Genomic DNA, 136,603 nt, shown 5'->3' with positions numbered 1-136,603 from the left:
CAAGACACAGAAGACAGCAAGAAAGCTCATCTTTTGAATGATTTGGGGATTCCTTGCATAGACCATCCACCCTACTCACCAGATCTTGCTCCATCAGACTATTCACTCTTTCCATAGGTGGGCTATACTAAGTCAGTACTAAATCTGCCTAGTAATCAGATCAACTACCATAGGTAAAGTCTTTGACATCATATTGAACCCTTTCGTGAGCATCATGCCTAGTTAGTATCAATGAGGCTGGCACTCACTTTGGATCTCCATGGTTGATAAGAGGGTCCATAGACATATGTTGGTACTTTGCGAGTTGGGTCAAGCTTTGTTATTACTCAGTCTGACTAGCAGCTGGAAAACCCACCATAGGTATCCACCAAGAATCTAGAGGAATCTAGTAAAGTGGCCTTTGGGAGACAAAATATCTGATGTCTCTTTGGTCATAATAGATTTTCATCTAACTTTTAACCTTAATTAGTTTTCACTTGGGATGGTAGCCCTGAGGCGACACCATTTTATGTTGACTGTTTTTCGCTGAAGGGGCCTCTCTGAAGTGTAGCATAATGTTTGGTGGTAAGAATCCCTGTTTATCTGGCACTAATTGCCAAATTGCTCTGGTTTTATTCACAGGTGATAGCAGCAAAAAAACATCTGAATTCTTTTTGGAAGGGTTAAAGAGGCATCAGAAACGATGTAACGAGTGTGTTGCACTTCAGAGGAAATATGTTGAATATTAATAAAGTGTCAAGCCCTTAGTACATCTCCTTATTGGTAGGGCTGAGAACTTTTCAGCCCCCTCTTCATAAATATATAACTAAACTAAGTTTTTATCCTGGTAACAATTGGTCATTGGGGGGAAGGGGGGTGGGGGTCGGAGGGGCATCCAGGAGCTGGTTCCTCAGCGATTAGCTGGTCATTAGGGTTACTATCTTTTTGTGAAGGGTTCTCTTCATGGCTCAAATTGATTATTGGCCCTAGTGCTTTAGCTACATAAGGTATTGTAGGAGGTTGGTTCAGTTGTTTTCACCAGCCAAGCTCTTTACCCCTTCTTCAGCATTATAGAGGAGTTATGGAAATATGTAGAAGCACTTTCAGATATAGTCCCAATATCATTCTTTCTTACATAACCATTTCTCTGGAACCATTGAACCACTCAGTAGAGATGAACAATGTGATATGAACTTCCCAGATGAAAGGGGCAGTGTCTTCCACATGTGCAAATATCACTCAAGCCAACCACTTCCTGTGTTTTTAAGATAGCCTTCATTCTTCATTCCAGCAGAATGTGTTTACCCGGCTATTACTCAGTATGTACTTAAAGTTAAGTAGAAAGGAAACTCAAGTGTGATTCCAGTTAATTGATAAGGAAAAATGCTGAACCAGAATAAGTCCAAACGCTCCTTGTTAAGTCCTTGTATTTAAGGCCTCATGTTCACGGGCCCGCACAGTTTGCCCATGCAGAATCCCGCAATGGATTCCACCCGGCCCGCAGACATGAGGCCAAAAAATACAGTATACTCACCTGTCCGGACGCTGCGGGGCTCTCCTCTGTGGACTTTCTTCCTTCTGCCTGGCGTATGCGCCGTGCCGTCTTTTTTTTTTTTTTCAACTCCTGCTTTCCCGTGGTCTCGTGGCATAGATGCAGTGTCAGCTGCGACTGTATTGCGGGGCGGATGGCTTTCATTGACTTCAATAGAAGCTGTAGAAGCCATCCGTGCGGGAAAACCGCAGAAAATGGAGCATGCTGCGGGTGTTTTCCTGCGTGTGCGATCCGCGAGGATCACGCATACGGGTGACCCGCGCAGTTTTTAAAATTCTATTTTCCCCGTGGACATTGGGCCTAAGACTGCTCTCACTCTTCCAGTAGCCACCGGGAGCTGTAAGCACACGACAGTCTCCAGCCTTAATCATACAGGAAATATCGACTTCTTTTAAAATGGTGTTCATTGGAGGATTCAGCTCACCATCTAAGTATAAATCAGAGTTTTTAGTTTTGTGTGTTACATAGGAAGTCGGGCGGTTCGAAGAATAAAGAGTGGCTGGAGAACGTCAGATGACGGGTTTCAGGAAAATTTAGAAGGTCTCATAGCGAAGTGAAGATCGGTCCCCTTTCTTGATGACAATGAAATGAACTATATACAGGTGGACACATGCTGCCATGTATGGCTAAGATGCGCTCCTCCCTGGGATAAACTAACTTAAAAGTTTCTTCACCCACCATACTTGCCTACATTTGCATTGCTTACAGTTTGCATATTGTATCTTCTTTTTTGCAGTTTTGGAATACTAGGAAAATGCCAATAAAAATAAAACCAAACACAACAGGAGTCCGAAGTGGTAAGTACAGTAAGTATTAGGATTTCCTAGGTAGAAAATGAAAGCTTAACTTTTTAACTACCAGTTGCTATAAAATGTAAAATCTTGTGTATATTTTACATTTTTTTCTGCTTTCCACAATCCTGAAATGTTAGATGGCTTCCTTGAAAATGAGAGGATTACAAAGTAGCTCCTTTCTGAGATCTGCACTGATCAGTGGGGAAACCTGGCTGCATATGCTCAATTTCTCTGCAGCGCCTCTACAGGGGAACTTGAACATTACACAGATTCCCCTGAATTACCATTTTTTTAATACAAAAAGGAGTTTTCTAAAGAAGATAACTGATCTAACGCGATTGTCTATTAGGAGAGCAAAGATAAAAATTAAAAATGTTTGCCTTCAGACCTGTAATATGTTTTGCCTCATTGTTGAAATTTCGATGAGCACAACAATGGCAATATTTGGGAGATACTTGGGCATCGTGTATTAAAACTAGAGCACTTCATGTAATAGGAGATTCTGTTTGGTTGTTGAGCATTTTTTGAGCGTGTCACTCTTTATAGTTGAGGCTTAGCATCTCTAATTATATCTATATATGCCAAAATACTGTATACATATTATTGACCAAGCTCTAAACATAAAACTACGATTAACAAAAATTGAATAATTTGAAATTTTTACTGTGACTTGATTTTTTTTAGATTTTTACACTGCCTATTCTGGAGATAGATTGTATTTTTAATTTTAAAAAAACACATATAAAACTAAGATTAATATTTTATTTCTCCATTGTCATCTTTCAAACCATAAAACACAATGGGGCACATTTATAAAACCTTCAGAAACCTTCAGAAACCGCCTGGATGCGAGGCGTTTTCACAAGGAAACCGCCTCGCATTGCTGTGGGGGTTCCCTTCCTCGGTGACAGCCGTGGCAGGAGATTGTGTGTTCTCCCATTGCTTTCAATGGGGCAGCAGCAGCCCTGGCCCCATTGAAAGCAATGGAAGAAGATAGCGATCCTCTGCTGCAGCTGTGACAGCTCACCATCATGTATCCGGTTGGGAGTTATAATACCGCCGCTACGTCATCCTAATCTCCCACTTTGGGACATCACACAAGGAGGTAGGGGGAGATGTAAGGGGCTAAGTGTGTTCTTCATTTATCATTGGGCTCAACATATGGCTTTATTTCTCTATACATACAAGTAGCTGGATGTCCCCGCCTGGTCAGAAATTATTACTGGTCGGTCCAACCTGCGCACGGGGCGGCCTGTATGAGGTAGAGATGTCAGTAGGGAATATTGATGTTTTGCTAGCATGATGTACAGAATATATTGGCGCTATATAAAGATTATTATCATATACAATGTGGAATCTAGAGACATCTAGTGTTCATAGCCGGTAAAATTGTGTGAATTAGTTGTCTTTACTTTCTTTGTGCTATAACAGTATGATATAAAATGTACTTTTTCAAGGATTTACCAATGATCTAAATTGTGAAGCCAGGGCACACTGAGAGTCGTAGTTTTTTAAATTACTAGGGAGCCAGAGGTTGGACATCAGTGAAATAAGAGGCTTACAAATCAAACATGGAGAGCATACACTCATTGTCAAAAAGGACAAGCAGCTAGAAGTTCTCTCTTTGCTGAAAAACCCGGCATGCAGTTCCATCTCAGGCAGATCTACAAATGATGAGAGTTGTGGTGATTAGATGAATGGTCTTGTCACCGGAGGCCCTAAAAGTGGTTCCCCTCTTGGCCTATAAGAGGCTCTCGGAGGCCCCTTGTGTGTAGTGACCTCTTCTTCCGCTTCTGTAGAGCTTGTTGACCACTAGACGCCTCTACGATGCAGAGAAGAGATTTCACTCGTTACCAGAGTCTTAGGGCTCATGTCCACGGGCAAAATAAGAATTAAAATCCGCAGCGGATTTTAACTCTTCTCCCGCGCGCGGATCCGCACCCCATAGGGATGCATTGACCACCCGCGGGTAGATAAATACCCGCGGATCGTCAATAAAAGTGATTTTTAAAAAAATGGAGCATGAAAAAATCTGGACCATGCTCCATTTTCATGCGGGTCTCCCGCGGGGACGGCTCCCGCGGGCTTCTATTGAAGCCTATGGAAGCCGTCCGGATCCGCGGGAGACCTAAAATAGGAATTTAAAAGCATTTACTCACCCGCAGCGGGCCGGGAAGGTCTTCTCTTCCTCACGGCCGCATCTCCCTTGCTTCGGCTCGGTGGATGTGCCCGGCGCATGCGCGCGGCACGTCGACGACGTGCCGGCGACGTGCCGCCGGCGTGACGAATTCATCCGCCGGCCGAAGAAAGAAGATCCGGCCGCGACGCAGAGAAGAAACGGAGCGGATGGGAGGTGAGTTTATTCTCATTTATTCTTATTTTCAGCGCTCATGTCCGCGGGGCAGGAGGGACCCGCTGCAGATTCTACATGGAGAATCCGTAGCGGGCCCGATTTTCCCCATGGACATGAGGCCTTAGAGGGGCGCATTATTGGGATGTGAGAAGCTGGGTGGTCGTATCAACGAATTGTCACTACTTGGGCCGCTCTAACCAGACTGTTAGGAGGGGTTGGGACTCGTTGATGTGTGAGGGTATACAAGGGGACCGGGCTCAGGACACCCTTGACACACCACCAGTAGAGAGGATCGTGTGATCATCCGACAAGCACGAGCAGCTCCAAATGTTTTGTTGTCTGCCATCCAGAGACAGTTAGCGCCATTGTTACAACCCTGTGTCTGAAACATTTCCAGGCACTTCACTAAAGTACATTTTGTCTTATGGTGCCCATTATGTGTACTGCCTTTGACACCCAGAATTGCCTCCATTTGCAGTGGGGTCATAAGCAATGAAACTAGATTGAACATTTTCTATTCTCCATTTTGTCTTGTAACCTGCTCTTCCTCTCCATTTCTCTTTCTTTAGCACAAATTCAGATATTTTGTACGGACAACTATCATAGGAATGCAAGGTTGTTTTCCAAGGCCATTTAATGAGGTCTCATGAGAAACTGCTTCAATCGGCCTGAGAGAAGTCCTGCCTACAAAGAGGCATCACTGCCCTTGCTGAGTTTTTAATAATCAATGATAATAAATGAACTATATAAATTATACATATTTACAAGACAGGCATCTTCTAGCCTCATTTCCAATGTCTTTGTATAAATACTTCTGCTGATTAACTAATAAATTAGACTACTTCCTATCATATTCAGAATTATAAGTAATTTGTAAGCTTCATCAAGTTCAAGCATTAACTCTTTGATTTTCATGGCAGGGCTTCTAAGATGCATTTTCCAGTAGGATTATGCTCGGCTGCACACACGAGGAATGCCTCCACAACTTTGACACACTTGTGGGCTGCCCGGTCACCAGAAAAATCACCAATAGAACATGTGTGGTATTATCTGGGACACAAAAATCAATGGCCTACTAAGTTGGACAATCTAGAGGCTTAGTTACAGCAAATGTGGAACGATGTGCTGCAGGATGGCATACGGAATCGGTAAGCCTCCATGCTGTTCTGTATCACCTCTTATATCCAAACTAGAGGCAGCCCAACAGGGTACTAGAGCCTCCATGTCCGTATGAATCATATCTTATATCCAAGCTTGAGGCGGTACAACAGGGTACTAGAGCCTCCATGCCTGCCCGTATTACATCTTGTATCCAAGATAGAGGCCGCACAACAGGGTACTAGAACCTCCATGTCCTCCTGTATCACATTTTGTATCCATGCTAGAGGCACCTCAACAGGGTACTAGAGCCTCTATGCCACCCATATCACATCTTGTATCCAAGCTAGAGGTGGTAGAACAGGGTACTACAACCTCAATACCCAGCCATATCACATCTTGCATCCAAGCTAGAAGCGGTACAACAGGGTACTAGAGCCTTCGTGCCTGCTCATATCACATCTTGTATCCAAGCTAGAGGTGGCACAACAGGATACTAAAGCCTCCATGCCCGCCCATGTCACAGCTTACATCCAAGCTTGAGGCGGTACAACAGGGTACTAGAGCCTCCATGCCCATCCGTATCACATCTTGTATCCAAGCTAGAGGTGGCACAACAGGATACTAAAGCCTCCATGCCCGCCCATGTCACATCTTACATCCAAGCTTGAGGCGGTACAACAGGGTACTAGAGCCTTCATGCCTGCACGTATCACATCTTGTAACCAAGCTAGAGGCGGTACAGCAAAGAACCAGAGCCTCCATGCTTGCCTGTATCACATCTTGTATTAAAGCTAGAGGTGGTACAACAGAGTACTAGAGCCTTCATGCCTGCCCGTATCACATCTTGTATACACGTTAGATAGAGGTGGTACAACAGGGTACTAGAGCCTTCATGCCCACCCATATCACATCTTGTATTCAAGCTAGAGGTTGGATGCTGAATACACTCCCTTTGTAGATGGGTTGTCTAGAGAGAACTTCGATGGCACCAACACCACTGCATGCAGTGATTACACTAGAAGAGACCATAATAGGTGGGTCCTTGCCAAGGCACTACTCTGCGCAGGCAGCAGATCTAGTAGCTCTGACTAAGGCCTGTCAGTGGCCACAGGGTAAAAAGGGCACTATTTAGATATGCAGCAGTATTGAGCCATGGCCTCTGCCTTGTTTCAACAGGATTGCACTCATATCTAAGGTATTTACAGTGGATGGTTTCACAAATTACCCCCCCCCCCCCCCCCAAAAAAAAAATGTTGTTTATCCTGTATTGTTTGCGCTACTACACAATGCACAAGGGAATATAGGACTAAAAAGGAGAATTTTCCAACACCTCAGTATCTATTCTGCATATTTATATGAATTATATTGAATTAAACAAGTGTGAAGGTCAAAAATATTGTCTAGGTATTATAGATGCTTTAGCCAAGTGGATAGAAGTGATTCTCACTGGTCTGTCGGGTGCAGCTACAGTGGCTAAAGCATTACTAAGGGAAATAATACCCGGTGATTGGGTCTTTATCAAAGTTATAAAGAAAAAGAACTGCAAGATCCCAAAGTTGTAAGGACCTTACCAGGTACCACTTGTACTTACCAGGTGCTCCTCACCACTCCTACTGCAATACAGATTGCTGAAAGGCAGACCTGGATTCACCAATCTACCTGTAATAAGGTAACACAGGCAGAGCAGGGACAGTGTGCTGAGGTGGGGGGGGGGGGGGGGGGGGGGGTCTAGTTTAGCCCGCTACAAAGGGATGGGCCACATTAGGTGGTTTACACCTCAACCCGGTGAAGAAATCAACACCCCTTCCCCCTGCACCTCCTCAGCAAGGACAAAATGAAAGGAATAGCATTTCTTTTCGGAGTATTGGTGAATCTGGGGAACGCTATTGTTGACAGCCCTGAAATTGTCAGAGGTCATCATCAGATTTACCCGATGCTACACGATGGGAGGATGCTGGGAGAGCTCTGAATGTAACTTTTATAGAAGGAGTGACGAGCACCATTTTGGTAGATATGTGTCAGATGAGGGACTTGTACACAAAGGAATAAGGCGTGGCTAGATGCTTGATAGTACTCTTAGTCCCTGGCGGCCATCTTAGTGCCAGTCATGGCCTGCGGCCATTTTAGTACTTGCTGTAATACCTTTGGCCGCCGCTCAAGCATCATCTTGGCTTCTCACCTCCCATAGATGTACCTTTTACCTAGCATCCCAATGCTTGCACTGATTGTAGTACACAACACCAGTGATTAGTGCCTTCTCTGAATTGCGTAGGAATAGTCAGAACCCTCCATCACTGTCCTCTGTGTCTCGATGATATATATGTTGTCTACCTTAAGTGTGTGCTATAAGATAAGGTCAATATGATACTGGGATATTTAGTCACAGCAGAGGAATATGTATGGTCTACTTCAGAGAAGTGTCAGGTAGTGAGGGGACAGGTTGCTATGGGTGACGGTAGTGAGGGGACAGGTTGCTATGGGTGACGGTAGTGAGGGGACAGGTTGCTATGGGTGACGGTAGTGAGGGGACAGGTTGCTATGGGTGACGGTAGTGAGGGGACAGGTTGCTATGGGTGACGGTAGTGAGGGGACAGGTTGCTATGGGTGACGGTAGTGAGGGGACAGGTTGCTATGGGTGACGGTAGTGAGGGGACAGGTTGCTATGGGTGACGGTAGTGAGGGGACAGGTTGCTATGGGTGACGGTAGTGAGGGGACAGGTTGCTATGGGTGACGGTAGTGAGGGGACAGGTTGCTATGGGTGACGGTAGTGAGGGGACAGGTTGCTATGGGTGACGGTAGTGAGGGGACAGGTTGCTATGGGTGACGGTAGTGAGGGGACAGGTTGCTATGGGTGACGGTAGTGAGGGGACAGGTTGCTATGGGTGACGGTAGTGAGGGGACAGGTTGCTATGGGTGACGGTAGTACTGACAAGGATCAGGGATAGTAGGCAGCAGGACAGACCTTTTCAGAGAAAGTAGGGATGATAACATAATGCAGATAGTCCTGGGCTAAGACAGTGAAGGAATGAAAGTTTACAGTAATATTAAATGAAGTTGACAGACAATGGCTGAGCACTGGCTCTGTGTGGTAAGGTTAGCTCTAGGGATGAGCGAGTATACTCTCTAAAGCACTACTCGCTCGAGTAATGTGCCTTAGCCGAGTATCTCCCTGCTCGTCCCTAAAGATTCGGGAGCCGCCGCGGCTGACAGGTGAGTTGCGGCGGAGAGCAGGGGAGAGCGGGCGGGAGAGAGGGATCTCCCCTCCGTTCCTCCTCACTCTCCCCCACAGCTCCCCGCCCCGCGCCGGCCCCCGAATCTTCAGGGACGAGCAGGGAGATACTCGGCTAAAGCACATTACTTGAGCGAGTAGTGCTTTAGCGAGTATACTCGCTCATCCCTAGTTAGCTCACAAATGGTTAAATCATCTGTTACATTTGAATGCTTGGTCCTAGTGAAGCTGCTTCCTCCCCCTCCGGCCTCATAGAATTTATTGTACATCAGACACAGAGAGAAGGGAGGGGGAGTGAAAGTGTGAGACTGACTATCTAACATGGTAGTCTGAGAGCGATATTCTGCTTGCTTGAAATGAATAGACTTGTAATGAGGATGACCATGAATGAAGTTGTGTGAATAGGAAACGTACATTCTTGCTGTTATTTGTGTACATATCAGTTCTGTGATTGGTTGGACGTGTGTATACTTGCTAAATGGGGTTACTCTGTGAGAATGTCTTGGAGGATTCAAGAAACAGTTAAAGCTTTGTTTAGCTTACTTCCTCAGCTGTGGCAGAGGATCACAATCTTCTCCATATGTTTTCAATTAGGCCAGCACTGCTGGCGCCAGCCCCTTTGAAATCAATGGGCACGGAGCTACTGTCAGGCGCATTTTGCACATCTGTGCGGTACATTTCTTTTTGCACACATAGGTTACTCGTCTGACTGAGCCCTGACCAAGTATCTCCCTAATCGTGACGTCATTTGCCTCACCGAAATTTCAACAATGACCAAAAACAAATTACACGACTAAATAACAATTATTTTCAATTGTTCGGATTATATATTTATTTAATTACCAAAATGTACAATTTAATCCAGTCTGAGAGTAGCGAGTGGTTACCATGTAAAGGTATAACGATGTAGAGTTCCTGTTCTTGCTGCAGCATTCGGATTACGGCATTCGGTTCTGTAGCGTGACTACCGGGGAAGAGAGAAAATAAAGACGTCCTACATTATGGCACAGCGTCCAATCGGTTGTGCAAAGGAGGCGGTTTTTGGTTTTTCATCCATAAATGACGAGGCACTCTTGTGACTTTTCATTCTTTTTAGCTCTCTTTTTTTTTGTTATTTGCCCCCGATGATTTTCCATCGCTTCCACCTGCATTTTGAGGATTGTTCTGCTTACGTTTTAGGCTTGCCAGTATTTTTTGACCGACTGAAATGATAAAATATAGGATTTCATACAAGGTATGCAATGGCATTTTAGACAACGCTCAGGACTTTTTTAAGGACTGCATCCCCTTCATAATTTCATAGTATCATAGAGAGAAGGAGGATTTTTACTTTCCTAATTGCTGTCATGACTTTTGAGTCCCATAAATTAAGTTATGGGGCTCAAAGATTAGGTAACACGGAGTCCGGGAAGAGCTATATTGCCAACATGAGCCTCATTCCAGCTCCAACACTAATCACTGGGTGCCCTGTTTCTGTGCGGTGTCTCCCTGAAGTCCACGCATGTCATGAGCATGATTCTTCATTTTTATGGGAGTGCACCGAGCGGACTGAGTCACACTGATGGCACATGAGGACGCAGGGCAAGAACAAGGTCCCTGGTGTGCTTACCATAACTCAAGCTGCACTGTCCGTTTCCTGAGCTGAGCCCCATTACTTACTTTATGGGGCTCAAAGGGGGTGACAGGTTCCCTTTGAAGTGGTTATTTAATTTAGAAAACCCATTGTCATATAAAAAAAAAGAAAGGGGTATTCGCAAGAGTCCAATGTTCAGGACCCTCATATGTTGGTCACAATGGACAGTGGTTATGAATAATAATAAATGTTTATTTGTATAGCACCAACATATTCCGCAGCGCTTACATAGACAGGGGGAATACAGAAAGACAAAAGTACAAACATTACAGAAACACGGTTACATAGTAATCAATTGATGGAAACAATAGGGGTGAGGGTCCTGCTCCAATGAGCTTACATACTACAAGTAATGGGGGGATACAGAAGGTAAAGGGGCTGGAGATGTGCACGGTATGGCGAGGTGGAGAGTGAGCGATGTTATACACATAGACAATGGTCAGACATTTAGCCGTGTGACGGCAGAAACAGTATGACTACAGGAGCGGTTTAAGATGGCTAGCAGGGATTGCAGTCAGTAGGTCAGGAAGCATGTTATCAGGGGGGTACAGAGGGGTTTGTTTAGGGAATGCAGTATGCCTCCCTGAAGAGGTACGTTTTTAGAGCACGCCTGAAGTTCTGCGAGTCCTGGATTGCCCGGGTAGCCTTTGGTAGTGCGTTCTAGAGGACCGGTGCTGCTCTGGAGAAGTCTTGGAGGCGGGAATGAGAAGTTCGAATTAAAGGGGCGCTCAGTCTGGTTTCGTTAGCAGAGCAGAGAGCCCGGGCTGGGTGATGGATTGAGATCAGGGAGGCGATATAGGGGGGCGCTGCACTGTGGAGGGCTTTGTGGATGAAGGTAACGAGTTTAAATTGAATTCTGTATTTAACGGGCAGCCAGTGCAGTGACTGGCACAGGGCAGAGGCGTCTGAGTAGCGGCTGGACAGGAATATGAGCCTGGCTACTGCATTCCGGATGGGTTGGAGAGGGTAGAGTCTGGTGCAGGGGAGGCCGATCAGCAACAAGTTGCAATTATCGAGCCGGGAGTGGATGAGGGCAACAGTAGGCGTTTTTAACGTGTCCACAGTGAGAAAAGAGCGGATTCTTGCGATGTTCTTGAGGTGCAGCTGACATGTTCGGGCCAGAGATTGGATGTAGGGGGTAAATGATAGATCAGAGTCGAATATGACCCCAAGGCTTGTTGTCTAGAAGTTATGGTGACGCCACACACTGAGATGGAGATGTCAGGAGGAGGTCGGTTAGTGGAGGGTGGAAATACCAGAAAGTCAATTTTAGAGAGGTTTAGTTTTAGGTAGAGAGAGGACATAGTGTTAGAGACAGACAGTCGGTGATGTTTTGAAGGAAAGGTGCAGAGATGTCACGGGAAGAGGAATATAGCTGGGTGTCGTCAGCATAGAGGTGGTATTGGAGGCCAAATCTCCTGATGGTTTGTCCAATAGGAGCTGTGTAGATAGAGAAGAGGAGGGGGCCGAGGGCCAATCCCTGGGGGAACCCAAACAGTAAGGGGAAGAGGAGGGGAGGTAGAGCGAGCAAAGGAGACGCTGAAAGAGCGGTCAGATAGGTAGGAGGAAAATCAGGAGAGAGCCGTGTCCTTTAGGCCAATGGAGCGAAGCATACTGAGGAGGAGTTTGTGGTCAACAGTGTCAAATGCTGCGGAGTGGTTGAGGAGGAGCAGTAGGGAGTAATCGCCCCTCGATTTGGCTGTCAGTAGGTCATTGGATACCCTTGTAAAGCCAGTTTCTGTGGAGTGTTGAGGTCAGAAGCCAGACTGTAGGGGGTCTAGGAATAATGTTCTTGCTGGCTTCCCATTGATTTTAATGGGCACCCTGCAATGATTATGTTCCTTTTGGAGAAGCTGCAGGAATATTGAACACTTAGGTTTTCTTCAGACGTCCGTATGCGCAATTCAGTGCAATGTATTTGTGCAGTGAGCGAGGTTGATGAACTACTTTTGGGCACATATCAGTGCATAGTACTGTATGTTTTGTACATGCAAAACACCCCACCTGAATCTAAAAGGTTATTTAGCCTATTGAGGTCCAGATGTGTTCTGTGTTTTACGGAATTGTGTAGCGTAATGTGCATGTTCCTGCATTTTGCGCACGCACTTGCACATCTCTCATAGACTTGTATGGGGGCCATTGCCGTGCAATACGCAGAAGGATAGAGCAGGACCAATTTTTGTACGCATGTGCAAATATGGTCATCTGAAGAAGCCCACACTGCCAGATTTTCCCTACTGATTGCTGATGGTCTTTATGATCTGCTCATTTTCATGGCATCCATCTAATAAGTAGGGATTGCTGAAAGCAGAAAACTCCTTAGATGCAAAAAACACAAGATCTTATATTTATGGCTCTATCACAACTGGAAGGAAAGCTTTACCTTCCTGCCTAGGAAATCATAATGCTGATATTACTTACACTTGTGGACTCCTGCTGTAGCCTTTCCCGGCATTTTTCTAATCTCCAGAACCAAAAGGTACGTCCCAAAGCTACAGGAAGAAGACAAAATATGAAAACTTGATCATGAAGTGAGGGCGCAGCCTCTCCAAAGTTTTAATTTTAGCTCTGGTTTCCTCTGCCCTTCCAATGAAATGACAAAGGAAAACTTCCCTATTACAGTTACAATCTAGTATTAAACTTTGGCCATTTAATCATTGTTATTGAATCTATAAAACAATTACATCATGCAGCGATGGACATTGTAATGAGTCCCAAGTTCAAGGTTGGCAATGATAATAAATAGAGATGAGTGAGTATACTCGCTAAAGGCAATTGCTCGAGCGAGCATTGCCTTTAGCGAGTATCTCCCCCGCTCGAGACTGAAGGCTCGGGTGTCGGCGAGCGGTGAGTAGCGGCTGTCAGCAGGAGGAAGCGGGGGTGGGGGGGGGGGGGGAGGAGAGAGATCTCCCCTCCGTTCCTCCCCGCAGCTCCGTGCCCGCTGCCGGCACCCGAACCTGCAGTCTCGAGCGGGGGAGATACTCGCTAAAGGCAATGCTCGCTCGAGCAATTGCCTTTAGTGAGTATACGCGCTCATCTATAATAATAAACTTTAAGGCTGGGAAATTCTACTTAGCATCGCGTGTCCTGTGGGCCATATTGTTGCGGCAGCCCACAACTTATTTTATATGCTGTATAACTTGCGGACTCCAATGACTACATGTAAAGCTCTGTTCTTGCCCCTGAAGTAAATTTGTTGTAGAGATTCATGGCTAAAAAAATCATCTATACACTGGCGCAACCATAGGGGATGCAGGGGATGCGGTTGCAACCAGGCCCAGAAGCCTTAGGGAGCCCATAAAGCCTTTCTTCTGCATATAGGGAGCCCAGTATTATGAATAAACCATTATAGTTGGGGGCCCTGTTACAGGTTTTGCATTGGAGCCCAGCAGCTTCAAGTTATGTCTCCGTTTTAATGGGCTAAGAGAAGTTGGGGGCCCCTCCAAGATAAACTTTTGCGCTCAGGACCATGAGCCTTTAGCTATGCCCCTGTATCTATATGTGGTTGTTTCTATAGCATATACAGGGATGTCTACAAATCCCATTCAGATGAATAGAACAGTCTTAGAAATGTCTGCAACAAATCTGCGGCATGTTGAATATACCCAATTATCCAAATTGCACATTCCAACATAGTAGTCATTCGCCCTCCTGGCAATAGAGGTCTTAGGACTTCTTCACATGGGCATTTTTTTTTCCACTTTTAAAACTTGACGCTATTTGGCGTGAGTTTGAAAATAAAAAAGTGGGAAGATAGGACCTGTCTTATCTTTCTCGCACGTAGTATTAACTATGTGTAATAAATATAGGGCAAGTCCTATCTTTTCTCCAGCATAGTATTAATGCTCAACAACCCCAATAGTTAAAAAGCAACCATTGAAATTAATTGTTTTGTTTCATCCCATTATGCATCAGTGATTGTGATGCCGCATAAAGGGGCTAAAACATGCCCATCTGTTTAAGTCCTGAATGAGAAAAAAAAATATGATGGAGAGGACTGTTAGGTACCAGTGCGAGGTTGTCCCTGTCTGGACGATCGCCCCACATGCCAGCTTTATGTGAAAGTTGTCTTGTTAGAGTAGGGACCCGCAAGACAACGAGGACCCTTGAAGTGGGCTCACAGGCTTAAGTACTTGGGCCAAAATACGAACCAATACCTCACATCATATCTGTTTAAGCATGCAGGTATGCTTGGTCATGTTTTGGGCATTTGTCAGTCAGTGTGTTATGTCGGTCCGTGAGTTATGTCCGCTGTTTCCAAGTTCTGCCAGAGTTTTGCCAGTTAGTAAGTGTGAATGACATAGCACAATGTACACGTATGACATAAGCAGAGGGAACAGAACAAGGCACAACACACAGATCTGTTGCCAAACCATTTCCTTTACTTTGTTATCTTTGTATAACAGCAATAGTAAATACTACGGTTCTGGCACAACCTGCCGGTGATTATTTTAGATTTTTTAGTTCTGTCTGCGTCACATTACCTGACACTAATTGGACCACTGGTCTAGCGGTCTAGGCTAGCAGCACCTTTATATTATGCCTTTTCACCTCTTTTCAATACACTATTTCTGGTTCTCCCTATTTGTGGGGCACTCTGCCCAGATTCCCCTTCATTGAATGCAAAAAGACATAAAAAACAACAGATTGTAAATTTTTTACATTTTGAATTTAAGTTGCCAAAAATTGGAGCTTCAATTTGATAAGTCCAAGAAGAAAATTTTCAGAAAAACGAATAAAAATAGCTATTCAATAATTTTTAAACACATTTGAAAAGTCTCAAACAATCTCTAAAAATGTAAAATACGCTGAGAAAGGGAGTTGCAGACTAAATTCTCAACTTCTGCTAAATGACTAAAACTGCATGAAATAAACTTATATGTAGGATCTTAATTCATAACCCAAAAGCCCAGCGAAAGCATATAAACCAGCAGACTATAACATGATATATGGAATAACGTCAATATTACCTGTATAATTCAGGCTGGAGTCTGCCGTGTGCTTACAGCTTTCGATATCTGCTGGACATGAAGGGTGAGGGCGGTCTTATATACAAGGACTTATCAGGAAGTGTTTGGCTGGAGTAAATACTACATATGTAGAAGACACTGCAGCTTCCATCCGGTGGTTCAGCAGCTGTCCTTATCAATGAACTGGAATCACACTTTGGTCTCCTTTCTACTTAACCTTAAAGGGGTGGTCTCGCGAAACCAAGTGGGTCTATACACTTCCGTATGGCCATATTAATGCACTTTGTAATATGCATCGTGCATTAAATATGAGCCATACAGAAGTTATTCACTTACCTGCTCCGTTGCTAGCGTCCTCGTCTCCATGGTTCCGTCTAAATTCGCTGGCAGCTTGCTTTTTTAGACGCGCTTGCGCAGTCCGGTCTTCTCCTTTCAGCACGAGCCGCTTCAGTGTGCTCCCCGCTACAGCTCTTCTGCGCATGCACAGACGAGCTGTCACTGCTCGGGAGCGCGCTGGAGCGGCCATTCTGTACCTTCCTCTGCTAGAGGAAGGTGCAGAGCTGCCGAGCTGTCCGGAGAAGCCGCCCAGCTGTCCCGCCGTCCAGCTGTCCTGGTAAGTGATGGGCCGGGGGGGCTGCCGCTGCGCCGGGCTGCGCCGGGGGGGGGGGGGCTGTCGCTGCGATGGGGGGGGCTGTCGCTGCGATGGGCTGTCGCTGCGATGGGGGGGGGGCTGTCGCTGCGATGGGGGGGGGGGGGCTGTCGCTGCGATGGGGGGGGGGCTGTCGCTGCGATGGGGGGGGCTGTCGCTGCGATGGGGGGGGGCTGTCGCTGCGATGGGGGGGGCTGTCGCTGCGATGGGGGGGGCTGTCGCTGCGATGGGGGGGGGGCTGTCGCTGCGATGGGGGGGGGGGGCTGTCGCTGCGATGGGGGGGGGGCTGTCGCTCTGGGCTGTCGCTGGGCCGGGGGAACTAGCGCTGGGCCGGGGGGGGGGCTGTCGCTGCGACGGGGGAACTAGCGCTGGGCCGGGGGGGGGGGGGGGGGCTGCCGCTGTGATGGGGGGGGGGGGCTGCGCCGGTTACCTTCTGCCTGGCGGTGGGTGACTGGTCGGCCGTGTTCACTCCAGGGGTCCGGTCGGCGGCTGCGGGGCGTCGTGTTGTCATGGAGACACAGCTGGCAGCGTCTCGGGAGCACGCACGTCGGGCTGCAGCGAGCGAAGGGAAAAGAGCCGGCGGCCATCTTGGGGAAACTTTTATAGGTTGCTGAAACGCTGGAACGGTAAGTACAAACCAGCTAGAAATGTCATTTACAGGGGGGCTTAGTAATGTGTACTTAATGGGGGGGACTGGGCAAAAAAAAAAATTCACTGCTTCCTCGAGACATCTCCTTTAAGTACATATTGAGTCATGGCCAGATATAATATATGAGATAGTGACTTATCTTTGAAAGTGTCCGTATATATTCCCATAACTCCTTTAGATTTCCAAAGAAGATGTGACGCAGGTTGCCTGGTGTAAAGTAGTAAGCCTGTACAAATCCCCTCTAGGACTTCATGTACCTTTGCTATTTTTTTTTTATCCTTGTCCTTCTTTGTACCAGGCAATGATCTCTTCTCTTATACAGGATCATTGTCGGGTGCATATACGCTTGACTGTTGCCCCAATGATGATCATGTCTGTGCTTTTACAGAGGAGCGATCATTGCTCAGTAAATGGAGGCAGAGGGGTTGGGGACTGTTCCAGCCTACACATCTCCTGTTACATTCGTACTGGACTGCCAAAAGGAACAGGGTATGGGGGGGGGCAGCCAGAATGGATACGAAAACAAGAAATACGGGTGGCTGGATGCAGGCAGGATAGAAGAGTGAGGTTGTGGACAGAGCTGAACCTACCTCGCAACGGAGCACTCGTCCCGAAAAGGACGAACCCACTTTCTTCCACAAGGACAGGGGTCTGAGGGCAACCAGAGTACTGGCAACAAAGAACAAATAGGGTCAGACAATAACTAACTAACACCCCTACATTTTCTTCATATGGACTTTCTATGGAGTTTGTGGTTTAAAGCTCCTTGACTGGCTGGCTGTTGCATTTGGTGGCCTGAACCAGTGTGGGACGTCATTGGTGTTGCTGGCACAACCTGTTTCTTGCACTTTGAATAACTAAAACACAAGGTGTTACGGTATACTACCCGTGATACACCATTCTGGGTGCCCTAGATCTCACCCACAACCCCTGTCCCTGCCTGCTTGCCTCCACTCCTGGCTAACCCTAGGCAGGCAGCTGGGCAGCGGTCCCACTCTAACTAGGGACTGAAGAGGGACGCTGGTGTATTTGGATGGAAAGGGTAGAATACCGACAGAAAAGGCGGATGTAAATAACCAACACAAACAATACTAAGCAGAACTGAGGCAGATGGAAAAACCTGGTGGATAATAGCAAAGTATAGCAGACAAGATGACAGAAGCAGGAGACCAACAGAGGAAGACTAGCTAGCATACTGAGGGAAACCAATAACTGGCAGTGATTGCCAGTCTCTGCCTGACCTTTCAACAAAAGCCTCCGCCCAGGGGTAGAGAGAGGGAGACAGACAACTCCCAACAGAACAAAATAAAAGGAGCTTGTGCACGGCAGCTGCACTCACAGGTGCGTGCGCATCCGACGCCGCATGCCACCAGCACCACGATGGCCAGGCACCCGCGCCCCCGGCAGCTGAACAACCAGCCGGGGGGACGCGGAATCACAAGGACAGTAGATTACCAGACAAATAGAAACAAACCCAGGAGCCAGACACACAAGGGCTCCGAGCAGGCTGACTGCACTGAGAACACTGAAAATCATCAGCAATTCCCAGCCAGGAAGAACTGGATCTTCTAGGGAAGAGGGCGAAGATGATTGGCTGACAGAAATGTCAATTACCAGCAACACCCTACTGACACTTGCAGGACTAATTAACATTAACCTCCATTGACAGTAAACAGTGAACAGGCAGTTCATAGATAAATGACCACCTGCTTACGCGGGCTGATCGTCGTTCAGTTTTTATGCCTGCAGAAACTGAACGACGAATGATAAGCAAACAAATTATCATTTAACTTCAGTCGCTGCATGCATTTACCCTGGACGATTATCAGCCCGTGTAAAAGGTCCCTAACTCTTTGGAGCACTCTTGACTTAGCCATATTTCTAACATGCCATCAAAAGTCGCAGTCAACAAAGCCATAGCCAGTCCAGGCATTTGATGTATCTTAGCTCAAGCACACCTGGTGCAGTTAATGAAGCCCTTGATTAGGGCTCTTTTTTAGATGAGTCAATTTTCGTTTGAACGAACGAGTGACATCCCCGCTAACTTTTTCGCATTCGTGCAGCCTGTTTAGATAGGTAAATGCATTGTTGGCTCGTTCAAACGAGAATTGTCCAGAATTTGTTCAGTTCTTCACATTATCTGTATAAATGAATGAAAAGGACTGGGTGAGCGCTGTTTAAACTGAGCGATAAGTGAACATTGGCTCGCGTTTAGACTGAACGCTTATCATTTACTTTCACTCGTCTGAACGATTTTTTGAACAATATCGTTTTGTCTAAAAGCAATTGCATCAGGTGCCCTTTAGTCAACACCTGATTCACAAATATGTGCTCTGATGAGGGGTTAAATAATTCTGAGACTGCAGAAGTTCTTAAAGGTAGCACTTTGTGATAAATTTGGAGAAACCACTGGTTATATTAGTTGTGTTGAGCTCTTTAAATTGTTTTTGTTTTTTGTTTATTTTTGCAAACAGCTGAAACTTTGAAAATTTAGCAAAGAAACCTAATTTGCAGTAGGAGTTGAATAATTTGGATTGCCACTATAGCAATAGCTAGAGATAATAATAATAATCTTTATTTGTATAGCGCCAACTTATTCCGCAGCGCTTTCAGGCATGGATAAATGCAAAACAATACAACAATTACAATATAAGGTACATTGGGTTAGACACAAATGGGTTGAGGGTGGTACAGGAGGTGCAGGGGGTGGGGAACACAGCCAATAGGGGATTTCATGTACATGAAATGAGAGAGCACGCTCGAATAAAGTAGTTACTCAAGCGTGCATCACTCTTCTCGAGTAACTGCTTACTGGTCCGAGCGTGCTCAGGCGGGCAGCGGGAGTGAGCGGGGGGGTAGTGTGGGGGGGGGGGAGAGAGAGATCTCTCTCACTCTCCCCCCGCTACCCTCGCCACTCACCCCCGCCCCCTCCCGCCCCCGAGCACACTTGGAGCAGTAAGCAGTTACTCGAGAAGAGCAATGCTCGTTCAAGTAACTGCTTTATCCAAGCGTGCTCGCTCATCTCTAGCAATAGCACTAGGGCCAAATAGTGAATTAAACACTGAGGAAAAACCTTCACCAAAATGCAGTCACCTAATAATCACATAAGCACTGTTGGACCCGCTTTCGGATGGAACCCCTGGGTGCTCAGCTGTTACTACCAGGGTAAAAACTTCATTTTGTTATACATTTGCATCTCATTTGTTTGGCAATGCATTTCAATGAATGGATGACCATTAGTGTTTTCAAGAACACTAATATACTTATACAGATATAAGATATAAATAGAGATGACTGAACGTACTCATTTAGGGCGATTTCGCAATCGAGCACTGCTTTTTTCGAGTAACTGACTACTTGGGCGAAAAGATTCGGGGGGCGCCGGCGTGGGGGAGCAGGGGGTAGCAGTGGGAAACAGGGGGGAGCTCTCTATCTCTCTCCCCCCCATTCCCCTCTGCAACCCCCCGCTCACCCCCGGCGCCCCCCGAATCTTTTCGCCCGAGTAGTCAGTTACTCGAAAAAAGCGGTGCTCGATTGCGAAATCGCCCTAAACGAGTACGTTCAGTCATCTCTAGATATAAACATTCTAAGAAGTTGATTTGAAATGAACGATTCCTACTTATCTTTGGGAATAAACTTCATTTCTAAGGCCGCCTGCAGACGAGCGGGTCGGATCCGGCAGCGAGAAATCTCGCCGCGCGATCCGACCCCAGAGCCTGCAGGGACGAGCGCGTACTCACCCGCGCCTGGCGGCCCCGGCTCTTTAATGTGCCGGCTGCCGCGCAGCCGGCGCATGCGCAGACCGGAGCCGGCGGCCAGGTGAGTGCGTTCCCCGCAGAAAATTAGAACATGCCGCGGTTTGTTTGCCGCGCGAGGTTTCGCGCGGCCAAACCGCGGCTGTCTGCATAGGAGTGCGTATTGTAATGCACTCCTATGCAGACTTTCAGCGGCGGAAATCCCGCGGCGGGATTTCCGCTCGTCTGCAGGCGGCCTAACTGGGAGGAAATACAACTGGACGACTCAATGATGTATGTGTTGTATGTTTCAAATGTCTTGAAAGATTTGGATCAACCAGAGCTGCCTGTACCAGAGAATGTTCCAACAACCAAGTGGTCTTTGTCTCTATATCAGCTCAAGGGGTTCTTCAGTTGGGCGTGATTTAGTCCCATTCTGCAGTTGGGATAATCATGGTCGCATAACGGGACGAAACGAGACCATTGATTTCAATGATTTCGTTTTCCTTAGCGGTATTCTTGCCCATTAATAGTTCGGACGAGAAAAGATGGGACTTGCTCTGTCTTTCTCGCACATAATTGATACTAAGTGGGAGAAAGATAGGGCAGGATCTATGTTTCCGCATGTTTTACTGATATGAAGTACCAAATACACTACAAAGACAAAGAGTCATAATGCGGGCTTTACATCAAGAGAAAGAAAATAATAAAAAGGTATAAAATAAAGGATTGTTTGATTTGGTTCCGACGACTATGGTGTCAGATAAATGAAGAAAAAATCTTACCACTCCATAAGTGGTCTGAATACACTATATGCTAAACTACTTCGATACTCGGTTAGGAATTCTGTACTTAAGGCCGGCTTCACACAGGCGATAGAATCGCACAAGATTTGTGTGTAGTGAGACGTACAAATCTCATACATATATGAACCCCAGTCATTTGAATGGATTCATACACATGAGTGATGTTTTCCCCCATGGCGCTGTGATGCGATGCTGTGTGAGAAACACATCACAGTATGTTCTATCTTCCTGTGATATCGCCCATTGTTTTTAATGGGACAGGTGGCGGAATTCTCACATTTTTTTGGTGCGTCCATTCTCTGGTGTTGGCAGGGAGTCTCCTCAATGTACTCACCCCTCAGACTCCAGTGTCTCCAAAGGGCTGATGCTTGGGCAAGCGCATTGGCTAATTTTCGGTCAACTGCACTTACTTTGTCTGCAGACTCAGCTTCCAGCTTTCTTACCTCCTAAGATGATGGATGTCAGGACTCGGGGTCCAGGAAACTGGAAGTCCCTGAAAATACCCGCAACCCCTGTCCCTACCTACTTGCCCCCCTGGGCTAAGCCCCAGGGCGACAACTGGGCGACGGTCCCTACACTCACTAAGGAAGGGGAACACTGGGACTAACAAACGGATAGACAATGGAGCAAACAACAGCAAGGAGAGTCAGACAATCCGGGTTGGCAACGAGAGGGTACGCGGTACAAGAGGGTCAGGCAAAGGCAACGTCAGGTCAAAAACAGGGAGTCAATATCAGGAGTCAAAACAAGAAGTACGCTGGTGTAGCAGGAAGACCAAACTAACACTGGCACTGGTTTGCAGACACAAGCAGGTTTAAATGCTGTCAGAGCTCCCGCCCCAGCAGCTAATTGGGGTGGGGAGTCTGACAGCAGCTGGGTGCACCCAGCAGCACTGGGGAACCCGACCCCAGCCCTGCAGGAGGCAGGGAATAAGACACATCCCTGGTTGCCATAATACCAAGGACGCGACACAGGGCAACACCCACCACGTCCCTAGCAACCAGGTGGCGAGGAGGAGCTCGGCTGCCAGGGGAGGTGACAAGGATCGGGGCTCCCCTGCGCCGCACAGCAGCCGCACGTGTGACAGGACCGTTGGTGCGGGCACGACGGACCTGTGAACCGCCAATCCTTACAATGGAATTGTGATCTTTTTTTCCCATTTCACTGAAATTTTTAAAACCTCAGACAACGATGGAAAAATTTAAAAAAAAGGCCGCCTCCTTAAATGGTTAGGCAGAGAGACTGTCAGAAGTGCTTTAGGAACTTAAAGTGGTCCTGGAAGAAAATCTATAAGTGCTGTGTATGGAAGGAGTATTTCGACTTTATACCTTTTCATCCATGAACGGAATAACTCAACATAGCTTGGAAAGCCCCCAGTCTACACTTAGCACAGGCTGACACTTGAAAACATTCCTATATCATGATGTCTATGGCCCTGATGCAAAAGGTGAGCTGGGGCCCCTCTCTATCTGTATCTGTACCCGTACCCATACCTAAACCATGCAGTTGCATTCCTTAAGGAATGTAAAATCTTCTGACCTGCGCAGTGCCTGTCTAATAGATAAGAGATAAGATTCTCCTTACAGCAGCTGACAGACTGGCTACAAAATGTCTCATTGGATAATTTAGCAGAAACATAATATAGCGTCACTCATGATCTATAAGGTCACTGCAGACAAGGCAGGGGGAGTCCGCCATAGACTGGCGTTGGCATCTACTCTCGACCTATGGGCCTGAGGACCATCTACGGGGCTCTCCCTCCTAGATTTATTTGCCACGTACCATGCATGCTAAGGTTTATTACAGAGGTGCTGTCACAGCGGTTTGTTTTTGTACCGTGAATGCCGCGATTTTCCAATGACTTGAAGCAATGTTGGACTTTGCCATAGCTTCTTCAACAGTAACTGCAACTTGACTGCAAATCAAATCCAATAGACTACAGCCCAGTTAAATCCTATAATGATAAAATATTTCGGATATCTATGGAAATCCAGACCCATCAGACTCCCCCTTGTGTGTGCGCCACTGTAAGTAGAGGGTGGCACACACTAAAGGGTGACATAAGGAGGGTGGAGGATGCCAGCAGGTGGGGTGGGGAGAGATGCAAGGAGGTAGGGGGAGAAGCAAGAAGCTTAGTGTGTTCTTCATTTATCATTGGGCTGAATATATGACTTTATTTCTCTGTACATACAAGATGTCACCGCCTGGTTGGAAATTATTTCTGGTCGGTCCAGCGGGATATATAACAACCTGCGCACGGTGCGACCTGTCTGATGAAGAGATGTCAGTAGGGAATACTGATGTGTTACTAGCATAATGTACAGGATATATTGGCGCTATATAAAGATTATTATCATATGTGGTGTGGAATCTAGAGACATCTAGTGTTCATCTCCGGTAAAACAGCGGGAATTAATATCAACTGGGTGATGACGGTCTATACTTCTGCCTTCCAGTAATTAGTTGTCTTTCATAGACATCTATCAACGCCGCTTGTATTAGGTCTGCATGTAATTTGGATCTTGCATGGAGCCATAGTATGGCCGTATGCATTATGTCTAATACTTTAATTACTGAGCTGCACTGCTGCAGAACCTCTTTATGATAGCTATGGTTTTTTTCACCATCGCCAGTGTTATTCCGTAACGTTTGTTCTTCACGGGGATTCCAATCTGCAGCATCTGTCAGTATCACAGACCTGTCTCTGCCCCGGAGACTCAGCGCTCGCTCTCTTGCAGTCCCCACTGGTCTCTGTCTACATGCTTCCAGCAACGACGGTTAACCGTTTGATCCAATCATTGCTTGAAACTGTCATATGCTTTACCCCTGGCATCATGGCTGAGTAGTAATCATATGACCAGTAGGAATTGGTTAGTGGCCAAAAGGGCATTTAAATAAGACCCAATGTCCATGGGCAGATTTGACTTGTAGAACCCACGTGGGAGATCTGCAAATCAGGCCACCCATAGGGATGCATTAGCAACCGCAGGACAGTAAAAAGCAGATATGGTTTTTTTCCCAGAGTGCGGATCGCACTCAAGGGTAGAAGTCGCAGCATGCTCTATTTTCCTCTATTCAATGGAAGCTGTCCCATCCGCGGATCGCCAGGAGCTGTCACTGTGGACAGGCCGTGCATCCGTGAGAAGGCAGGGGGTTTGAAACAAAAAAAAAATAGCACTGCAGATATGCCGGGCCCGTCGGCCAGCGCAAACAGATATATCCGCTGTGCTGAAGAAGGAAGATCGGGCCGTGACGGAGAAGGCCAGCATTGGATTCGAAGAGGTAAGAAAATGTCTTTTCCTCTCCATGTCCGTGGGCACGCATGGATACTGCTGCAGGATTTAGCAGTGGAATCTGTGTGTGCAAGTGGACATTGGGCCTAAGGCCTCATGTCCACGGGGAAAATCAGGCCCGCTCCGGATTCTCCATGTAGAATCCGGAGCGGGTCCTTCCTGCCCCGCGGACATGAGGCCAAAAAACAAGAATAAACTAACCCGCAGCGGACCGGGGAGAACTTCTATTGAAGCCTATGGAAGCCGTCCGGATCCACGGGAGACAAAAATCGGGATTTACTCACCCGCTCCGGTTCTGCTCTTCGCCGCGGCGCCATCTTCTCTACGTTGCGGCTGGATCTTTTTTCTTCGGGCCGGCGCATGCGCAGGGCAGGTCACCGACGTCATCCTGCGCATCCGCCGAGCCGAAGAAAGAAGATCCGGCCGCGACGGAGAGAAGATGACGCCGCAGCGAAAAGGAGATCCGGAGCGGGCGGGAGGTAAGTTTATTCTTATTTATTCTCATTTTCAGCGCTCATGTCCGCGGGGCAGGAAGGACCCGCTACGGATTCTCCATGGAGAATCCGGAGCGGGCCTGATTTTCCCCATGGACATGAGGCCTAAAGGTCCATTTGGACCCAACAATTCTTGCTCAAAATTCGTTCAAAGCCGCCCTTGAGCGAGAATCATTGGGTCTCAACTAGTTTTCGTTAACGATTCGCTCATCATTGTCTTTCAGCAAGCTGAAAGACAACGATGAGTCTTTTTAGGACCGCGTGCTGTGTTCACAGCGGGATACCGCTGATACTATTGTTTCAGCTGGTATCCCCTTGGAGAACATAGCAGGAGTATGCAGAAGACCAGAGGTCCAGCTGTGTTCTGTATACCCTGCTCTGAGCTCTCAGCCTCCCACTGCTGGCGTTCTCCTCTGTGGTTCCGCTGTGCGTTGGCACCACTGTGGTGCCGATGCCGCCGCCGCTCCCAATGCTGCCGTTCTCCTCTGTTGTATGGCCATTGTTGGCGGTGGTGGTACTGCTGCTCCTAGTGCTCTTGCCGCCGCCGTCCTCTGTTCTTCCGCTGTACCCCTGGCCTACATGCTCCGAATGTTAGCACGCCCCCAGCCAATTACAAATTGGGGACATTAACATTTCTGACAACTGCTGTCTTATGTCGCCACTGCTTGCTTCGGTGGTGACATAATACACCAGTGCTGTTTCTCCAACGTAACACAAATACATCAGGTCCTTAATAATTGGCCCTTGGGTACTGTATACCCTTGAAAGTTCAGACGTGGAGATGTAGAGATGGTGACACATGCTGACTCCTCAGCCTCTAATACAAGGAATTAAGGTACTGATACGTTCCTGTAACCCTCACTTGAAAGAGTCTAGGCATATTGGGCCAGCTCTACATTGAATGCGTCCTTCTAGTTAACACCATCAGTGGGTGTCACAACTGCCAGAAGTTCAGTGATCTGCATTTTATAACTCATATGCATTGTAAATGTCATCTGTCAAAGCATGAACTACTTTTCCCTTCATGGCCACCAGTGAAATTGGATATTACCTGCTGAACCACTAGGGATATTATGAGAATGCCATCACTAACCACTAGCCCACCCTATGCAAAGATATGTGATATAGTACTTGTAGAAAGTGAATATAGTTAGGGATTTTGCTGTTTTACTTATTATAGTCCAAATAAAAAGATGTTCTTTACAATATGTTCCATTTTTAACCAATGTAAAAAATTATGGTACATTATTACTTTTTATGAATACGATTAGAGATGAGCGAGTAGTGACTTAGCCGAGTATCTCCGCGCTCGTCTCTAAAGATTCTGGGGGCGGGGAGCGGCTGGGGAGAGCGGGGAGGAAAGGAGGGGAGATCTCTCTCTCCCTCTCTCCCCCCCCCCCCCGCTCCCCGCCATAACTCACCTGTCACCCACGCCGGCCCCCGAATCTTTAGAGAAGAGCGGGGAGATACTCGGCTAAGGCACTACTCGCTCGAGTAATGTGCCTTAGCGAGTATACTCGCTTATCTCTAGATACGATCCATTGTGTTTTATGGTCCGAAAAAAATAAGTAAAAACAGAAATAAAATCTAAATCCTAGTTTTGCAAGTGCGGTTATTAAAAATACAGTCCACCAAGATCAATTACATAAAGACAATGCAAAAATATCAAGTCACGGAGATTTCAACTAATGCATTATTTGTTAACTGTAGCTGTAAGGTTGCAGCTTAGTCAAGTATACATTAACCCCTTGAGTGGCGGGTTTCCTACCACCCTGTCGTGCCCACCAGGGCAGGTTTTTTAAAATGGTCTAATCATTGAATTTCAACTAGTTTTGCAGTTGCGTCTCAAGAGCCATAACTTTTTTCATTTTTCCATTGACACGGCCATATGAGGGCTCGTTTTTTGCTGGAGAAGTTGTAAATTTTTAAACAGGGGGGAGGAAAAAAAGAAATGGGGAAAAAAGAAAAAAAGGGGCCATGTCATTAAGGGGTTAAATAATGTATTAACTTCCTTCTCTGGGTCATTACGACGCATGGATACCACATGTGTGATTGCATTTTTGATTTTTTACAAAGTAAAGGGAGACAAGTGTTTTTATTATTTTTTTTATTATTTTTTTTCTTTTTTTTTTTTTTCTTTTGTCCCTTTAGGGGACTTCCACAGGGACCCATCAGGACCCCTGATCACATTCCAGGGGTCCGATGGTGACAGCCCTTTACATGCTGCAGTGACAGCCCTTTACATACTGCAGTCACATAGACTGCAGCATGTAAAGGGTTAACACAGCAGAGATCGGAGGTTTTCTCTGATCTCTGCTGTAAGAGCTAGTACCTAGCTGTCCTCTGACAGCTAACAACCAGCTCTCCCTGCCACAGAGACCATCAGCTTGCTTCTGACAAGCCGATGGTCTCTATGGCAACCTGTAAACAAACCAGTGCAGGAGATTGCCGGCATATCGGCAATATCTTCTGCTGCTTTTTCAAAGCCCTTGCACTGCTCTGTGTGGGTCTGTGCAGGCAGAGCACACTGTCACAGCTTGTGGCATTGTGCTCTGCAGCTCCCATAGTGATACATAGCCCGGAAATCTTCCAGGCTATGTCGCTATGAGCAGTGGAGCTCGTCCCGGAAAATTTCCGGGCGTGCCACTCAAGGGGTTAAAGATATATGTATATACTGTACATGTGAGTGATATCATTATAGACATTGGGCTTCATCTATGGAGGGTAGCGCAGACAAAGACCTCCCATAGCAACCATACAGATTCTCCCCCCGCATGATGTGTGCATTAGTTTCAATAGCCGATGCCTAAGTATCTCCCAAAGAGTTCTGAAGTTGTCCTTATTGAAATTTCAGCAATGAGCACAAACAGATTAAAGGTCTCCATGGCCATTATTTGTAATAATCTAATGTTAAGAAGTCATTTTGCCACCAAAATTTTCAATATAATCCTTGCTGCAGCATTCAAATCAAAGCAATTTGGTCTGTAGTGTGACTACCTGGGAAGTGAGAAAATAAAAGACTTAATACATTATAGTTGCCACAGGAGGTGGTGAGTTCTCCTTCAATTGAAGTCTTCCAAGAGAGGCTGGAGAGACAGGCATCCAATTAAAAAACTGCTGCACATATACAAAATGGTAGACACCATTTGATGACATCATCGATGCGTCTTTAGAAATAGGAAAGTCCCGCAGCACACCTAACACATGCACTTCAGTGCAGAGGTTCCAGTCTGTATATGCCAAGCCACCTGTGGGGTCATGAACCAAACCCCAAATAAATGCAATGGTATCCAAGGAGGCGGCAGCATCAACGGTGTAAAGATAGTAAAAAAAGGGGTTTTATTGCTCCATAAAATGGCGACGTTTCGACTTAATCTAAGTCTTTTTCAAGCCTTGAAAAATACTTAGATTAAGTCGAAACGTCGCCATTTTATGGAGCAATAAAACCCCTTTTTTTACTATCTTTACACCGTTGATGCTGCCGCCTCCTTGGATACCATCATCGAGGCGTCTTGACTTCTGATTGGCTGCACTCTGACCTCTAAAGCAGGCATTGTGGGAAATTTGATTTTCAATCGATATTCACAAAAAAATGGGGTTTGACTTACCTGATTTGATTTGGCGAAAAGTGGGTGAATTTTATCGCCCAGCCAATCAAGATGAGCAACACTACCCCGGCCAAATAGGAAGATACCGGTATTAAAAATTTGACACAGTAGATGGAGGAGCCTGCAATAGATTTTGATTTAGTTCCAGGAATTTCTGAAACTGAAAGTTGTCATAACTTTTTGTTCTAAACGTTTTCAAGAATACTAATATATATATATATATATTGTAGCAAGGGGGTAGTCTTGCCTCGGGATCGCTGACCTCTCATACCAAAAATGGCGCACCACAGGGGTAAATACGGCTCAGGAATAGCATGTATCTTTGTCTGGCTCCTGCCAGCGTTTATTTCACAGCACGTCACAGCACAGCAAATCACATCAATGTCCATAAGCACCCCAACTTGGGTGGGAGTCCAGGGACGTCATCTCTGTCGGACTCTTGCCTTTCCAGGCCACCAGACTCCGCTCTGCTTGGGTGAGTCCAGGGGAGTCATTCCTGTCGGACTCTTGCCTTTTTAGGCCACCAGCCTGCAGTACCTATGCTGCGCTGGCCCTCTCTCTCTCTATGCTTTTTGGCAGGAACTGGCTTTTATCTGGTTCCTGCTCCACCCCTTGGTTAACCTTCGCACCAGAAGTCCTGTCTCTGGCCCTCTACAGGCCCTTCAGTGTACTACACTACTACAATATATATATATATACACACACACACACATATAATGTGTACACATTCCAAGAAGTCGGTTTGAAATGAACAATTCCTATTTATCCTTGTGAATGAACTTCCGGATGACTCAATGATGATTTATCTATCTGCTTCTTTGCATAAAATTTTACTCCAGAACATGTTCAGAAAGTGAGAATAATCAGCTTACCCCGGACAATGTGTGGATATGTAGATCTCCAAGATAGCAGAATGTTAAAAACTAGAACTGTAGTAAGTAGAAATCTTGTTCTTTATTCCATATTGTCATAAATCAATCAGTTGATATTAAAGGGGTTGTCTCGCGAAAGCAAGTGGGGTCTATACACTTCTGTATGGCCATATTAATGCACTTTGTAATATACATCGTGCATTAATTATGAGCCATACAGAAGTTATTCACTTACCTGCTCCGTTGCTAGCGTCCCCGTCTCCATGGCTCCGTCTAATTTCGGTGTCTTCTTGCTTTTTTAGACAGGCTTGCGCAGATGAGGCTTCTCCCTTCGGCTCGGCACCATCGGCGTTTTGGCTCCGCCCCCTTGTACGCGTCATCACGTAGCTCCGCCCCCGTCAATCAGGAGGCTGGAATCGGCACATGTGACGGGGCGGAGCTACGCGATGACGCGTACAAGAGGGCAGAGCCAAAACGCCGATGGTGCCGAGTCGAGCCGAAGGGAGAAGACCCATCTGCGCAAGCACATCTAAAAAAGCAAGAAGACACCGAAATTAGATGGATCCATGGTGACGGGGACGCTAGCAACAGAGCAGGTAAGTGAATAACTTCTGTATGGCTCATATTTAATGCACGATGTACATTACAAAGTGCATTAATATGGCCATACAGAAGTACTTAACCCCACTTGCTTTCGTGAGACAACCCCTTTAAGTATTAGTGCATGGGAAACATTTTGCTGACGTTCTTCAGGCTTAATGTAAAGTCTGAAATGCGTCAGTGGAAATTTGTTGCTGGTTCCCCATTTGTTGTTTGTTTCAAATGTCACATTTTATCTTGTAGGGTTAGGATGTAGCAGGGAATGTTCTAATGTCCAAGTGTTCTTTGTGTCTTGGTCTTCATCTCAACTTAAAGAGGATATTCACCATTGAACATTCAGGCCGCCTGCACACGGCAGAGCCAGATTCCACAATATTGATAGAAATAGCTGAGTTCAGATCATGACTCTTGCCAGAGGTTGGCAGAAATAAGATATACAGTAAGTAATCGCCACACTCAACTGTGTTAGGAGTTTACAACCGTATCCCATTGAGTAGAAAATAGCATGGCTCATACAGTACTGTGCAAAAGTTTTAGGCAGGTATGAAAAAGTGCTGCAAAGCTAGAATTTTTTTCAACAATAGAAGGTGTCTATGAAGCGCTGCGGAATAAGTTGGCGCTATACAAATAAAGATTATTACCTGATAGACTCCAAATTTATTCTGCAGCAGGACAACAACCCCAAACATTCAGCCAATGTAATTAGCAACTATCTTCAAAGTAAAGAAGGACAAGGAGTCCTGGAAGTGATGATTCAGCCCCACAGAGCCCTGATCTCATCATCATCCAGTCTGTCTGGGATTACATGAAGAGACAGTAGGATTTGAGCCGACATCCACAGAAAATCTGTGCTTAGTTCTCCAAGATGTCTGTAACAACCTCCCTGCCGCGTTCATTAAAAAAAATGCTCTATCAGAAGTACCAGCATGCTTTTGGTGTCATTTTAAAGCACGTCGGGAGCACCAGAAGAATTGGAACTACAGCCATTTGAAGTAGAATAAGCTCCATTTGTCCTAAGCTGTCATGTCCTTTTCCTGAAGACCCAACAGAGCTTGGGGTGAGCGGTAAAGGGGTTAATATCTCTACTTTCTTCTATGTACTTGGAACTTTTTATTTGCCTGTTTATTTTGAGAATTTTACTACTCATTACATTGTGGTTTGCATTTCTGTGCTTTTCCGTATTTTGGTACTTCATAGAACTACATTGTACAGAATCTAAAGTGATGTAGTTTCCCGGTGTCATCTGTAGGTGGCAGCACAGTGCTGTTTTTTGGTCACAGCAGAATTTTATTTTGGAAGCTGGATGTTACATAGTAGGGAATAACTTGTTAAAAAACATCCCGGCAATCCGGCATACAAGCCATAATGAATATGTCCCAGTATGTTTGGGGTACATGTGGTCCCACAGGCGATACCTCTGGTACGGAATTCTCGCTTTGCCACTGTTACAGACTGGTGATCTTTTTTGCATTGGATGGGTATGTAAACGAGGGGGTGAGTACACTGCAGATACATATTACAGTATTGGCAGAGATTTCGTAAAATCTCACCACTTTGCTGGTACTTTAATATACCATTGAATCGAGATGAAAAATCCTCGGCGTATTCACCCCCCTGTTTATTTTGCCAATGTGTAGGGTGAAATTCGTATCAATTTGCAACAAAATCCTCTTCCTGCTTGATATTCTTATGGGGGCACTTTGGTTGGCTCAGTTCTAGTGCTACTGAAACTACGTAGCAATATGTTTATACATTGTACACAGTAATAACAAAGTGTACTGTAAACCACTAAGCTCCCCCTAGTGGTCAATGCAGGCTATCAGAATTTAAAGGGGCTTTTCAACTTTTAAAAACTCACCACCAGTATAGGGAATGGCATAAAAAATAGCCATTACTCACCCTTCCATTGTGCTTCTGGTTCAGCTCTACCTTCCCGATCCCCGCTGCGACCAGAAGTGATGACATCATCGCTCACATGACTGCTGCAGCCTATCTCTCAGCTCAGCGATTATGTCTGAATGAACGGCACTTGAATGCTGTTGCCAGTGACTTTATTTTGAAACTCACGACGAAGCACTGCAAGTTTTATGGCGAGGCTATGTACAGACGGTTGAAATCCCACTTTGGAAGAATCTGATAGAAATTTGTATCACTGGAGCCACGGATCCTCGTAGAGATAAGCCTCATTCAATGGGGATTATTAGTGTGCAGAAACCCCATTGTTGAAGCCGCATCAAGAGGGTGACATGTCACTTCTGCTTTCTCGACAATGCGGATTTCAAAAACTTTTGCAACACTGTCCCTTGACCATCAGGTAGTCAACACAATTTGAGTCTAAATCTTTGCTTATAAGGAAACTGCCTGGTTAAGAAAACTATCAAATATCAACCTAGAAGAGTAACTCCACTCTGTGGTTCAAAAAATATTTATTATTGAAGAGCTTAAATCCAGTAAGAAACAAAAATATATCAAGGTAGTAGGATTTACATTGTTAGTCCAGCACAATGTTGCATCTATATATCAGATGAGAAGTAGCTTTCACATTTCATTCTTAATGGACAGTAAAAGGGTTTTGAACCACGAAACAAGTGGCTTTAGACAAAAACTTTATTAAGTCTGCCTTGCGCTATATGTAAATTAGCAGTGGACAATGGGCAGTCCACCTCTGCCTGCACCCAGCTCTATCTTTGCCCATTGTTGAAAAAACTGTGCCTATTCTGTGCTTAGTGACTTCTCCAGCTCTGTCCACTGGATAGATCATGCGTTCCACTGTCACTGCGCAAGCGCCGCACTAACGACCAACCAAACCTCCTATTATATTCCTCTGATCTGATTTCCTTCCTGCTAAATGTTATCCATTGTCCTAACCCACGGACGTAACTAAGCCCTGAGGCATCTGAGTACCTGGCCCTGACCATAGTCTTGGGAAAGAGGGTGAAAAAGGTGATACTGTGCCAACTAGTTGGTTCTTTCTCCCTATATTCCAGCAATTAGACCATTACAGCTGGCATGTAGTACTGTATTTCCTCCTTCAGTTTAAACCCTTCCCACCCCACGTACATGTATGTCATGGGAGGGAAGGGATTCCCGCAAAATGTAGATCACACAAGCTCAGGACTTGAGCCCTTGCCAACTGTAAGTAACATCCAGGATCCCGCTGTAATGACAGGAGTTGTAGAGAATGCCAGTTAGGAGTTAACATTCACATTCCATGTACAGGGTTAGAAGAGGGTGGGACTTCCTTTTGTGATGTCATCGGCCCTCTGCGAATGACATCACAATCGCGGAGGGCCAATGGGTAGGTATGCTAAAAAATGCCCACTAGGTTTGCCATGGCTTGTCATAGGCAATAAAACGGATAATATATGAGCGATTAAAGGATTGCAGGTTCAAGTCCCCTAGATAGACAGTACAAACCCGGGCCACTACACAATGCATTGAGCTGTCTAATAACAACTAGAAGTAAGACAACCCCTTTTAGTACCAAACTAGTCCGCCCCCTAAAAGGGTTAAAGGTTAAAGATCATGCATGCCCTTTGCTGCTAGAACTTCAAGACGTAGGATTGGTGGTGACCCCGTATTGAAACCCCCATGTATAAGCAAATAACTTGCTTAGATGGCAAAGACTGATTGATGGTCTTAAAGGTCTAGATTTCTTTGTATTGGCTGCGGTGAGCTGAGTATTCTAGCTTTGTTATCATGTACTAAAGGATGTTACGCAAAAGAGCATCAGTTATCAAGGCCGGTTTCACAGCTGCGCCAAAACCTACGGCCGGAGGTTCCATAACAGTTCCGGCATAAAATACTGGAGGAAAAAGCGATTTTTCTTCCATCCAAAAGCCAGGCAGCTGGGCGGAAAGCTCCAACATAGGAGCAGGAAAGCAGAATCGCCGGCGCAGATGTGCAACCACCCTAATAGTGGAGATATACCTCCCCTCTATTGATCTGGATTATGGTTTTCTCCAGCAGGTTTCGGGGTATTTTGTAGCTTCCAAATTGTATAGTGTGCACACATCATCGAGCAGATAAGACACAAGCTATCAGTCTCATATCCAAAATGGCTCTCTGGTCAGAAACACCCAGACAGCCCCTTTTATTGTAAAGCATACAATGGGCGTGCAACAGGTTACATCAGTAACATATAGGATTCTCATTTGTCGGATCATATAGAATCCCCCCTCCTTCCTGCCCACCTTCTCTCAAGTCCAATGTATAAGCAAGTCTTTGTCTTACAAACATGTGCTCGAACCTGAAACTGAAAGTAGATATCTCTTTGTTGAAGAAGATTCTGTGTGGGGGATGGGGAGGACTGGGAAAACACTCAGTATTGAATACAAGCAATAACATAACACTGTGATTTAACTCTTTCCTTATGCAGCAGAGTTCCACATTAGGCTGAAGTCACAAAACACACATAATACGTCTAGTTTAGTACAAATCGATAGACATTTTATACTAACTAATCATCATGTCTATCACACTATGACCACACCTCTATCTTTATCACGATATGTACAGTAGTTCCCGAAAGTCCTTGGACCCTTTCACTTTTTTTATGCTTTGATATGTTGTGGCTTTGTTCAAATGAAAAAAAGAATTCAAAATTTTGCATTGACTAAAGTATTCACACCCTGTAGTCAGTACTTAGTTAAAGAACCTTTGACAGCGATTACAGCCTCCAGTCTTCTTGGGTACGATGCCACAAGGTTAACACATCTGGATTTGGGGATTTTCTGCCATTCTTCTTTGCAGATCCTCTCAAGCGCTGTCAGGTTGGATGGGGGGCCGTCTATGGAAGGCTTTTTTCAGGTCTCTCCAGAGATGTTCGATTTGGTTCAACTAAGAGAACTCTGGCTGGACCTCTCAAGGACATAGAGTTGTCCCTAAGCCACTCCAGTGTTGTCTCACCTGTGTGTTTAGGGTCATTGTCTTGTTGGGAGGTGACCCTTCTGCCCAGTCTGAGGTTCCTTGCGCTCTGGATCAGGTTTTTGTTTAGGAATATCTCTGTACTTTGCTCCTTTCAGCTTTCCATCAACCCTGAACGGTCTCCCTGTCCCAGCATGATGTGGCCACCACCATGCTTCACTGTAGGGATGGGCCAGAGGATCTTATTTCTCCAAGCAGCACACAGTAGTATCTTTGGAGCTACATGAGTCATCCTCTTCTTGGAATTGTCTCATCCCCTCCAACATCTCATCAATCAGAGGGGAGGAGATAGAGTCGAGAGCCCCTAATGCCTCCCCTGATCACACCTTGGGGCTCCACGAGAAACTTTTATTTCAAAAAGGGCTCCACGGTTGAAAAGGTTTGTGAACCACTGGCTTAGAGTGTATGTCATGAAAACCTCCTGATGTATATGTGTGTGCATATGGCTCCATTCACCCAAGGTGAAGCCAAAAGGGTGACGTTTTGATCTCCGTTGGTCTAGTATACCTTGGTATAGGTTTTTATTGTAAGGAATAGTGTAGTAGACTTTGCTATTTCATAAAAAGAAGCTCCTTTATATAAAGGATGGATCCTTAAAAGTCAACCTATTGAAGCCCCAAGAACATGATCATTTAGTTCTGCTACTACCATGTTTTCCTGAAAGTAAGACCTACCCCAAAATGTAAGCCCTACACTGTTTTAGGGGGAGGCTTGAAATATAAGCCCTCCCCTGAAAATAAGCCCTAGCTGAAGTACATGAAAAAATCAAAACATTAATACTCACCCGACCCACGGCGTCTGAGTGCCTCACGATGGTCACCGGCACTGCAACAAGCTGCACTGAGAAATCCTCTTCTTTCTGGTGATTGAGCACCAGCCAATCAGAGCGGGCACTCGATCATTCACAGCCATTCAGTGAATGACATCACTGAATGGCTGTGATTGGCTCATCGAGCGTCGGCTGTGATTTGCTGGCGCTCGATCCAATCACAGCTCTCGCTTTGCTGGATGCAGGGTATTCAAAGCCATGTCACCAGAAAGAGGAGGATTTCTCAGTGCAGCACGAGGCACTGGGATGCCACGGACCAGGTGAGTATAAGCCCCCCTCCCCTGAAAATAAGACACTGTGCTTCTTTTGGGGCAAAAATTAATATTTATATATTAAATTAAATTAAATATATTATTTTGGGGGAAACACGGTATATTTACTCTATGAGTTTGGCTCTGGTGCTGTGCTTACTTACTGATGTGGGTATGCTACTCTTTTCTTGCTTTCTGCTCATCAGTGCAATATACTGTATTATGATATACATTTTCTTCTTATGACATGGGGGGAGCCAAAAAAATTCTACAAAGGGTACCATCTAATGTAAGGATGGCCCTATGTCAATCTGCAGGAAAATACCATAAAAGAGCTGCAGTGCTTAAAGAAAACCTATCACCTGAAATAGTACATGGCTTTTTTGTGAGAATTCAATAGCCTACTAAGAACATGTGGGATAAAAGACACAGGAATCTCTCAGGGTGGTGAACCAATATTACAAGGTGGTAATGATAAATGAAATATCAAAAGGCACTTACTTAGTCGGGGAAGATGGAGGGGTGGTAAGATGCTGTCTATGATACCGCCCCTCAATCCAGAAATACTCTCAGAAAGGTAGAAATAGTCACTGGCAGGTATGTCACTCCAGAGGATGGTGAAGCCACGAAGCACTTATTTATAATGGTAGGCAGAAATAATAGACAAAGGCAATGTGCTTTGGGGATATACAGCTGGGTATTGAAAAATGCTTCGGAATACCAAATCAATAGAAGAAGAAAAAAATGGAAATTAAATAGATGAATAAATGGAATATATCTATGTGAAATATATAAGAACTAGCTGATATACCAGCTTCGCCCCAGTTAATTTGATACAGGTCTTTACGTGTTGATCGCATGGAAAATTTTATGAAGTGGTGGTTACTTCAGATGAACCGAGGAATAACATATGCATACACATAATAGGAGTGTTAGATTCTCCTCAGACTGCATGTACCGATGTCTCTCTGCAGAATGTGCCACACTTCCCACTTTCTTCCCTTTTTACCCTTAAAGCTAACGCCCCTTTTTATTCAAATTTATCCCCAGTCAGGAGGTTGCAGCCCTTCTTAGCCTTCTTAAAGGCATGCTCCATCCCTGCAGTCTATGGCCGCTTCCCTATCTACTTTACAGCCTTACAGTATCTGCACTCAGAGGTCAGTTAGATTGCTCTCAGTATATACACATAGAGGTGAGGTATATTCTCCTCAGTATATACACACAGAGGTCAGTTATATTCTCCTCAGTAAATGCACACAGAGGTGAGGTAGATTCTCCTCAGTATATACACATAGAGGTGTGGTAGATTCTCCTCAGTATATACACATAGAGGTGAGGTAGATTCTCCTCAGTATATACACATAGAGGTGAGGTAGATTCTCCTCAGTATATACACACAGAGGTCAGTTAGATTCTCCTCAGTATATACACATAGCGGTAAGGTAGATTCTACTCAGTATACAAAACATATCCCTAGGTTTGTGAGAAAAGCACTACCTCATGTATTGTAGATTTTCGCACAGTTTTCCATGATTAGAATTGAATATTGAAGTTGCAACCCCTTTACTTTTTCCTATTAGGATGTAAAAATGGTTGTGCCAAATTTCAAGTTTGTGTGGTACAGATGTGTGTTATTAGTTACACTGCATAGGGGGTCACTTACTTTCATGCTTAGAAGTGAATAAGTTGCGACCGCGTTACTTTTCCTATTTATGACCTAAAGAATGGTTGTGTCAAATTTCACGTTTGTGCGGTACAGATGTGTGTTACATAGTAACATAGTTTGTAAGGCCGAATGAAGACAATGTCCATCTAGTTCAGCCTATTTATCCTCCTGTGTTGCTGATCCAGAGGAAGGCAAAAAAAAACCAAGAGCAGAAGCCAATTAGCCCTTTTGGGGGAAAGATTCCTTCCCGACTCCCTGATGGCAGTCAGACAAATCCCTGGATCAACCCCTAATAGTTCCTACCTGCCTGTATACCCGGATTAACAATTAACCTAAGATTTATATCCTGTAATGTCCTTCCACTCTAGAAAGACATCAAGTCCCCTTTTAAACTCCTCTATGGATTTTGCCATCACCACATCCTCAAGCAGAGAGTTCCACAGTCTAACTGCTCTTACAGTAAAGAACCCTTTTCTGTGGGTATAAGCAGATCATGGGAGAGATGCTTGTATTGTCCCCTAATGTTATTAGTTACATTTCATAGGGGGTCACTTACGTTTGCACTTAGATTTGAATAATCAAGTGGTGACCCCCTTGCAGTTGGCTGACGACTAACAGAATGGTATTTATTTAACAAGGAGAAATGCAAAGTCCTACATCTGGGCAAAGAAAATTAAGAAGGCACACGCAGTGGGAGGAATTGGGCTAAGCAGCAGCACATGTGAAAAAGACTTGGGTATACTAATAGATCATAGACTGAACATGAGTCAACAGTGTGATGCAGCAGCCAAAAAGGCAAACACAACTCTGGGAATTCATTAAGAGAAGAATAGAGTCTAGTTCACTTGAGGTAATTATCCCCCTCTACTCTTCCTTAGTCAGACCTCATCTGGAATACTGTGTCCAGTTCTGGGCACTCCACTTTAATAAGACATAGACAAACTGGAGCAAGTTCAGAGAAGAGTTACCAAGATGGTGAGCGGTCTGCAAATCATGTCCTATGAGGAACGGTTAAAGGATCTGGGAATGTTTTGCTTGCAAAAAAAGAAGGCTGAGAGGAGACTTAATTGCTCTCTTCAAATATCTGAAGGGCTGTCACAGTGCAGAGGGATCAGCCCTATTCTCATTTGTACAAGGAAAGATCTGAAGCAATCGGATAAAACTGAAAGGGAGGAGACACAAATTAGATATTAGACAGTGAGTGTGATCAATGAGTGGAACAGGTTGCCATAGTAGGTGGGGAGTTCTCCTTCAATGGAAGTGTTCAAACAAAGGCTGGACAAATATCTGTCTGGGATGATTTACTGAATCCTGCACTGAGCAGGGGTTGTGTTACGTGTGCTGCTGGGATCTGTAGTTCTCGGCTTCCTAGCAGCACAGCTACAGGTGGCTGAGGGTTAATTGAGCTGGCTGGGTGTGGTACTTCCTGCTAGCCAATCCCCTGGGTCTGTGCTCACATATAAACCCAGCTCCTGGTCAGTCTGTGTCTAGTGTTAAGGGTAAGCAGTCATGAATGCTTGTCTGTTTGAGTTTGCTGTGCGATCTGTGTCTTGCTGGTTCATGTCCATTTGTACGTTTAAATTCTGTCAGTTTTGTGTCAGCTTGCTGTGTGACCTGCTATCTGTGTCCTGTCCTGTTGCAGCGAGCTGTGTGTACTGTGTCCGGTTCTGCTGGACTCCTGGTTAGTGTAGGGACTAGCAGTATAACCAAGAGACGTGAAGTGGCCTGCTAGCTTTCATGTCTTGTACAAAATGTCAACTAATACCTGGTATTTATATTCAGCTTCCTATCTGTTACTAGTGGTTGCATTTTGTATGCTGTTGTACAGTCCCTGTCATGTGGCATGGGTATGTATCCTGTTCTGGTGTGTGGCTCCTAGGATCAGCTAGGGCCCAGATCCGAAGACCGCTGGGCTGCCCTTATTGGGGCAATGTCCCCGCTTAGGTAGGGCCATGTCAACAACCTTCCGGTAGCAAAGGGTCAATTTGCCAGAAACCCGTGTGCGTACCTAGTCCGCTTTGGTCACGATCGCAACAGGTTGGACCAGATGACTCTGGAGGTCCCTTCCAACTCTACCATTCTATGTTTCCATGATAAAACGATGGAGAACCCCCCAAAATGACCCCATTTTGAAAACTAGACCCCTTAGCAAATTTATCTAGGGGTATACTATGTATTTTGACCCCACAGTTTTTGAATAAAACTAAGTAAAGCAGAAAGGAAAAATTACGATTTTCATTTTCTTTGGCAGGTGTGTCATTTTAAAAACAGTTTTTTTGTACAACACACATCTAAATGAAGACTTTCATCGCAAAATGGAATCCCCTGTCTGTCCCATCTTCAGAAACATACCTATCGTGGCCCTAATCTACTTATAGGGCACATGGGTAGGTCTGTAATGGAGGGAACACCCGTTGGATTTTAGGGCACAACTGAATAAATTTCAGGCCCAATTGCTCACCTGTGCAGAAAAAAAATTGACTCCCTAAAAATATTCCCCCCACTTCCCCCCTTTTGACGTTCCCTAAATTTTAGATAAAAGTAATAATGAAAAACTGTGTGGTATGTCCGAAGACAGGGGTAATTACAGAGGCTAGTTGGCATGGGCACATAGGGTAATAAAAACGGGTATCCCTCCTCCTTCCATGCTTGTTGGAAGCCCAACACTTTTTTCCGGGTATCTCTTGACCTCTGTGGAGGGGATGGGGTGTAAAAAGTGGCGCTCTGTGAGGCTTCGTAAGCTTGCAGAGGTGCGGCGGTCTCACACAAAAGGCGCTCAACAAGCTGCTCCTGGAACTGGTAGATCGTTACCTTTTTATCACGTGACCGGGGACCGCTTAACAAGGCCACTGGTCACTGCTCCAGGCTCCGGCATCTTGACGGGGGGGCGCATGTGCAGAAGTCGGGAAAGGTCCGTGGAGGCCGATCACGTTGTGGTTCAAATATGGAGGCCTCCGGTAAGAAGTTTCATCCCCTCACACCAATCGGAAAGATCCGCGGATAAAGATTCTGACGGGGACATTTCAGGAGGCTTTAGGTAAGTCGTCTCACCTCCCCTCATGGATCGGATTCGTAACGGGAGGTGAAAATTTTACTTTTTTCACTTTTACATGATCGTCGTTATCCATTGAATAGTGACGATCAAGTGACCGGGAACCGTGCCCCCCTCACACTGGCGAGAGCAATATTTAGCTGTGATTCACGGCCTGATATCACTCTCACAATCCATGGGAAACCCCAGGATGTGAGGCATTTTCATGTGAAAAATACGCCTTGCATCCCTGCGGGGATTCCCTTTATCCCATTGCTTTTAATGGGGTGGCAGCAACGCCGGCCCCATTGAAAGCAATAGGAGAAGATCACGCTCTTCTGCCACTGCTGTGGCAGGGAATCCCTTCATCTCCATGGGGAGTTCCCTCATCATTGAACACCCTGCCGCTGCTGTCGCTGTTCACTGATGAGGGGACTCCCCATGGGGATGAGGGAATCCCCTGACACTGCTGTCACAGTGTTCAGTGATCAGGGGACTCCTTGCGGGGATGAAGAGATTACCTGCCACAGCTGTCACAGCAGTGGCAGAGGAGTGCAATCTTCTCCCAATGTGTTCAATGGGGCTGGCGCTGCTGCCGCTGGCCCCATTGACAATAAGGTGAAGCAATTTGACAGCATCCAGGGGTTTCACATCCAAGGAATCCCCTGCTACAGCTGTCACAGTCGCAGTGAGTTCTAGTGATCCTCTCCCTTTGCTTTCAATGGGGCCGGCGCTGCTGCCGTCAACCCCATTGTAAACAATGGGCGATATCGCAAAAAGAATGGGCATGCTGCAATTTTTTTCAGACATGTTTGCAGACATGTCAACTCACCAATGAACTATGGGAAACACATTTATGAATATACAGTGGCTTCAATCTTCTAAATACTTCACAAGAAATGGTATTTATTAAATAGTCAATCCCATCATATAAACTGGTGCCATGTCGTTAGGATATTGGTATTCTGCTGCAGAGCATCATCGCCATCTAGTGGGCAAAACATTCCCTTGCCTAGAATGCAGTGAAGTGGACCATTACAGAAGTGTGCATGTAAGTATTAATGGTGGCTAACAATATATATAATAAAACACTCTGTATAATACTGAGAAATAATGAAGAGACAGATCATTGGATTTAACCCCTTAAGGACCACTGTGTTTTGGTCCTAATTGACCAGACACTTTTTAGGGATTTTAACCATGTGGCGGTTTTACTGTCCAATTTTTTTCCTTCAGCTACCAAAATTACTTTTGCTGCGTTTTTCCCCCCGTGAAACATAGGGCTATTTTTTAAATATCTTTTTTCAGTGACTTTTTTCCCATTTTTTAGTTTTACTGGGGGCAAAAAGCTAAAAAAAAACTTAGGAAATCTATGTTAAAATAAAGTATGTGAATGGGTTCCTCGTTTTATTTTGACCGTTTTCATATCATTTTCTTTTTAAGTATATATTTTTATTTTATTCTGTAATTTTTTTAACTTATTTTTGTAACTATTTTTTTTACCATCTATGTACCATCTTCCGAAGTAGCTGGGGCATCCATAGGAGCCCCCGTTACAGGGGAAAATATCCCCCTGTAGTGACAATAGTCACTTGCAGCTCTGCTGTGATAGGGGCACCCCGTGGAACATGATTGGCAGGTCGCATAGTGGAAGTAATACTTCCACTTTGACTTATTAGTACATAGCGCTCATTGAGTGCTATGTAGCATGGGAAGGAGAAGGCAGAAGTGGTTAAAAACCTCTCCCTTCTCCTCCGGGTTCTCAGCTGTGACTAACAGCCAAGGACCCGACTTGCTTCTGCTTGATTGCAGGAGCAGAGGCTTTAATCCGGCACCATATTTCCTGTATCGGCCTGGATTAACCCCTTAAGGACAAACTAAAATTTCTACCTCTACCTAAAACTGTTCATCCAGAAGAAGGCAAAAAACCCTGGACAAGTTCAGTTAATTTGTGGCACAAGACGAAAAGTTTCCTTCTTGACCCCAGAAAAGGCGATCAGTTGTCTAGCCCTGGACAAAGGCCATAATAGAGCTGACGTATGGGAGGGAGGGGGCCCGCAGTGGGGCTGACTTGGGAGCAGGAGGATGCCCAGTATAGGGCTAAAGGCCCATTTAGACACAACAATTATTGCTCAAAAGATGTCTTTTGAGCAATAATCGTTGTGTCATTTACAGCACAAGATGATCACTCAAACATAGAGCGGATTACCTTCCACTCCAAGCGGGGACGCTTGTCTTCTGCATCCAGCAGTTCCCTGCTGAGAGTGCCCGTCGGTTATACAGCCAAGCTCTGCAAGCGGAAGATGCAGAGGACAGCTTGTCTTCTGCATCAAAAGATGTCTTTTGTGCAAATTTTGAGTGATAATTGTTGTGTCTAAATGGGCCATACCTTGGGGGCTATTAGGTGCCCACAGTGGGCTGACTTGGGGGTGGGAGGAGGCCTGCTGTGGAGCTGACTTTGGCACTGTGCCTGGTATGGACAAAAGAGGCTGCAGCGCTCACCCTAGCGCTGCTGTCACTTCAATCAGCTGATCGTCAGGGGTCCACAGCAGCCGATGACTCCCGACAATCAACTACTGATGACCTATAATGAAGGTCGGACATCTATAATTAAATCACTAAAAACCACTTTAAGGCCTCATGTCCACTTGCACGCACGAATTCCACTCCTTAATCCCGCAGCAGAATCCATGCATACTTGTGGCCATGAACATAAAAAGACAGTTTCTTACCCCTCCGGATCCAGCGCGGGTCTTCTCTGTGCTGGCCGGATCTTCTTTGTTCAGCACAGCAAATCAGTCCGGTAGCGGCGGCCGATGCGCCAGGCGCATGCGCAGTGCTTTCTTGTTTTTAAATCTCCGAGGCACGTCCATAGTGACAGCTGTGGCTGTGCCACGGATCGGTCGGTTTCCATTGACTTCAATGAAAGCTCTCCCTGTGGTATCCGCTGGAGCATGCTGTGATCCGCACGCTGGGAAAAATATGCTTTAAATTGCTTTGCAGATGCTAGTGCATCCCTATGGCCAGCTGGAGGTGCGGATCTCCCGTGGGGGAGCCTCGCATGGATTTTATAATTAGAATCCGCCCGTGGACATTGGGCCCAACTCTGTCTATGCAAAATAGAATATAATCCCTGTGAAGATTCCTTATGAAATCTGAATGGTGCCATAGTCACGTGATGTGCTCTTTTATAAATTCGCTCTCTTCAATACTTTTTCTTGCCTTTTTTTCTTCTACTACACATAAATCTAAGGTTTGTCTTACACGGAGCAGCTGTCAGGCACAGAATGAATTGCGCATTACCAACCAGAAAACACAGTCACCAATGCTGTTTCATTACTTTGGCTGTCATCGTACATCAGTTTTGATTCAGTGTCAAAATATTCTTTTCATATATCTCCTTTTGTACATGACACCGACTCTTGGCGAGGGGCGATAAACAAAAAGCTCTACTTTTACCAGTTTGAGCGACTTATTGCTCTTTTGAATACATTTTTCTTTGAGCAGGGTTGAGACTAAATCTTATTATGTCTGTTTATGTTTAAAGTTGTTGCAAAACTACATACTAAAGAGAAGAGTGACGAAGTGTATAGAATAATGTTGGCTCCCTATTCTGCACCAACTTCATACGGACACGGTATATACCGAACTATTCTGGCACAGGACGCTGACATGAGCACTTGTCTGCTGGTGTGTGAATAGATTGGTTAACTGGGAGGCTTGTGTCTCAGCCGGCCAATCAGCGTCTGTCTACATTTTTACTGGCTCCTCCTCATTGAGGACCCTGGTTATACTTCTAGTCTGAAGGTGTTTCTGGTCTAGTCTGTGGCTCCTGTCCTGTTCTAATGGCAGATAAGACTGTTTGGAGTTAAGGATATTTGCGTGCTATCACATCTCTGTCCTGACTGCTATTTCCACTTTTTTTATTTCATCTGGTTCATTGCATTGAACCAGGTTCGCCACAGGTTCCTCACATGGGGTCGCCCCTTATCAGGGTGAGTGCACCGCTCTTAGGCAGGGTCTCATCACATTAGTAGGTCAGATTTATTATTCCCCCTACTTTTTGTTTTTTTTATATTTTGTGTTCTCTGCCTTAGTATATTGTGTGCATATCCATCCTTTTAGGACAACAAATTGTGAGACAAACCATAATGTCTTCTATTCTCCATCTTCTCCTGTATCCAGATGTCTTGCCTCACGAACCGGGCAATCAGAGGAATACAAGGTCATCCACTAGGCACCGCAGAAAAGAAGTAGCAATTAACTCTCTCCTTCCTAAGAGTGAAATGCAGATGATGCGGTTTTCGTGCCAATGCGATTCAACTTTTACTGTAGTAAATCCTACTGTCAAAGCCCTAAATTAAGCCCTAGCCGCAGGGAAAAAAAGGTCACATCACCTTAGAAGCGCTATCCGGCTCCGCTGCGTCTTCTTTCCCATCCGGTAACTGTTCTTTATCATCTTTTCTGTCCGTGGATTGAAAAATCCCCACCTCCTGGTAGAGCTGCCTCTGATTGGCTGAGCGCTGTGATGCTTAGCCAATCAGAGCCACCGCTTAATGAATGGCTGTGATTGATCCATCAAACGCTAGCTCTGATTGGCTAAGCATCATAGCGCTCAGCCAATCAGAGGCAGCGCTTCCAGGAGGAAGGGATTTTTCAATTCCCTGCTAGAAGAGATGATGAAGAACAGTGACGGAGACAGTGGAGAAGATGCAGTGGAGCCGGACAGCGCTTTTTTTCTGCAGCTAGGGCTTATTTTCGGGTAGGGTTTATATTTCAAGTTACCCCCACGAATCTTCGCAAGTAGTGCTACAAAGTCGTGTAAGCACCACAAAATCGCAGTATCGCTGCAAGAAAACGCAGCGATATCGCACGGACCACCGATGCAGCCTTAGGGTGCCTTCACGCTTGCGATCATCATTAAATTGAAAAAGATGCGGCAAATTCAGATTTTTATTTCCGCTAGATCTTCTCCAAATGCTGAATCTGCAGCAACTGAGCGGAGAGAACTTGGCTGTTTGTCACAGTCACTGTCACCGTCCCCAAAACAATCAAGATGAATTGATCATCTAATGTTCTGTCTGGAGATCAGAATGTGGACTCCTACCAAGTCTGCTGGCTAAGGGCATGAAAACCTATGGAGAACTTTAGCCAAGAGTATTAGTGCCATCTAGACTTTGGAACAATACTTGCCGACCCCGCACACTGCAATAACGCACATGGAGTGCCTGCAGGTAACTGTCTGTTTACATACTCTATTGAACATGGTAAACTAAGGGACACCAAATGTAAAAAATATGCCAAAAAATCCTAATTCCCTTCTTTAAAGGGGATCTGTCATTAGAAAACAAAAATTCTATACTCACCTATTCCTCCCCCGTCAGTCTGCTTACCGCATCTTCTCCCCACCAATCTTCTGTCTCCTGCAGTCCCTAAGGTCACCTCACCGTAAGCCGGCTGATTCTTCATCTTCTGGTGACGAATCGTCCATTCTCTGCAGTCTCCTTCCTGCAGGTCAGTGTATCCAGTCACTAGTGACGTAGCATCCATAGCCTAGCAGGGAGTGCCGAGCTATTGACGAGACTGCACATGCTCGCTCTCTCTCTGCAATAGTATATGTACTCTCGCGGCGAGACAGCGCACATGGACAGTCTCTGCAATAGATTGGCATTCCTTCCTAGGCAGTGAACATTACGTCACTAGTGATGTAACCTACACTGACCTGCCGGAATAAGATTGCTGAGAATGGATGCTGCATAACAAGAAGAAGAGGATCCGGCCGGCTGGAGGTGAGGTGACAAGGGGGACTGAGGAAGATCAGCGATAAGAAGCTGGCCTGAGGAGAAATTGGTAGGAATGAATTTTTTTTTAATTGACAAAACCCCTTTAAACCTTTAACAACGCGGCCCTTTTTTCCATTTTTGAAATTTCCTCCAAAAGTTGCCATTTTGCTGCAATTTTCATGCGGCGATATCGCGATCGCCAGTGTGAAGGAGTCCGTTATTACCTTTTTTCTTGGAGACAGGAGTACCAAAAAAAAGGCACAATTCTGGCATTTATTATTTTTTTTCTGACAACGTTCACCATGTGGGGTAAATAATGCGTTACTTTCACAGATCGGACTTTTATGGACGCAGCGATACCAAATATGTTTTTGTTTTTTTAATTTAGATTTTTTGAAAATTATAAATATGGTAAAAGTTTTTTATATATCTGATAAAACTTTTTAAAATTTTTTTTGAAATTTATTGAGTGCAAAAAATGGCGACAGAAAATAATTGAAAAAAATTTAATGTCTGAAAAAAAAAGGAGTACAGCAAGAAAAAACTATACAAGTTTGGTATCGTAGTAATCATACTGACCCATAGAATACAGTTATCAGGTCATTTTTGTTGCAGTTTGTACGCCGTAGAAACAAGACGCTCCACTTAGAATTTTTTAAAAATTTTTCAGTACATTATATGGTGCATTAAATAGCACCATTGAAAAATACAACTCGTCACGCAAAAAACGAGCCCTCATACAGCGACATTGATGGATAAATACGATTTTTTTAAAAGGTGGGGGGGGGGGGGCTTGTAATTAAGGGGTCAAAGTTGTTTTTTTTTTACTTTAAATGGTCACTGTACTATCTTAGTAGCCGGGAGCCAGGAGATTTCAAATATCCTGCGCCGATCTTCTCTACTGCACATGCGCTGCCATTTTTTCTTTGGCGCACATGCCTAGAAGACGCTGGAGGGTCCATTCCGGACCAGATCAGCGGGGGACATTACTTTTTTGGAGGTAAACAATACAAAGAAATGCTATTTTGACATTTTTAGTTTCTTTTTTAAGCCAATCACGCAATAACATTTTTCATCGTTTTTTTTCTGCCTATGGAGCTGTGTGGGCTTCTCTTTTTGCGACACAAGTTCACGTTTTCATTGCTACCATCTTGGAGTACAGATAACTTTTTGATTGCTTTTTATTACACTTTTCGAGAGGCGAGGAGTACAAAAAAAAACCTCAAGTCTTACATTGTGTTTTATTTTATGTCTTGCGCCGTTCATTATGTGGTGTAAATGACATGTGAACTTTATTCTGAGGTTGCTATGGTGATACCAAATTTACATACTCTTTTTGCTTCTTTTAGGCCATAGCCCATTTTTTATAAACACGTCATGACCTATTTTTTTCCATTTTTGCTTTTGTATTGATACAGATCAGTAATTGTCCAATAACAGCAAATAAGGGCTCAGTCAGACGAGCGTTTTTTGCCGCGCATTTACTTGCCACGCAAAATGCATGCGTCAAAAAATCGCATGACCGACGCGGGCGTCACAGTTTAAAAATCGCATGACCGACGCGGGCGTCACAGTTTAAAAATCGCATGACTGAAGCGGGCGTCACAGTTTAAATTCGCACATAAAGTGCGCTGCACACTATCCCCTGGTGCGGCTGTGACAGCAGCATCAGGGGATTCCTTGGATGTAAAACCCCTGATTGCTGTCACATCCAGGGGTTTCACCTTGTGGCCAATGGGGCCGGTGGCAGCAGCAGCGGCCCCATTGAGAACATACAGAGAACATCGCTCTCCTGTGCCACAGCTGTGACAGAGGATTTCTTCATCTCCCTGGGGAGTCCCCTCATCACTGAACACTGTGACAGCATTGTCACAGTGTCCAGTGACAATGGGACTCCCCGCGGAGATGAAGAATTCCCCTGCCACAGCTGTGGCACAGGAGAGGGATGTTCTTCCATTGCTTTCAATGGGTGCGGCGCTTCTGCAGTGATTTTCGGGGAGGGGCTTTAAATATAAGCCCTTCCCTGAAAACCTTCCCTAGAATGTGTGAACTCTACAATTCTTCCCTAGAAATGAATTCAATGCATGGCTGAGTGCTGCCTCTGATTGGTCACAGCGCTCGGCCAATCAGAGGCAGCCCTTTCAGCAGGTGGGGGAGAACTTCAGAGCAGTTCAGGAGGACAAGCGGCTAGACTCACCTGAGCCCCTGCAGCGCTAGAGAGTATATATATATATATATATATATTTTTTTTTTTTTACACATTCTAGGGATGATTTTAAATCTCGGACAGGCCGTGGATCTGATGGCTTCCATTGACTTTAATAAAAGCTATCTGTGCGGGATCCGCGCAGAAATAGAGCGTGCGGCGATTTCTCTTCCGCGTGCGGAAAATCGCAATTGGTTTCTGCTCATGTGGAAGAAAACACGTTTTGCCATAGCATGCTACGGGCGGTATTTGCTGCCGGATCACGGTGACAACACAGTCGTGGACATGAGCCTTTACTTGACAAGAGCCACATCTGCGCCTTTCTAGTCATAGGCGTTCATCTGCGCCAAACAACGTAAATGTGACTGTAGGCAGGTGTGTATGCACCCTTACGGCACCTCCGATAATAACGGCGCCACAACGCCCCCCCTTTACGGCATCATTGAATTCACCCTATAAAAAGGACAGTCATAATAAACACAACAGGGCAGATTACTAAAACTGTCTAAAAAAGGAAACTTATGTGTTGCCCATAGCAACCAATCAGATCACAGCTTTCATTTTGCAATAGCACTCTAAGAAATGCAAGCCGCGCGTTGATTGGTTGCTATGCTGTCCTTCCCCCAGCAACGAGTATATAACTATATCCTTCTCCGTGGGTGTCATTCCCCTCGTATCCCCGGTGTACGTGTCCTGCCTCCCTCCTCTCGGTTATATCACCATTATGAAACACGGGCTGCTGGCTGTTTCACAACAAGGGCAGGGAGTCCCCGCCGCAGCCAATAGGAGCGCGCCGACGGCGTCATGTGACCACAGACTTTATGTAATGTGGCACACGTTATATATACCGGGGTGTCCTTCCCGTGGGCACGGGCTCTGCTTATGACTCTGTGCCCCGTGCAGCACTGGGCATTGCTGTGCACTGCAGGCTGTCACCTTCTGCCAATATCTGGTTGGCACTCATTACATGCCAGGACTAAAAAAAAAATGCCCCCCACTGCTTCCTGCTGATGCACCTTGTAGCTGAGGGGCTTTAAAGGGATTTTTTTTTTAAAGAAGCATCATGGATTTGTTGAGTTGCCCATCCTGCCAGCAGCCCCTCTGGGACCCTGTGACATTGCCATGTGGGCACACTTTTTGTAAGAAATGTCTTAATGATGCCACCAGATGCCAGCTGTGCCAGCAGAGGCTAGAGATCAGCGGTGCCCAGGAGCGCCGCTGCGCCACCGTCCTATCCAACGTGCTGGACAAGTGCCTGACGGTGGGGACTAAAGTGAAGAGGATCACAAGGGACCTGCAGGAGCTGATGGCCGCCCAGCGGTACGAGGAGGCCGTGACGCTGGCCTGCAAAGGCATAGTGATGGGTAAGGAAGGGTTAACAGAAGACCCCTCTTATAGCCGACCCCGAGATTGGGTTTTAGGTCGATTTAACGGCCGTTATAAGCTGTGCGCCGCGTGCGTATCACTCGAACACGCAGCAAGGATACAATGCCGTACCTGCTGCACGCTGACAATCGCCATCCGCTATCGTGGCGTGTATGTGCGCGTAATGCGCGCCAACATAGGACATGCCACAATATTTTTTTCGCACATGTATTTCGCATGCATTGTGTGAGCGGCATAATTAAAGCCTGTGCGATATTGGCCCTGCGTGATATGCTCATGTGAGACCGCTGTCACACGTCTGAGAAAATTGCGTGAGATTTGAGTGTTGCGAGATGCACAAAGCTGAAGGCTGCGCTGGAGGATCGCAACTTTACTTAAAGGATGGCAGGCGTTTTAACACAATAGCGCCTCGCATCCGCAGGGACATCGCAGGAGTGCCATATCAGGACAGGTTTCACGGCCCAATATCGCGCTCACCCGTGTGAAATTAGCCTTAGCCTGGGGTCACACAGGGCGGATTTGCTGCGGTTTTGCCGCGGTTTGCCGTTGCATATCCGCACTGCGGCAAAACCGCTGCGTTTGCAGTGCAATGCAGCACAAATGAGTTTTGGAAAAAAGCTGTTCTCACAAGGCGGATTTTTTCCGCACAGCCTCAGTGCGGAAATGCAACTGCGGCGCGGTTTTTAAAGAAGCAGCATGTTCATTCTACGGTCTTTTCCGCAGCGCTTTTTTGTCCATAGACCTCTATGGACGCAGCCAAATCCGCGGCAAAAAGTTAAAAAGTGCTGCGGGAAAAAACGCTTTCTGCAAGAAAATCCGCAAGCCAAAATTAACCTTTGAAGCGGTTTTGCCACAGAAGTAGTTCTGCGGCAAAACCGCAACGGAAAAACCACGGCAAAACCGCAGCAAATCCGCCCTGTGTGAACCCAGCCTTAGGCCTCACTGACACGGACGTATGTAGCCCATGTATCATGCGCATATTTATCACATATGTAATACGCGGTGCTAAAATCCCATTGATTTATTTTGGGCTGCTGTCACCCGTGTTTTTTTTTTTTTTTTTTTTTTTTACACACGTCATACATGTGTGGGGGAAAAAAAAGGTCCTATTTTGGTGCGTATTACATGTGTAATATGCGCCAATATGGGCTGCAGGGATTTAACATGCACAGCAAACATACATGTCACATACGTATTTAGTGTGTACTGTGCTCATGCAGAATATGCGGGCCGCGTCTGTGAGTGGGCGTGTGTGTGCGTAAAAAAAAAACAAAAAACCGCCGCTGCACATACGCATTGTAATTGTGCACGCACCGCGTTTCGAATGCACCCATAGAAAACAATAGGGCTCCCGGCGCATCATATGCGGTAAAATAGAACATGCTACATTCTTCTTTTATACGCTTATCATGTGAGCGGAACAATGAAAACCAACGTACCTTCATTGACGCCATTTACTACGTATTATGTGCGCGTAATACGCAATGCGAATACATTCGTGTGAGCGCGGCCTAATAGGGAGGCACGGCTTGCCCTCCTCCTTACAGAATGCAATGGAATGGCCAACCGCTGCTGACAGAGCAGCTGACCGCCGCAGCAATAGGCCCTGTCCCCCCGATATCGCACCCCCTAATGTGCGTTTTCACAGCGTTGCGATGCAAGGTATTTTGCGGCAAATCCGCCTCCATCACTTCTGTAAAGCAGCGATCGGCAAGTGTTTCCTATTGCTTTCAGCGGTAGACCTCGCATCGCGCCGTGCGCACTTCGCACGATGTATAATGTGCTTTACTGTCCCATTGAAAACAATGAGTGATGCGGTCTGAGATACGCAAAAAGATGGCACATGCCGCGATTTGTATAGGACTCCATACGAATGGGGTTCATAATTGAACGAGTTTTGTGCCTCTCGCAACGCATTAAACTCGCGCCAGATTTTTGGCCGCCTGAATCCGCCTTTACAAGTGTGAATTCCGGTAATTTATGCAACAAAACTTTAATTAAAAACAGTTTCTTAAATAAAGGCATATTTATCTATAGAATATATTTTGCGCCCGATTGTCACCGCCGCGCCACATTACCACCAACCATTGACGGCGTCCTCCTGACATGCGGTGTGCAGAAATTATAACATTTTGACCCCATCTGACCCAAAGCAATGGCGGCTGGACCCGTGGTAAGACATGGGCTGTGGGGCGTAAACGCCACCTTGTAGCAGCTTGCACAGCTGGCGCCATGTGGGCACCATGGCTGCCCCGTTGTACAGCCTGCACAAAGTAGATGTCGCAGTATGAACGCCACGCCAGGGAAAGTCTGCCTTTTATCATTATTTATGCAGTCAGCAAATGTAATATGTAATGTATGATACTGCCTGGAAACCGTCAGCAAGGAGGCAGCTGCTACTGACAGATCTTATTAGTGCTTGGGCAAAGAAATACCCAATTCCTATAATCCATCATTATTTGACAGCCCACTGGCCCGCTTGGGTTGTCCACCACTTTTTGCATATGTACATATGAGATCGATGGAATTGGGACGACACGGGGGTTTACAGCCCCATGCCAGCCGAGGCTAGCTGCATAGCTTTACAGCTGGTAGCACCGGTGAGCTCCTCCTTTTGTCTATACGCACCTCTGTTCGCTCTATAGATGAGCGCTAACACGAACGCTGTATGTTCTACTTTCAGCGTTGCAGCACGTTTTTGATGACCTATGCTGCCAATTAAAATATATGGGGTGCGTACTATGCCACCAGGAGCTTTTTTTTTTTTTTTTTTTTTTTTTATTGCTCTTTTTGGGTTTATTTTTCAGGGGAAGGGGTTTGGATATGAAAACCTTTTTCTTTCTTTTTGTGTTTTACCACATTTGTTTGTCCCACAAGGGGGACTTCTAAGATGCGATTGTTTGATCTCTTTGATAATACACTGCACTACTTATGTCGCACAGTGTATTCTCTCGTTCATCACTGACAATACAGCCTCTTAGGCCGGGTTCAAATGAGCGGGTTGAATTGCGGGAGGCCCGCCGCTGACCCTGCGTATGGCAAGCAACTGTATTGCATATGACCGTGGTGGCTCACAGGCGGTCCTGCACTGCACAGGTTGTTTTTTTTGTTTGATTGTATTTCCCGCACTGTCGCCTAATTGCATATGGGCTGCAGGTCACATGCCTCCATTGACATCAATGGAGGACGTCTGCGCGGATTCCATGGTAAAATAAAGCATTCTGCGATTTCTTTTTTTTTTTTTCTCCTTCTGCTCACGGAATACGCAATTTATATCCGCAAATGTGAAGGAAAATTTGAAAAGGCATACCGATCGTAGAATCCGCAATTCAAATCCGGTTGTGTGAGGCCGGCCTTACTGTCAGTAATGAACACTGATCCTCATATGCCATCGTTCATGGCATACCCGGAGGGCATGATTGGCACCCCGTGATCAGATTGTAGAAGTGCCCAACAGCCCTACCAGCGACGATCAATCCTGTGCTTTACACAGGTGCGGTAGTGGTTCAAGTGAATGGAGGCGGAGTGGCCGGGGTTCATTCCGACTCGCCTGCTTCCATTCACAGTAAACAGGAGTCACTCCTAGACTTGAGCGGCTTCTATCTACACTGAGTGAGAGGTGATCTGAAACGGAATGACTAACGACAACTGAGTGCCTTGTCGGGGGCCGTACTTATACAGGCCGACAGTCACCCAAAATTGCTAATTTGTATCTGTAAAGTACAATCAGCAGCCGCCGGTCAGTTTTGTGCCCCTTATCTTACTGGATTGGTTGATAAGCAATCACAGAAAAAAGCGTTAAACGCAATAAAACGTAACTTTGTGTCATTGTACCGCGATTTCCAGCGGCGTTTTTGAACGCCTGTCACGGTATTTGACAGCACTTTTTAACACACTCTATCATTATAATAGGTAATGAGCTGCGTTAAACATGAAAATGCTGAAAAATAGAACAGACAGCATTAGAAAATCGCGGCGTTTGTAACGAGTTCGAGCACAGGTCCCATTAAAATCAATGGAAACATTGTAGCGCTTTTAGTTCGGCGCTTGGAATGCCGCGTTAATCACTGTAAAAAGCGTTGTGCGTGACAGTGGCCTAAGGTGCACCCAATAACACTCAGATGTACCTGTTAACAATACGGAGCACCCATCCTGAAAAGGGCGACCCTGTGCTGGATCCTCACCCTAAATACCCCTAAGAAGCCCTGAAAAAGGAAGGAAAAAGAAGACTAGAAACATATCTAAAGTGGTAGATAAAAAGACTGTGACTCTGGTCTATTGGTGGATCTCTGACGAGCGCCATGGACTGTTGTTGGATGGAGGCTATTTTGACCAAATATGGGCAATGTTTCTATTTTCTATCAAACTTTTCAGGACATTTGGGAATGTCTCTTGGCTTGGTGGTTACCTTGCCTTGCCCCCCCTGACTATATTGGTTTAATCTCTTATATATCAAGCAGCGTCATCCGTCTTTCATCACGTTGGATATATTTCTAGCGCAGCGGTTTCTTTTCTGTGATTAGTGATTTTTTGCTGTCCGGTAAATATATGGTCTTTCCGAGGAGCTGGCTTCCTTACTCACTCGCTGTGATATATGGATTGGTTGGTACGTCTCTTGTTTATGGCCAGCCTCCCAGCGTTGCTCCACAGATCCGCTTTGTGTGTCTAGAAGGAATGGGGGCCTTGAGAGTTTTCATCATCTTCCCTGTCTACAGATATTGCTTGGTGCATCTTGCAATGGCTGTAATCTATGTCGTTATAAAACAGTGTTGAACCCGTAAGATATGAGCGTGATCTTTACCCGCAACACTTGTTTATTGCATAAGATGCTACTTTTATGTTATGAAACCTTCTTGACTCCAGGAGGAAGGAACGTACTTGTCGGAAAGTATCTGAATCTGGGAACTAATACATATGGGTTATGATCCATATTGATTGATTCCCCCCCCCCCCCCCCCAGAAGAACTTTAAAGATCTTTATTGCCTTAACAATATATCTACCAATGGCCATCAGGACTTGTTGAGTAGGAGGTAACCATGTGCAAACATAGGACCGCAACGTTGCCATTACGAAGTCTGTCAACTAGTGATTTCCGTGGGATCTTTGTTGAGTTTTGTAATCCTTAAAAACTGGAATGACCATTCATTAAATAAGGGGGAATCTGGCCAAAAAAGATCTTTTGGCATGCCCTGCAGAGAAGATCATATAGAAAGCATCCATGAGCCGGTTGGCTGATGATCTCATACGTTCATGTAGCACTGGACTGTACACCGCGTGGACGGCTTCCATTGAAGTCAAATCATCATTGCGGAATTTGAGTTATCCCCTAGTGATGACGCGGCATAATCTGTACGCCGGCCGCACATCCGCAATGCAGATTATGAAGAATCGGGAGAGGTACGCAGGAGGCACCGGCGGGCACCGAGGCAGATTTTGCTGCAGGATCCTGCTTACGGAATCCGACACGGCCGTGTGCAGTCAGTCTCAAGACAACTGACAGCTGGTAAAAAGTTAGATTAGACAGTTTAAGATTCAGCAGAGTCATTGCGATAAATCTGGTGTGTTTTAAAGGGGATGTCCGGTTACTGGACAACCTGCTCCCTTTAGTCCCCACTAAAATAAGAAAAGGAACAGTACTTACCTGGTCCCTGCCGTCGTGATCCAGCGCTGCCAAGGTCCTGGTGTTTGCTGCTACTGCTGATGTCCCTGGAAGTCACATGTCTTTCATCAGAAAGTTGGGAAAAGTAAAGGATATTCTGTGATTTTTTTTTTTTTTTTTTTGTTAATTTATTTTTTTAACCTTTTTGGAACGTTCATCCGATTTAAAAAAACAAACAAAAAAAAAACAACTTTATTTGCATCTGATTTCGGTCTATAATCGAAGGGATAAATCATTTATGCGAATGAGCCTTGAGTCTACATTGTCTAGTTACTACATGACATTAGTAAATCTGCCCCTATGTCCTTACAGTTGGTCACATGAATTGGCATCATGGCGGGCTCTGTTGGATGTTGTCATCGGTGCCATCTATATAAGTAGTAACAGAGCTGAGAAAATTAGGAGTATATAGTGCAAATGACTGAGCAGATCCTTAGATTGTTGTATCCATTCCAAGATTCATCCCTTATATATTGCAATGTGTAGCATTCTTGCCATTCACAGCATACTATAATATGGACAATGTATTTTTCAGCTCCCGAGGATGTTCCCTTGAGAATACTTCGCTCCCAGGTGTATCTGTCTTTAAAGCAATTCCCAGAATCTTTGCGGGAAGCAGAGGTGATCTGTGATCTGCAGCCACAAAACCCCAAGGTGAGTATACATCAGCTGTACAGTAATATGATGTGCTCTGCAAAGCAGGGACGATTCCTTGGCATTAGGCAGAGTAGCTATCTTCACAAGGGCACTCCTGTGCACTCAGAGGCTGCTGGCTGACAGATCTGCCGACACTGTGATAACACCCTTCACAATCTCTGCCTCTCCTGTAGGGAAGGGGGGGGGGGGGGACTGGACACATTATATTGGGTTTACTCACCATTTGGCCAGAATACCTGAATCATCCCGGGAAAGCAGAGGGGCAAGCATTCAGATACTGTTTTCCTGCTGATTGGACCATAGACTAGACAATACAGCATGGGAAGTCAGGGCAAGGAAATGCAGGACAGTGAACTACTGGCAGCATACTAGGCTTGCTACAGCCCCTTCCTAAAAGTGAATTGCAAACAGCTAAGCAATAGAAAATCAGAATTTCCAAATATGATGGTGCAAACAGCAGCAAATGAAAGGGGTAAGGAGAACCTGGAGGAAAAGTCCTATTTTGTATCTGTTTTCTCTGAGAAAGTAGATGGAACATCAACTGATCTTCCCTGTGCTATTGGGGGAATAAAAGAATGCAGGCTAGCTGTAAGTATAGAGATGGTGAGGAAACACCTAACTAGCGTAAATGAATTCAAGTCTCAAGGTCCAGATGAATTTCACCCTAGGATACTAAAGGAAACAGCAGAGGTTATTGCTGAGCCACTCGCCATAATCTTTGAAAATTCCTGGAGAACAGGAGAAGTCCCAGAAGTTTGGAAAATGGCAAATGTTGTCCCTATCTTCAAAAAAGGGAAGAAGGTGGATCCAGGAAACTACAGGCCTGTGAGCCTGACTTCTATACCGGGAAAGATCTTTGAACAAATTATTAAACAGCATGTATGCAAGTACTTGAATTAAAAGGGAGTAATTAACCAAAGCCAACATGGGTTTTTAACAAACAAGTCATGCCAGACTAATTTAATTTCCTTCTATGACAGGATCACTGGGTTGATCAGGAAAATGCGGTGGATATAGTTTATCTTGACCTTAGTAAAGCATTTGACAAAGTATCTTATACCATACTTATTGAAAAAAATGACCAAATATGGGATTGACAAGGCAACTGTTAGGTGGATTCACAACTGGCTGAGTGATCGTACTCAAAGAATGGTCATAAATGGCTGCACATCCAAGTGGAAGAATGTATCAAGTGGGGTACCACAAGGCTCTGTCCTGGGCCCAGTGTTGTTCAACATTCTTATAAATGATCTGGAGGAGAGAATTGATGGAAAACTGATCAAATTTGCCGATGACACAAAGCTAGAAGGAATAGCTAACACTATGGAAGAGAGAGAGAGAGTATTCAAAAAGATCTAGCAAAGCTTGCACAGTGGGCGGCGACTAACAGAATGGTATATAACAAGGAGAAATGCAAAGTCCTACATCTGGGCAAGAAGAATGAAGAAAGCACATACAGAATGGGAGGAATTGGGCTAAGCAGCACATGTGAAAAAGACTTGGGTATACTAACAGATCATAGACGGAACATGAGTCAACACTGTGATGCAGCAGCCAAAAAGGCAAACACAATTCTGGGATGTATTAAGAGAAGCATGGAGTCTAGATCACATGAGGTCATTATCCCCCTCTACTCTTCCTTGGTTTGACCTCATTTGGAATACTGTGTCTTTTTTAAAGTGGGGTGCCCAGAACTGGACAGAGACAAACTGGAGCAAGTTCAGAGAAGAGTTACCAAGATGGTGAGCGGTCTGCAAATCATGTCCTATGAAGAACGGTTAAAGAATCTGGGAATGTTTCGCTTGCAAAAAAGAAGGCTGAGAGGAGACTTAATAGCTGTCTTCAAATATCTGAAGGGCTGTCACAGTCCAGAGGGATCAGCCCTATTCTCATTTGTGCTAGGAAAGACTAGAAGCAATGGGATGAAACTGAAAGGGAGGAGACACAAATTTAGATATTAGAAATAAACTTTCTGACAATGAGGGTGATCAATGAGTGGAACAGGTTACCACAGGAGGTGATGAGTTCTCCTTCAATGGAAGTCTTTAAACAGAGGCTGGACAAATATCTGTCTGGGATGATTTAGTAAATCCTGCACTGAGCAGGGGGTTGGACCCGATGACCCTGGAGGTCCCTTCCAACTCTACTATTCTATGATTTTAGAAAACTTCAGGTATGCTTTAACGACAGGACTGGGGCACCTATACACATCAAATAGATGACACTTGTTGGGGTAAAGAAGGATCGGTCTATTGAATTTCAGCATGCCTCACTCATTCTATTGGCAGATAAGCCGCTGCCAGAGGTGTCTAGCAGACGATTAGTATTAAGAGCATGTGCACACACAACTGAGCCGGGCATGCATGGGGAGTTTGGGAGGAATAGCTGTCGGCTGAACGCGTGTTTTGTCTGACAGCTATCTAAAGCTTATGGCCAACTTATTTTAGAATCTTTTGTCAGTGTCTGGCTGCTCCTTCCATGCTGAAGTCAAGACCTGCTGACCTTTCTTAAATGATGTATGGGGAGGAACATTGTGAGAACTCCGTACTGAGAAGTAATAGATAGACTAATGAATAGCAATACAGAGCGCTAGTATGTAACCCAAAAACACAGTTACTCTGACAGCATGGGGATAGTAAAGGGGATGTCCAACTTACATAAAGAGTATCTATTCAGCTGGCTATGGTTAACTATAACAAGCTAAAGCCTCCTTAGCTCTCCAATCCCTGCCGATCCAGCGCTGCCGCTCCCGTCATCACTGTAATGTTCCGTATACATAAACATGACCACTGTAGCCAGTCACTATCCTCATTGGTCTTGAGCCATATACCGCCTGATTGGTCGCAGCGGTCGCGTGTATATATACTGAATGTAACCACTGCAACCAAGCACTACGCGTTCTGTAGTTGTGAAATCGGGACAGGGACCCTTTTAATATCTCTATGTGTGGGTACGTCACAAACGTAGTGAGTCTCATTGGGCCGTGCTGTACCAAATGTAGACTGAAGAACATCGGTGTAACATAAGTGGTGGAATAAATGGTGGTTTTCGGTCTCCTTTAAGTTGTGTTTGCAGCTCTTGTTTTCTCCTTGTGCTGTATTCTTCAGGGATACTACAGAAAGGGAATGGCTCTCCTTCAGATGGACAAGAAGGAAGACGCTCTTAAGGAATTCCAGCGATGCCTAGCCTTAAATCCACATTTTACTACAGCCTGTTGCGACATCGAACAGGTACGGCATACTCTTATGTTGTGTTGGTATATGTTACGTCCGATGACACTGTGATTACATGAGAATATAATAGCCACTCCTTAGTAAAACTCCTGGACAACCCCTTTAAGAGCTGTCCTCCGCATGGGTCACCAGTAGTTGATCACCCGAGTGCCTGCTTTCGTGGGATCCCAGTCGATTAGTGCTGATTACATATCAGCACTGGTAGCAAATAGCGCTGTAAACGTTGCACTGGCCAGCTTTGGTACTACAGGCACAGCTTCCATTGCATTCAGTAGGAGCTCTGCCAGCCAAACTAAATCGGGCGCAATAGGGTCACCTTCTGATTTTCCCATAAAATGTTTTTAATTTTTTTTTTTTTTTTTGTCTTTTGATTGTTTTGGGTCACAATAGAAGGGATTATCTCACCACAGCTTTTATCTGTAATGCACTCCTCCAGCACATCCTCCGTTCACTTCAGTGCGAACAGTTGAACTCTTCTGCGTTGGTCAGTCCCCATGGAAGTGGTGGTGTGCCCTCCGCTGCCCCACGGTTTAGGACACTTTAGAGAGGGGTGGATAAGACAAGCCCTTGCAGATTTTGCTGCAGATGAGCAGGTAATCCAGTCATTTGGATTTGTCGGATTTTGACCTCCTTATTGAATTCCGTAGAGAAAACCCATCACAAACCCATGATTGATCCATACCATAAATTAACATGATGCAGATTTTTAAATAAAAAAATTTTTTTTTTTTCAGTGTGTGGATGAGATTTTCGTAAATCCCATTCACTTTGCTGTTATTGTACAGTGGATTTTCCACACCCCATTCCATGTACAAAAATACAGAGTGTTCTCATCATGTGTGAATGTATCCTTCAGGTCGTAGAAAGGAGTAGAAAAACTAGGTTGTGTTATTTAAAAAACAGTGCCACGCCTGTGCCCAGGTTGTGTGCCTCATTCACCTCCGTGCTGCCAAACACAACCCATGGGCAGGTGTGGCGTTGTTTTCATATGAAGTAGCTGTGTTTTTCTAAACTTGAACAACCTTATGACACTTTTATGCCCTAGGGCAGTGATGGCGAACCTTTCAGAGACCGAGTGCCCAAACTGCAACCCAAAACCAACTTATGTATCGCAAAGTGCCAACATGTCAGGGGGCGGGGCTTATCACGACATGATTTTACCCCCGTCATTCTAAAAAGGACAGGGCTGCATAAAAATAGACAGGGTGCAGATTCTGACTGCTTTTTGGATGTGGAAAATTCTGCAGCATTTCTGCATCCAAAAAGCAGTCAAAATCTGCACCCTGTCTATTTTGAAACAGCCCTGCCAGTTTCTGCCGCATGTAAACATACCCCAGTGGTAATAGTGGCCCTCCTAGCGATAATAGTGACACCCCCCCCCCCCCACCCCCAGTGGTAATAGTGACATACCCCAGCGGTCCCCCAGCAGTAATAATGCCCGCTTCCCCCCCAGCGGTTCCCACAGCAGTCATATTACCCCCCCCCCCAGTGGTCCACCAGCAGTCACAATGCCACCCCCAGCTGTCTGCCAGCAATAATGCCCCCCTCCCCTCAAGCGGTTCCCCCAGAAATGATAATGCGCCCCCCTCAGCAGTCCCCTCAGCAGTCATAATGCCTTCCCCCCAGCGGTTCCCCCAGCAGTACTAATGCCTCACCCCCCAAAAGTTCCCCCAGCAGTCCTAAAGTCTTCCCCCCCAGCGATTTTCCCAGCAGTCAGAATGCCCCCCCCCAGCGATTTTCCCAGCAGTCAGAATGCCCCCCCTCCCCCCCCCCCGCGATTTTCCCAGCAGTCAGAATGCCCCCCCCTCCCCTCCCCCCCAGCGATTTTCCCAGCAGTCAGAATGCTCCCCCCCCCAGCGATTTTCCCAGCAGTCAGGATGCCCCCCCTCCCCCCCCAGCGATTTTCCCAGCAGTCAGAATGCCCCCCCAGCGATTTTCCCAGCAGTCACAATGCCCCCCTCCCCCCCAGCGATTTTCCCAGCAGTCACAATGCCCCCCCTCCCCCCCCAGCGATTTTCCCAGCAGTCACAATGCCCCCCCTCCCCCCCCAGCGATTTTCCCAGCAGTCAGAATGCCCCCCCCTCCCCCCCAGCGATTTTCCCAGCAGTCAGAATGCTCCCCCCCCAGTGATTTTCCCAGCAGACAGAATGCCCCCCCCTCCCCCCCAGCGATTTTCCCAGCAGACAGAATGCCCCCCCCTCCCCCCCAGCGATTTTCCCAGCAGTCACAATGCCCCCCCTCCCCCCCCAGCGATTTTCCCAGCAGTCACAATGCCCCCCCTCCCCCCCCAGCGATTTTCCCAGCAGTCACAATGCCCCCCCTCCCCCCCCCAGCGATTTTCCCAGCAGTCACAATGCCCCCCTCCCCCCCCAGCGATTTTTCCCAGCAGTCACAATGCCCCCCCTCCCCCCCCAGCGATTTTCCCAGCAGTCACAATGCCCCCCCTCCCCCCCCCAGCGATTTTCCCAGCAGTCACAATGCCCCCCTCCCCCCCCAGCGATTTTCCCAGCAGTCACAATGCCCCCCCTCCCCCCCCAGCGATTTTCCCAGCAGTCACAATGCCCCCCCTCCCCCCCCCAGCGATTTTCCCAGCAGTCAGAATGCCCCCCCCTCCCCCCCAGCGATTTTCCCAGCAGTCAGAATGCTCCCCCCCCAGCGATTTTCCCAGCAGACAGAATGCCCCCCCCTCCCCCCCAGCGATTTTCCCAGCAGACAGAATGCCCCCCCCCTCCCCCCAGCGATTTTCCCAGCAGTCACAATGCCCCCCTCCCCCCCCAGCGATTTTCCCAGCAGTCACAATGCCCCCCCTCCCCCCCCAGCGATTTTCCCAGCAGTCAGAATGCCCCCCCCCAGCGATTTTCCCAGCAGTCAGAATGCCCCCCTCCCCCCCCCCAGCGATTTTTTTCCCAGCAGTCAGAATGCCCCCCCCCCTCCCCTCCCCCCCAGCGATTTTCCCAGCAGTCAGAATGCTCCCCCCCCCCAGCGATTTTCCCACCAGTCAGGATGCCCCCCCTCCCCCCCCAGCGATTTTCCCAGCAGTCAGAATGCTCCCCCCCCCCCAGCGATTTTCCCAGCAGACAGAATGCCCCCCCTCCCCCCCAGCGATTTTCCCAGCAGACAGAATGCCCCCCCCTCCCCCCCAGCGATTTTCCCAGCAGACAGAATGCCCCCCCCTCCCCCCCAGCGATTTTCCCAGCAGACAGAATGCCCCCCCCTCCCCCCCAGCGATTTTCCCAGCAGACAGAATGCCCCCCCCTCCCCCCAGCGATTTTCCCAGCAGTCACAATGCCCCCCTCCCCCCCCAGCGATTTTTCCAGCAGTCAGAATGCCCCCCCTCCCCCCCCCAGCGATTTTCCTAGCAGTCAGAATGCCCCCCCCCCAGCGATTTTCCCACCAGTCAGGATGCCCCCCCTCCCCCCCAGCGATTTTTCCCAGCAGTCACAATGCCCCCCCCCTCCCCCCCCCAGCGATTTTCCCAGCAGTCAGAATGCCCCCCTCCCCCCCCCCAGCGATTTTCCCAGCAGTCAGAATGCCCCCCCAGCGATTTTCCCAGCAGTCAGAATGCCCCCCCTCCCCCCCCCCAGCGATTTTCCCAGCAGTCAGAATGCCCCCCCCCCCCCAGCGATTTTCCCACCAGTCAGGATGCCCCCCTCCCCCCCAGCGATTTTCCCAGCAGTCAGAATGCCCCCCCCCCCCCAGCGATTTTCCCACCAGTCAGGATGCCCCCCTCCCCCCCAGCGATTTTCCCAGCAGTCAGAATGCCCCCCCCCCCCCCAGCGATTTTCCCACCAGTCAGGATGCCCCCCTCCCCCCCAGCGATTTTCCCAGCAGTCAGAATGCCCCCCCCCCCAGCGATTTTCCCACCAGTCAGGATGCCCCCCTCCCCCCCAGCGATTTTCCCAGCAGTCAGAATGCTCCCCCCCAGCGATTTTCCCAGCAGACAGAATGCCCCCCCCCTCCCCCCCAGCGATTTTCCCAGCAGTCACAATGCCCCCCCTCCCCCCCCCAGCGATTTTCCCAGCAGTCAGAATGCCCCCCCCAGCGATTTTCCCAGCTGTCAGAATGCCCCCCCAGCGATTCTCCCAGCTGTCAGAATGCCCACCCCCTCCCCCACATACGTACCCCTCCTCCTCGCGGGAGCGCCGCTCCTCTCCTGCCTGATCCCAGGTGCTCACTGAAGGCAGTGTGCTGCTGTTGGATGCCTTCTCCTCCTGCTCTTGCGGAACCAAAGTAGGAGACGTCGGGGGACGGGGGAGAAGGATCCTAGCTGCACACTGACTCAGTGTGCGCCGGGATCAGCACAGAAAGCAGCGCTGAGTGAATGTCAGCAGGGGAGCCGCGGACCCTGCAGGCATTCACTAAGGTGGTGAGCGGCAGATGGCGGCGCGTGCCAGCAGGGAGGGCTCTGCGTGCCGCCTCTGGCACGCGTGCCATAGGTTCGCCACCACTGCCCTAGGGTGTACACATCCTGGGCACACAGTTTGTATGGAGTGGGATCAGTAGTCCTAACAGCGGGTGGCAGCCTGTAACAGCTGCGATCAGCGTTCATTCCGATTGCAACGATTTAATAGACTTTAATAGCGGCATTTAAATGTCCGTATGGCTCTCTAGAGATGAGATTGCGAGGAGCCGTTCAGTTGCCATGGCATAACTGACACTAGCCCATCTTGATAAACTGCCTGCTAGAACGCACTATAATGCAATACTATGGTATTGCATTACACCGAGGGTTCAAACGACCTTAAATTCAAGTTTCCATATGGGACTAAAAAAAGGAAAAAAACGTGAATATGAGTTAAGAAAACTTTTTATTAAAGAGGTTTTGTCATTAGAAAAAATCTATATTTACCTATTCCTTCCCAGAAGTCTTCCTATTGCATCTACTCCACGCAGATCTTCTCCTGGCTCCTCCAGTTCCCCGGGTCAGCTCATCGCAAGCTGGCCGGATCCTCTTCTTCCTGTTGTGTAGCATCCATTCTCAGTATTCTGCTTCCTGCAGGTCAGTGTACGCTACGTCACTAGTGACGTAACGTTCACTGCCTAGCAGGGAATGACGAGCTATTGCCGAGACTGAGCATGCGAGCGGTCTCGCCGCGAGTGTTCATATACTATTGCCTCAAGACAGTGTGCATGCGCCATCTCTGCAATAGCCCGGCATAGGATTCAGCATGCTAGGCAGTGAACGCTACGTCAGGAAAGAGACTGCCGAGAATGGATGCAGCATCACAGGAGCAAGAGGATCCTTAACGCTAAAGGACGTACATTTATATCTTGCAGCATTTGGGTATGTATGAAGAGAGATCGTGTGGCGATCTCCCTCCATACAACATGGGCGCCAGTTGTTCCTTGAAGCCACTACCCAGCTGCAACAGCACCGATAAGCTGTGCAGCTCATCAGAGCATTTAAATCCCCGGCCGTTTTCAGGGGTCCCGAACGGCCCTCTGCGATTAGACTGCAGGGAGCCACGTGGGTGTCATTGCAGCCGGGGGGCCTTCTGAAAGGCGCCAGGGCTTTCATGGCAGAATGCCTATCAAGTCATGCGCGTGGGCTGGCTTGATAGAATACCTACCCGATCGCAGTATGATGTAGTGCTATGCAGGAGCAATCAAAGCATCGCTAATTGTTGTCCCCCTGCGGGACTAAGAAAAATTTTGTCATTCTTTTTTTTTTTTTTTTAAGAAACAAGCCTTCAGACATCTCAATGGATAAATAAGAGTTACGATTTTTAAAAGAGGGGAGGAAAAAACAAAAAAGGGAGGAAAAGCAGGGCCATGTCCTTAAGGGGTTAAATGTGCGCTGCCCCACACCTGCGGTATGGCTTGTTAGATTGTGGTTTAATGTGATACTACTGCATTACATCATACTACAGGAGCGAACAAACAATCGCAAGTTCTTGTCCCCTCTGGGGCCTAAAAAAAATGTAAAAATTTGTTAAAAATAAATGGTAATGAAAGTTTAAAAAAAACCTTTTTCCATATTTATAATACAAAAAAATGTAAATAATAAATCAAAAAACATACTTGGTATCTCTGGGTCCGTAAAAGTCTGGTCTATTGAAGTGAAGTATTTTGTGAGCCAGAACAAGCAGCGGGTCCAAAATACGAAGAAAATGCAAAACTTTCCATTGTACTTTCTCTTTGTATATTCCACTCCTAGTTTTGGCTCAAAAAATACTGAGGAAAAATATGCCCGTGTGAATAACGCATTATTTGCCCCTCATGGGGAATGTCAGCAGAAAAAAAAAAGAAGCGTGCCAAAAAAAAAAGGAATAGAAAGCAATCAAAAAGCCATATGTACTCCACAATGGTACCAATACAGGACGTCATGCAAAAACTGAGCCCTCGCACAACTATTTCAATGGAAAAATAAAAAAGTTATGGCTGTCCAAGGGGGCGGCAGAAAATAATTTAGAAAAAATAAAATATCTTTGGAAAAAAATAAGTAGTACAGCAAAAAAAAAAACTATATAAATTTGGTATTGTAGTAATCACACTGCAACAAAAAGAGAAACCATACACACCCAAAATGGCGAAATTTAGATTTTTGTTTTTTTCCATTTCACCCCACATTGAGTTTTTTTTTATTAAAGTTTTTCCGTACATTATAAGGTACATTAAGTAGCACCATTAAAAAATACAACTCGTCCCGCAAAAAACAAGCCCTCATACAGTTACGTTAATGGTTAAAAAAGAAGTGTTATGATTTTTTTAAAGGGGGAGGACGAAAATGGGGGTGAAAAAAAAGAGCCATGTCCTTAAGGGGTCAGTGCTGAATCTATGTAGACAACTACAACAATGAAGCTCTGTTCTTAGCTGTCAATAAATGTTCTTAAAGGTGCCTTTAAATCTTAGAGGTAACACTGTTTTTAGTCATTTTAAAGCCTAGACTTTGAGCAGAAGCACTTTAACAAGGCCTTAATGTACCGTTATCCCCCTTAGCTATTGAGAGACTCGGGTAGTTCAGTGCCTTCATCTCTGGAGGATTTAATGGATGAGTTGTCTTGCATCTCAAAACAGACGGTGATGGATGCCTCCACCCTTACAGCACCTCTTCAAGCTGCATCCACCGGGCCACAAGACTGCAGTACCAGCAATAAGGTAAGATTGTGCACTTAAAACACTAATAAATGTCCTGCGCACACAGTAGTGTATGAATAAATAAACTGCAAAGTACCAAGTAAGCCCAAAACTTTTGAAGCTTCTCATTAACCCCTTGAGGACCAGGCTGTTTTGTACCTTTAAGGATCAGACACTCTTTAGGGATTTTACCCATGTGGTGGTTTAACTGCCCTATTTTTTTTTCCCTTCAGCTGTCAATTATCTTTGTTGCTTTTTTTTTTACATATAAGGCTATTTTTTTAATATCTTTTTCACTGACGTTTTTTCCTCTTTTTTTAAATTTTTTTATTGGGGGTAAAAAGCTTAAACAAAAGCATCCATAGGAGCCCCAGTGACAATAGTCACTGGCAGAGCTGACTAGGGTCTGCTACGACCCTGCAGCTCTGCTGTAGCAGGGAATCCCAGCAGTCACGTGACTGCCAGCTCATATAGTGGAAATTATACTTTCACTTTTTAGTACATAGCGCTCATTTAGCAATGTGTACTAAGGAAAGGAGGCATAAAAGGGTTAAAAACCCCTCCTGCCGCCTTCTCCGGGTTATCAGCTATGACTAACAGCTGACAACCCAACATTCTCCTGCTTGATTGCAGAAGCAGGGGCTTTAAACCCGGGCCATATTTTTACAGTTGGCTGGGTTTAAAGCCCAGGACCAAGCGCTGTAAATTTACAGTGCTTGGTCCTAAATGGGTTAAATGAAACCTGTCATCAACCATAAACTCGCCTGAGTGAGCATGCAGATTGTCATTCATCTCTATGGGAGTGCATGCCACACACCACAGCCTTCAGAAAAGAGTCACGCTGGCTGTGCGCTTACAGAGTTCTCCAGTGAACACCGCAGGAGATTGCGTGAGCATTCCAAAAGGCTCCCCGCACTCCACATCACCTAAATTGGAAGTACGTTAACTTAGTTTATGGAGCTTATAGATGATGTCAGGTTCCCTTTAAAGGAATATTTCTATCGGATTCTTGGCAAGTCTGATAGATCTCGGTCCTGGCTTTGTGATCTGCACCTATCTTTAGTTTTGGCCCCATCTCTCTCCAGCCTGGCTGAATTCGGTGGCTGGGACTTAGCGAGCCTCTCTATACTGTTTTCATAACTCCCACAGAAGTCAGTGAGCACATAGTTTCCATAACTTGGGAGCTAAGGAAACGGCATAGTTTACTATACTACATTGTCTACTTAAAGGGGTTTTAAAATTGCTTCACAACCCCTCTGTCTTTCCTGGTTGCTGCTGACCAAGACATGTGACTGCTGCAGCCAATCATTGGCTATAAAAGGTCATTGCTGTAGCCAGTGATTGGCTGCAGCAGCAAACAGGAAGTGATGTGAAAACTCTTTAATTCCCACTGACTTCCACTGGACCTGCGGAAACGGGATAGTGAAGTGTGTTTGGCCTGCTTTAGACAGGCTGCAATCAGGAGGCTGGAACCGGCACACGTCATGGGGCGGAGCTACGCGATGACGCGTACAAGGGGGCGGAGCCAAAATGCCGATGCTTCCGAGACGAGACGAAGGGAGAAGATCCATCTGCGCAAGCGCGTCTAAAAAAGCAAGAAGACACCGAAATTAGACGGAAACATGGTGACGAGGACGCCAGCAACGGAGCAGGTAAGTGAATAACTTCTGTATGGCTCATATTTAATGCACGATGTATATTACAAAGTGCATTAATATGGCCATACAGAAGTGTATAACCCCACTTGATTTCGCGAGACAACCCCTTTAAGAGCCTAGATTGGGAGGATCTCCCACATGTACCACCAATCGAAGGCTGCGACGTATCTTAGGCATGCAGTAAAATGCGTCACTGATAGGCTCCCAATTTTAGTTTTAAAAAAATTATATACCATGTAGTAGGTTTTTTACTACACTATTCCATACTGCATAACCTGGTAATACTGACGTATCCCCGATGGAGGCCAACAGGACGCTATAGGCCTCCCCCAGGGGACTGAATCTTTTGGATATGTTTGGCGCATATGCTAGGAGTTCAGCCAACATGGGCTCTGAGACCACCCTCACACATGTCCTTATAACAATGCTGCATTTTGTAACCCAGCGTTGGACTGCGTTTTCAGCTAAACTTTCAGCACAGTTATAAATGCAGCCAAGCAAGCTGATAATGCCAGAAATGAACAAACACAGCAGAAAACGAGGTACCTACATCGTACCGCGCTGATAACGAGGTACCTACATCGTACCGCGCTGATAATGAGGTACCTACATCGTACCGCGCTGATAATGAGGTACCTACATCGTACCGCGCTGATAAGGCACCTCATTTATTTCAGTGGGCAAAGGATTGCATTTTAAAATGCAAGAAAATAGAACAGACGCATTTTAGCGCGTGTCTAAGAAGCCCCATTGAAATCAATGGAAGCGTTTGAGACTGTTTAGCGTTGCGTTGGAAACGCGGCGTTACACGCTGGAAAAAACGCATGTGTGATAGTGGCCACTGGGGGCATTCACACTGGGGAGGAAATCATGCAATTTTTCCAGGATGCGAGAGTGAGTGAGAACGCATAATTGAAACCATTGGATTCATATTCTCATTTGTGATGTTTTCACTCTTGTGATGCTGCGTGAAAAAACAAATTGCAGCGTTTCCTTTCTTTTTGCGATATTGCCCATTGCTTTCAACGGGGCCGGTGGATACAGCGCCAGCCCTATTGAATACAATGGGAAAAGATCGCAATCCCCTGCTGTTACAGCTGTGATGGGGGATTCCTTCAGCCCCACAGGGATTGCGAGGCTGTATCTTCCAGGGGTTTCCACATGTTTTAATAGGGCCGGCGGCAGCAGCACTGACCCCAATGAGGACATCGTGATCTCCTGCTGCGGCTGTGACATCTGCTGCGGGGATGAAGGGAACCGCCACAGTGATGTGAAAACACCTCGCATCCATGGGTTTTCAGAAGGATTGCTGCAGCGATATTGGTCCGTGAATCACAGTCTGATATCCAGTGTGCTGGAGACCTTAGGGTGCTTTTAGATGGTTGCAGCAAGCAACATCTCCTGCATCCTCTGTGCAGCAGAGCATCATCCTCCCCACGGTCATTACCACCTATATGATGTGTGCGCACGGCCTGTCTCATGAAGGACCAACAAACACACTCAGCTTTACCATCCCTAGCCAATCCAGACACTTCTTTGGCTATTTCATGCACTCTTCCCCACTGGAGAAATGTCTGAGCTGTTTGGTTTTGCAAAGGTGTTACTAATTCCCTGGTTTTGACCTGTACCTGTTCACCCAGCTTTCCTGTTTTCTCCACTCCTGGCCTCAATTTGTTGTTAGACCTCGTTTTGCTGGATTGCCGCCTGCCCTGAACTTATGCCTGTTTCTCTGTTTTTGCAAGAACTCTGCCTGTCCTCTCATCCTGTGATAACTACTATGTCTCTGCCTATCCTTCTACTACGGCATTATTGTGCCTTTGACCTGTCCATATCAGCTACTGCTGCACCAGGGCAACTCTTGGGGTAACAATCTGGGGGCCCCTGTAGCTAAGACCAGAACTCGCATGGAGGGGTTAGAGGTAGAGATGAGCGAGTATACTCGCTAAAGGCAATTGCTCGAGCGAGTATTGCCCTTAGCGAGTACCTGCCCGCTCGAGGCAAAAGGTTCAGGTGCCGGCAGGCAGGGAGCTGCGGGGGAGAGCAGGGCGGAACGGAGGGGAGATCTCTCTCTCCCTCTCTCCCCCCCCGCTCCCTCCTGCTGACTGCCGCTACTCACCGCTCCCCCGCGCCGTCACCTGAACCTTTCGTCTCGAGCGGGCAGGTACTCGCTAAGGGCAATGCTCGCTCGAGCAATGGCCTTTAGCGAGTATACTCGCTCATCTGTAGTTAAAACCAAGGGTGAAAACCAAGGGACCCCGAGGTGTTTCCTTTAGAAGTAGCAAAAATTCCAATCAGTCAGTAGCACGGCGGGTCCACAGCCACATTTTGTTATCGGACAGGAATTGGACAGCAGTACATTTTGGGCTGATATCACATTGCTCTGCAAGCTATCATTCACTGATGTGATTAGAGGTCACACTGCAGACCGATTACACAGACAAGGCTTCTCGCTAGTCGCGTTTTGTAAAATCTGTATTCATTCTTTTTTTATAGCTAAAAAATAGTTGAATCCCATGGCAGGCCGAGGAGTCTTGGATAGCATTTCTTAGTTTATCTAATCTTAGGGAGCCCCCTAGTGTATAAATTATGCTACTTCTGTGCATGCTTAATGCTAATCCATTGTTAATATTGAAGTTTATGCCACTTTACAAAGTAAATACTGGAAGCGGTTGGAGAAAAATTCACATATCCGCCTCTATATCCTCCTAGGGATCTACAGAGCCTTTATGTAACACTGTAAAAAAAAACAGGACTCAATGGAGAAGACCTAGAAAACTGGTGCAAAGGGGAGAGAACCATAAGATACCAACCAGAGCTCTACTGTACTATACACTGATGAGGGGCAAGCACCCGAAACCCACTATGTGTACAGGAGTATTCTGGTTTGCCTTATATCCCTAGTCATGTTGCAAGGCTGGATATTGAATCATAGCTTAGCTACCTTCCAGTAGGTGGTGCTGTGGAGACATTATTCCTTCTCTGATTTGCATAGCTTTTTTCCCAGGGAGCAATGCATAAGCCAGAAGACTCTCTACCCTTGTGGTGCTCTCCACAATGAAAAACATTTCTGTCCTTGGACTCTTGGCATCTTATTGTTCTAAAGCTATTTTTCTTAAGTAATGCAGTAATTGTATTGACCCGCGGAATAAAGTTAGCAAGTTATTTTTACCGCACTATGAACACAATTAAAATAAAACACTTCCAGAAGTTGGTACAATTGTACTTTCTCCATTTTAGCTGACATGTATCAATTTAGAGTTCAGACATTTTTAGCTTGCAGACTGGATACTACTGAGGCGAACCCTCAGCTGTAAGAAATATTCAGATCTGCACGGTTTTCAACATCTAGTTGTGCAAAAGTGTTTCCATTGATTGGCAGCAAGCAGAGATCTTCAAAATAGTAAGCAATCAAACCCCACTCTTTATTACATAGGTGTAGAAGTTGAATTCTTAACCCCTTCACTCCTGCGCCTTTTTTTGTTTTTTCTTCCCCGCTTTCAAAAAATTATAACTTTTTTTTTTTAAACTACTACATGGCCATCCGATGGCTTGTTTTTTTTTTTGCGGGATGAGTTGTATTTTTCAATGGTACGATTTACTGTACCATATAATGTACTGAAAAATGTAAAAAAAATTTCTAAGTGGGCTGAAATAGAAAAAACTCTTAGTTTCGCAATTAGGGCTTATTCAGACGACCGTATATCGGCCGCGTATTCCCGCCGACCGATATACGGCGTCCCTCTCTGCAGGGGGAGGGGGCTGGAAGAGTTGGATTCTGCCTCCTCTCCACCTCCTCTTCGCCCCTCTGCACTATTTGCAATGAGAGGAGGCGGGATGGTAATTAGCTCCGCCCCATCCCACCACCCCTCATTGCAAATAGTGCCGAGGGGCGGAGAGGGGGCGGGAGCTCAGTGCACTGCTCCCGACTCTTCCAGCCTCCTCCCCCTGCAGAGATGGACGCCGTATATCGGCGGGCGTGAATACGTGGCCAATATACGGTCTTCTGAATAAGCCCTTATTTTGTAGAATGAGTCAAAAATTGCCCGTTACCGTTATTCTGTGGGACAATGGAATTTTTTTTCCATTTGCGAGGGCTTGTTTTTGTGGGACAATCCGTAATTTCTGTTGGTATCATTTTGGGGTACATAAGCCATTTTGATAAATTTTCATAAAATTTTTTCTCGGAGAGCATTGCGTCACTTTTCTTACTTTGTTCACCCTGTGGGATAAACAATACATTATTTTAACAGCTGGGACTTTTATGGACTTGTTGATACCAAATGTTTCTTTTATTTTTATTATACAAATGCAGAACTGTTTTTTTTAAATTTTTTTTTTAATGGAATAACTAGAAAAACTTTATTTAACTAATTTTTTTTTAGTCCCATAACTGATTTGAAGAATGAAAGTCCATTGACTTCCATTGCCTCCATTCACCTCGCATCACGCACGCGTAATACGCGGTGAAAGAATGCCCATGGACATTAGCCCTAATACACACAAGCAGAGTTAGCTCTGATCCCAGCTGGAGTAGTCAGCTGTTAACAGCCAACACCCGCCGTGTATGGAGAAGGCTCTGCAGACCCCACTGTCGGAGAGTGTATATGTACATCCATTAGCATTATGGGTTCATGCCCATGACCAGGTTGGATTCTGCCTGTGAAATATCACAGTGGAATCAGACGCGGCACCTCCAGAGACCCTATTCTCGCCTCTCCGGATCCGCTGCAAGTGTCTCGTCCGGCGGTGTCTGACCGCGAATTCCGCAGCAATAATCCGTCCATGGGCATTAGCCCTGAGGGGGTCAAAGCTCATGCTGTACTACTCTTAACACTATGGAGCAGATCTATTGTAAAAAGCATGCTTTGCACAACATTTCTGATGTGCTTTAGACATTTTTTTTGCGGTTTCTGAAAAGGGGGCGTAGCTTTGCACAAATGTTGACTAGAGATGAGCGAACGTACTCGGATAAGCACTACTCATCCGAGTAATGTGCCTTATCCGAGTACCGCTGTACTCGTGCTGAAAGATTCGGGGCGCTCCGCTGCTGACAGGTGAGTCGCAGCGGGGAGCGGGGCAGAGCGGGCGGGAGAGAGGGAGAGAGAGATCTCCGCTCCGTTCCTCCCCGCTCTAACCTGCAGCTCCCCGCTCCGCAGCGCTCCCCGAATCTTTCAGCACGAGTACAGCGGTACTCGGATAAGGCACATTACTCGGACGAGTAGTGCTTATCCGAGTACGTTCGCTCATCTCTAATGTTGACCCAAAATTTTGGCGCAACATCTAGTGTGACCTAAGCCGAATAATACGTGGTGTAAAGTTAGACAGAGGAAGCTAAAGATGCACCAGATGCTCCAGCATGAGCACTGGGATGAATCTGGCACATTTTAAGATTGTTTAACCCTTTCCTGACTAGCGGTCATTGATGCTTTTGTGTCCAGGTCACACTCTGCTGTTCTGGCATTCCCACTTTTTCATAAAAATCATAACTTGTTTTTATCTGTCCGTTGATAGAGCTGTGTGAGGGCACATTTTTTTGGGGGCGACTTATAGTTTTTATTTTCCGTTTCCGGGTTCATATGACTTTTTATTTTTATTTTTTTTATTCAGTTTTTTTCTTTGGGGTAGAGTGACAAGAAAAGCGCAATTTTGGCATTGCATTTTTTTTCTGATGGCGTTCACTATCTGAGACAAATAATTTGATATTTTTAATAAATTGTACCTTTTTATGGATGCAGCGCTACCAATTTTTACATTTTAATTTTTTTTATTTCTTGATGCGACAGATGGGAAGAGTTTTTAATATTTCTTATTTTTTTTGCAGTAATTGAAACGACTTTATCTTAGTTAATTGCATTATACTGTATTACAGGCTGCCACAGGCATGTTTTAACCCTTTCCAATCCACTGTCTGACGTCTGAAGACATTCTGATTGAAGCCTGTACAGCTCCGATGTCGGAAGACGTCCGGCAGGGTATTCTTACTGTATATTACTGGCCGCTCTGTTGTCGGGGGCCTCTCCGGCATGTCCTATTCCGCAGTACTGGCTCTAGCCAGCAGTTGGCGCCATTGTATAATGGCAGAAAGAGAAAGCCCCCTAGGAAACCCTGAATCCAAAATTGGATTGCAAAGGGTTAATAGGTATACAATCAGGTCAGCCCTTGGGGTTTTCAGAATGTTCAAGGCTGCCATGACACCCGGATTGCAAGTCCACCAACTTATCGGGACGGGGCCGTTCACGACGGGTTAACCCTTTGCAATCCAATTTTGGATTCAAAAGGGTTAACCCCTTTGGTTTCCTAGGGTACTTTCACTTTCTGCTATTATACAATGGCGCCATCCGCAGGCTAGAGCCAGTACTGTGGTATGGGACATGCTGGAGAGGCTCCCAACAACAGCGTGGCCAGTGATATACAGTAAGAATACCCTGCCGGACGTCTTCTAACATTGGAGCTGTGCAGCCTTCAATCAGAATGTCTTTAGATGTCAGACAGGGTGAACAGCCATGATCTGAGTTATCTCTGATCGCGGCTGTTTCAGGTAGGTTTTGGCGGTCAGAGACTACTGCTACCTGCCATGTATGGAGCGTTCTCGCTGTCCAGTACCACTGCATGCACAGCACATCTGTATGTGTTCTAACTGCACGGGGAATGTACATTTAGGATGTACATAGCTGGCTGTGTGTCAGGAAGGGGTTAAGATTGCGCTGTCTAAGTATTGGGCAGGTTAATAAGGTTGCCCGTATGACTTAAGCTAGCCGAGTGTTTTTCTTCAGCCCATGTTAAGTTGGATGTGACAGGTAGGTTCAGCATTGAGACTATTCGTGAAGCGCAGTTCTAGTTCGCATATTGGAGAAGAGACAAGTATTCTATAAAGCTGACCCGCGGCCAATAACTCAGCCCCGCATGTTCTGTTTACTTTACACTTTTGGCACAAAATTTATTTTGACTTGCTTTTTTTTTTTTTTATTCCGAGATTGATTGGACAGTATCTGGTTTGTAAAACATGACCGTTGGTGCGGCTACCATGTGCAAATAAAGGGGTTTTCTGGAACTTTAATTTTTTCCTTAGGGTGGGCCATCAATATTAGACCGCTACGACTACCAGCACCTCCGCTGATCAGCTGATTGAGGGGGCCGTGTTGCCTCTTTTTTGCTTACCAGACACCATGTTGTGCAGTTTATAGTGGCTGTGACCACTACTGAAGCTCAGTCCCAATCACTTAAGGGTAAATGTACCGGGGCAGGTAGGTTGGACGCGTTGAATTTTCCAGCCTTGACCAGAGCTACAGTGTAATAGTATAAAATGTATTTATATAAAGAGGTTTTCCAGGCAAAAATAGCTGATTGGCTTGGGTCCGCCGCTGTGGATGCCAGCTGACCATCTGTCAGCACCGCTGCACATGGGGGTCAGAGTGGAAGCTGCTGCTCAGAGATCCCCCTGTAGTTGGTGCTTGTAATTGCAGGTGAATCAATGGGAGTTGTGGTTGCAATTACAAGCACTGGCCACTACAGTCAGACCCCCTGTGTGAAGTGGCGCTGACAGCATGCTCCGGAGCAGCTGATTGGCCGGAATCCCAAGCGGCAGACCCCGGCCGATCAACTCTTGATCACTTATCCTGAAGATAGGTCAATACTATTTTTGCCTGGAAAAACCCGTTAGCCCCATATATCCACAGCCAAAACTGACTATTGGGGCTGGTGTTTTGCTTTTGTCAAAAAGTGGATGGGGCCCAGTTTAAGGAGGCGTGGCCATGTGAAGCCCATCAAAAGTAATGCAAATGAATAGTCCTCCACATGGCAAATATATTGCAATTGTAGCTACCCTGTGAGTCACTATTCCACTTTTTTACAGGCTTGACTTCTATCCCTTGTTATGTTGCAGGGCCTGTTAAAAGGTTGGATAGTGACTCATAGGATAGCTACCGTCCAATAGGTGGCAACGTGGAGGATTATTCTATCAATTTGCATGCCTTTTTTTCCAGAAAGCATTACATGGGCTTTAAGACTCCCTATACCAACTTGGCAGTCTCCACAAAGAGAAACTTTATTCACCCTAGACACGTGGTTCATAAACTTTTTCAGCCATAGAGCTCTTTTTAAAGCAAAAGTTTCTCGTGGAGCCCCAAGGTGTGATCAGGGAAGGGGTTAGGGGCGTGGCTTATTGTGACATATAACTTTTACCACAGTAGCCCCAGTAATAATATTAACCCCACAGTAGCCCCAGTAATAACGTTAACCCCACAGTAGCCCCAGTAGTAATATTAGCCCCAGTAGTAATATTAACCCCACATATACTTACCTTCTCCTTGTCAGTGCCGCTCTTACTTTTCTCAGCACTGATCCCAGGTGCACACTGACAGCGGTGTGTGAGCCTCCGATGCATCCTCCCTTCTCCTCTCCTGCAGAACTAAGGAGGAGAGGTCTCAGGGGAGTAGGATATCGGGTGCACTTACTGACATTAATGTGTGCTTCGGGATCAGCGCCGATTATCAGCTGGGAATCTGCGACCTCCTTGCTGGTAAACCCTATCGTGGTGAGCAGCCGACGGTGTGCATGCTAGCAGAGAGGGCTCTACATGCCCTCCCCTACGCGCGTGCTATAGGTTTGCCACCACGGTCCTAGACCCTTGGTTGAAGCCCCTGACTATCGCTTGCGGAGCCCCAAGGGCTTCGCGGAGTACAGTTTGGGAAATGCTGCCCTAGACCATCAGAAGCCATCATCATACAACAGAAGTTGCCATGGGACATCTACTACCCCATGTTTGTCATGTATGGGTCAAGCAGGCATTCTAACCTCCAGGCTCTCTCTGAATCCATAGATACAGTAGGATCCTATAGACGGACAGGAAGATAGCTTCATTTGACAATAGAGTCAGGAGGGGTACAGTTTCTCCTTGTGGAGACTGACAAATAGGCTTGAGGAGACTTACAGTATAGTCAATGCAATGCTTCTCTGGAAATTTTGGTATGCAAATGGGAGAGGGTACAGAACCCCCGCATTGCCACCTATTAGAAGTCCAGTAGGCCTTATAACATGACTGGGAACGTAACTGAGAGTGGTCTTCTCCTGAGGGAAAAAACAACGTGTACAGACAGACTGTTTCAGACTTTTTGCCCCTCAGTGAATAGTAGGTTTCTGGCTGGTGGGCGAGAGGCTTTGGCCGGTAGGTGCCGTTTCTGTTTGTGCAGACCACCAAACTTCCTTTTGCATACCATGTTTTACAGAAGAGCTTTGCAGGACCTAGAAGTCTCTGCACGTCTACATGGTGGTCTCCAGAGAGAGACCCTCTCTACCCACATCATAGGCCAGAATAACCGCCTTTACATGGTTATCTTTTCCTACTGGAGAAAATGCTGGTTTTGGTCTGTATTCCCAGTGGTACAAGGCCTGTTAGAAGATTGGACATTGATTTACAAGGAAGCTACCTTCAAACGTTGATGCGGCAGAGGCCGTGTACTGTCCTCTGTTTGCATACAATGGAGAGTGTGACATGACTGTTTCTGTACATTGATTTATAGACCCTTTGCCGCTGTTAATGAGCAGCGTAGTGCACTGTATGGCGATATTCTCTGACACTGTTAAAAGTTTGTCGGCTACTTTCCATTTCCCTTGTACAAAAAAATAGAAGAGGGACAACTTTTTTCCAGGTCCTCCTGCCTGCTGTGATCAACTTTGGTAGTTTCTGCTTATTAAGGAGCTATACTATTGCATTCAAAGCAAGTGCATTTAGTCATTCAAGGATGTACCATGATTTCACAGGACATCATTTTGGGTTTAATCAATATTTTGCCACTTCATGAAACCCTTATTTTTTTCCGTGTGAATGTAGTTGATGTGAGGCATGAGGTTTGTTGTAGATGCTATGGTGATGATGAGTAGTATAATAGATACACACAAAGGCGGAGTGGTTTTGATAACAATGCACCTCACATCAGGCTACGATATATGTGTGATTAGTTATACATTGCATATATATTTATTTTGAGATGTTGCTTCATAACTGCTCCTCAGATTGATGGAGATGAGAAGAGTCATCTGTTGCGTCAGCCTTCCGAAGGGATGTCCTCTGCCTTAAGCCAAGAACAAAGGAAGAGGAAGGAGATGGACAAGTCAACCCTACCAGACCAGGAAAGACTAAGTAAGCATTTAAAAATGACAGGTCAGTAGTTGGGTCATTTATCAGTCATGCTTATGAGATTGTCGTATAGAAATGACCATGTGACTTCTCTATAAATCCTGACTACTTTTGGCCTCATGTCCACGGGCAGGTCGGATTCTGTAGGCGGGAGCCCGCAGCGGAATCCCACCCTGCCCGCGGCAAGAGGACATTACTTACCCTTCAAGATATTGTCTTCCTTCTTCACCTCTGTGGATGTGGGTGGGTGCACCGACATGTGGGCAGTTGCCGTGGCTGGTGTGATGCCGCACATGCGCAGTGGAGATTTTAAAAAAAATTAAATCTCCTGCTTTCCCTCCGGGATACAAGACACGTCTGCAAAACAAATCTGCATTATTTAATTAAGCTGCGGATGCGCATGTCTCCCTATGGGCAGTTTGAACTGCAAATTTCGCAATTTAAACCCGCCCGTAGACATAAGGCTTTAGGCTCAGTTCACACATTGGCAATGTGTTGCAGAATTTAAGCTGCAGGTTTCTTGCCAAAATTCTGTATCAGTGTAACGCTAAATTGCATTTTTTGTGCATTGCGATTTTAACATTAGAAAGTCCCATTGACCTTTGGGGGGAAAAAAACCGCTGCGAATTCGCAGCGGAAAAAAAAAACGGTAGTGGGTAGGCACCCTAAGGCCTCATGTCCATGGGCAAATTATGAATTAGGATCCGCAGCGCATGACCCGCATGCAGATCCGCATCCCATACGGATGCATTGACCACCCGTGGGTAGATAAATACCCGCGGATGGTCAATAAAAGTGATTTTTTTTTTTTTTAAATGGAGCATGAAAAAAAATGGACCATGCTCTATTTTCGTGCGGGAGACAAAAATCGGAATATACTCACCTGCTCCGGATCTTCGCGGCTTCATCTTCTCTCTGTCGCGGACTGATCTTTTTTCTTCAGGCCGGCGCATGCACGCGGCACGCAACCGACGTGCCTTGCGCATCCGCCGGGCCGAAGAAAGAAGATCCGGCCGCGACGGAGAGAAGATGAAGCGGCGGCGAAGGGAAGATCCGGAGCGTGCGAGAGGTGAGTTTATTCTTATTTTAAGCGCTCATGTCCGCGGGGCAGGAGGGACCCGCTACGGATTCTACATGGGGGCCTGATTTTCCCCGTGGACATGAGGCCTAATGGAAATGTATGAGTCCTCTCCATAGCAAGAACATGATAATGATGTGGTGATTATTCATCAGCCGCATCCGACCCTCGGTCACTCCATGGATCAATGTTCTCCACACATTCCTGTCTTCCACGGCTTCTTTCACTTCGGCGATTGACATGTTGGTGGTGCCCTCATTGTATCCTGCCATCTTGTGGTTTGTCGTCCTGATCTTCTCTTTCCATTGACCTTGCCAAGCATCAGTACTGTTTCCAGTGAGTTAGCGCACATTACGTGTCTAAAACAAGAGAGCCGCTGTTTGATGATTTTGCCCTCTAGTAATATTTTCGGTTTGACCTGATCTAACACTACCTTGTTCGTTGTCATGGCGGTCCAAGGTATCCGCAGCATTCTCCTTCAGCACTATGGTCAAACGCGTCAGTTTTCCTTCTGTCGGTTTTCTGGAGCGTCCAACTTTCACAACCAAACCTCGTTATGGGAAAGACGATTGCATTGACCGGTCTGGCTTTTGTTGCAATGCTAAAATCCTTGCTTTTCTAGATCTTTTCCATTTCTTGCATCGCTTTCCTACCAAGTGTAATCCGTCTCATGATCTCAGGTCCAGATTGCCCATGGCAATCAATTTTGGATCCAAGGAAGAAGAAATCTTCAACCAACTTGACATCTTCGTTGTTAATGCTCACTGTACGGTTGCTTACCGCGGTCATGACTTTCGTTTTCTTGCTGTTGAGGTACAGTCCCATGCTTTTGCTTTCCTTTTGCCCTCGTTGGATAAGGTATTACAGGTCCATTTCACTTTTGGCAAGCAGGGTGCTGTCATCTGCATATCGGAGGTTGTTGACATTTCAGCCACCGATTTTTGACTCAATTTCTAGTTCGTCCAAATTGCATCGCCTCATGATTGTTTCTGCATACAGAAGGACTGGTGATAGAATGCAGCCTCGCCGTACGCCTTTCTGTATTCCGAACCAATCCATGTTTCCATAAGCTGTCCTGACTGCTTCTTGGTTGCAAGAACATGAGCGGTGTACTATTATGGACGTGGGCATGTCGTTACCTCTCTGCCATACATCATCTTGAATCTTCCTCTCTTGTAATCTTATTAGCACTCCTCCACGTATTCCTGTCTGCATTACCACATTCATTCTGTCTGTAAATACATAGATGAAGGGACATGTGGAGGTTCTGCTCCTGTTGTCTCCAGTCCATTAAATGGATAACAGCATCAGTATAACCCTGTGTACAAGCCATTCTCCTTATCATATTTCATATCCTCAATGGATGTTTTGAGTCACTATGTGGTGCTGGTTCCTAACCGTGCCACTATTGCAATATCCGAAAAACTGGATCAAAAACCAAATGTTTGGAGATTTACAGTGTATTATGTGATACACTGCATGCAGTTAATATTGCATGTAGTATACTATGAGTTAATGGAGCCCCCACCAATCCTGTCTTACTTCCTTTTTTTGGCTTTTTCCTGAGGCTACTGCATAGTTGACCATTATAGTTAATTACTTGTGCCTAAGCAGGAGACAAAGCGACATGCTGCTTTCCTAATGTCGCTACTACGTCATTCTAGTAATTGACAGAAGTCACAGTGGTCAAAGGTTGTCATATGCTGTGACCCACCATTGCCTTTGATGAGACAACCCTTTAATTTAGTGTTAATGAAATAATATTTAGTTTTACTGTAGGCTGTAAAATGAGACTTTTTAACACTAGTTTTTATGTAGTCTGTTGTGCTGACCTCTAGTGGGCAATGTAGAATTTGCACTATTTCATACATGTAATTTATTTTCACATGGATAAACATGGCAACACGATAAACCCAGTTTAAAACAATCAGCTTGGTCAAGTGCTTGTCAGAACCAAACTTTTAGTAACTTCTAAGGCCTCATGTCCACGGGGAAAATCAGATCCGCTGCAGATTCTCCATGTAGAATCTGCAGCGGGTCCCTCCTGCCCCGCGGACATGAGCGCTGAAAATAGCAATTTAAAAGAATTTACCTATCCGGCGCGGGCGACGAAGCTCTGCTCTTCCTCACGGCCGGATCTTCATTTTCGGCCGGCGGATGAATTCCTGACGCCGGCGGCACGTCGTCGACGTGCCGCGCGCATGCGCCGGGCACATCCGCCGAGCCGAAGCAAGGGAGATGCGGCCGTGAGGAAGAGAAGAGCTTCGCGGTCCGCTGCGGGTGAGTAAATGCTTTAAATTCCTATTTTAGGTCTCCCGCGGATCCGGACGGCTTCCATAGGCTTCAATAGAAGCCCGCGGGAGCCGTCCCCGCGGGAGACCCGCATGAAAATGGAGCATGGTCCAGATTTTTTCATGCTCCATTTTTTTTAAAATCACTTTTATTGACGATCCGCGGGTATTTATGTACCCGCGGGTGGTCAATGCATCCCTATGGGGTGCGGATCCGCATGCAGGAAATCCGCTGCGGATCCTAAATCCTATTTTCCCCGTGGACATGAGCCCTTAGAGATTTAGTACAGGTGCTGCCTTATCCCATCCAGCCATGGTGTCCACATAAAAGTCATATCCACAGTGCCTGCATTGCAGTCACAGGACTTCCATAGTCAGTTACAGTGCCTCCATATTGCAGCTAGTCACTGTGTACCCATAACATTGATGGCCACAAAGCTACCCACACAAAATTAAAGGGGTTGTACCATAATTTCAAGTTTTAGCATATCCATAGGCTAGGAGATAACTTGCTGATCGGTGGGGGTCTCGCTGCGGTGTTACTGCCTTGAGGGGGGACTAAATAGAGCGCTGGTTGCGCAAGGGCACTGGCTCTCCATTCTCTTTCATTGGGTTCACGGGATTGTGGAGATACCCAAGGAAAGGGCCACTCGGGTATTTCCACCAGCCCCATTGAAATGAATGGATCGCTGACCGCAAATGCTCGGCCTGCGCTCCATTCATAGTGATATCACTGTGGAGGAAGAAGTGACCACAGTGACAGGAGAGCAGGAACCAGACCTCCCTCCTCAAGATTGACAGGGGTCTCAGTGGTGAGACCCTCACAAAACAGAAAGTTCTCTCCTATGCTGTGGATAGGGATAACTTGTAATTGTGGTACAACCCCTTTACATTTTCCCCTTCATCCATGGCACTCGTTGTAATGCGCATTTAATTCAAATGACATTGAAAATGGGAATTTGCCCTTGAAGACAACTCAAAATCTTTATATATCCAGTTATTTTTCAGTGGCAAATGTCCTCATGTTTGTTTTCTGGCGTGTAGAAGGGTCTTACATTGCCGAGACCAGATATTTAGTATTTTTCTTTTTTGCTATTGTAAGTTATTGTTGCAGGTAGAGCTCTGCAAATTATAGACCGCTGATAAATATCGAAAATGTCATGTTTTGCAGACTCTCAGGAAGATGAGAATCACAAGGCTCACCTCCCACCTGATCCAGGACTGAAGGACGTCTTAAGCCTCTCCGATGTAGAATGTTCACTGTGTATTCGGTGGGTTACAAAGAAACTTAAAATAACAAAATGAAATTAAATGTAAAAGTGTATTTTGTGCAAAATACCAAATAATCTTTTTTATCCCTATAGAGTGCAGCAATAAAATAACTAAAATAACTAAGACATATAATCCTGCGCATATAATCTGATCTGCATGTGAGTTTAATAAAAGGAAAATAAGAGTTTTAGTAGCTCAAATGTATTACTTATTGTTAGGTCTGCTACCCGTGTCTGCCGCCCTCTTGCTGTAGGTGCGAGCGTCACTCGGCTCCTCCTGTGTGTATAGACAGGTCTGTTTTCTACCAGCACTGAAAGAGTTAACCAGCTCTCTGGCTTTCTGCCCAGCTGCAGGGTTAACGGGCATTTCTCTCTTATTTAAACTGGGCTGATGCCCTTCTTTGCCTGAGTATTGTTGTGTGTCTGTTCCTGACACTCAGCATTCCTAGGTCACCTGTCTCTGGCTTCTATCTGCTTGTTCCTGTACTTCTGTATATGTTTCTCTTGCTTCTTCCCTGTTTTGGCTCTGTCTTTCAGCATTGCCTTCCTATCTCTGACTTTCTGTCTAATCTATATCTTGTATGTTTGCTGCTCCCTGACTTTGCATGTTATCCTGGTGTGATCCTGTCTCTGTCATTCAGCATATATCTCCTGTCCATAATCATATCTTTATACGTATGTCTGCTGTCAGTTCCATACTTCTCTCCTGTGTCACGTTAGGGATAGTCAGGCCCGAAAGAAAGACAGCGGGGCCGTTCTTATCAGGACGCTTACCCTGCTTATAGGCAAGGGTACCTCCAACTCCCTTACTAGCAAAGGGGTAGATTTCCCATCTGACCACCAAGGGTCAGCTGCCAGACACACCGGGAGTATCCCAAAGCCAAACCGGTTGGTTGGTCCAGTGGGTACACACTTGTTATCTGTAACACCTATGCAAAAAACGTGTCAATCCTTCTCTCTTTCTATACTACGTGACTAAACCATAGTACTGTACATACACTGAATATCCACTTTATTAGACACCAACCCTTTCACGATTGATGTCTCCCTGTAGGGAAATTAGACCTGTGACCCTGGAGTCACAGCAGCACATAAACAAATGAGTGCATTTTCTGTGAAGCGGTTTCAATATGAATCCACACTAGATGGGCAAATCCAGTGATCTGAGTAACTTCTAAAGAGGCCTGGTCAACGGTGCTGGACTAGCCGGGGCTAGGATTTCACTGCCATCCTTTTGGATCTATGAAGAAAGGGGTCAGAGGAGGATGCCAAGAATTATTCTGATAAACAGGTGGTGCACAGTCAAGCAAATTGCAGCTGGATACAATGCTGATGCTCCAACTAAATTGTCCAGATGCACAATTCATTGTTCCTTATCACAGATGGGCTAGGACAGCAGACAACTAGTTGCTGTGCCAACAAAAGATGGAATGTCGTGTACAGTTTCACACCGGTATGAAAGAAGGACATATCAGAGCTTGAGCAGGTACCAAGACGGGCAACTAAAGTAGTAAATGGAATGGGCGGACTACAATACCCAGAGAGGTCATCAAATTGGGCTTATTTCGTTTAGAAAAAAGAAGGCGGAGGGGCGACCTAATAACTATGCATAACTATATCAGGGATCTCTCTCACCATCTATTTATACCCAGGACTGTGACTGTAAGAAATGGGTTCTTTACTGTAAGAGCAGTGATACTATGGAATATCTCTTTGGTGATGGCGAATTCGTTAAAAGCGTACAAGAGCGGCCTGGCCGCCTTTCTCGAGCGAAACAGTATTATATGTTATAATCGCTAATAACTTCAGAAGGGTCGGTGATCCAGGGATTATTCCGCTTGCCAGATTGGAGTTGGGAAGGAATTTTTTTCCCCTTAAATGGGGAAAATTGGCTTCCACCTCATTGGGGTTTTGTTTTTTTTCTTTACTTTCTCTGGATCAACGTTGGGGGGTAATAGGATGAAGTGGATGGACATATGTCTTTTTTTCAGCCTTACATACTATGTGAAAGGTGAGACTCCAGTGGGCAAAAGAGCAAAAATGTTATCACTGAGCAGTGACAAAACATTGCCTTGCCAAATTAATCCAGATTTCTGTTGCACTGTGCTGATGGGAAGGTCAGAATTTGCTACAAGCAGCATGAATCGATGAACCCTTCCTATTAGCTGTCAATATTTCAGGCAGCTGGAGGTGGAGTAATGACGGGAGGAATGTTTTCTTGGCACACTCTGGGTCCTCTGATAACTGAGAATGGGCATCGTGGCGAATTGCCACGGTTCTTAAGACCAAAGGATGTTCAATGTGCTACTAGATAGGGTTTCTAATAAAATTGCCATTCAGTATACTGTACATATACATCAGGGAGTCACATCTCTGTGTTTTCCTTGGCTTTCCTCTGACTACTCCAATTTTTCCCCACATTCCAAAAACTTGCGTGTACTAATCGGTTAAATAGCTGTTCTATGGAAATGGCCCTAAAACGGTCCATACATTTTCGATATCCCCTCCCAATTTCCGTATAGACGTGCTTGGTTGGATGTATCAAACATTTGTGATTTTACTATCAGGAGAGGAGGACAGACAGATGCCATACCATTTGGGCATCATTTATCTCCTGGTTGGGTACAGTCAGGTTGTCCATACAGATTAGATCTTGATCCAGCCATATTGGAACAAGGGCTTGGGTGAGCGATTTACGGTTTTGTACAGCGCTGCAGAAAATGATAGTTCTATAGAAATACTGACAAATAAATGAGTTGATTCTGCTGTGTGCAGCATTTCTAGGGTTAATATCGTCAAGTTCCAAACCATCATTTTTACACGATGTTCTCTGCCGTCTCTACAGAGCAGCATGACAGTCCTTCAGTCTATTTAGAGACACATTTAGTGGGATTTGGAGAGGCTGGCAAGTTTCCCTGGAAACTGTATGCAGAAAGGAGTTTCATCGTTGCAACCGGAATCCATGCAAAAAGCCAAAACCGCAGAGACGCGTCCTTGTAGAGTGAAACAGATTGCTCATATTTCTCATGGACCCAACGTCTGCTAATGCACCGGAGAGCTGTCTATCTCCTTTGGCAGGAGCCATGAGTACATAGGGGTACAATGTGCACTAGATGTCAGAGATCGAGATGAGCGAGTATACTCGCTAAGGCACATTACTCGAGCGAGTAGTGCCTTAGCCGAGTATCTCCCCACTCGTCTCTAAAGATTCGGGGGCCGGCGCCGGTGACAGGTGAGTTGCGGCAGGGAGCGGGGGGGAGCAGGCGGGAGAGAGGGAGATCTCCCCGCTCTCCCCTGTCGCTCCCCGCCGGCCCCCGAATCTTTAGAGACGAGCGGGGAGATATTCGGCTAAGGCACTACTCGCTCGAGTAATGTGCCTTAGCGAGTATACTCACTCATCTCTAGTCAGAGATATGCTAAAGGGTCGCGAACAAATAATATGTTTATCACAGAGCCATATAAAGATTCCATTAGTTTATAAGAACTTAATACATTATATTTGACATGCAGAAGACTTCTTTCCATTATGGGGATCAGAGCTTGAAGTTATGTTTCTAAAAACCTTATTTACCTAAAATGAGCAAAACTATGAAACTACTAGAATGTGTCCACCCCAATCTCTCTTATACTCATTTGTACTGCAGATGGTCCTCTCCATTGAGGGCTCATCACATGCTTATTATAAGATGCATTCAAGTTCTAGGGTCTCCTAAGTTTTTTTTCTTAAAAACTAGTTGGCCTGGAAAAGCTGAGAGTATTGCCATTTCTCAATATATTCACCCTGTTGGCATACATATTTTTCAGCCGCCCCTCCCTGATGGCATGGCTATTGCAAACGCTTCTTGAGAGGTCTGTTTTGCCCACTGGAAAATCATTGATGGCACAGCTGGAAAACTATGGGACTTGAGTGTCCTTTGGAAAAAGCCAAAAATCGCTAGGTGCTAGGTCTGGTGAGTAGGGAGAATGAGGAACCAGTTGTTGCCTTGAAGAAACCCCTGAATAAGGGCTGCCCATCGAGCAGAAGCGTTGTCTTGATGGAAGACCCCATGTGTAGCCTTTTCCTGACATCTTTCTTGTAATGCAGGAAGGAAGTTCTACGTCCAAACGTCTTCATAGGTTGCAGCCGTCATCGTAATGCCTAAACATGGCCACCATCATTTTTTTCAGCATTGATGGTAACCCAGAATTTCTTTAGTAGAGGCGAGTGCCTGTGCTTCCTACTGTAATTTGGTTTCAGGATTGAAAAGCGACATCTCATCCGTTGTGACAGTTGTTGGAATGAAGGCACCATTCATCACTTGTCAAGATTGCCTGAAGTATTTCCAACACCAGCCTTGTGATTTTCGGTCAACAGTAGCTGCACCCAACTGGAGGAAACGTTCCGTATCTTCAGGTCTTTACGCAGGATGGTGTGGCCAGATCCTACCGAAATGCTGACTTGACAGGCAATCTCTTCTACAATCAATGGGCGGTCCTCCATAACCACTTGCTCAACTTGTGCAATCATGGTGTCCGACCGTCCGGTGCTTACCCGAGGCATGACGTTCGGCCTTCTTTGAACTGTCAAATCCACCAGTGCACATTTTTTAGGTCCATGAAACCTTCACCACATGTCCTAACCCAAGTGACGATTAATGTCGATGGGTGTCCTATTTCATACAAGTGAAGAAGGGGATGATAACACGCTATTCGGAGAACGTGAATGTAACCATTAGAAGTATTGAAAATGCTTCTGCCTTCAGCCAGTGCCATGTGGGTTCTGTGCACTGGATGATGCTACCATCTGTCTCGCTCATCCCGGAAAATGTCCATGTCTTCTAAAATGTGTCCCATGTTTCTGTCTGCTCCTATACCTTGAATGCATCTTGTACTAGACCGTGGAGAAGTGGTTTCTTCATATGATTTCAAGATTTTGTCTGTCTCACAAAAAGTCACTGTCTAACTCCAACCAAAGCAACCCAATATGACTAAGAATGTGTTAATTATACTAACTCCTCAATGACAGGTCAGTAATGGGCCAGTCAATATGTAAAGTGTTTTTTGTTGGCAGTTAGCCTCTAGCACAGCGTAAGGGACAGATTCTATTACTACATCTTGGCAAGAATCTCCATAATCAGGTATTCTTATCCTTTTTATTTCTCATTTCTCTCTTTAAGATACTTTGTACGTATTCTAAATAAACTTTCTTAAATCTTTCATCATGAGACTGGAATATTGGTTTTCCATAAAAACATTTTTAAAGGGACAGTGTTTTTTTTTTTAAACTAAATTAATTAAGTAGCTATTCCCCAGTGTATATATGTCAGCTAGTGTTACCTTGATAAGTTCTTTCTGTCTGCAATTCCTTGCCTCTCTTTCCTCAGATGGTCATGGGATCTCAATCCTGACCAACTCAGATTTGCTAAGTGGTTCTAGATACATTTTCTAGTCCATATCTCAGTTTGTGTAATGCTGTTACGTGGATCTACCACAGCAACTGTGTTGAGGGGCATATGGGCATTCCTGCCACAGTTACTGATAATGATTACGCAGCTCCTGTCACACAGGTATAATAGAGGAGATCACAGCTTATCCTCCTGACAGTATACTTATGGTTTGCAGCTTATTTAGGTGAATACAGAAGGTAATGATAAAATTAAACTGTTTTCCCTTCAGAGAAAAATTGTATAGCCTTAACTGATGATGGGTTGATGCATCATGGTATTAATGTGGAAATCAAAAAACTTACCATCAAGATGCTGCATCAGACAGGGAACTGCAGTGCAGGAATGCACAGTATCAGGAATACACAGAGGAGACCAAAAGAGTGTGACAGGTTATCAGGTGAGGGGGCAGGCATGGAACAATTTGGTTTTTGTCAGAGTGGCCCTTTACATGCAATGATGCAGCAAACTTTAAATTTACATTTAACCCCTCAAATGCCATTGAAAACATGAAGTGGTGGTTTTCTGAATCATAGTGGGGAAAGCTTAAAATGCTAACTTAAATGATCACTGACTTTGCAAACAACTTGTGCTTATGTGATAGATAGCAAAAGTGCAACTCCCTTTGTTTACCTAAAATGATTTTTTTTCCCGAAAAATCACTTAAATGCTGGCCACCAGGGGTCTGTGTCTTTCTGTCTCTCTTTCTCTTTCTCGTGCCTATAGCTGACTGGTGAGTTATCTATGTTGCTGCTCATAATTGCTGTATAAAGTCTTACATGCTGCTGTTACGTCTGCGTGTGTTACAGAAAGTTAGAGAACAGGGTCTTCTGCTTTCTTCATGTGCTTTGTATAGAAGACCTGAGAACAGCAATCTTCACCCATCCCAAAGCGAGATGAAAGCTGGAGATGCAGCCTACAGAGAGGGGAAATAGTGATAAATGCATAATACTAGTCCTATAATGGCCACGCACAGTGTTATTCCTCATGTACATATACAGTACCTAGCATCCTATTCTGAAAAGTCAGGTACATTTAAAAAAGGAACCCATAATCCCATTACTAGCCTTATACTGATGGCATGCTGCCTTTTCACTTGGAAATAGCATTTCTAACATGGCCTTATTAAATGTGATAAATTGGATTTACATGTAGATATGCTACATGGTAATCGCATATCTGGAGTTATGGGGCATAATCCTTGCAGTCACGGATTCGTAGCTGGGTGCGATTTTTGGCGTAGCTAGTACTGACGTCAAATGCCCAAGGAGATGCCAGTCAAAGAGGAACGAGCTCCATAAGAACTAATGTCACCCTGACTCTGTGATGCTTCAGCACATACCTGATGACTCCAGCATGCACGGATATTAAATTTCTTTAACCCTTTGCAATCCAATTTTGGATTTAGGGTTTCCTACGGGTCTTTCTCTTTCTGCCGTTATACAATGGCGCCATCTGCTGGCTAGAGCCAGTACTGCTGTATGACATGCTGGGGAGGCCACTACAACAGAGCAGCCAGTAATATACAATAAGAATACCCTACCGGACGTCTTGCCACATCGGAGCTGTACAGGCTTCAATCAGAATGTCTTCAGATGTTAGACAGTGGATTGGAAAAGGTTAAGGCTTCATGTCCGCGGGTGGATCGGTTTCCGCATGTGGGACCCTGCAGCGGTATCCGACCCTGCCCGTGGCCGAGGATACTGCGGGACTTCTACTTATCTGTCCGGGTCTTCTGCGGGTATTCTCTTTTCTCCACTGCGGATGTGCGGAAACAGCGTCCGGCGCACATCAGCTGTTGAGTTTTTTATTTTATTTTTAACCCCTGCTTTCTCACGGAATCCGCAGCCTGCGGTCGGGCTGTGTATTGGACGCCTTCCATTAACTTCAATGGAAGCCATCTGTGCAGGATCCGCAGTGAAATGAAGCCTGCTGCGTTTTTTTTTTTCTTCTATTTTCCAGACCAAAAGATCCGCAAATCGAATCCACCCGTGGACATTGGGCCTAAAGCATACCTGAATTTAAGAAAAAATTTCAAAAACAGCCCCGGTCATCATTGACTGCTGCTCTGCTATTTTTTTGCACTCAGCTCTATCAATTTAGTTTTCCATATAGGTTTTTCTATTTTTCTGCTGTTTGCAATCCACATACAGGTGATGGGGTGTCAGCAGCAGCCATTCTGCCAGTACTGTACTGCGGGGGACTTCCCATAATTCCCATGCTGCATCGCCCAAACTGCGGCAAGTGAGAATCTGAAAGCCCTCCTCTCTGTTGCATGTAGTAACTAGCAGTGTCCCCATGTCCCTGTTACTAGAGAAACAGGATTGCAAAGTTGCTAGTGGCAATCACTTCAAACTCAATTTTCGGTGACAAAACTAAAAAAAAACGGAATAATGCAAGTATATTACATGATTAATTGATGCATACATAGGCTATTAGATGAAGGCACGCTGTGCAAAAAGTTAGTGTCCATACAAGCACTAAAAATGTGATGAGGGGTTCACTTTAACGTTTGCTACATCTGTATGAATGCTGTGCCTCTATTCTAACGTACAGATCCATGGGATACTCCTTAGGCTTTATTTAAAATAATTAATAGGTACCTTCATTAACCCCTTAATGCCAGAGAACGTAAGCTTACATCATGGCTGGGGGGGACAATTAACACAACAGGACGTAAACTTACACCCTGTGGATGGCAGGTGCTCCGAAGTGAGTCCACGTCATCCTGCAGCAGGCGCCAGCTGTGACTGATAATCAGCATTCATACTACAGCAGCAGGGATCGCTATTCTCATCCATCGATGCCCGCTATTAACCCTCTTCATGCCATGGTCAGTGTACATCGTGGCATATAAAGGGTTCACAGAGGGAGCGCACTCCCTATGTGATGTCATCGGCCCTTCGGGATATAATTGCGGATGGGAGCTTGTCGTGGCCTGCGATCACTATTTTAAGCGATTTATAGCATTGCTGTACAGAAGTAGTGTAATGCACTATTGTAGTGATCATAGCTTTTATGGTTCAAGTCCCCCACAGATACAGAAGAAAACCTTTTTTGTGCACTTTACCATTTTTGCATTAAAAAAAGTTGACCCCCCCCCATATATTTGGTATCCTTGTATCCATAAGGGCCTGTACAACAAATTGAACACACTATTTATCCTGCTCAGCAAAAGAAACCCTAAAAAACAGAGGCAAAAAGCTTATTTTGTTCATTTTGCCTCCCAAAAAAACGCAATAAAAGTGATCAAAAAAGCTTTGTGGACCCCAAAATGGTACCAATAAAAACTACAGCTTGTCTCGCAAAAAACAAGCCTTCACAGAGCTCTGGGGCTTGGATGCATCTAATTTTTGCATTCAAAAAATTAAAATACAATTCCAAAATGGGTTTTTATTGTGTAAAAGAGGAAAAACCTAAAAAAAGGTAATTTTGATATCGTGGTAATCGTACCAGCCCGCAGAAAAAAGTTATCATGTCACTTTTCCTGCATGATTAATGATGTAAAAAAACAAAAAAAAATGGTAGAATTGATGTTTCTCCCTGCCTTCCAAAAAGTTACTAAAAGTTTTACAATACATTATATGTACCCCAAAATGGTAACAATAAAAACTACAAAAAACAGGCCCTTAAGTAGCCGTGTTTATGGAAAAATAAGGTTATGGCTTTTAAAAAGTGGAGAAACCCCCCCCCCCCCCCCCAAATGAATTTGTGCGTCCTTATGGACGAAATAGGCCACGTCCTTATGGGGTTAAAGGGATCCGCCACTCAGAAGCTCAAGGTTGAGAAGTACAGTCGGTACCTACAAGGGACAATAACCTGTTATATATTTTTCTTCAGATCTTACCTCTTGCCTTGTTTTTAACTCAGTTCCATTAGAACCGTGCTATGATCTGTAACTATGATTTAGCTACAGTGTTTCATCTGGAGTAGTCTGGGACACGCCCCCCCCACTGCAAGGGAGGCAGCCTGAACCAATGATGAAACGAGGTGTGTCTCAGACTATTTCAAATTAGACACTAAAGCTATAAATCATAGTCACCGACAACTGCTTTCTCCTAACAGAACTGAGCTAAAAAGTAACCAAGAAGTAAGTGTGGTTTTACACGGATCAACTATCGCCCAAATAATCGCTCCGTTAAGCGAATGTAACTGACAGTAGTTTTGCGTACACACAGCCACCAGCAGTTTGTTCACTTGTCACTAGTCTCTTTGTTTCAGCTAACCTAAAAATAGTCGCTGGTTGATTAATTATCCAGGCAGTTGTTTGTCTTTCAATGACTAGCCAGGTTGACAGGTGGATTTCGCCGCCCTGGATCCCCATCGATCAGCTGATCGTCCGGCCCGCTGTCAGTACAGCGGGTTGAATATTCTCATCGATGGTCAGAGCTGAAGGTGTAATAGCTGACCTTGCTTCCATTGATATCAATGGGAGCGATGCCTTCTATTACACTTCTGTCTCCTTATTGTAGTCAGGCAGCACTCCAGTTGATTTCAATGGGAGTAAAGCCAGTTGTTACACTTCCGGCCCTGACCACTGATGACGTCCAGCCCACCTCACTGACAGCAGGCTGGGCGATCAGTTGATCGGCGAGAATCCAGAGTGGTAACGGCTCCCCGACGATCAACTGTTGATGACCTATCCTGAGGATGGGTTATCAATAGTAAAAGTCCCTAAATAATCCTTTTCTTTAAAATGTTGCGCTACACATGTAAAAGTGATGGTAGAATATGTGGCGCAAGAGAGCAAGATGGGGGCTGGCATCACTAAAACCCTTGCAGGAAAGGTTTTTTGCTGTGTAGGCAGCTGGACCGTTCGCCTTCTCTTTCAAACTTTTAGTCCAGAAAAGATACATTTTGAAAAACTTTATTAATAATGTTTTACCATTTAACTGTGTGTTTGCAGGATGTTTTTGGAGCCGGTCACCACCCCCTGTGGACACACCTTCTGTAGGGAATGCTTGGAACGTTGCTTGGACCATCAGCCTTACTGCCCTCTATGCAAGCAGTGCTTAAAAGAGGTGGATATTCACTTCAATGTTCTTTTTATGCTGTGACCTGCACTATACCATTAGTTAAAGATTTTACGGTCTTTTCTTTTGCAGTTCCTGAAGGTGGGGTCTTATCCGATCACTGCTGTTCTGCAAGATCTTATGATGACCCTATTTCCTTCAGAGATGGCTGACAGGAAGCAGATTCATCTTACTGAAATTGCTGAGATGTCCAAGTAAGTCATTCGTTATAGTCTGTAGTCGATTAAATGGGTCACGCTCCAAAACCTTCTGACTATAACTGGTACTTTTTTTTTAGTTTTGAATGAACTAAAAGTTAAGCAGTTTTTAAAAATACTTTTGGCCTAATTTAGATTACCATTAGAGATGAGCGAGCACGCTCGTTTAAAGGGGTTGTCCGGCCAGAAACATTGCATGTCATTACTTCTGTTTGCCCATTTCCATGCACTTTGTAATATACATTGTGCATGGAAAATGAAGCAAACAGAAGTTTTGGACTTACCTGAAGGGGTGCCCCCCCCCCCCCCCCGTGTTGCTCCTCCGTCGTCCCCGGTTGCGACAAGAATCTTCTTTTCTTCTTGTCGGGCCGCAGCAGCTCTCGTCGGCGCGGGAACGAGCCTCTTCTCATCCGCGTCTGCGCAGTTCTTCTCTCTGCAGCCAGGACCGATATACGATCTCCTTGTGTGCAGGGGGGGGGAGGATGGAAGAGCGAGGAGCAGGAACTGAGCTCCCGCCCCCTCTCCGCCCCTCTGCACTATTTGCAATGAAAGAAGGTGGGGCGCGGGCGGGGCTAATTTCCGAGAATTAGCCCCGCCCCATCCCGCCTCTCCTCATTGCAAATAGTGCAGAGGGGCGGAGAGGGGGCGGGAGCTCAGTTCCTGCTCATCGCTCTTCCATCCTCCCCCCTCCCCCCCCCCTCACACAAGGAGATTGATATCGGTCCCGGCTGCAGAGAGAAGAAATGCGCATGCGCGGATGAGAAGAGGCTCGTTCCCGCGCCGACGAGAGCTGCTGCGACCCGACAAGAAGAAAAGAAGATTCTTGTCGTAACCGGGTACGACGGGGGAGCAACACAGGGGGGGGGGGCACCCCTTCAGGTAAGTCCAAAACTTCTGTTTGCTTCATTTTAGTGTAAAAAATGGAGCCCACTATTCCTGACACTGTGCACCAAATGCCTTTCTTCTAGCCGTTCAATGGTGGTTCATGAGTCAGGTGGGGAATTTCAGTAGAGCAGTGCCTCGTATTCTGTAAATTCACGTGACCTGATTAACTAAACCACACTTTGTCCATCAAAGTACTGCACTAAATCCAAAACTCCTCTAGCAGTCAACCACATACAGTAATGTACGTGTTTTGGCTTTGTCAAGCTCTTTTAGTTCTTGCCCTCGTATGGTTACCGATTCAGAGATTTCAGCACTCGCCGACATGTCCTTTGTGATGCACCAAGTTGCTGGACTAGTCTCAGAGTTGAATTTCGAGGGCTATTTTCAATCCGCGGTAAATTTCATGGCCGACTTTGGACAAAAAAAACCTGAAAAAATTGATTGGTCATCGGGGTCTAAAATGGGTCTACCATTGAGGGGCTAAAAGAGATCCAGAATTCTTAAAAACATGGTTACTTCCTTCCAAAAAAAAAAGCATCACATCCGTCTACAGGTTGTGTGGGGTATTGCAGAACCGCACCATTCATTTCAATAGAGCTGGACTGCAATGCTAGACATAACCTACGGACAGGTGTGCCACTTTTCTATAAGAGGGCAGCCATGTTTTTCTGCTTTGGCACAGCCCCTTTGAGCAGCCACAATTTGCTAATCATCTCCTCCATCATCACAATATCATTAAATCTATGTAAATTAAAAACTATGACTGCGGCACATAAAAACAGCTCTGTTCTGCTGATCTGCATGTTCTTTCTTGAAAATGAATGCGGCGGTTTGAAGGAAAGATAATTACTATAGCAAGAGTAGCTTAACGGAATAACAGAGATCACTAATTGTGGGCCCCTCCGTAATTACTCTGCTGATATAGAGCCTCGGCAGGTGGAATTAGAAATTTACCCTTAGAAATTCTGCTGTAATTAATGTGCTTTTCATGACCTTGCGCTGACTCCTGGGCCTGAAATTGAAGATTCCTGTACCTGTATGTAATTCGCTTCGCTCTGATGTCTGCGGTTGGGTCTAGGCGTGTGCGCTCAGCCGGTCCTAGCAGCCAAGGGTGCTCTAGCTGCACACTGTATAGATGTCTTATGCCCCTTTTACACAGGGCAATACTCTTATCAACGACCGCATGAGCAAGTGACGTCACCGTTGACTGTTCGCGGTCGTGCAGAATGTTTAAACAGGCAGATCATCGCCGAGTATCGCTCACTTCTCTATATTCCTATGTAAGACACTGAGTGTAGAGCGTTTGGGCGCAACGAGAAGTGAGCGAACCGGAGATGATGTTTATGCCAGCTGAAACTGAGTGGCGAACCAAAAGTGCACAATGGCTTCGCGCTTAGACTGGCACGAGGCTTGTCCTAGGGCTGTCTTTGTTTTGTAACTACTGATAGAAGAATACATCATGGTACTGCATTTCGCTTATTAGTGTTGCGTTTGTACGATGCTGTATCGAGTCAGAATCCGCCTGTAACACAATTATTTCATGTGCCTGAACTTGCCCATAAAGGGCATGGGCCAAGATGCACAACCCCTCCGAGAATGCGGGGCTTGGGGTGATCAGCGCTCGACTGGGGGAAGTCACGGCCAGCCTGACATTTCCCCTGCAGCAGTTGTTGCAGGGAATTGTAGTGTTACAGGGTGGCAATTCACACAATTGTCCATTTTCTAATATCAGGACGGCAGAAAGTCCAACAGGATGGGAGCTGCTCTTATTGAGCAGCTCTTTGTTCTAGGACATAGGGGGGGCCCAAGCAGGCGGAACCTGTTATGACATTCATATACCCTAATATAAACAAGAGATACCATCTTGGCACAACCTCTTTAAATAATCAATCATTTTCCCAAAAGTTATTTCAATAAAATAACTAATGTGAGAACTAACGAGCCCTAGTGGCTTTACAGGAAAAATAAAGAAAAGGAGGCAACTCAGGTGCCTTTAATATCCTCACCTCGGGTGCCTTAATGTCTACTTGATCGCATTAGAGTTATTTGCCAACTGTATGCTTGAGACATAAAATCAATATTTACATATTTACAATATTAAAGACCTTTTCAGGAGGATATTTCCGATTTTCATATGACGTAGATGAGGGCTGTGATATATATATATATATATATATATATTTTTTTTTTTTTGTCCAGAAAAAAACACAGATTCAGGTAAATAACCTTGGATCATTGCTGTAAAACACTGCACTGAGAAAACCCAAAAAAACTTATTTGAATATAATAATTAATGTGGGAACTAGCAAAATTGCAAGTCACTTTATTTACCTACAATGATATTTTCATGTTGAAAAGTCCCTTTTTGGGTGGCTTCACACGATCGTGTTTTTGTGCGTACAAAAGTGCGCACCTATGTACGTGCAAAAACACTCGTGAATGCAGGTCTGTGCATTGCCTTTAATAGAGCCGCAGCTGCTGCCGGCGGCTCCATTGAAGGCAATGGTCTGCCGGCACCCCTGAATTGTTTTTCAGGAAAAAGCTTTACATATAGGCCCTTCCCCGAAAAACAAGAATTTTAGTGTGAAAAACAATACTTACCTCTCCGCTGCTAGCATGTCCCCATGGGGATGAAGAACACATCTGCCACATGCGGGAGATGATTCCTTCATCCCCGCCAGGAAAAAGAATTCCCTGCCACACCTGTGACAGATGCAGCAAAGAAATTCTTCATCACTGCGGAAAATAAAGAATTCCCTACCACAGCTGTCACAAATGACGGCTGCAGTAGCCGATCAAGCTGCCGGCATCCAGTAATTGATTTTTCAGGGAAGGGCTTTAAATATAAGCCCTTCTCTGAAAAACAAGAAAAAATGGTGCTAAAAATAAAATCTATACTCCCCTTTCTTCAGCTGCCGGAGCTCAGCAGCGTCCAGCCGGCTCTTCTCCTGCACTGCTGTGAGGAGGGAATTCTTAATTCCCCGCAGGGATGAAGAATTCCTTTGCTGCATCTGTCACAGATGTGGCAGGTGCAGCAGGGAATTTTTTTTTGTTCGCTGGGATAAAGGAAACATCTGCCACATGTGGCAAATGTGTTCTTCATTCCATTGTCTTCAAGAGAAGGAAGTGGGGAGGAGGAGAGAGTCAGAAGCAAAGATTCACATAAACACGCTGCTGTTGTGGAGCAAGCGGTGCGTTATTTGCTGTGTTACAGCTACTGCAATGACCTCTACACTGCTCAGTACTAAGGTATAATGTCTTCCATGACATTATATTATTATTATTATTATACTACTGTTTGTGTGTGTGTGCTATAGAGGGTTAGGAAGTATAATCCGCAAAAAAAAAATGTTTTAGCTGTGGTTTTTTATTAAGCTGAAGGGGCTTGTGCAGATTATTGTGATTGTAATTATCATCATTTTTCTGGTCATTGTAAATGCTGTTAAAATATTGAACTCAAGTACTGTATTATGAGCTGTAGACATCATCACTTAGGCGAATATTACACAAGCACTAGTGGCCATCACTAGTGCTCACATTTTCCCAACAATTGCCAGGCTGACTCTGCAGTCAAGCAATTAGCGCTATTACGTTAGCGTTAATAGCGCTGCTGTAATAGCAGCTGTAGGGCACTACTACATGAGTCCAGGTAATTCCTGGGATTTGCAGTTAATTGTCACACTGCACCTGAACTTGCAGGCTCAGCTGGCAGTCATTGAGAAATCGTGAGTGCTTGTAGCTTTTCTAATGTATCCTTTTCCACCTAATTGATTATTTCAAGCTGTGATTGGACAATGGGAAAAGGATAATACTGTCATATTGTTTTGGCTCAGCTTAAGCAGCATTGTGACTACAGAGGGAGCTGCTGCTAAAGGCTCGACTTCTACAAGCCAAGAATCTTGGCTTTGAAACAAGACCAAGATCACAGCTCTATCCCGCCACCCTCCAGAGCACACTCGGACAAGAATGCAGTTACTCGAGAAGAGTGAGGCTCGCTCGAGTAACTGACTTATCCGAGCGTGCTTGCTCATCTCTAGTTGTCATTGATTTTTGTTCATATCACATGCTTTATCAATCAGAAATCATACTGGCTAATTGTCACTTATGCGTAGATGAGCACTTGTCTGTACCTAATTAGGCCATTGATTAAACAACCCTGCTTCTTTGGCTGCATTCCCACGAATGTATATGGGCTAGGTTTTCACGCCGAGCCGATATACGTTGTCCTCGTATGCAGGGGGGGGGGAGGATGGAAGAGCCAGGAGCAGGAACTGACTCTTCCATCAATTCCACGAATTAGCCCCACCCTGTTCCGCCTCTCCCCATTGCAAATAGTGCAGAGGGGCTTAGAGGAGGCAGAGAGGGGGCGGGAGCTCAGTTCCTACTCCTGGCTCTTCCATCCTCCCCCCCTGCACACAAGGACAACGTATATCGGCTCGGCGTGAAAACCGAGCCGATATACATTCGTCTGAATGCAGCCCTAAGCTGTCAAATGCTGTGGTCATTGCTGTCTGCAGCATTTAAGTGGCTTTATAAAATATTTAAAAAAACCTAAAAAGTGGCACACCACTCAGCTGCCTTTTAGTGTCCTCTTTATGGCACCTAAGTTGTGTGCCAACTATGTATGCTTAAGAAATAAATTCAATATCTACAATAAAAAAGACATTTTCAGGAGGGTTTTTTCAATTTTAATATGGACCATTGCTGTAAAATACTCCACTGAGAAATCCCACATAAAATCCTGCCCTTGTGATGAACATTAGTAAGTGTAATGATTGATGTGCAGAGGGCTAACTTTTGCAACCATGCCACTTTGGAAAATCTGTAATTGGGTCTCCCAACTATAACCATTCATAGACTGATCTCCTTACATCGAGAAGAGGGAGCTGACCCTTAACCCCTTTAGTGGCACGCCCGGAAAATCTCCACTGCACTGACCATGCAGTTAAACTTGAAAGATTTCCGTGGACAGCTCTACTGCTGAAATGCTGGCCAGGACACTGTTTTTGTGCCACTGTATACGTTTGGTACTTCGAATTACCTCAGGAAAATCTCCAAGGCTTGCTGCGCTGACATGGTAATAATAAACCTGCCACTGAAGGAGTTAAGGCTCTTGGTCTTATTTTATGAAAGAAACTCTCTACAATGTCATTTGTCACACAGAACTTCCTGAATTATTGTTCCTTCTGCTTTCTTTCAGTCTGGTTAGCAATGTGCCAATCTTCGTCTGCACTGTGGCCTTCCCTGGAGTCCCCTGTCCTCTCCATGTGTTTGAACCGCGTTATCGCCTTATGATGCGTCGCTGCCTTGAAACTGGCACCAGGAGCTTTGGGATGTGTTTATATGAGAGCGGCAAGAGGTACTGATTACACGCTGCTTCAATGCTTATTTATATTGTCCCAGAAACTCACATCATTTTATACAGCTATGCGGTAACACATACAAATATATAGAAAGGAGACTTTTTACACCTTCTTTCTTCCATTAGGGGGCAGTATTATAGTAAGCTTGGCGACCCCGTCATCTCTGTTATGCACTGCAACATTACCTCTTCCAGCATTATTCATGCTACTTTCTGCATAGAGTAAGTAGGTCAGTCCGTGATGTGTTGCTCTGGGCCCTGCATCTGGCACCACTGGCAACGGCACAGTGATAGTAGGACTGTTAATAATAGGGCTTCCCTCTTGAGTGGTTGTAGTTTACAAACTTTTCCAGGTTGATCCAGCAAGCCAATGCACAAGCTACACTACATAGTATTCTGCACACATTGCTTGTTCATAAACTTGGGTTGTCGCATCAGAGACAGTACCACTCAAAAAGACCCCATCAGGCCCCAGTCCCGGCACACCCAGTAAATAGCTGACTTTGCTGGAAGAAGCCATGGGCAGCAAAAACTTTGCAGTGTTGCCTAACAGATGAGTGGCCATCCATGTGAAAAAAGACAGCTTGGGGCTGCCAGAAAAGGAGTTGCCCCCTCTTTGTTTTGGGTCTTGAGTGGAGGCCATCTCTGTGATGGCCATATGCCTTTAAAAAGGGGTTTATTTACTATTCAGAAAACCCTTAGTCATATTCCTTATTAGGGAACTCTGAAATAATAGTATTTTCCAGATACACTCACTGTCAAAAGCTATCCATCCTCTAGAAGGAGCTGTCGGAATTGGATAAGAGTTTCTCTGTGTGACTGTAACGTTGATAATACCCTGTTTCCCTGAAAATAAGACATACCCAGAAAATAAGACATAGCATGATTTTCCAGAATTTTTGAGGATGCAAAATGATTTTTCAGGCCTTTTGAGGATGCTTGAAATATAAGCCCTACTCCAAAATTAAGCCCTGCTAACAGTTAATTTAAAAAGTCAATTTAAATAGTGTCCAGGCAGCTATACATGTAAAAAAGTTAAACCTATTTGAACAAAAATTAATATAAGACACTGTCTTATTTTCAGGGAAACATGTAGTAAGTGATTACAGTATAGCAAAAGGAGAATTTATTGCAGAAAACTGACCCCTTCAAGGGAGGGTCTAGTACCCTGTTGTACCGCCTCTAGCTTGGATACAAGATGTGATACAGGCAGGCATGGAGGCTCTAGTACCCTGCTGTACTGCCTCTAGCTTGGATACAAGATGTGATACAGGCGGGCATGGAGGCTCTAGTACCCTATTGTACCGCCTCTAGCTTGGATAGAAGATGTGATCTAGGTGGGCATGGAAGCTCTACTACCCTGCTGACTGCCTCTAGCTTGGATACAAAATGTGATACAGGTGGGCATGGGGGCTCTAGTACCCTGCTGTACCGCCTCTAGCTTGGAAACAAGATGTGATACGGGTGGCATGGATGTTCCAGTACCCTGTTGTACTGACTGGTCGCCTTTTGTGCATTCCCTTGCGCATCTACTGCTCCCAACACCTCCCAATTGGTCTGGTCAGAACGGCCCAGGTGGCGGCAATTCATCCATATGACCATCCAGCTTCTCGCATTCCAATGATGCGGCCCTTCTCAAACTCTGTTAACCGGGCAAAAGCTATTTGACTACGTCATAGAGGCGTCTAGTAGTCAGCCTGCTCCACACAAGCGAAAAATAAGTTCCTACACACAGAGAGCCTCTGAAAGCCTTTTATAGGCCAAGAGGGGAACCACTTTTTGGGCTTCAGGTGACAAGACCGTTCAACTGATCACGCCACAACTAATCAATTGCATATCTCTCTGAGATGTAACTGCATGCCGATTTTTGCAACAAAACGACAACTCTTTCTAGGGGCTGGATTTTTTTGACGGAGTGTGATAAAGTGACCCTTCGTTCCTGGATACACAAAGATGTCTGCAGCAGCTTCTCTGACTACCTGATCTACACTGTGCATTAATACGTATCATTAGTCTAAGACACTACAAAGATTGGCCAGTGCTCGTGTGTGAGCTGCAGCTGCCAGTTAGAGTAGCATGTAGTGTCTTACACGCTGTCCATTAGTATGCATAGGCAGTCTATCAGTCAGAAAAGCGGTGCAGCTATCTTTGTCCAGGACTGGTGAGCTGCTTTAACCCTTTCCAATCCACTGTCTGACGTCTAAAGACATTATGATTAGAGATGAGCGAGTGTACTCGGATAAGCACTACTCGCTCGAGTAATGTGCTTTATCCGAGTATCGCTGTGCTCAGGTCTGAAGATTCGGGTGCCGCTGCGGCTGACAGGTGAGTCGCAGCGGGGAGCAGGGGAGAGCGGGCGGGAGAGAGGGAGAGAAAGATCTCCCCTCCGTTCCTCCACGCTCTCCCCTGCAGCTCCCCGCTCCGTGCCGGCACCCGAATCTTCAGGGACGAGCACAGCGATACTCGGATAAAGCAAATTACTCGAGCGAGTAGTGCTTTTCCGAGTACACTCGCTCATCTCTAATTATGATTTAAGGTTGTACAGCTCTGATGTTGGAATACATCTGTCGGGATTCTCTTACTATATATTGCCAGCCTCTCTGCTGTCGGAGCCTATCCAACATGTCACCTCATGCAGTACTGGCTTTAGCCAGCATATAGCGCCGTTTTATAACAGCAGAAAAAGAGTAAGGCCCATAGGAAAACCAGAATACAAATTGGATTGGAAAGGGTTAATCTCTTCCCCAGAGTGGAGAAGAGGGTATAAAGAGCATTTCTCTCTCTGGAGGACCTGACCTTTCTAACCTTACACAGACAACCCCAAAAAAGGTTTGCTACTGTGTAGCCAGTAGAGCAAAGTGTGATTGTTCTCAGTAAGAGAAACCAAGTAATCTTGTAGATATGATAGCTTTTAATGGCTAACAAAAATACATGAATACAAATTTATACCAACTTTTGTCACTTTCAACAGAGGCCTAAATTCTTTTAGGGGATTCATGCCCGACTGGGAAGTATGAGACCTCAATAGCACAGATAACACCGCTGACCTGATGATCTCTCAGCACTAATTCAGGGACCTTCATCTGTTTGTATTTCTGTTATAGTCTTTTAAGTGCAAATTAATCCCACCTTGTCTGTGTCTTGTATTAAGTATGTATGCATATATATGCGTGCCTCTTCAGATCCATTTCACTTTGCCTTGATGAAGGACCCTGTGAGGTCTGAAATCTCGCATTAACATCATGTATTTTTGTTAGCCATTAAAAGGTATCCTATCTACAAGATTACTTGAGAACAATCACACAGGCAACCCATTTATATGAATGGCCACTGTGTAATGCTTAATTTCTCCTGTGGGTGTGCTGTAGAGAAAGTGAGCACTTACTACCAGGTTTCCCAACAGGTTACTGATCACTGGGGGATACTTTATGATTAGTTGATTGTGATTGTTGACTTGAACAGCTTTTCAGACTACGGCTGTATGTTGGAGATCCAGCACTTGGACTATCTGCCGGATGGTCGGTCACTGGTGGAGACAGTTGGAAGAAGACGTTTCCGAGTACTTCAGAGAGGCCTGTTTGATGGGTACCACATAGCCGAGATAGAATACCTGATGGACAAGAAGCTGGAGGATGAGGAATTGCAGGAAGTCCAGAGATTACATGACATGGTCTACGGTCAGCTGGAGGAATGCTTCTCCCAGAACAGAAGGAACCTTCCACAGCGTATCTTCATGCATCATGCCAGCCCGCCTCCGAAAGAGGATGACATACAGGTCAGTGTTGGCTTGAAGGAATGTGAATGAAGTCAAGGTGTTAATACAGCAATGTCATCTTACACCTGTCTGTGGCGTATCAGATGGTCTCTACAATTGGATTTCTCCTTCTGGAGAATCTTTTCTTTGAACTGCAGCATTCCTCTGTTATCCTCCTGGAAATATATGAGTAAATTGATATCTGGGTTTACTATTCCCTTTGTCAAACGAAGTGTAACCATGTGGAGTCTTACATTGTCTAGTCAATGCCGACAGTGCCAGCGTGTGTAGGGACGCACCCTATGGCCCGGCAATGGCATGGTAATACCAGAGATATATCATGTTCTTAGGAAATATACTGGAGAACTGTACTGTTACAGGGAATGCTATTACTTATTGTAATACGCAAGTCAGGCGAGCTGAATAATAAGATCCCACTCAGTAATACACCCCTTTTTACCATAACACAGTAATAATATACCCTTTTACTCAGTAATCTCCTCTTTTATGCCCCTATTCAGTAATAATGCCACCTTTAATGCCCACACTCAGTAATAATGACCCCTTTGGGGCATACTCAGGAATAATGACCGCCAAAGCCGGTGCAAGAAATGCAGCGGCAGAACAGTTTTTATCATTCACACTACTGCGGGACGCCATGCTGCAGCATGCATGGCATAGCCTGACTTCTACCCTCGCTTCATGCCATGCAGCACAGTACTGTACTGAGAGCAGGAGACGGGGAGAAATCAGGACCTGTCCTGCGACTTCCTACAGTAAACCTCTCAGGACAGACCGGGCTGTTGGGCCACACCTGGCAGTTTGGGTCGTCCTTGAGACTCGGGCTCCATAGAAGTCCCTATAGCTGCTACGGCACTAGTTACGCCCCTCTGTATGAGCCCACAAGGCAAAACATGCATGTGCAGTCTTCATCACTGGTGTTGTATCCCAAATAATGTAAGTAAATGTATGTATGAGCATAGAAAGCCCAGGCTCTATAGCCACAGGTGCTTACAGGTGGACAACTAATAAACGGAATGGGCGGACTACAATACCCAGAGAGGGTATCAAATTTGGGATTATTAACCCTGGGAAAAAGACAGTTGAGTGGCGACCTAATAACTATGTATAAATATGTCAGGGGACAATACAGAAATCTCTCCCATCATCTGTTTATACTGTGACTGTAACAAGGGGGCGCCCTCTATGTCTAGAGGAAAGAGGGTTTCTACACTGACATAGAAGGGGTTCTTTTCTGTAAGAGCAGGGAGACTATGGAACTCTCTGCCTGAGGACGTGGTGATGGCGAACTGGATGAAAGAGTACGAGAGGGGCCCGAATGCCTTTCTTGAGCGATACAATATTACATCATATAATCAAGTAAAAGGAACGGTCTAACCATACAAAAAATCCCAGCGCTCCAGGTAGTAAAACCATAAATTGCAGGTGAAGTACTTACTTCACAGGGGTGCCTCTGCAGAGTGCACCCCTAATCCAGCAAGGCAGTGAAATCCCTCTGAGGGGGAGGTTCACCGGATGGATCAGATCAATTGCAGTTGTTTCTTCCAATTCTATGTTCGGCCCCCCATTGATGCTCTCCATTGTTGGATGTCTGAAGGACCAGGGTTGGTAACCAACGTTAACGCACTCCAGGCCTGTGGCTGTGCCAGAGTTCCCATTGGGGGGCCCAGATACGTTAGGGTGAATCAATACTAAAATGATGTCTCACCTGATTAGTTCACCATAAAGCTTTCTCTGAAGTCCTTCCTATCTCTAGAGTGCTGCCTAAGCTCATGTTTCTACATATTATAATTAGAGATGAGTGAGCATACTCGCTAAGGGCAATTACTCGATCGAGCATTGCCCTTAGCGAGTACCTGCCCGCTCGGAAGAAAAGGTTCGGCTGCCGGCAGGGAGCTGTGGGGAGGAACGGAGGGGAGATCTCGCTCTTCCTCTCTCCCCCCCGCTCGCCCCTGCTCACTGCCGCAACTAACCCTCAACCGCGCCGGCAGCCGAACCTTTTCTTCCGAGCGGGCAGGTACTCGCTAAGGGCAATGCTCAATCGAGTAATTGTCCTTAGCGAATATGCTCGCTCATCTCTAATTATAATCACCAATTACTTCAGAATGGTTGTTAACATACAGATTATTCTAGCTGCCCGTTTGAAGTTAGGAAGCAATTTGTTTACCTTTAAATGGGGGAAAATTGGCTTCAACCTCATTGTTTTGTTTTAATTTGCCTTCTATTTGCCTTCCTCTGGATCAACATTTGGGGGCAACAGGCTGAACTGGATGGACATATATCTTTTTTCAGCCTAATATACCATGCTCTATGAAATGGTTCAGCATGCTACGGTGTTTCGTCTGGGATTTTGTGCCGGCATGCACCAGAGGACAAATGGTGCTTCTGACATAGACATGAACCGGCGCTAAGGCCGCCTGCACACGAGCGTTCCGGATTCCGCTAGCGGATTTTCACGCGCGTATGGTACCCAAATGTGCTTGCGGATAGGTGCGGATGCGTGAAAAATCACGTGCGGATATACGCGGATGTGTTGTGGAAAAAAACGCGCAGAAAAACCAACAGACACCCCTTATTGTAAACCCAACCCCTAGAGAACTGCCCATTCCTTGGAAAGCTTAAAAACCAACACCCAGACTCCGTTTTGTCCCTCTTGCTTGTGCGAGCACCGTTAAATTATTGATGTCTTTGTGGGCATGGTTGATCCATGTAACTTTTTTCAGGCGCTTCTCCAGCGTGACTTTATTTCAGTCACTGCAAAAAAATTCACAAGAGGAATTCATTACTACAGATTTTGCATTCTTAGATCCTGCATTGGCAAGAAATACTACCTATCTCCCTCTACAAATTTGCCTGTGAAGCTCTGTGCTGTGTGTTGGGACGCCTCCTACCATGCCTACTTCCTGTAGTCATAGCAACCAGTGACTCCATCCGCAGCTGCACTGCGGATGTACTGCGTGAAAAAACGCACCGATTCACTTGTATTGGAGGCTTCACGCGCAGAATCCGACCCAAATTAGAACAGGTCGCAGATTTTTTCACGCGCGTGAAAAAACGCGATACAAATCCGTCCGTCTGGGGACAACTGCGGATCCTCATAGGAGTATATTGGCTGCGGTCTGGGGCAGATAATGTGCCTAAAATAACGCGCTTGGAATTCCGTTCGTGTGCAGGCACCCTAACAGATGTGGAGTTTGCTGCAGATGTTGGAGTGGAAAATTGCCGCTGTGTGTGGACTTAATCTAAACGGGTTGTCTGCTTTGTTTCTCTGCCATTAGCCTCTGTTAGTAACTGCTAGACTGGAGATTTAATTCTTTGGACAACCTACATTAACATCATTTCATTATGATTGCCAATCACCGCCTATTGATGGCATGTCACTATCAGCAAAAAATCACCAGTTGGCCACTGTAGTCATGTGACTCCAAAAAGTTGACTCCAGAGCAACGGGGGGGAGTATATCAGAATTTTTAATTTTTCTGATTGTGAAAAAAACCCTTTAGTTCCTCCCCAGGGCTCAATTTTATCTCCATTTCAGCAACCGCATAAAACATAATTGACTTCCACAACATTTTCTGTCCTTTGCACAACACTTATTCTAACTTAAAACAGCCCTTCGGTCTTCGGACAAAATTCTGTCCCAGACGGAAGGTGTTTTTGTTACCTGAAGTCGTTGTTCTCTGCCACACATCAAGTCCACTGTTTTCATCTATCCAAGATGGCTACAAGAACTTTCTAACTACCTAATGCACACTGTGCACAGTTCTCTGGTCAGTGCTAATCACGTGGGCAACTCTGGCCAATCAGAGAGCAAGTATAGGGCATTGGTAGTCTAACATGACAATGCACTGTAGGGATTGGGTAGTATGAAGTATTGCGTCGGTCATCTTGGACAGCCAAAAACGGGAACCGATACTGGTGGATGGCAGAGAAGAACGACTGCAGGAAATATATCCTCTCTAGTCCCGGGACAGAAAACGGAGGGGTTGCTTCAAGCACAATTGGATTGTACAGTAGGTGCGATCTGACTAGTCGCCTCTTCCCGTCCTGCACACATTCATCTTCCTGCCTCCCGATTCTCTCTCAGCCTTTGTTAAACGCACACTGTTCTCGCACCACATTTTATTACTGTCCCACATGTTCTCCGCAGGTACGGCAATGATCGTTAAGCCGCGCACAGCATTGTCACCGCGCATTAATCTTGTCCTGCTGTAACAATCGTAAAAGTTGACTGCTAAATTTTCTTGTCACTCTCCAAAAATACAAGGCTCATTTATTCCAAAAATGAGATCCTCACCAGCGGAAAACACACAGTCGTTCTGAATAATGTCAATATTGCTACAAACTGATTTTATTAAATTACGCCGGTAATGAGGAGACGCCGTAGTGTGATTGCCGGGAGCGGAGCTACGGGTTTTGACACTCATGCTGTTGTCAATATGATTAGAAGATTGCAGTGTAAAGTCATTACTTGCTCTAAAGCTGCCCATAGACATCATTTGTGGTGGGATCGGGGGACAATCTGTAAATGTATGGTTGCCGGTAGACCCCCACTGGCCATTTTTGTCAAGTGGCCAAAAATCACACAGGCCTCCGTATTTCATAGACATAACACACACGTGTGGGGAAATCGGACATAACTACAAGATTCATAACTCTAGGTTAGTATTTGTTAAAAGGAGGTGAGGGCCGCTATCTACAGGGTGTCCCAAAAACTGTATACACCCATTAACCCCTTGAGTCGCGGGTTTCCTACCACTCTGCCGTGCCCACCAGGGCAGGTTTTTTAAAATGGTCTAATCATTGAATTTAAACTAATTTTTCAGTTGCGTCTCAAGAGCCATAACTTTTTCATTTTTCCATTGACATGGCCATATGAGGGCTTGTTTTTTGTGGGACAAGTTGTGATTTTTTAAACAGGGGGGAGGAAAAAAAGAATGGGGAAAAAAGAAAAAAAGGGGCCATGTCATTAAGGGGTTAAATAATGTATTAACTTCCTTCTCTGGGTCATTACGACGCACACGGATACCACATGTGTGATTGTATTTTTGATTTTTTACAAGGTTAAGGGAGACAAGTGTTTTTATTATTTTTTTTATAATTTTTTAACTTTTTTTTTTTTTTTTTAATTTTTTTTTGTCCCTTTAGGGGACTTCCACAGGGACTCATCAGGACCCCTGATCACATTCCGGGGGTCCGATGGTGACAGCCCTTTACATGCTGCAGTGACAGCCCTTTACATGCTGCAGTCACATAGACTGCAGCATGTAAAGGGTTAACACAGCAGAGATCGGAGGTTTTCTCTGATCTCTGCTGTAAGAGCTAGTACCTAGCTGTCCTCTGACAGACAAGCACCAAGCTCTCCCTGCCACAGAGACCATCGGCTTGCTTCTGACAAGCCGATGGTCTCTATGGCAACCTGTAAACAAAGCAGGAGATTGCCGGCAGATCGGCAATATCTTCTGCTGGTTTTTCAAAGCCCTTGCTTTGTTCTCTGTGGGACTGTGCAGGCAGAGCACACTGTCACAGCTTGTGGCATTGTGCTCTGCAGCTCCCATAGTGATACATAGCCCGGAAAATCTTCCGGGCTATGTCACTATGAGCAGTGGAGCTCGTCCCGGAAAATTTCCACTCAAGGGGTTAATAGCTTATCACTCACTGGGGGAGATAAAGCAAAACCGCTGCAAAGGAAAGCAGAGACCTGGTTGGGTGTCTATGGGCAACTAAGCCAGTTTTCCTTTGCGGCAGTTTTGATTTATCTCTTCCACTTAATTTCCACTCCTTTTTTAGGCTTAACCAGTTAAAAATAACGGGTGAAACCCGACTAAGTTTTAACTACTTCAAGACCAGAGATTTATCATTTTTTTTTTATTTTCTTTTTTCCATCTTCACCTTCCATAGCTTTTTAATTTTTCTATTGATCTAGCCATATGAGAGCTTTTTTGTTGCGGTACGAGTCGTATTTTTTTTTCAATAGTACCATTTATTTTACTATATAATGTACAGAAAAACTGTTAAATATTTTTAAAAGTGGGGAGAAATAAATAAAATGTAACTGCTCCATTTGTGGTGGGTTTATTTATACAGCGTTTGCAGTATAAGAAATTTGACATATGAACTTTATTTTATAGGTCGATGCAATTTACGGGGAGACCAAATTTTGTATTGTGTTTTTTTTTCATGTTTTTATATTTTTGAAATGTTAATAACATTTTTCTTAAACAAAAATTGCTTTCTGTCACCGTGTTCTAAGACCAAAAGCCTTTTTACTTTTTCGTCGATTGGACAAGATGAGGGCTTATTTTTTGTGGAGTGAGCTGTAGTTTTCATTAGTACCATCTTGGAGGCATATGTATGTTTTTTTTTTTTATTACTTATTCACATTTTGTGGGAGCTGGATTCCAAAAAAAGAATCGTAACTCTGCCATTTGGTCCTTTTTTTGTTTTTCCTTTTTTACAGCATTCGCCGTGGGGGATAAATATTGTGGTATTTTAATAGTCTGAAATTTTATGTGCATGGCGATACCAAAAATGTGGGTTTTTCATTTTATTTATTTTTTTTTTTTAGAGAAAAATAGGAAAGCGATTTTTTTTTTTTTTTTTTTTTTTTTTTTTACTTTTAATATATTTGTAACTGTTAAAAAAAATATAACTTTTTGAAATCTTTTTTTTGTTACACTTTTTTTATTTAGTCCCTACGGGGCACTTTGAACTTGTGCGATCATTTGATCGCTTGTATATGTATTGCAATTATTCAGTATTGCATTATATAGCTATTTTTGATGTTTCATTTACAGCACTGCCACAAGCAGGACTTGAAAGGCATCTATTTGTGGCAGCCCTGGGAGCCTTCAGTAGGCTGTGGGCTGCCAGGCTAGCCCATCGACAGCCTCCGCTCGTGCTGCTGAGTGTCCCGACCAGTTGCAGGAAGGGGCACCCCCACCTCTCGCTGACTGTTTAGACGTGCGGTCAACATTAAATTATACATAAATGTGTTGGTCCTGGGCGGTCAAGCCCCCTCTGGCTTCCTCCCTTCTCCCTGGTGACACCACATACATGCTCAGCCAAGTTGAGTGTGTAAGTGCATAGGGAGATTGGGAGGATTAGCTTGTTTGGCCAACAGCAATCTAAAGTGTATGTAAAGGGGGTGGTGCATGACATTCTGCAGTTCTCCTTTAAAACATACCTGTGCTTTCAGATGACTTTCCAGAATAAGCTGCCATGTGCACATTAGGAATAACATTATTTCTGGCCATTATGACTTTTATCATGTAGTTTTCACCTTTATTCCTCTCTGCAGGCTGTATCTGTAATTTTCAGTTGTCCCTAGCAAGTTATTTTCACATGGGAAAGTGCGATGTAAAGGCACACAACCATTTGCATTTTTCCTTTCACTTGTACGTGTGATCGCATGAATCAAGAATTGCCGCGAACGAGCCCATCCATCAGCAGAAATCCTTGGAATGACCACTAATGCTTATACAGCGCCAGCTGTCTTCTTTCCTCAGCGTTGGACACCGAGTAACTCCCTCCTCCTCCTTTTTTCTTTTTGCTTCCATAGAAGTCTATGGGAGCCCCCTGCATGTCTCTACAAAAGATAGGGTAAGGCCTATCGTTTGATGCAACGTATAAAATTGACGAACGAAAACTGCCGCCGATGTGCTATTTTTTATGCGCCCAAAAATCATTCATCTGAATGAATATATTGGAATCCAATGCTTCCGATGGCTGCAATTTGTGGATGAATTTTTTTTTTTTTTTTTACGCGGCTAAATAGCTGCTTCTATATGGTAGTGTGAATAAGGCCTAAGTCTGTGAAAATCTGACCTGCATCACACTCTGTGATTGGGATTTGTATTAGTACTAAAAGCTCATCGCATTGATGGGCATGCATTTTTCACATGCAATTTTTTTTTCGTGAGGGTGAAAAACGTATGTGCTTCCAGTAGTTAAACTGGTAAAAACGCATCGGGCTCACATACAATTTTCGCGCAGGAAATAATGGGACATGCTGCGATTTTTAATATGTCTTTTGGTCAGAGAGAAAAATCACTCATATGAATTAACCAATTTGAATTAATGGGTTCTTTTACGGTGCAAGTTCTATCCTTCTCACAATCGCACAGAACTCATGCTTGAAAATCGTTCGTGTGAACACAACCTGAGTCCTTCTCCTACTATCTGTTCTCTGTCGGCATCTACAGGTAGTATATGAGTCTGTCCCCTCCTTAACCCCTTGAGTGGCGGGTTTCCTACCACCCTGTCGTGCCCACCAGGGCAGGTTTTTTAAAATGGTCTAATCATTGAATTTCAACTAATTTTGCAGTTGCGTCTCAAGAGCCATAACTTTTTCATTTTTCCATTGACATGGCCATATAAGGGCTTGTTTTTTGCGGGACAAGTTGTGATTTTTTTAAACAGGGGGGGGGAAAAAAAGAATGGGGAAAAAAGAAAAAAAGGGGCCATGTCATTAAGGGGTTAAATAATGTATTAACTTCCTTCTCTGGGTCATTACGACGCAGGGATACCACATGTGTGGTTGTATTTTTGATTTTTTACAAAGTAAAGGGAGACAAGTGTTTTTTAATTTTTTTTTTATAATTTTTTACCTTTTTTTATTTATTTTTTTTATTTATTTATTTATTTAGTTATTTATTTATTTTGTCCCTTTAGGGGACTTCCACAGGGACCCATCAGGACCCCCTGATCACATTCCGGGGGTCCGATGGTGACAGCCCTTTACATGCTGCAGTGACAGCCCTTTACATGCTGCAGTCACATAGACTGCCGCATGTAAAGGGTTAACACAGCAGAGATCGGAGGTTTTCTCTGATCTCTGCTGTAAGAGCAGGTACCTAGCTGTCCTCTCACAGCCAAGCACCAAGCTCTCCCTGCCACAGAGACCATCGGCTGGCTTCTGACAAGCCGATGGTCTCTATGGCAACCTGTAAACAAAGCAGGAGATTGCCGGCAGATCGGCAATATCTTCTGCTGGTTTTTCAAAGCCCTTGCTTTGTTCTCTGTGGGACAGTGCAGGCAGAGCACACTGTCACAGCTTGTGGCATTGTGCTCTGCAGCTCCCATAGTGATACATAGCCCGGAAATCTTCCGGGCTATGTCGCTATGAGCAGTGGAGCTCGTCCCGGAAAATTTCCGGGCGTGCCACTCAAGGGGTTAAAGGGGTTGTCCCACGAAAGCAAGTGGGGTTAAGCACTTCTGTATGGCCATATTAATGCGCTTTGTAATATACATCGTGCATTAAATATTGGCCATACAGAAGTTATACACTTACCTCCTCCGATGTTGGCATCCCCGTCTCCATGGCGCCGACCTGTGCATGCGCAGAAGACCTGAGCGGCACGAGCATGCCGGAGTGGCCCCATTCAACAGAACAGAAGAACAGAAGAGCAGACTACGCAAGCGCGTCTAATGGAAGGAGAAGAAGGCTTCGGTCGGCGCCATGGAGACGGGGACGCCAACACCAGAGCGGGTAAGTGTATAACTTCTGTATTTAATGCACGATGTATATTACAAAGTGCATTAATATGGCCATACAGAAGTGTATAACCCCACTTGCTTTCGTGGGACAACCCCTTTAACTTGCTGTTCTACTTGTGTTGCTTGAGTTGGGTTTTACTTGACAACAGGCAGTGGACAACAAATTAGAGCAGAACTTTTTTCCCCCATAGACCACTTGCAGATTTTTTCTTTCTCTTTTCTGTAGACCCCCCTGCCCGCCTAATATTGAATTTTCCTTAACTTATTGAAGTCAAATAGGTATAGTTTGCGCAAAACTTCTTGGGCTCTGGCAGTTCATGGGAAAACAATAAGCAGTAGAATCTTGATAGGTAAATTAGCTACTGCGCAGGTCTGTTTTGTCTATCACCAGAGCCCAAGACGTTTTGCCGAACACTGCATGAACAATTTTATGAAATATCAAAGAGGTAAGTAATGGCTATATGCAAAGTCTGTATAAGGTGTATTATGTCATTTGCAGAAAGCCTAAATGTTGATGATGACCCGCCGCACATGTGGACCCCCATTTACATCTTGTGCAGCACCAAATTTTTTACTTGCTGACATGGACCCCCAATCAGTCAAAATCGACTCCTGGGTTCCATATAGACCACTTTGGGAACATCTGAATTAGAGGGAAGGGAGACCCCTAGTGGTCAGCAGTTTAGAGTGTTTAAAATGCCTTTTTTTGCTGAAAAAAAACCAAATAGTGTCACGTTCTTGCTAGTTATCAAATTGGTTTTCATATTAACACAAGTTGTCTCAAAGCGTAGTGATAGTTTAAGAACGGGGTAACGTCCCAATTTCTGAATTTGTGACCTCAGTATTTACCAGGCCACTTTGGAACACTTTGGTAGGGCCGGGTCACCCAACTAATTCTGAAACTCCACAACGAAAGATGTCTTCCTATGAGAAGATGGTGGCTGCATATGGCCACGTAAATCAGTCTAATTACCAGCACCTGCTATGGGACTAGGTTTATGATGACAGTGTTCAATTATTCAGAGCATCACATTATCCGGGACTCCCAGCAGGTCTCTTTAATTGCTGCATTGTAAATCCCTACCTTTTTGTTTGGCAGACTTAAACCGCAGTTGAAATCCCTGGGTAAGAGGTAGGGTGCGGAACTCGAGGAGTTAATGTCCCTAAGCTTCAAGACGTTTACGTATTACACTTGTTCACTTAAGAGGACCTATGTTATCTTCCCTATGCTTATTCTCTGTTATCAGCCATTCAGAATGTGATCAGGCAGACTAGGTCTTTCCACGTCGATCTTACTTTTCCTCTCAGATTCCCTGGTTTGCGTTAAATGGAACCTGTCATCATAATTGTCTTCATACAACTGGCTATACCGGTAAACCTATTTTGGTAAACTTTTTTGAATTGACTCCCACCTTAAAAAAGATGCTACAAACTTTTCCCTTGCCGCATGAAAGTTCTCGGTAAGTGGTCCGGTGGGCGCATTGGACTGTCTTTGGTGGACTGGTCCGGACTGTCTCTCCTCTTCTAATGCCACGCACTTCTGGCGCTGTGACTTCATGACATAGTAGATGTCAGTACCGCTGATCATAGACTAGAAAGTAGGAGATTTTTGAGGCATGCGCAGTACAATCTAGTAAATCCACAAAAGGGGCAGATGAATTGAGCATACGCTGGGTCGGGATATCTTGGTGCATGTAGTCTTCTACATCATCCGTGGCACAGTGCCAGAGCGGGGGGTGTTAGAAGACTCCGGAGAGCCCAGCAGAGACAGTCCAACCTGCCGACCAGACCTCTCACCTTGAATTTGTTTGTGGTGCAGGAAACTTTTTTATATCCTCTTTTTCAAGGTATGAGTGGATCAAGACATTTACCAAAACCTATTTTGTAAAAAAAAAAGGTGATTGTCCCCATTAACCCCTTGAGTGGCGGGTTTCCTACCACCCTGTCGTGCCCACCAGGGCAGGTTTTTTAAAATGGTCTAATCATTGAATTTCAACTAATTTTGCAGTTGCGTCTCAAGAGCCATAACTTTTTCATTTTTCCATTGACACGGCCATATGAGGGCTTGTTTTTTGCAGGACAAGTTGTGATTTTTTTAAACAGGGGGGAGGAAAAAAAGAAATGGGGAAAAAAGAAAAAAAGGGGCCATGTCATTAAGGGGTTAAATAATGTATTAACTTCCTTCTCTGGGTCATTATGACGCATGGATACCACATGTGTGATTGTATTTTTGATTTTTTACAAAGTAAAGGGAGACAAGTGTGTTTATAATTTTTTTTATAATTTTTTAACTTTTTTTTTTTTTTTTTTTAATTTTTTGTCCCTTTAGGGACTTCCACAGGGACCCATCAGGACCCCCTGATCACATTCCGGGGGTCCGATGGTGACAGCCCTTTACATGCTGCAGTGACAGCCCTTTACATGCTGCAGTCACATAGACTGCAGCATGTAAAGGGTTAACACAGCAGAGATCGGAGGTTTTCTCTGATCTCTGCTGTAAGAGCTAGTACCTAGCTGTCCTCTCACAGCCAAGCATTAAGCTCTCCCTGCCACAGAGACCATCGGCTTGCTTCTGACAAGCCGATGGTCTCTATGGCAACCTGTAAACAAAGTAGGATATTGCCGGCACATCGGCAATATCTTTTGCTGGTTTTTAAAAGTCCTGCACTGCTCTATGTGGGTCTGTGCAGGCAGAACACAGTGCCACAGCTTGTGGCATTGTGCTCTGCAGCTCCCATAGTGATACATAGCCCGGAAATCTTCCGGGCTATGTTGCTATGAGCAGTGAAGCTCGTCCCGGAAAATTTCCGGGCGTGCCACTCAAGGGGTAAAAGGGGTTTTTACCATTAATGACCTTTTATTTACTATCTGCATTATAATGCATAAATGTCTGATTGCTGGGACCTAACCACCGAGACCCCAGCGATCCTGACATCCGCACACTCTTGAGTTCCCAATGTTACTTGTGCTGCGCATGTGTGATCACCGCTCCATGCACTTCTATGGGATGGAGGGAGACTGATGCACTCAGGAATCTTCCTCTGCCCAGTAGAAGTGAATGGAGTGGTTTTCATGCATGTTTAGACACTGTGGGGTTTATTTACTAATACTGTCTAAAAGTTAGTGCAAACTTAATTCTATATTATGCCAGATTTATCAGTAATTTGTCACAATTTTCGGTGCGATTTAGGACACACTTCCTTTTTTCTCTGCAAAGGAATACCCCTTTGTTGGACACAGCAGAAAAAGTGTCCGAAAGTTTCTAAAATAAGAATAACAAATGTGGCACAAAGCATGTGCGGCAGTTTTCTGGCACAATTTGAGACATTTCAGTGGTTGTATGCTTATTCTGTACTGTAGCATAAAGTGTAAACATTAACCCTTTCCAATCCAATGTCAAGCCTGCCCCGACATCATCATTTCCCTCCACAGCTCCAATGTCGGGACAGGCCCGACACTGCAGTACAGGAGTGCATCTGCACCCGATCATCAGACACATTGGGTGCAGATGCACTCCTGCACTGATCTTTATCAAGGACTCCCGAGGAGAAGGCAGAAAGGGTTTATAACCCTTTCTGCCTTCTCCTTTACACATTACATAGCGCTCAATTAGTGCTATGTAATGTAGATCGATTCCGTCCGGCGGTCATGTGACCGCCGGTGTTACCTGATCCCCAGCGGTCACATGAACACTGAGGCGGGAGCCTGAAGGGAGAATGCGGAAGTGTTACTTCCGCATTCTGCCCGGCGATCATGTGACCGCTGGGTGCCACCTGACCCCAGCGGTCACATGATCGCCGAGCCGGGAGGCAGAAGTGAGAATGCGGAAGTGTTACTTCCGCATTCCCCCCCACGGTGCAGTGACCACCTGCACCCTCCTGAACTCTGTCGTCAGATCAGGAGGGTGCAGGGAAAATGTATTTTTTCTCATCCATTCTCCCCAGCTCCAAATAAATTGGAGCTGGGGAGAATGGATGAGAAAAAATAAATGGGTTGACAGTTTGGACAGCACTCAAAGTAGATAGCACTGACAACCCTTTTAAGTACAATCAATCTGTATAGGAAAACTAGGGGTAAAATAGTAAAGCACTTTGTGAATTCTATATTTTGGGTGAAGGAACCCTTAAAGGGGTATTCCGGTTACGCAAAGTTACTATCAAATGAATGCTAGTCGGATGTTCTTAAAGTCTGCAGTGTGGTTCTGCTTTGATTTTGTGTCTGTCGCTCTATGAACCATTCCCTTCCCCTGGCACCTCAGAAGTGTTTATTCCCAGGTTGCCCCTCATACACCTTGTAGGTATTCCACCCCTAGTAGGAACCATCAGGAACGGCTCCTTTTCTCTTCAGCTCTTGGGACCGGTTTGCTGTTCAATACCAGGGCAGCCCATAGCGGGGACATACACGGGAAGGAATACAGAAGAGGGAACTGTGGGAAATGTAGTTTTAAAATCCCTATCGACAGGGATTTGGCAGACATCTTGGAATATAGCGATGTGGGGAAAAATCGGACATAAAGGACAGGATAAGAAGGTAATGGCAGCACAATTTATACCCATAACCAGCTGTGCATAAACAGCCTTTATATGTGGAATTTTTGAAAATTCACTTCACAACTGGAATACCCCTTTAAAAAAGCCAAATAATGAGATTGCAGTGTATTATCATTCCAATCTGTAAGGTGGCACGGTAGAGGTTAAAGTCAGCCGTTAGCGGACTCAGTGCACCGTGCAGAGTCATTCCCCCTGCTCACACCCCGCAGTCCTTCTCTTTGCCCACACTGTCGGCTTCTGAAAGCGAGATTGATGCTGCTGTCCATTAAAAAGCCGCCAGGTGCTTGCAAGCAAATGACTGGAAAATGTTCTCAAAACCAAAATAGCATACTTAAAGACTCCGAGGGGACACTTCCACCCAAACAGGGGATTATAAATGACTGTTTTAGTGTCTGTTTTTTATTTTTGCTTCCTTAATACTCTGGAATCAGAGAATAGACATGCAGAGGAAGAACGTACGCTCTCATCACAGGCTGAAGTTTGATCTCTATGTTCTCAGAAACGTCTTAGGTTCTATAATTATATTGCATCTTGATGGCACTTCTGATTTACATTGTATATCGGGCCTGCTGAGATTTTATGACAGTGTTTTAGGGTACCCTGTGCACTTAAAGGGGTTGTCCCGTGCCGAAACAGGTTTTTTTTTATTCAATAGGCCCCCCGTTCAGCGCGAGACAAACCCGATGCAGGGGTTAAAAAAAACAAAACGGATAGTACTTACCCGAATCCCCGCGCTGCGGCGACTTCTTCCTTACCTTACTAAGATGGCCGCCGGGATCTTCACCCACGATGCACCGCGGGTCTTCTCCCATGGTGCACCGTGGGCTCTGTGCGGTCCATTGCCGATTCCAGCCTCCTGATTGGCTGGAATCGGCACACGTGACGGGGCGGAGCTATGAGGAGCAGCTCTCCGGCACGAGCGGCCCCATTCACCAGGGAGAAGACCGGACTGCGCAAGCGCGTCTAATCGGGCGATTAGACGCTGAAATTAGACGGCACCATGGAGACGAGGACGCTAGCAACGGAACAGGTAAGTGAATAACTTCTGTATGGCTCATAATTAATGCACGATGTACATTACAAAGTGCATTAATATGGCCATACAGAAGTGTATACCCCCACTTGCTGCCGCGGGACAACCCCTTTAATCGCTTTATTAAAGAGACTCTTTAATTACATGCCAAAGTACTGTTTCCCTTCTATGGTTTCAAGAAAAAATAAGTGAATCCTTTGCAATCTAGATTTCTGCATTGATTTATAATAAATATGGCCGACTGTTATCTTATAACTTTACGGGCATAAAATAGTACTTTGGTAAGAAATATTTTAGCATAGTGCTGCCACTGTTCCTCATCCATGACCCCCAGCAGACACATCGCTGGATCCAGTGGTATTGGTATTCCCATCAGTTGGGTTAGGAACTCTGTGATCTCCTCCCAGTACGTGTACACCATCGGGCAGTTCCATAATTAGATGGTTGAAATTTGCGTTTGGTGCACGGCAGCGATGGCACTGACTGGTAATTGACCTATTCATTTTATGGAGTCTACTCAGTGTTAGGTAGCATTGGTGTAGGATATATAATTGGGTTAGTTTGTTATTCGCAGCTGGCGAGACCCCGGTGTATATAGCCATCGCGGTCTCCCAGTCCTCATTAGTCAGTGTTGGGATAAGTTCTCTCCATCTTTCCAGCACTGTCATTTGTGTGCCGGGGGTCCTGGAGTGCAGCAGGTGAGTATATAGTGCCGAGATTAGGCCCCTGGGACCTTGTGTGCGCAGTATACCTATTAATGGGTATGTTGAGAAGGGTCTCCTGGGCTCCGGGAATAGGGCTGTCAGCGCGTGTCTGAGTTGTAGGTATCTAAAGAATCCTGTTCTAGGTACCTGGTATAGTTGTTGCAGTTGCTCAAAGGAGGCTAGTGTTCCATCTATGTATAGGTGTTCCAATGTGGTGATTCCTAAGTTTGACCAAAATTGTCTGCCTGGTAGGTTCAGTAAGTGCGGCAGCGCTCTGTTATTCCATAAAGGGGTCTCCAGGGGGGTGTCTTCCTGCCCAGTCAGTTGCCTGCATGCCTTCCAGACATTTGTTGCGAGTCTGTGAATGGGCAGCATCTGTTTTGTCAACAGTCCTGGTGCCTCCAGGAGGATCCAAAGTGATGCCTCCGCGAGGAAGTACATCAGGTGGTGCTCGGAGTTCGGGAGAGGAGAGCCCAACAGCCAATGGCGTATATATCTGACCTGCCCCGCTAGGTAGTATATTTTAAAGTCCGGCAATGCCATTCCTGCTAGTTCTTTGGTTTTTGTAGGGTTTCCATACGGAGTTTGGCTCTGGATTTTCCCCAAATAAATGAGGTTATTAATGAGTTAGTTTTTTTGAAGAATTTTTGTGTTAGTCATTTCTGCGTGTTCTAACCGGTATAGGTATTTGGGGAGTATTATCATTTTGATAAGGTTTATTCTACCTGCTACAGATAGGGGTAGAGGGCTCCAGGCTCTTAGTTTTAGTTGCAGGGTTGTCATTAGGGATGCAATGTTTAGATCAAAGCTTTGGGTGTGGTCTCTGGTGATATAAATCCCTAAATATTTAAATTGAGGAACGATTTGCAGATTATGATATACTTCTCCCGTCCTCCACTCCTCTCCCCTCAGCGGCATAAGGGTAGATTTCTGCCAGTTAATACGTAGGCCTGAGAAGTTCCCAAATTCATCTATTTGAGAGATGGCCAGTGGTAGGGTGTGTTTGGGTTCTGACATATAGAGTATTATGTCATCTGCATATAATCCTATCTTATCCTCTCTAGGTCCAATCCCTTGTATAATGCGTGCTGTCGGATCTTTAGAGCCAGGGGTTCTATGGCGATTGCAAATAAAAGGGGGGAAAGCGGGCAGCCCTGTCGGGTCCCCCTGTGGAGTGGGAAGGAGGTGGAGACCAAGCCATTCGCCATTATCTTTGCTGTCGGGGCGCTATATAGGATAGAGACCCATTTAATAAACGGCTCTCCGAATCCAAATTTCCGCAGAACCTCCATCAAGTATGGCCATTCTACTGAATCGAATGCCTTGGCTGCGTCCAATGAGGCCAGGACCCAATTTGCTCTCCACCTCCATCCCACCTGCGTGATCACCTGCGTCCTTCTGATATTGTCTGACGTGGACATTCCCGGGATGAACCCGGATTGGTCCGGGTGTATGATGTCTTTGATTACTTGGTTCAGTCTGGAGGCCAACACCTTGGTAAGGATTTTATAGTCTGTATTTAAAAGGGAGATGGGCCTATATGACCCACACTCCTCTGGGTTTTTATCAGGTTTTAATATGAGGACTATATTGGCCTCGAGCATCGATTCTGGGAGATGTTCTTTTCCAAATATATCTTCATATAGCGTAAGTAGTTGTGGTGTTATTTCCTCCCTGTATTGTAAGTAGACCTTTACTGGTATGCCATCTGTACCCGGGGTCTTGTTTTTTGCCATGTCCTCCATTGCTTTCTCTATCTCTTCTATTGTAATGGGATCGTCTAGCAGGGATTTATGTGTGTCTTGTATTGCTGGGAATGTTATACTGGCTAGGTAGGTCTCCAGCTCTGTTGGGGTGTAGTTAGTTTTGGATTGGTATAGGTCGGAGTAGAATTGTTGGAATCTGCTTAATATACCTTTTGGGGTCTGTGATTATTGTGCCCTCTGCTGATTTAATCCTAAGTATGGCCGGAGAGGTATTCTCTTGTCGGGCCATGTATGCTAATAATTTACAGGACTGATTACCCAATTCAAAGAAGGACTGGCGGGTAAAAAATAATTTTCTCTGGGCTTTCTCTTTTAAATGTAGCAGATACTCTCTGCCTGCTTGTAGCCGTTTGTCCCTTTTTTCATTTGAGGGGTCAGATATGAATTCCTTTTCTAGCCGTCGGCATTGTTCCGCTAACTGTTTTCCTTCCTTTGCTGTGGTTTTTTTAATGAAGGAAATTGAGGATTTGAAGCATCCTCTGAGGTATGGTTTGAAGGCTTCCCAAACCAGCATCCTATCAGGGCTCGCTTCGTGTGCTTCGTAGTATATTTGGATTTGGTCTATTATTCGGTCATTTGGACCGAGCAGCGAGAGCCAGAACGGGTGTATTCGTTGTTTCTTGATAACAGAAAAGCTTGGGTTTTTTAGAGTCATGCGGATTGGCGAGTGGTCTGACACCCCTCTTGGGAGATTCAACTATTGGGAATGGTGAGGGGGATCCAAATATGTAATCTATTCGGCTCAGCGCATGATTGTGGGCTGCATGGCAGGAGAACTCCCGCTGGTGTGGGTGGAGTGTTCACCATATATCCAACCATCTCGTTACCGAGATCATAGAGGCTAGTCGAGTCGGGCCCGTATCCCCCGACCCCCGAGCACCACCCCTGAACCTGTCCAGGAGCGGGTCCATGACCATATTCATGTCTCCCATGCAGATGGTCATTGCATCTGGTGAAAATGAGGCAAATTGTATGCCCTCCGCTAGCAGGGCTGTTGAGGTTGATGGTGGGTTATAGTAGCATAGGAGTACATATAAATCATTATTTTAGATCTTACGAAAATAAACCTGCCCTCCGGGTCTCTTTTCAGTTGTTCCACCTCCCATCTGAGTGATCTTTCTATCAGTAGGGACACCCCCCTGGAGTATGATGTGTGGTATGAGTGTGCTGACCACTGGACCCATGGCTTCTACAGGCATTTAGAAGTTTCGGGCGTGAGGTGGGTCTCCTGCAGGCACAATACATGTGGTCGCCAGGAGCGTATCAATGAATTTATTGTGGTTCGCTTCCTGGGGGATCCCATGCCTCTGACGTTCCAGGACACAAAGGTTATCTCTGCCATTGGCGGAGGTAGTTTAATTGGGTCCGGATAGAGTTTTTTTTGGCATTCTGTCCCTCAGGAAACCCCCGGCCACGCCTCGTCACATTATTGTTACTCGTTATACAATCGCATTCCAGTACATTTACATGAAAGACATTAACATTGAGCATCCGATGCATACAACTTAAAAACATTGCGGTAGTGTATTACCAACTTGTAACTTCTGCAACTTGCAGTCTAACAGGTTTTGGTTACTGAATACTTTTTTGCTATATTGGTATTCGTGGCTAACTTTTTACTCGGGGTAACCAGCTTAGCATAGCTTCAATGTTCGCTATACTCGCGGTTCTGTTGGGTTGTTAAAGCAGTAGTCCGAGCCGACCATATCTCGTTGTATATTGGTTAGGTGGGCTCCCTTTTGGAGAGAGAGAGGAGGGGCGGGGAGAGGGGGGGCTGGAGGGGGAAAGAGGGGAGGGATGGGGATAAGGGTGGGGAGGGGCATTACGCCGGGGGTGGCCTGGAAGGGGCGCTTCATCTTTGGTTTAGTAATTTACCATATCCTTAGGTAGTGTCAGTGACACCTTTATATATCGTGTGGAAGTCCCGTCGTCTAAAGGGGAAATAAGAAGTGGTTACATTTTGTATACATTACAGTCTTTCTGGACGTCGTCTAGTGGTTAACCATTCTTCTGCTTCGGGTGGTGAGGTGAAGAAGCGGGTGCGTTCTCCGTCGATCAGTCGCGCCGGGTACATCATGGAGTACGGGAGCTGCAGATCTCGAAGTTGCCTTTTAACGCTGAAGAATGACGCTCTCTGTTTTTGGAGGTCTGCCGAAAAATCCGGGAAGATGGATACTGTGGCGCTGTCGTGTTGTAGGGGTCCTCCTTTTCTGGCAGCTTGTAGAATATTATCTCTGTCGCGGGAGTTGAGTATTCTTGCTAGTAGGGGTCTAGGAGGGGCCCCAGGTATGGGCGGCTTCATCGGCGGCTTCATCAGCACTTGGTGGGCTCGTTCAATAACGAAGATTTGTGACAATTCAGCATTGGGAAGGCGTTCACGGATCCATTTCTCTAAGAATTCTTCGGGTTTCTGCCCCTCGGTTCGTTCTGGCAGGCCGACTATGCGCAGATTATTGCGTCGTGAACGATTTTCAAGGTCGTCCGCTTTTTGTCTCCAATATTCTGCTTTTTGTGTTAGGTCTCTTATTGCGGCTGACATTGGGGAGACGGTATCATCTAGTGTGGATATTCTGTCTTCCGTATAAGTGACTCTTTCTCTCAGGTTTTGGAGGTCTTGTCTAAGGAGGCTTACATCCGTTTTTACTTCATCAATTTTACTGGTGAGGGTAGTCGTGGATGTTTGGATTGCGGTCAGCAACTGCTCGGACAATTGTTGTAGGGTTTGAGCTGGCCCTTCCGCTGGGCCTGGGCTGGTGTTTTTTATCTGGGGTGATGAGCCCCCCCGGGGCCGACGATGTAGAGTCGGAGCCTAGGTCCTTGCGGGTTTCACTTCTAGCAAACGCTTTCAGCTTGTCGGCTGTTGCGTTTTGCCTGGTAAGCCCCATGCTGCTCTCTCAGGGGTACTTGGTGGTGTACTCTGCTGCTTTGTTTCTGCTAGGTGCTGTTGCGCTTTGTTAGCGGTAATCGTTTGCCGCCGCCTGCGGGGGGAGGGGGGGTCTTTTGCAGGACACGCGTCGCCCTTTCCCTCTGTTAGGGGTATTCTGTGGTTACTTCTATGGCCTCTTCTCTGGGTATGGTGGGAGGGGGGGGGGCTCTATATTCCTGGGCTTGGGTTTATGTGGGATGCAATGGCTGCTGCCCTTTCCCCCTGGTTGCCGTTTCCAGCGTTACCTTTCTCCTCTGGTGTGAGGATCTCTGCGTGCCCCCTCTGCTCTGTTTTGTCCCCTCTGGGTCTGTTGGCTCCGTTCTCAGACCGGCGGCTGTGTCAGCCGCGGCGCCGCGGGTCCGTCGCTGGTTTCGTCTCAGTCGCCGCTACCACGGGCGTCTCACCGGGTATCCCGTTAGTCAGCGCAGGGTGGTGTGCGCCGGGCTCCGGTAGTTGCTCGCCAGCCGGTTATCTTCTCCACAAGATGGCGGCGGTGGCCGTGGCTTCGCGCGTCCGCCGCCGGGGCGTCCTTGCCGTGGATGCTGCACAGGTTCTGTGGTGCTCTGCGGTGTTGCCGGCGGTCTGGGTCTCCCCCTTCCCTCTCTCCGCCGCGTAGGACACCGGGTCTGGGGCTTGCCGGCTGGCTGGTGGGTACCTCGTGGTAAGTAATGGTGGCTCCCTCCACCTCTCGAGTCCTCCGTCGGTGCCGCTGCCGTTGCGCTTTCCCTCAAAGTTGTTTTTTTTAGGTCTGTTCTCCTCCCCCTCTCCTCCGGGGATGTTATTCCGGGATTGGGAGTCCTTAGGATGGGCACAGGATTAAAGGGGTTGTCCCGCGAAAGCAAGTGGGGTTATACACTTCTGTATGGCCATATTAATGCACTTTGTAATGTACATTGTGCATTAATTATGAGCCATACAGAAGTTATCAGAAGTTATTCACTTACCTGTTCCGTTGCTAGCGTCCTCGTCTCCATGGTGCCGTCTAATTTTCAGCGTCTAATCGCCGGATTAGACGCGCTTGCGCAGTCCGGTCTTCTTCTCTTCTGAATGGGGCCGCTCGTGCCGGAGAGCGGCTCCGTGTAGCTCCGCCCGTCACGTGCCGATTCCAGCCAATCAGGAGGCTGGAATCGGCAATGGACCGCACAGAAGCCCTGCGGTCCACCGAGGGAGAAGATCCCGGCGGCCATCTTCACCAGGTAAGTAAGAAGTCACCGGAGCGCGGGGATTCAGGTAAGCACTGTCCGGTTTTCTTTTTTAACCAGTGCATCGGGTTTGTCTCGCGCCGAACGGGGGGGCTGTTGAAAAAAAAAAAAACCCGTTTCGGCGCGGGACAACCCCTTTAATATTAGGCCGGCTGGAGCGGGAGCTTCTCTCACATACGGCCGGTCAGCTCGGCTGCTTGGCCACGCCCGGCCGACTGCTATCTTGTCACAATTTATAGACAAACACAGTCAAAATAATAACACACAAACTCTTGTACTCTTCATGTCTTTTATTGGGCACAATGAGTAAATATCCACAAGGCAGGGGGAAAAGTAAAGCTCTGTATTAATGACTTCTCCAAGAGCTAATTGGCAAAAGGTTTTTTGGATTCGCAGGTGCTTTGCCCATTAAATAAGACACACAAAGCCTGGTTACTCACAAAGAAAGATTGGTTATGCACCTTCTACACTGAACGAGAATCAAACGATTCTTGTTTGCCCGACGGAACGAACTGGTGACGTTATTACCAGCTTGTTCCCGCTTAGGCAGGTTGTTTAGACTGCACGATTCTCGTTGAGAATCGTGTAGTTCTCGATCACTAATCATTCAGTGTTTCACATTCCAATGTGAAACACTGAATGATCACTGTTTAAAGTGCATGATAAAAGCACAAGTTGACACTCATCAATTGTTTGGTCTAATGAAACTGAATTCAGCACGTGCCACGCTTGCTCTCTTTATATAAATATATATTTGAGGAATCCGTGTCGGAGGCTAGCATAGTGATTATTTTAAAGGCCCATAAAGACCCCGAGGACTGTAGTTCATATAGGCCAATTTCACTATTAAACACCGATTTATAAGATCCCCACCAAGATATTGGTGTCACGTTTGAATCAAGCAATAAAAGAAATCATACATCCCAACCAAGCAGGTTTTATTCTGGGAAGGTCTACCTCCGATAATATTAGAAGGACACAGGTAGTTACGCAGGTGGGCTGGAGGTGGGCGTTCGGACTGGGCCTTTGCCTCATTAGATGTTGCTAAGGCGTTCGATTCTGTCGAGTGGTCATATTTAATAGAGGTACTTCGGAGATTTGGATTTGGAGAATCATTTATAGTGGATCTCTATTGTGAGGAGGTTACAGAATTTCTAAGCCAGCTAATGGGGATGCCAATTCCACTTGAACCAATTATGCTTGTTGAGTATTTTAGATGAGAAGCACTGACAATTTCACAATCAGATATTCCTTACTAAGATCTTGTTCCTGGCTCGTAAAACGATAGCCTTATGCTGAATGGATAGGCATTCCCCAACACTCAATTTGGCAGAATATTGTTAATTGTTAATTCTATTTTGCCGGATTAGAACATAAAAATAGAAAATGCCCGGGGAAATTCCACAAGGTGTGGGGGAGATGGAGTGGCTCGACAGACAGAACTTCCACACAAGATTTGTTCCAAGGTCTATTGAATAAAGCTGTATCTAGGACTGGCCAGTAATGTGCGGGCCAACTGGCAAATTTTACTGACACTGTAGCCTGACCCACTAATGCATTGTACTTATATGTCTGTTGTAAGCAACATACCTGTGTAATTCTCCCTTAACTTGAAAAACTTGCAGAAATCCAGGTAATACACTTTTTGCAGCTGTATGCTCACAGCACATTACCAATCCAGCTTTGACCTGAAAGCCAAGACTTTCTGGTTCCTAAGAAATTTTTGAAGAAAAAGGACACTATATGGGCAGTGTGAATGATTATCTCAGCAGAGATAACCCTTTTCACTATGGAGATGCAGGCCTGGATCCCAAAATTCTGGCACACACCTAATTTCGCCGGGGAAAGCCACCTGTAGTATGAGAAGAAATAGCTGCCCTATTACTACAAAGACAGCTTGAGTCTACCAGAATGAAGATACTCTTCATCTCATAAAGGTGGGACTCGAAACACTTATTGATGGGGTACATTCTTATGAATATTGCTTTAGCACACACAGTGGCTGCTTCACTTGTTGTGTAGGACGAGGCAGGACAGTCACATGTTTAATGTAATAGATCTTTTTACATAGTGCCTTCATGTTTTTTTTTCTTTATCTCTTTTGCAGGCATCTCCGGATGGTCCTAACTGGTGTTGGTGGCTCCTGTCCATGTTACCACTGGACCCAACGTACCAAATGCTCATTCTCTCCATGACTTCATTGAAAGAAAGGCTTTTCCACTTGAAGCACCTTCTGTCTGTGCTCCTCCAGGATAGATCTTAGGAACAATCGATCACTGTCCTTCTAAAAAAGCAAAAAGACGTTTCTAAAATGTGCCCTCCCTCCATAACAAAGAAAAAAACAAAGGGATTATGGTGCCTAGTGGGTTGTTGTATTGTCCCCTATCAATCAGTGGATTCAAGACCACGTCTGACACAGTAGTGGAGATACAGTAACATAACTTCGGCGTCAACATCATTAATGATGCTTAACCTTATTAAGGGAAAATAAATTGTATTTTTTTTTTTCTTTCCTTTTTGAACCATGAATTTTCTTCAACTATCTTCAAGTAGCGCAAGGTCCACGAGCTCATAGAGGCCGCTGTAATCCTTTTGTAGTGCACTCTTATTGTCTAGCAATCAGTGGCCAAACATCTACAGAATGATTATACTATTCTTTTACTCTGCCTCTTGCTTGATTTAAAGTATAACCGCTTGCGCACATCTGCGTTAGGACTTTCGGTCTTTGTTTCATTTTTGGAGGAGAGAGAAAAGGAATTAAAATGGAATGAAATGTTCCCTTATTTTGATGTTAACGGGTTTTCGAAAGAATGGAAAGTATCAGTTTGCATCCATTCTGTTAGCTTACCGTTTTGGAAATGGAATGGAAATAGGGTTTTCTGTTTTTTCGAAAAAAAAAAACCCTTTGACCTCGATGGAGAAAATAGGGAAACATTTAATTCCTTTTTAAATTCCATTTCTCTGCTCAGAAAACGGAACAGAAAGATAGAAAGCCCTAATGGGAGCCCTAACCGAGATATGAACGAGCTCTAATTGTGCTGACTAAAAACTTTTGACCTGTCATGTCAATCGTTTTGATCAGTTGGGAGGGTCTGAGTGCTGAGACGCCAACGATCGCTCATCCAAGCGCTGTCACTGTTTGCTAGCTGAAGATGGACTTTCCAACAAGCCTATGAGCTTGTCTTCAGCTAGTGAGAAGTGACATTGCTCCTATGAGCTCTTCAGCTGGCTCATTCTAGCGATCCATAGGGGTGTCAGCACCCGAATCCTAAAAAACTTTTTTGACATATCAAAAGTTTTTAGAAAACCCAGTTACATGTTAAATACTTCTATATTTAGATGTTATATTTATTCTCATTTTATAAGGCTTGTTTCCAGACAAGGTAAGCCGAGCAATACTAGTAGAAGGGACGCCTGGTAGTGTTGAGTAAACTGCAACAGTTGAACTGTTTCGGGTTAAGCTTTGCTAAAAGTTTGGTTCAGCGCGCACACAAACCTCTAGCAGTTCGTCTGCGATTTACCATTGTGAAGTTTGGTTCGAACTAATTCAAACAAAACCCAAACTTTTTGTGCAAATTCAACCAACCAACTGAACTTTTGAAAAGTTTGCTCATCACTAAAGCCTGGCACTACTATGGAAAAAAAAAACTTTGCTGTTTACCAAATTCCGGCAGTAGTGTCCAGCAGACACTTTTGCACTTTATCATACTTTTTAGATTAGAGCCAAGAAACTTGTTTATGTAATTGCTGAAAAGTAAAACTTTCTATGGTGCGCACCCTAAAACTTGCCTATTTGTAAGTGCACTATGTAGCATTTTGTCTTTGCTTTTTTTTTTTTTTTTCTAATTCTTGTCATATAGTGCTTGGGGTCCTTTTACTGCACATTTCAGACAGCACCTTCTATTAGTTAGCAGAAACAAAGAAACCCACCTCCGTCCACAGCTTAGGCTGTATGGTATGAGCATGTGTCCTTAGGTAGATTGTGGTGTAAAAGACGGCACTGTAAATTTGTATTTATTTAGGTTACTGAATGGAATTGAAAATTATGATTTATGCCTTTTTGTGAATTTTTTTTTTTTGGTGTTGTTCCTTAAAGGGGTTGTACCAGACAGAATACACTTTAACCCTTTCCAATCCATTGTCTGACCTCTGAGGACATTATGATTTAAGGCTATACAGCTCCGATGTTGGAAGACGTCCGCCGGGGTTCTCTTACTGTATATTCCCAGCTTTTCTGTTGTCGGAGCCTATCCAACGTGTCACCTCATGCAGTGCTGGCTTTAGCCAGCAGATAGCGCCATTGTATAATGGCAGAAAAAGAGTAAGCCCCCTAGGAAAACCAGGATACAAATTGGATTGGAAAGGGTTAATAACCTATCCATGGGTTCCCACTGATATAGGTAGTGATGATGACAGGTTCATCGCTGACTCAACCACTACAACCAGTTGTTGTCCTCAGCGGTACAGTATGCAGAAACGCCATGTGGCCATGTCTACGTCCAGAGCAAAGAAGGTTTCTACACTGACATAGAAGGGGGTTCTTTACTGTAAGAGCAGTGAGACTATGGAACGCTCTGCCTGAGGACGTGGCGATGGAGAACTCACTAGAAGAGTACAAGAGGGGCCTGGACACAGTTCTTGAGTGTAATAATATTACATGTTATAGTCACTGATTACTTCAGAAGGGTTGGTGATCCAGGGATTATTCTGATCGAAAAGGAATTTTTCCCCTAAAATGAGGAAAATTGGTTTCTACCTGATTGGATCAACATTGGGGAGCGGGGGTGGGGTGGTTAATAGGCTGGACTAGATAAACATATGTCTTTTTTCAGCACACTGTTATGTTACCACCTACACTAGTGATTGGCTACAATGCTCATATGAGCGATGAACGTGTCGTCTTCACTTCCTGAATCAGCCAGAACTTGGTTGGCGGCGCTGGAGTGGAGGCAACGTGAGAGGATGAGTACTAGCAATTTTATATTTTTTACACCATTCCCTGAGGAACTTTTTCGACATCCCTTTAAATGAAGGGTGATGTCTCGGCACCGTCCTATACATCTCGAATGAGTAAATAAACATTTTGCCACCGACTCTGATTGACTGTCCGGCTCTCTCAGTGACATTAAAAAAAGCTCCATGAGAGAGAATATGGCCGACAATGTTGGCTGCATCGGTAGCAAACCTAAAAAGAGACTACAAATCAGTCTACTAAGCAATAAAGACAATGGCCATACATTTTATTTGCACTAAATATGTAAGTCTTTCCCGTTTCCCATCGCATCCGTAGCGCTACTGTTTCGATAATGGCGGTTGTTGCATGACTCCTTTGCACTATTGTTTTTCTACAAATCTCTCCTATTAGAAATTTCTATGTGCGTTTTTGACAATTTCTTTAGACTGCTCCTAAAATTCGTTCCGCTTTATTAGTTCTACGACCAACCGCGGCCTGTGAGATTTTTGCTGTATGTCTGCTTCATGGTCTGTAGATGACTGATGATCGCTTTGGACATGAACACTGTCTTTACTCTTTGGAACAATAAAAATGTCTGATTAGAGAACGTCTTCATCTTCATTACGCAGCAATTATTAGTAATTCGAAAGACTTCGGCAGATTTACATCAATGTTGCCGCCAGTTCTGTGAGAACATGTGAAAAATGTAGTCCCTTATCTATCTCCGCACTGGTGTCATGGCTGCAGTTTATAGCTCTGGAGGAGGACCATGGGAGTTTGGCGCTAGAGGGGATTTAAAGGGGTTGTCCCGCGCCGAAACATTTTTTTTTATTCAATAGCCCCCCCGTTCGGCGCGAGACAAACCCGATGCATGTGTAAAAAAAAAAAACGGATAGTACTTACCCGAATCCCCGCGCTGCGGCGACTTCTTCCTTACCTTGCTAAGATGGCCGCCGGGATCTTCACCCACAGTGGACCGCAGGTCTTTTCCCATGGTGCACCGTGGGCTCTGTGTGTTCCATTGCCGATTCCAGCCTCCTGATTGGCTGGAATCGGCACACGTGACGGGGCGGAGCTACGAGGAGCAGCTCTCCGGCACGAGCGGCCCCATTCACCAGGGAGAAGACCGGACTGCGCAAGCGCGTCTAATCGGGCGATTAGACGCTGAAATTAGACGGCACCATGGAGACGGGGACGCTAGCAACGGAACAGGTAAGTGAATAACTTCTGTATGGCTCATAATTAATGCACAATGTACATTACAAAGTGCATTAATATGGCCATACAGAAGTGTATACCCCACTTGCTTTCGCGGGACAACCCCTTTAATAGATAAGTATTTCCCATTACTTTCACAGACATTGAGCAACCTGAATTTTAGCAGCCGGATAACCCCCATTAACCCCTTCCTGACAACTATACCTCTATATACATCCTAACTGCCTATGTCCCGTGCAGTTAGGTCATATATAAAAGTCCACAGCATATCCTGTGTATACAAGCGGCCTGGGAGCTGAAACCATCTCCTAGAAGGTAGGTGTCGGCTATCTTTGACACCCGTCCTCAACATTCGGGGTTGGAGATAACACTGATTGAAGCTCTTAGACTTTTGAATACTTCTGTATGACAGTGGCATTTAAATGCGACGATCCGTGTTCAGAAAGCTCAAACGGCCCCCTTGCAATCAGATTCTGAGGTGCCGTCCAAGTGTCATGGCAGCCTGGGGCTATTTGAAAGCCCCCGAGGACTGTCATGAGCACATGTCTACTAAGAGAAGCCTGTGGCTTCTCTTAAAAGAACACCTGTCAGAATACATGATAATGCAATACTGTAGTATTGCATTATACTGTATGAGCAATAAGGCTTTTACAAGCTCAAGTCCCTTATGAAGACTAAAGAGTTAAAATGAGTAATTTTTTTTTAAAATTCAAATATTGCAAGAAATCAGGAAAGCTAAACCTTTACCCCCCCCCCCCCCCCCCGACCCTCACTTGTTCCCAGTCATTGCATAAGTAAATAAAAAATAAAATAAAGTAAATAAAATATATAAAAAGTTGGCGGGCTACTTCAGACTTTTCCCCGCTGTCATCTCCCTGGCTTGGTTTTCAATTCCCCCCGCCGTCAGCACTGTGTGACTTAACGCTGTGATTGGATCAAGCGCCTGCCAATTACAGCCGGCGCTCGATAAACCAATTACAGCCATTTAGTGATATCATTCACTGAAAGGCTGTGAATGATTGAGCGCCAGCTGGTATTGGCTGGCGCTCGATCCAATCATAGCGCTGACGGCAGGGGAATTGAAATCCAAGCCAGGGAGATGACAGTGGGAAGAAGTCTGAAGCAGCTTGCCGGTATTATTGTACCTTGATGCCACCGGAACTGGTGGGTGTTTACCAGGTTAAGGCTGTTTGACAGCCAGGTGACGCCCCTTGTTTCTCATTGGTTGGAAGGCTGGCTGCACGTCCTCTGCCTCACAGGTCCTCAGCACTCCAGTTTCCAGATGAAATTGTGTCCTGCCCTGCTCTCACTGTAGCCGCCGGTGCCTTGCCAGCGCCTATTTCCCAGCTACAGCAAACTTCTGGTGAGGCGGCTGTGCTGCTGCTCCCGCTGTCACTGTAGCTGGCTACAGCTTCCATGTGCTGCGCTGGCCATGCTTCTGCCCACGCTCTCAGTGTAGCCAGTGCCAGACATTGCCCCCGCTGGAGGTTCGATGTGGTGTGCTGCGTTGCCCCTGCTTATACCTCCACTGTCAGTGTAGCCGGCGGCCCCCGCTGTCATTGTCCCTGCTGGAGCTCCTATGTGGGGTGCTGCGGTGCCCCTGCTCCTGCTTCCGCTGTTAGTGTAGCAGCCGTCCACCTTGCAGCTGCGCTGTGACTGTGGGCAACGGCAGCCTCCCATCTCCCCTTACCAACTCCCGGAGGTGCTGGACCTTAGACTTCTCACTGCCAGGACCTGCACGGGAAGCGTGCCCTGCAGCCAATCACAAGCAGGGGGCATCGCAGCCTTCCCCTGGTGGGGACCCACCAGTTCCGGTGGCGTCAAGGTACAATAATACCCAGCTTGCCGCACCCCGGGGAGAGCATCGTGCCGGGGACACAGACGCCAGCTGAGAGGTGAGTGTTGCTTTTTTTTTTTTTTTTTTTTTTAACCCTGAATGTCAGAAAAACAAACCCCCCCCCATCCAAAATTTGCACAATTGGTGGAGCTGTGTGCTATAAACTGTAGTCTCCGTATTCCTTTGACAGGTTAGCTTCGATCATCATGATGATTTACTCTCCTTTTCCCTCCATACTATGAATATCCCGATGACCCCGTCAACTATCTATATGGGAGAAGCGCGTTGGGATTGGAAGCAGTGTTGATCTTATGGTGTTGTAGGGTTACAGCAGGGTTAGCTTCTGTGGAGTGGGGGCGCTCTTGTCAGGGCGATTGCCCCACAGTTAGGTAGGGTGATTGTAGTGCTTTTTACAGGAATAGTGTGTTATCAGAACATCGCCTCTTTGGTTGATTATTCCTGGCAAGCCACCTATGTATGCCATATACAGTAAGCAGTTGTGCATAAATATGGTGCAAACACCTCTTATATATGGAATTTTTGAAAATTTGCTTCGCATCCAGGATACTTCTTTTGGGGTGCTTACACACTGGACAGAATTAGGACGCAGCAGAGTTGTAGATTTTGTCAAGTAGTGCAGATTTTGTTGCATTTTTCAATTGCGGAATGTATTCTGTGAAACGTGCAGATTTTAACAGATGCGGAATTCAAGCCCCATAGGGATAACATTGTGACGCAGAAATGTCTGTTTTTTACACAGATCGTGGGAAAAAACTAATGACCTGTTCTATTCTGATGCCACTTGCAGATGACACTCACCCATTCAAGTCAATGGGGATACAAAAAACCCCAACAGCATGTGAGCGCTAATACCAGGAGAATAAGCGGCGCCGCTGCAGCCTCCGATTGGCTGCAGTGGTCACCTGCACTTCTGTGATGCCAGCTGTCATGACAAATGCTGAGACATAAGCTCGGCCATCAACCTAAGTTGCATAGAAGTGAAAGAGGAGGTGGTCACACGTGTGTACTGCTGCCTTATTCACTATGGGATCTCAGGGTGTTCCTTTCTTGTGATCCCAGCAGTTGGACCTCCAGTGATCATACATTTTTGACCTATTCTATGTATAGGTGATAACATTTTTAGGTGAGATTACTCCTTTAACCCCTTGAAGATGCGAGCAAATTTTTTTTTTTTTGAGTATTGATTTCTCCTACCCACTTTCAAAAAAACCATAGCTCTTATTTTTCCCTTAACGTAGATTTCTGCGGGCTTGTTTTTTTTTTTTGCAGGACGAGTTTTTTTTTTTTCAATGGAACTATTTGATGTACCATATGATGTACTGAAAATCGTACAATAATACGCTTTTTTGCAATTTTACAATAATAACCTTTTTTTCACAAACTTTTACTTTTTCTCTTGTTGCCATACGACACTTAAACTTGAACAATTGTTTCATTGTTTATACCATACTGCAATACTTCGGTATTGCAGTAGAGTGGATATAAAAAGTCTACACATTCCTGTTAAAATGCCTTGTTTTGTCATTTAAAAAAAACCAACAAATATGAATCATTTCAGACTTCTTTTCCCCATTTAATGTGATCGACTATCTGTACAATTCCATTGAAAAACTGAACTCTTTTAAGGGTGGAAAAATAAAATAATGCGTTTGCATAAGTGTGAACACCCCCTTATATTTGGGAAGGTGGTTGTGTTCAGAATTAGCCAATCACATTTTAAGCTCATGTTAAATATTAGTAATTCCACCGCTGCCATTATTTACCGGGATTCTGACTTACCCCATATAAAGTTCATCTCTTCGAGGAGGATTTTCCTGACATTTTCTTAGTTGCATTTTTCATCAAAAGCCGTAAAAATCTTACAGCACATCAAAAGTATCTGATTGTTGAAAGGTATCAATCAGGAGAAGGTACCAAAAAAAAATGTCCAAGGCATTACATATGCCATAGAACACGGTGAAGACAGTCATCAAAAAGTGAATTAAATGTGGCGCAACAGTGACATTACCAAGAACTGACGTCCCTCAAAAATTGATGAAAAGGTCCAGGAGGCCTACAGCGACATTAAAGGAGCTGCAGGAGTTTCTGGCAAGTACTGGTTGTGTAGAGCATGTGACAATCATTTCCCGTATTCTTCATATGTCTGGGCTGTGGGGGAGGAGGGGGGAAGACGGAAGCCTTTTCTAACAAAGAACAACACCCAAGCCCGGCTATGTTTTCCCAAAACTCCAGCAAGTCTGCCCAACGTATGTGGGAGAACCTGCTATGTTCTGATGAGACCAAGGGGGAACTCTTCTGACCATTATTCCAAAAGGTATGGTTGGTGCAAAGCCAACACTGCGCATCACCAGAAGAACCACCATATCTACGGTGAAGATGGTGGGGGCAGCATTATTCTTCGGGCTGCATTACTGCTGCTGGAACTTGGGCTTCAGTCTCGGTGAAGGAAATTATGAACAGTTCCAAATATCAGTCCATCCTGGCACAAAACCTTCAGGCTTCTGCTAATAAGAACAGCCACAACCCAAAGCATTCCTCCAAATCAACAACGGAATGGCATAGCCAGAAAAAGAAAGTTTTGGAATGGCCCAGCCAGAGCCCAAGCCTGAATCCCATTGAAAATCTGTGTGTTAACCTGAAGAGGGCGCTACACACTAGATGTCCTCGCAATCCGACAGATTTGGAGCTCTGTGGCAAGGAAGAACAGGCGAAGATGGCCATGTCAAGCTGTGCCATACCCCAAAAGACTGAATGCTGCAGGTGT

The 136,603-nt window shown here is 45.5% G+C and overlaps 1 protein-coding gene and 1 long non-coding RNA gene across 4 annotated transcripts; one reads left to right on the top strand and one right to left on the bottom strand.

Moving 5' to 3' along the window:
• Positions 1–9,813: 9,813 nt before the first annotated feature.
• LOC136610261 (uncharacterized) lies at positions 9,814–15,676 on the bottom strand. Its single transcript, XR_010790071.1, has 3 exons — positions 15,613–15,676; positions 13,064–13,134; positions 9,814–10,211 (listed from the first exon to the last, which is right to left on the bottom strand). It is a non-coding gene; the product is annotated as an uncharacterized lncRNA (long non-coding RNA).
• A 34,170-nt stretch (positions 15,677–49,846) lies between these two features.
• Positions 49,847–131,370, top strand: LOC136611149 (LON peptidase N-terminal domain and RING finger protein 1-like). Of its 3 annotated transcripts, none has more exons than XM_066590444.1 (11): positions 49,847–50,373; positions 56,591–56,709; positions 59,820–59,942; positions 66,963–67,043; positions 78,692–78,839; positions 83,356–83,455; positions 93,785–93,899; positions 93,984–94,105; positions 100,194–100,352; positions 103,818–104,130; positions 127,917–131,370. In XM_066590444.1, the coding sequence occupies exons 1-11, from the start codon at positions 50,073–50,075 to the stop codon at positions 128,070–128,072; spliced, it is 1,737 nt and encodes a 578-aa protein (XP_066446541.1). In that variant the 5' UTR covers positions 49,847–50,072; the 3' UTR covers positions 128,073–131,370. The 3 variants fall into 3 exon arrangements, with proteins under 3 accessions (XP_066446541.1, XP_066446540.1, XP_066446539.1); XM_066590443.1 differs by having other exon boundaries at positions 66,885–67,043; positions 78,692–78,818; XM_066590442.1 differs by having other exon boundaries at positions 66,885–67,043.
• The last annotated feature ends 5,233 nt before the right edge of the window (positions 131,371–136,603 follow it).

The sequence above is a fragment of the Eleutherodactylus coqui genome, chromosome 2, assembly GCF_035609145.1.
Source record: "Eleutherodactylus coqui strain aEleCoq1 chromosome 2, aEleCoq1.hap1, whole genome shotgun sequence".
NCBI classification, from domain to species: domain Eukaryota; kingdom Metazoa; phylum Chordata; class Amphibia; order Anura; family Eleutherodactylidae; genus Eleutherodactylus; species Eleutherodactylus coqui.
This window is presented reverse-complemented; position numbering and strand designations above follow the sequence as displayed.

Excerpts from the sequence above, each read along its gene's own strand:
- LOC136611149 (XM_066590442.1), top strand. The coding sequence starts at position 50,073 with ATGGATTTGTTGAGTTGCCCATCCTGCCAGCAGCCCCTCTGGGACCCT. Across the intron at positions 78,840-83,355 it reads TAAGCATTTAAAAATGACAG|ACTCTCAGGAAGATGAGAAT; the intron begins GTCAGTAGTTGG and ends CATGTTTTGCAG. Across the intron at positions 104,131-127,916 it reads CGAAAGAGGATGACATACAG|GCATCTCCGGATGGTCCTAA; the intron begins GTCAGTGTTGGC and ends TCTCTTTTGCAG.